Source organism: Schistocerca piceifrons, chromosome 8 (genome assembly GCF_021461385.2).
Source record: "Schistocerca piceifrons isolate TAMUIC-IGC-003096 chromosome 8, iqSchPice1.1, whole genome shotgun sequence".
Classification (NCBI taxonomy): Eukaryota; Metazoa; Arthropoda; class Insecta; order Orthoptera; family Acrididae; genus Schistocerca; species Schistocerca piceifrons.
In genome coordinates this window covers 251,467,773-251,611,951 of record NC_060145.1, presented here as the reverse complement: position 1 = coordinate 251,611,951, position 144,179 = coordinate 251,467,773, and the positions used below count along the sequence as shown (strand labels likewise).

The window sequence follows — 144,179 nt, the reverse complement described above, 5'->3', positions numbered from 1 at the left end:
AAAAAAAACATAGTACATATGTATAAAAATAATAAAAAGTATACTGAAAAAAGAGATAGGGGGATGTGTTATAGGTGATTAAGTCCAGCAGGGTGTCGGGATTTAAGAATGTGCCTGAGGGCAAGATCCCTCTCCTACTTCTCTTTTTATCTGCTGTCCTAGTTCGTAACTGGGCCATTCATTTCTTTCCCCTTAATCTATCTTTACTTCTCACGCTGTCGTATCATCTCTGGACTGAAGATGGTCCAGTGCTTATGAATTTACTACCTCTGACCTGCGACACCTCCCTACATCTTTACCTTCTTTATCCTCACTACAGGTACGTCTCTTATCTTGGGTTATGAGTGACCTGCCCATTCTTTTTCACTTTCCCCAACCTACCCCTCTCTCCTCCTCTGAGAAAGCAACTAATAATCTGAAAATTAGGGTAGTGTTGGCACTTTTATTTTCATATGGGTCAATCAGCAGAGATAAACATTTCAACCCCTGAAAGTTAATATTGGCCAGAAATGGTATTTTATTGGTCCTGTTCTCTACAAAAACAGCTTATACATAAGACACTCAGCAAGTTAATTTATGTGTATACTGGTGAAAGTGTTTTACTGTTTTATACGTATACTTATTTAAGATTACAATCACATACTTGACACATTTAAGCATTTATAGTGTACAGTTCATAAACTTAAACCTTCTTCAAAGGAGTAAAATCAGTAATGCTGTAAATATTAATTTATACGTTTTCCAAAGGTTTTGGTAATTGCTTTTATGTTTTTGGTAAGTTTGTTATAAAGTTTAACTGCCATCTGGAAAGTACCATTTTGGGTCATATATATAAGTTCTTGTTTTAGCTGGTGATGTGATACTGAATATCGCATTTTGTTTTTAATCTGCAGTCCTTACCTATTATATTTATTTAAATAATATAAGGGTTTCCATAATTTAGAGGCATGGTAAAGGAGGAACATCACAGATCCTAAGTAGAGGCTTAGAAAGTTCTCTTGGTTCGCATCCAAACATTATTCTAATAGCATGATTGTAATTGCAGTTTGAAAGTGCTGATAGATGTTTTAGAGTTTCCCAAAAAAAGTGACCCCATATTTAAGTTGAGAATGAAAACAGGCATTATATGCATTCATTACTGTTTTCTCATTGCAGCAGGATTTTAGTGAGCAAGGAAGGTAGAATGTCTTGCTCAGTTTTGCTTTAAGGTATTCAATGTGTATATTCCATTCTGAATTGTTTTGCAGTCACAGTCCTAAGAATTTAGTTCCTGTATTGTTACCAACTAGTTCATCATTGATAGCAACCAACTAGTTCATTATTGATAGAAACAAATCCACCCCATGAACCATGGTCCTTGCCATTATTGGGGAGGCTTGTGTGCCTCAGCGATACAGATACATGTGCCATAGGTGCAACCACAATGGAGGCGTATCTGTTGAGAGGCCAGAAAAACATGTTGTTCTTTAAGTGGGGCAGCAGTCTCTTCAGTACTGCAGGGGCAACAGTCTGGATGACTGACTGATATGGCCTTGTAACATTAACCAGAACAGCCTTGCTGTGCTGGTACTGTGAACAGCTTAAAGCAAGGGGAAACTACAGCCATAATTTTTTTTACCCAAGGACAAGCAGCTTTTCTGTACGGTTAAATTATGATGGATTCCTCTTGGGTAAGATATTCCAGACGTAAAATATGTCACCATTCAGATCTTCAGGTAGGGACTATTTAGGAGGATGTTATAATCAGGAGAAAGAAAACTTACATTCTACGGATTGTAGTATGGAATATCATATCCCTTAATCACGCAGGTACGTTGGAAAACTTAAAAAAGGAAATGGATAGGTTAAAGTCAGATTAGTGGGAATTAGTGAAGTTTGGTGGCAGGAGGAACAACACTTCTGGTCAGGTGAATACAAGATTATAAATACAAAATCAAATAGGGGCAATGCAGGAGTTGGTTTAATAATGAATAAAAACATAGGAGCACAGATAAGCTTCTACGAACAGCATAGTGAATGCATTATTGTAGCCAAGATAGGCACGAAGTGCACACCTACCATGTAGTACAAGTTTATATGCCAACTAGCCCCACAGATGAAGATAATGAAGAAATGTGTGATTCAATAAAAGAATTTGTTCAAATAGTTAAGAGACGAAAATTTAATCATCATGGGGGACTGGAACTTGATAGTAGGAAAACGAAGAGAGGGAAAAGTAGTAGGTGAGTGTGGACTGGGGGTAAGAAGGAAAGAGGAAGTTGCCTGGTAAAATTTTGCACAGGGCATAACCTAATCATAGTTAACATTTGATTCAGATCCATGAAAGAACATTGTATATGTGGAAGAGTCCTGGAGGCACTGGAAGGTTTCAGATAGATTACAGAATTGTGAGACAGAGATTTAGGAACCAGGTTTTGAATTTTAAGACCTTTCCAGGGGCAGATGTGGACTCTGACCACAATCTATTGGTTATGAACTGTAGATCAAAACTGAAGAAAATGCAAAAAGTTAGTAATTTAAGGAGTTGGGACCCGGATAAACTGCAAGAAGCAGAGGTTGTAGAGTGTTTCAGAGAAAGCATTAGAGAACGATTGACGAGAACAAGGGAAAGAAATACAGTAGAAGAAGATTGGGCAGCCCTGACAGATGAAATTGGGAAGGCAGCAGAGGATCAATTAGACACAAAGACGAGAGTTAGTACAAATCCTTGAGTAACAGACGAGATATTGATTTTAATTGATGAAAGGAGAAAAATATAAAAATTCTGTAACTGAAGCAGGCGAAAAGGAATAGAAAATCTCAAAAATGAGATCAGTAGGAAGGGCAAAATGGCTAAGCAGGTATGGCTAGAGGACAAATGCATGGATGTAGAGGCAGATATCACTATGGTTAGGATAGATACTGCCTACAGGAAAATTAAAGAGGCCTTTGGAGAAAGGAGAACCACCTGTATGAATATAAAGAGCTCAGATGGAAAACCAGGCCTAAGCAACAAAAAGAAAGCAAAAAGGTGGAAGGAGTATATATAACTTCTGTGCAAGGGCGATGTACTTGAGGGCAATATTATGGAAATGGAAGAGGACTTAGATTAAGATGAAATGGGGGATATGAAACTGCGTCAAGAACTTGACAGAGCACTGAAAGGCCTAAGTCAAAACAAGGCCCATGGAATAGACAACATTCCATTAGAACTACTGATAGCCTTGGGAGAGCCAGCCATGACAAAACTCTACCATCCAGTGAGTAAGATATTTGAGACAGGCGAAATATCCTCAGACTTCAAGAAGAATACTTCCAATTCCAAAGAAAGCAGGTGCTGACAGATGTGAAAATAACTGAACTATCAGTTTAATAAGTCACAGTCGTAAAACACAAACAATAATTCTTTACAGATGAATGGAAAAACTGGTAGAAGCCAACCTTGGGGAAGATCAGTTTGGATTCTGTAGAAATGTTGGAACACGTGGGGCAACACTGACCCTACGACTTATCTTACAAAAAAGATTAAGGAAAGGCAAACCTACATTTCTAGCATGTGTAGATTTAGAGAAAGCTTTTGATAATGTTGACTGGAATACTCTTTTTCAAATTCTGAAGGTGGCAGGGGTAAAAATACAGGGAGTGAAAGGCTATTTACAATTTGAACAGAAACCAGATGGCAGTTATAAGATTCGAGGGGCACGAAAGGGAAGCAGTGGTTGAGAAGGGAGTGAGACAGGGTTTCAGTCTGTCCCCGATGTTATTCAATCTGTATACTGAGCAAGCAGTAAAAGATACAAAAGAAAAAATTGGAGTAGGAACTAAAATCCATAGAGAAGAAATTAAAAATTTGAGGTTTGCCAATGGCACTGTAATTCTGTCAGAGACAGCAAAGGACCTGGAAGTGCAGTTGAATGGAATGGACTGTGTCTTGAAAGGGCGATATAAGATGAACACCAACAAAAGCAAAACAAGGATAATGGAATGTAGTCAAATTAAAGCAGGTGATGCTGAGGGAATTAGATTAGCAAATGAGACACTTAAAGTAGTAAATGGTTTTTGCTATTTGGGAAGCAAAACAACTGATGATGGTCGAAATAGAGAGGATATAAAACTTGGACTGGCTGTGGCAAGGGAAGTGCTTCTGAAGAAGAGAAATTTGTTAACACTGACTATAGACTTAAGAATCAGGAAGCCTTTTCTGAAAGTATTTGTATAGAGTATAGCAATGTATGGAAGTGAAACATGGACAATAAATGGTTTAGACAAGAAGAGAATAGAAGCTTTCAAAATGTGATGCTACAGAAGAATTTTGAAGATTAGATGGGTAGATCAAGTAACTATGAGGAAGTGCTGAATAGAACTGGTGAGAAGAGGAATTTGTGGCACAACTTGACTAGAAGAAGGGATCAGTTGGTATGACACGTTCTGAGGCATCAAGGGATCACCAATTTAGTACTGGAGGCAAGTGTGGAAGGTACAAATCATACAGGGAGACCAAGAGATGAATAAACTAAGCAGATGCAGAAGGACATAGGTTGCAGTAGTTATTCAGAGATGATGAAGCTTGCACAGGACAGTGTAGCACGGACAGCTGCATCAAACCATTCTCTATATTGAAGACGACGATGACAACAACAACAACAACAACAGAGACAAATAGGACATACATTTATTTGTTTGAAGCATCGTGGTCCAATGGCTAAGTTGTTTTGTGGCAGTATTAACCAACCGCTGTAATTCTTCCTTTCTTTTCCCATTAATAGAATTGTGGTATCAATTACTAATGACTGTTTTATTAGCATTCACATTTAAGCTCAAATCATTTTGGTATATAATGAACAAAAAGGGCTCCCATCACTGATCCTTGGAGTACATTGTATTTAATTAGTTTATGGTCTAGCAAATTTTCAGAATTAGATTTTAGGTTGACTTTTGAATATTTGATACACAATGTTTGTTTATGACTGCTCAGGGAGGAAATGATACAACAGTTGGGCAGACCCCGAATATCAATTTTTCAAGCTAGAGCAAAATAGGGGGAAATTGTTCATAAAAACCTATGTGGCTCACTGGATGGATATGAAGAAGAAGAATGATGATGACCAAAAAGCAAGCACTTAAAACCACTCATCAAATTCCTATCATTAGCCAAAATCTCACACACTGTGCCCAGAAGCGTCTTTAATGGTTCATTTTAAATGTTTATTACTATGAAAGGATAAACAAATAGCAAAGACCAAGATTAGCTATTAAAATTAAGAACCACTTGTGTTGACAAAAATTTTGCCTTACAACTTCTGGTAAATCTCTCTCTCTCTCTCTCTCTCTCTCTCTCTCTCTCTCTCTCTCTCTCTCTCTCTCTCTCTCACACACACACACACACACACACACACACACACACACACACACACAATTTTGTCACAAACCATGTTCATCTGACTACAATGACAGAGAGAAACTAGGAGGATTCACTGTGATGTTCCATCGACATGATGCACTTTTAACTTTGAAGTGCCTGTCCATCAGGTAGAAGAAAACCCAATGGTGAGTACTCAAAAATGTGGACAAAGAGGAACATCTATACAAGTCAGCAGCTTTGACCAGTGACTAACAAAACATGTGATTAACGACAAACAACAAGGAAGTTATAATGTGATATCGGTGACAATCTTTTCAAGTGAGCTAAGCTAGAGATCAGTCTACCACAACTGCTTTTTTTAGTTTCACGTTTTTTATCTTCATCAACTTACAACCAAACTGAAACTGTTACCTTCCAACCTAACCCAGGCCTCAGACTAAGCCAGAGATCTAGCTGTCACCACAACCAGGTTTTTTTGCTTTCACATTCATTGGCTTCAACAACAAAACTATGAATAAATGCATCAAAATGTGACATGGCAACAGCCGTTAACATTACATCACTGGTAAACGTGTATGACTCATATCAAATATTCCTCTTGACCTCAGAACATCGCATATGCCGTGGGCTCCTGTAGAGCATGTAGGTCACAGCTCATTGTTTCTGCTATGTGAAGTGGGTGATCTGAAAGTGCCCTGATGTTCAAACTTACTTTATATCCAAATGGTACAGTTCTGGACATTGGGTCCTTATCAAAACTTTATCTACTAAGCACCCTCTACAATCCTTGGAAGACTGTATAAGCCACAGAGCTTTGTAACCCAATTCTCTGTCTGTTATAATTGAGGCAAATACTCTGCTAAATAATGAATCACCCTTCAGAAAATAGGGAAAAAATCTATTTTATGATCTGAAGACTGCAATGGCCTAACTGGTAATTGTGAAATGTACAATTTATGTGATCATGACAGACTTTTGCAGACAAAGCGAATTTGCTTAGAACAGTGATGTAACAGCTGTAACACAGGGTGTCTCTGTAACGCTCCACAACTGCCAAATCAATTAACTCAAATCCTTATATATCAATATTTCCACACACTGAGTAGAATAAAACTTCATTAAACTGACTTTTTGGGTGAACAGGGAAATCTTAAATATTATAAGTTTCCTTGTCTGATGAGTTATATCATTAGCAGAGTCTGAGCATGTGAATGTTTTCCTAAAACTATCTTGTCTGCACTTGTGAATTCCAGGCAGTAAAAAATTAAGTTATGTTGGATGGCTATTGGAAATGAAATAAGTGGCAAAGTAGTACACATCTTGCTTCACAGTGATTAAAGAAGTGTTACCTAAGTGAACATTGTTTTTCCCCACCTAGTGCTCACTGGGTGAATGTGGTAGTTAATTTTAAATGAATTCATACAGTTAATGAAACTTCCATGGGGAAAATATCTACAAGGATGGCACCATTAGAATTTACAGATGCTTGAGCAACCATCTGCACAAAATTTGTGTAGTGAAGCCACAGACTGTTCTGGCTGCCCTTTTCTACACTGAGTATACTCCTTATGAATGTAATGAGTTTCACCAAAGTATGATCTCGTACAATGTGATATAATGGAAGTACAACAAGTAAACAAGTTTTCACACTTTAGTGAGAGAGAAACCGGTGAGTATTCATACTGTAAAGAAAATAGCTTTTAGGTTTTGTACAGGATCCTTAATACTTTCAAGAGATCTTTCATCAACTGCCACCATAAGATTTTATTTGAACTTACTGAATATTATTTGATACCCCTGTGACCAAATTTTGCTTCTATGTGAGTTCCGTGTCAGAAACTGTACACACTTGTAGATATACCCTGATCTGTTTCCACTGCCTACAACTTATTCATTTACATTTTCATCAACATGTAACCTCTAGAACCCATTTTTTTCTTTTTTCAAGCTTATCTTTTCTCAGGTAAACAACAATACTTGTAATTTATACAAAAAGCAACAATTCTGTGAGCAAGGGCAGGCCAAGTAACCCTTACTGAATGGTGGACTATGCTTCAAAATTACACAGATACATGACACTATTTTTCAAAAAGTCTCTGCAGACAATGGTCAGAATGTTCTAGCAATCCTACAGTACCTCAACAACAGAAGTCCACTCTTTGTGTATTGATGAGTTGAAATGATTAGAATAATACAAACATCCAGTTACCCAAGTGCAGAAAATATCCAATCTGGCTGGAACTGAACCTGTGACCCTGCATTTTAGAGACAGCAACACTAGCCACTAGACCCCAAGCTATGGACATGCAGTGAGGGAAAGAGGAAGACACAATTCCAAACTACTTTTTTTATTTGAATTGTTTCACTTTACCTATAGTCACTTAAACTTTTAAGTCCCTAGCGATAAAGAAGCATTTCTGGTGTGAATTTCCAGATTAACATAAGTTGCTAAAAAGCGCGTAATAAGTTAGAAGCCTCAATCTTTGGATTAATTGAAGCATTTGACAATGCTTCATCAACCCACAACAAAAGCGTCACCTTTCAACCACCCCAACATGTCAAGTTATGCTCGAGATCATCCTGTCAACACATCCTACAGTTCAGAAACTAATATAGATGTAAAACAATGTTGACATTATGTCTCAATCTGCTTGTACACATATGGTTCTACTCGTCACACCATTATGTTGTGGGTCAAAGCCGTCATTAGGCACTGATAAGTTCAATTGATCCCAAATCTTCTACACCACACACACAATTAACATCTGCCTTTTCCGTTATTCTCCCAAAATACTGAGTGACTGAAGTAAATCAAAAGATAACCAACACTACTTGAAATTCACGTATTTTTTCCTGCTTTACATATTTCTATTTAATATTCTGAGGGTGTCAATAGTTTTCCAATACATATACAATAAAATAAAGTCTATGTAGTACTGATCTGGTAAAATGCGGCATGTGAAAGACGCACACTCATAATATACAGACAGTGACAAGTAATTTAGTAGAATATAAGGGGCATTCAAAAAGAAACGAGCCGGAGGCATAATTACAGAAACCAGTACCTGTACGTTAGAAGTATTGACCCTGGCTGTTGAGACACTTGTCCCACTGTGAAACAAGGCAGTGAATGGCTGTCGCATAAAATTCTCAGGGCTGCAATGTTAGCCAGTTCCACACATACAGCTGGACGTCGTTTCCGAGATGAATCGTTTGCCCCCTCAGAGACTTTTTAAGGGGACCAAAAATGGTGTAATCACGGGAGAGAGGTCCAGACTGTATGGAGGATGGCCGAGAATCTCCCATTTGAATTTCTGCAGGAGTGCCATGACTGTGTTGGCTTTATGAGGCTTTGCAATGTCATGGAGCAGAATGACCCCATGGGTGAGACTGCCTGGTCATTTTGATTTGATCGCGTGGCAAAGGGTGGTCAAGGTTTGCACGTAACGCTGGGCATTCAATGTTGGCCTGTGCTGCTGGAAGTGAATCAGAAGATTACGCCATTTTTGGTCCCCTTAAAAAGGCTCTGAGGGGCAAACGATTCACCTCTGACGATGACGTCCAGCTGTACATGCAGAACTGGTTAACATTGCAGCCCTGGAAATTTTATGAGACAGCCATTCGCTGCCTTGTGCCACAGCGGGAAAAGTGTCTCAACAGCCAGGGTCAATCACCATAGTAAGTCAGCTACAAATGTTCTTATGTGGTGCAAATGTTATTACATCAAATAATGTGACTATTATTTAGCTTAATCTGTAATGCATAAAAATTTTAATTGTTAGTAATTTCATTTCCAATGATCTATCACTCAGATTCTATGACACTGCTGAAATATTTGAAAATATTTCTTAGGCTGGGTGGTCCTACATTTTGATTTCATTTGCTTTCACAACTGATCAAAAACTATATCATACACATAACCCATTTTGAAGCTAGCAGAAAGTTAACCAATCTGCAAGCTATTGTATACAAAAGCAGCACTGCAGTCTCGCAACCACTTTGGGTTTCCAGATCAAATCATCAACAGTAAATCTGTGATTTTATTTAAATGCTTCCACTCTGTAAGAGGATACTAAAAGAATAGAAAGATACTACATAATTGAAATGTTGGAATGGCCTGTCTAGTCATTTCACAGGTGTGAGGGGGGGGGGGGGGGGGAAGAAAAATCAACTTTATGTTTAGCAGTGAGGTTTAAATTTAAAAATATTACCGGAAAGCATGACAAAAAGCCAATAAAAGCAGCACCTTAATTATTATATTGCCATTTATTTGTTTCATAATGTAATGTAAGACAGAGCATGATATGTAGCAAATTAATGCAAAATTATGGTGCAAATTGTACTGGTAAGTACAGTTTTGTTTTACCTTGCTACACGGTTTAATGGTTAATAAAACGAATCATACTGTGGTCAATATTCTTTATGCTCTACTTTAAATCTTCCTCTCTACTGCACAACGCCAACACGCTTTACTATTTATTTCATAACGTTCCAAACTGACCACTGAATTAACGAAGGACAACAATTCCTGTAAGGAGCAACATGAAATGCCTAAAAATTCAGCATCATAGTAACAGCGAAACACCAAAACGTTTAAATTCACCTACGCTTTACACGTAAGCGTACCGGAAAATAATAAAAGTTCATTAGGGTGGCAACGAATTTTTATTTACTTATTTTATTTTTTTTAAGTCTGCCTTCACAGTGAATGATCAAAACCCACAACAATGCGCAAGTGGCGAATAAAATCGCGCTGCCAAGGAAAAAGATCTGAGAATAGTGAGTGCAAATTTAACTCACCTCAACCTTGGCGCTGTTCTGAAAAATTGTTTGAGCTTTATGAGTCAGCTGTGCGAAACAGGAGCTCAGTGTTGCCATTTTCTGTCGCGCTGTATAAACAACATCAGGCTCTTCCGAATCAAATTCATCTGTAACAAAGAAAGATAGCATCACTCAAGTGTGAAGACAGTGAATCACGTAGACGTAAGTACTGCAGTAATATGTAGCCTTCGCATTAGACACTGGCCCGGCACCCGCTAACTGCACGAAATTTTTCAAAGCTATCCCTTCCCCTTTCCTGTCTCTTGCGAAATGAACGAAGGTGCCATCGACTGTTTTCAGTACCGGTACTTTATTATTTGTCTCTTCGGAAATTTTTCAAGAAAACACAAACGGGGTAAACATGAAATTATTTTAGCATGACAATGTAAGTTTGGGGAATGGCACTCCTGTGAAACTTCTAGGAAAGTGCATTATCAATTTACTGTTGTTTTCTGTGCATGACAATCGTTCAGTTCGTAGTAACAATCAACCTCAAAGCCTGTTGACACATCTGACAGGTGCTGTCAGTGCAACATTGCTTCCGATTGAAAATTATAGATTAATGTAGTCGCAAACCCGTAACATCTCTATACTTCATTGCGCACGTATAGCACGTACCGATTAATATTTCTAAATCCACAAATGCCTTGTCAAATTCTTTTTCTAGTATGTCAAGCCACCGAAAGCTTAAACCCGTTGCAGCCATGTTTTCGTTTTCAGAAAGTCACGTGACTACTGAAGCAACGTCGGCAAAGAGAACCACCGCACGACCACAGCTTCGCGCTAGCATTTGTTATACATATCCAGCTTCACCAACATACATTAACCAAAATATAATAGTATCTAATATGTACGCACCTCACGACGGATTGCCTTGTTATTTTTGCTGTGTGACTAACGATACATATGAAACTTTGCGCTTTACTTTAGAATCTTCTTTAAATACAAAATACTGGTGAATATTTGTTGCCTTAATAAGTACTTTATTGTAGTAGAAGCAGTTACTATTCATCCATAGATCTATTTTTACAAGATTATAAGATATGTCAAAGTATTTACAAGTTTCGACCAATTTTAAATAAGCTACTTCGTATACACAAACATTTACAGACTTCCAGTTACAGACAATCATTATATTTACTACTGGTGTACAATACTTCTTTTACAAATAACTCATTAAATAATGTAATGCCACAATGTTCACTCATATCTCACTAGTAATAATAATAATAATAATAATAATAATAATAATTTTATTGTCATTCGGCCATTACAGCAGTAGACGTCATATACATACTAAAATACAATTAATAGTTTGAAAGAAACAACAGGTTTGTTGTTAACATTATAGTATTATATTACAGTGATAAATTCTCTTATATCATAGAATGGGTGGAGGACTAGCCAGACATGAATTGTTGTTTGAATAATTGTTCAGGTAATTCTTGAACAGATTGAGGAAGATTATTAAATAATTTGTACCCCATGATTTTATAGCTGTTGATTGTCTTTGACAATCTGTGGTAAGGAATATAGAGGCACCTACTCCTTCATGTATTGTGGCTATGTACATTTTCTCTGGTTTTTGTTTCTGGTAATTTCTTCTTTGTATAAATTAGAACATTGTATATGTACAAGTTTATAAAGGTCATGATTTTCTGTTCACAGAACAATGGTTTACAGTGTGCCTTATATGCAGAACCAGTAATTATCCAAATAGCTTTTTTTTTCAGTATTAATATGTCACATACACAGCTAGAGTTCCCCACAAAATAATTCCATATGTTATTATACTTTGAAAGAATGAAAAATAGGATGCTCTAACATATTTTTCAGGAACACAATCCATAAGTCGCCTTAACAGGTAAATAACTCTTGACAACTTACCACTAATATATTGTACATGTTGACCCCAAGATAATTTGTCATCTATGTATACCCCCAAAATTTGACATTACTTGGATCATCTGACAGAAGCTTGTCTCTAAGACTACAAACCATCTGCTGTGTTTTGTTTTCATTCAGCAGGAATCCATTTGCCTTGAACCAATAGGATGCTTGGTCAATTGTCTTTGCTGCACAAGTTTTAAGGCTATTGAAATCATCACTAGCATGAAGAAATGTTGTATCATCTGCATACAACACAGTGGTGGACTTGATAAATAGCGGCAGATCATTTATCATTATCAGGAACAAAAAGGGGCCCAGCACAGATCCCTGCGGAACACCTACCTTGACTTGTTCTATACTCGACATTTCTTTCCCTACACAAACAACTTGCTTACGATTCTGAAGATATGATTTTATTAATTTAAGGCTGTTATGTCTAATGCCACAGAATTCCAGTTTTTCTAGGAGTGGCTTATGCTTTACACAGTCAAAAGCTTTGCTTCGATCACAAAATGTGAGTTGAGCATAGCCCTTACCCTCAAACACTTGATGTAAGTATTTGACTACAAAGTCTATAGCATCCACAGTATACAACTTTTTCCTAAAACCATATTGAGATTTACTAATTATTCCTAATTTTTCAAAATAAACAGATAGCTGTTGGTAAATTACACATTCCAGTATTTTAGAAAAAGCTAGGACTATGGAGATTGGTCTGTAACTGGAAGGTGAGTCCATATCTCACTTTTTATATATTGGAACTACCCTAGCCACTTTGAGTTCTTCGGGAAAATATCCATCAGATATGCATTTATTTATACAGAATGTTAAGGGGTACACAATATAGTCTATTACTTTCTTTAGTAAATTACAGGATATGTCATATCTATCTACACTGTCTGAAGATTTCAACCGTTTTACTATGCTTAGGACATGACTAGGTGAGACCCCGGAGAACATAAATGTACCTGTGTCTGTAGGTGTTATGCAAACATTTTTAGAGAGTAACTCTGATGAACTGATATCAGGTTTGATTATAGTATTTCCTACATCTTTGACAGATTTAATAAAGAAATCATTGAATTTTTGGGGACTTATATTAATTTTTTTGCTTCTTACATCTTTAGCAAAACCATTTATTAATTTCCATGCAGCTTTGCACTTATTTGTGGAATTATCAATGGTATTGAAATTATGTGCTTTTTTTGACTTCCACAGTGGCTTTTTTATACTCATCCCTGCATTTTATATAGGGTAATCTGGCATGTTCTGTTTTCTGATTGCTACATATATTGTGCAACACCATAACTTGGTTTTTTATATTTGATAATTGTTTAGTGAACCATGAATTTTGTCTGTTTGTGGCCCTGTTTGTAAAGCCTTTGTCAGTTAATTTGCATTTCTTTATGGGGATGTTGTCATTAAATTGTGTCAGAAATGTTTTAAAAAATCTCTCAAATAATAGTTTCCCTGACAAATCAGCACTAAGACTATAACTTGTGTCACCATGACATCGGTTGAACCAGTCTCTCTCAGCAAGGGACTTCAGAGCTGAACAATTTTGTCATCTGTGACAGGTCTGGTGATTATAACTTTTCGGACAGGCTTAGGAATATTACTATTATCAACACAGAACCTACTCGTGTGGTTTAAAGATACAGAGTCATGATCTGAAAATGGAAACACTGTAACATCACATGATTCCTCCTAAGTTTTAAAGTTGACAAAAATACTGTCAAGACGTACTTTATCTCTTATGGGCCTGTTATTGATTGAGTGTAAATTGCACTGTCTTAGAAGGTTTTTCAACTCAGTCACAGTATGTTTATGTGTTGTTATATCAAAATCTGCATTCAGATCTCCACCAATTACTATGTCATAATGCAACCATCTGGTCTCTCTTAGAACATCTAACAGCATGTCCAATTTTCCTAGAAATACATTGATGATACCCTTAGGTGACCTGTAAAGGGATACTATTACTAACTTAAAACTGTCCATAACTACACCAGTGGCTTCAAAGTTCTGTTCCTCACATAAATAATCTAGGTTCAACTTAACAATGGAGCAGCTGAATGACTGATTAATATATATTGCCACACCACCTCTTATATGCAACTTTCTACAGTAACAATTTGCTACATTATAGTTATCAAGTTTGACAGCTGGAAGTACACTCTCAGTAACCCAATGTTCACTCAGACAGAAAATATCAAATTTGTTATCTTGTCCAAAACTGTGTACAATAAATTCTTTATCTATTAGTCCTTGAACATTCAGATAGCAAATTTTAAGATCATAATTGTTGTTTGATTTAGATTGAACGTTTTGGTGAGGTGTTATGAAATTTGTAGTCACTGCATTTGTTGTCACTGCATACACTATACACACATTGTTTCATATCTCTTCACTCAGCACACAACCAAAGACACACACATTGGTCATCTCTGGGCCATTTTCTGCATCGCAACTTCCCATTTGCTATTCTGAAAAACTGAGTCAGCATCCCTCTATAATGAGTGAGATGTTGAGCTCATAAAGAGGAAGAGGTGTTAGTATTGCATTATGTATAGCTTGGGGGAAAGATTTTCTAGAAAAGGAAAAAAGAAGGATAAAAACTTAATGTGAAGGTGTTATGTGGATTGTAGGATGTTTTATAATAGTTGTTATTATTTATTTGAATAACTTTTTTTACCGAACCCCTAGTCTGTATTATCTAAGTACTCCTTCAGTGTATAAAAAAAATTGCATAACAGGTACTTTTTAGCTGCCTTTTTAAATAAGTATTGTTGTGCAATTTCTTTAATCTCTAATGCTAATTTATTGTACAGTTTTATTCCTTAGTAGAAAATGCTGTTTTGAGTTTTTTATTTATTTTTTCTTGGTAAATGGAAGTTGAGTCTAGCTCTTGTTCCATGATCATGGACAGAGCTGTTTGTGCAGTAATTGCCAATGTTATTTTTGATATGTACAACTGGCTGGTAAATGTATTAACACAGAGCAGTTAATATCCCCAGTGATTTAAACAGATCTTTACAATGAGCTCGACTATTATTTTTGGTTATTATTCTTATGGCTCTTTTCTGGAGTTTGATAACTGTGTTCATATTTTGTGCATTTGTTCCCCCCAAAAAATGTCATAGCTAATAATTGAGTGTACATATGAATAGTATGCAACTAAAAGACACTGCATGTTACACACTGATGATAGGATTCTAAGGGCATAACATGCTGATGACATTCTGTTTGCAAGTACCTTTGTGTGTTCACACCACTTCAACTGAGAATCAATATTCATTCCTAGAAATGTTGCAATTGTTGCACAGTCTATAGAGGTGCCATCTACATTTAATTTAACATAGTCATTTTCCCTCTTCAAACTGAAATTCATGGCATTAGATTTATGTCCAATGCCATTTTATTGCTTACTGACCAATCTTAAACTACATTGGAAGTTTCATTTGCTTTCTCTGCAAGGACATTGCAGTGATTGAGCAGCTACAAAGCCAGGTGAGTGTCGGATGTGCAGAAGCATGCAGAAGTGTACCATGTGACTCACAGCTAATCGCGTGCCAGTGACATTTTGTCTTTGTTCTGTGTGGGTCGTGCTGTGATCGGAAGTTTTAACTGTTTATTTCAGTCTTAGTGTTCTGTGCTGAGGGCTGACTGCCTTCGTAGAATTCATTATGAGTGTTGGTAAGCAATCACGCCAAGTGCTACACAAACAGGCAAGAGAAATAGTGTTCCGTGTCTACCAATAATTTAACAGACAATCTACTGCTGAATCCATGCCGGCATAAGACGCGGGTGGCGCCATTGCCAAATACCAGGAGCAGGCAACTGAAGTCTGTGGTGTTGGTTTGAGGACCGTTCAGAGAATATCCAGCGAAGCTAAGAAGTCTATGCAAGCCTGTGGCTCAGCTGTTTTCAGCAACACAACCGCAAAAAAGAAGAGGGTGAGCTAGAAGATCTTGCGAAAAACGTTTTCGGCGCATAGTGTTCAGCATGTATGCTGAAGGCGAGTATCCAACAGCAGAGAAACTAGTTCCACTTATGAAAGAAGGTGACAAGAATGGACACTACAGCAAGTATACAAAACAAATAAAATTGAAAATTTGGCACTATTTCCTCTTAAATAAGTTCTTTTAATGGGCGAAGAAAATACCTGTGGTCTCACTCGGCAGCCATCTTCTGCCAGTATAAGAAGTACACTTTGATATAGGACAAGTCAGCAGTGATATTGTGAAAAGTGATTTGGATAAATTTGGTGATGGTTAAATGAAGATATAGTTACACGAATAGAAATAAATAAATAAAACAGAACAGTACAAATAGATGAAGACATAATTACAGAAACAAGTGTAATACATAAGCCTGTGTAACACACTGCTGTTACTAAATGTATACTGTCAAATGCACGGGTTAAATAACCAAACAGAAGTTCTAAACAAACAAAGGGAAATTTCTACCAGAGGCACCACCACAGATTTTTCAGACATAAATGATAATTTTCATAGAATGTATAACAAGCCTGTTCTGGCATGTTACACACATTATTGGTCATCAAGTACAGATTTACTGATACCGGTGTTTTCAGTATACTTTATACACAGGTCCAGCGAAATTCCAGTGGTGGAGACTCATTTGAAACCTCTATTCCATAGCCCTGTTGGATCTACTTACATTGGGAACACAGTTGAACAAAAACACTGTTAACGCAAATTGAACACTGAACTCGCACCCTCTATCGTTGGGGTCCAGTATTATATATTTATGTACCTTGGCACGTCCGTGTCCCAGCTGTGGCACATATTGGCCGACACTGTAAGCTCACGCCTTGACTAACTTAAAGCGCTAAATAAAGAAAGCAGCGATTACCTTTTATATCTGTGTAGCCAAAATGTAGTGCTGCCACTGGTCAATTGAAAATCACGTAGTCTGTATAAGGCAACTACTTTAGATGCAAGTAGTACATGAGACCAAATGAGAAAATTCATCTAATTAGCAGTTAAAGTAGTACAATCTCGGGACACAACCTCGAACTGTTAAATTTCACATATCCATTCCTAACAGGTGTGTCAAACATACAATCTCATTTTATATTAAGAGCGCAACAAATGCATCAACTTTTCGGTGGTGAAGGATACTGCAGTGTGTGTCAGTAGGGATTTTCCGAATTCTACGCTGGGAAAGGAGTGTGGAAAGATGTAAAATATGGCTGCATCAAATTGGAAGGAAAGATATATTTCCGTATGAGTTTGCTAACCTATGTGAAACATACACAGTCCAGTCACATTAACGTGACCTCCATCTATGTTCAATGTTAACATGCAATAACGACTCAGAGATGAAAGGTGGCAGCACTAGCAGTAGAGGGTATACAAAGTGTGTCAGGGGGCATCAGAAAACAGTGCACAGTGCAGTCATCGTCGTATTGCAGGAACAGAGCGATTTGTCTGACATCCAAAAGGGCATTATCGTTAGCTTTTGGACCAGGTGTGGAAGCATTTCCACAACAGCTAGCTTTGTAAACAGATAATGTTCCACTATGGTGAAAGTATACCGTGTATGGAAAAATAGTGCAATCCAAAAGTGGCGGTGAGGCAGCTGTAGTGTACCATAAGCCATAGATGACAGATGAACGACAGCTGGGGAGATGTATATGGATGACTGTTGAGCAACTGGCTGCTCTGATGATTAGTGTCTCCTCAATAACTATTCAGTGAATACCACTTCGTATTGGCCTGTGCAGTAGCTACTTGGTTCATGCACCCATCATGACTCCTGTTCATTGGCAATGAAGCCTAGAATTTCCACACCAAGACAGCAACTTGACGCCCCTGAGAGGTGACAGGTGGCGTTCTCAGATGAATCATGTTTCATACTTCATCAGATAGAAAGTACACTCTGCAACAATCGTCAGAAAGGTCCAGGCCAGAGGAGGAAGCGTTATTGCCTGGCGAATGTTTTCATGGCATTCACTGTATGACCTCATCATTCTTTAAGGCACAATTGATCAACACGAGTGGACCATGTCCACCCCTACACACAGTTGGTTTTTCCTCAGCATCATGTCATCTACTAGCAGAACAATGTAAATGTCACACAGCGCACAGTGAACACGTGTGGTTCAAAGGGCACCCGGATGAGTTTACCATGATCCTCTGAACACCAAACTCGCCAGACTTAAACAAAATCAAGAATCTGTAGAACCACTTTGATTGGGATGATCGTGCCATGGTTTGTCATCTAGGAAATCTAGCTCATCTAGTCATAGCACTGGAGTTGCCACAGTTCCACAGCCATGTTAGTACCTTCCAGAACCTCGGTGACTCTATGAGCGTCTTGCAGCAGTCTGTGCAGCAAAAGGTGTTTATTCAGGTTCAAATGGTTCAAATGGCTCTGAGCACTATGGGACTTATCATCTGAGGTCATCAGTCCCCTAGAACTTAGAACTACTTAAAGCTAACTAACCTAAGGACATCACACACATCCATGCCTGAGGCAGGATTCGAACCTGCGACCGTAGCGGTCGCGCGGTTGCAGACTGTAGTGCCTACAACCTCCCGGCCACTAGGGCAGGCCATTCAGGCTTTTATCAGTTGGTCTCGTTAACGCAACTGGATGCTGTAAATATTTCTCTCATGGTGGACTACTTAACAATGAAAAAAAAATGAGCATACGGCGTTGTTGGCCATGAGGCCCCATCCAGGGAAGTTTGGCCGCCAAGTGCAAGTCTTACTGCAGTCGACGCCACATTGGGTGACTTGTGTGCCGGTGATGAGGATGAAATGATGATGAGGACAGCACAAGACCCAGTCCACAAGCGGAGAAAATCTCCAAGCTGGCCAGGAATCGGACCCGGGTCTGCTTCCACGAGAGGCAAGCATGTTACCACCCAGCTAAGCAAGCCGACACTTAACAATGAACATGTCTCTTTAATAAGCATCTGTATATATACAGGATAATGGGTAGAGTGCTGGAATACAAAAACAATATGTGTAAGACCGATTCTCATTCAGCACAGTTTTTGTTGCCCTCTTTGCTTAATATTACTGTCTTTTTAATCCTACTTTATTCGTAACAGAGTTGCGTAAGAGCTTTAAATAACATATCATATTACATTTTAATATCTCTTTTCATTTATTGGTTTTATTTTACACCTGGTCAATTTGAGATGAATTTCAAGAATTGTTTTAAGAAACTACATTTGATGCCTTATATAATTGATATTCTGAGGAACCTGAGAAATAATTTAACATTTTCTGGCCATATTATTTTTTCCCCAAGAGATTGCTGAAGAAAATACGTTGCCAGTTCCAATGTTCTCCTTGAAGCCTATTGTAAAACTGTGATTTTCACAAAGAGAAAAAAGATAATGACTCCAGACCAGGACATCAGAATAAAATGTAAGCAACAAGGCAGTCTGAGGGGAACAGATACAGATGGGCTCAGGCAGAAAGATGTAGGTCGACTTTATACAGTAAAATGATAGTCTGGGTCATCCTGTTGAAGGCATCCTCCAGGGTATGGTGAACTCTCCTAACAGTCTTATGAGGGCCATAGTATGGATGTTCTAGACTCCATCAGTCTAGATTCGGACACGCTCATTGAACAACTGGGATTCAAATTGCCTACCATGATCCATGGTAAGGTGGAGTAGGGTACAAAAATTAGCGATCCACATACTCAAGAATGCTCACCACACAATTTCATCCAAAATGTCAGGAATTGGTGTCGACTCTGGCCAGGATATGAAACAATCAATGATGGTTAAAAGATGCTGGTGGCTGCCAGAGATGTGAAGGGTGACAACAGTGTCAATATGGGCATGGGTAATCCTCCCTGTAGTCTTGGAAAAATCATCAACAGGAGTATGGGCATGCTGGCCAACCTCACTACACTGACAAGCAAGATAGAAATGGTCCCATCTGCAGTAGTCTGAGCAGAAGCAGTGCTATAGGAGGCGATGGGTAACAAACCTGGTAGGGGCCATAACACAAGGGTGGCACAGGTTGTGGATGCTGTCAAAGACCTGCGAGCAGAAGGCGGATGCTATGAAACGTTGTGGCTTGTCAGTCTTGCCAGTGCTGGTGTTACAGAACAGTTTTCTGTCTGTGTTAGGGATAGAAACAAACTCTAATCTGAGGATGATAAGAGGTAGGACTAGTAGTGCTACAATGAACGTGGCAAAATGGATGCAAATGGTGATCCCGGCAACTCTTGAAAAGCAATTGCAGTAATATTGTCCATTTCTGAGGTGTTCCGAATGTATGCACTGAAATGAGAGATATACTCCAGTTGGCAGAACTGGCAAGGTGAGTAGTGATTGTTGGTCTGCTGGAAGGTGTACGTGATGGGTTTGTGCTTGATAAATATCGTGAAGTTCCTGGCCACCAGCGATCTACATCTACATAACTGCTGTGCAGTTCAAAGGCAAGTGCTTGGCTGAAGGCTCTTCGATAAACTTTAACACTATTTCTCTACCATTCCATTTCCTAGCAGCGTGTGGGAAAAATGGAATTTTGAATTTTGCCATATGAACTCTGATTTCTCTTACTTCATTTTATATTTGTAGGTAGGTATCAAAAAAATATTTCTGCATCCAGACAAGATCATGGAGACTGAAATTTCGTAAAACGATCTCTCTTAAATCGAGAATGCCTTTTTTTAATGACTGCCATCTCAGCTTGTGTATAATATTCATCACACTATATCCCCTATTTCGCAATAGCACAAAACGAGTGCCATTCTTTGAACTTTTTTCATGTCCTCTGTCAATCATGTCTGGTAAGGATCCCATACTGCACGGTAGTACTCTAACAGAGGACAGACAAGCACACTGTAGGCAGTCTACTTCTGTTGCATCTTCTAAGTGTTCTGCCAATAAGACACATTCTTCGTTTTGCCTTCCCCACAAGATTATCTATGTGACCATTTCTGTTTAAGTTGTTCATAATTGTAACTTCTAGTTATTTTGTTCAACTGATGGCCTATAGGCTTTTATGATTTATTGTTTAATTGAAATTTAATGGATTTCTTTTAGTATTCATGTGGATGATCTCACACTTCCCATTATTTATGGTTAATTGCCACATTTTTAAGATACAGTTTTCTTGGCCAAATCATTTTGAATTTGATTTTGATCTTTTGAGAACTTTGCTAGCTGACAAATGTCAGCATCACCTGCAAAGAGTCAAGATGGTCACTCAGATTGCCTCCTAAATCATTTATATAGATTAGAAACAGCAGAAACAACAGAAAATTATTCTAATCTAATCTAATCTAACAGGGCTCATAACACTCCCTTGGGGAACATCAGGGATCACTTCTGTTTCACTCAATGACTTCCCATCAGTTCCTATGAGCTGTGACCTTTCTGACAGACACCATGAATCCAGACACACAATTGAGAAGCCACTTGTGAGGAAGGGTACTAAAATAGAGAAACATGGAATCAATTTGAGATCATCTATGTCGCGAGTAAAGAGCTAGTTGTATCACACAAAAATGACGTTCTCTGAATTCATGCTGACAGTGTGTCAACAGATCATTCTCCTCAGGGTAATTCATAATGTTCTCATTACTTCATTAGAAGAAAGAGCTACTTGTGAACTATAGTTTCTGAATCAATGACGAATGTGTGTAAACATATCAGTTTCCTCCACTCAGCTTGCTGCACCAACAACAGGTTGTGCTGTCAAGCTACCGTGACTAGAGTAGCCAGGTAGTTATCCCACAGTTCATTTATCGCAACGGTGGGGGCAGCACAATGAATAGGTCGAACTTTAGTGAGATTGAAAAAAATTGACAACTGACGAATACATGCTTGTAACGAAACAGAGCACTAGTGCCACATGGGAAACATTTTCGTGTGTTTATGAGGCCACTTCAAATAAATCGGTAGGTGTGTCTCAATGCAAACTATGTAAAAAGCTCTTAGGTACTTATTCGGGAACCTCAAGTATGTTACATGTGTGCAAATTTGACAAGCAGTTCCCTCGCTCTGTAAATATCTTGAAAGAGGACAAAGATTTAGTGGCCAAAAAGTGCGTCGAAATGTGTGCTAAGGACCTGAGACCATTTAGCAGTATAGAAAGAGAAGGATTTCTTAATTTAGGGCAGACACTGATCGACATAGGTAAAAAATATGGCTCAGTTGATATTAAAAATATTATGCCTTGCCGAGTGACAGTAGCTAGGAAAGTTCAAACCTTAGCTGATAAAGTGTGCTAAAAAACACTTTTTCACAGAAAATGTTCCAAATATATTAGCCATTCTTAATACAGAGCGGGCTACAGTTTCCAACTTCAAGAGAAGAGGTCTCTGTGTGAGACTGAACTCATCTTTAAAGCAGTGGGTTTCAGCTCGTTGGAATAGTTATTTTGACATGCTTGTATCAGTCCATTCTCAGATTGATTCAGTGAAGGCTGTCTTACATAACGAAGGTGCCTCTGTTAAGATGCTGGGTTGTGACCACCATATAACTGGCCAGCTTATAGCATTTCTTAAGCTATTTAAAGAAGCCACAGTTGATCTAGAGGGTGACAAGGAGCCAACCCTACATTTAGTTCTACCGTGGATTTATGCCTTAAAAGCTCACTGTACCGTACGGGATAACGATGAAGAGGTTTGTAATTTTTATTCCATCTGAATATTATAGAACCACTTGAGAAATATGTATGTTGATAAAATGTATTTTCAGGATATGAAACCTTTGAAACAAGCCGCCGGTACATTCCTAGAACAAAATGTGCGTTAGTATGTTGCATAAAAGTGCAACGTGTATGGTGCCTAACTACCGCACATTAAGAAAGTTAACCGAGGATGAAAAAATTAATGTTTACCAAGCAGCACGACAGATGTGTGCTGAAGGAAAGCTCCTAAGATTATGCATATATTCTTCATCTACATGTACGTGGGTACTCTGGAAGTCACGAAAGTGCTTCGTTGAGGGTTCATCAAACCACTTTCAACTTATTTGTCTCCTGTTCTCGAATTTCGTGTGGGATAAAACACGTACGTCTCTCCATCTGAGGGCTGCTTATTTGTATTTTATTCTGATGATCATTTCTTCCAATGTAGATGGGACTCAACAATATATCTTCGAATTCGGAAGTGTAAGTTGGTGATCGAAATTTCATATATAGATCGCGCCACGTCAAAAAACGCCATTGTTGTAATGATTCCCACCCCAACTCCTGACTAATTTCCGCGACATTCTTTCCCCTGTTTCACGGTAATACAAAACGAGCGGCCCTACTTTAGACTCTTTCGACCTCCACCATCAATCGTACCAGAAAAGGTTCTCCAACTGCGTAGCAATGTTCCAAAAGAGCGTTTTGTCATTAAAACGCCTATAACATTTTCTGTGTGTCCATACCTATATAAGTAGGTCGTACTTGTGATCAGAGGTATTAAGTAGAAACTACAGCCTTTAGATTTGACTGGTTGATCTTGTAAATGAAGTTTAATGGACTTAGTTTAGTACACACACGAATAACCTCGCTCTTTTCATTATTTATTGCCAACTGCTCATTTTCACACCAAACATATATATCTTATTTAAATCGTCCTGCAGTTAGTTTTGATCTTCTGGTGACTTTACTGGATGATAAATGATAGCATCATCTAAAAACTATTATAATTTCAACTATGTGTAGTACGATCTTCACATTATTCTGCAAATATTAATTGGAACCTGTATAGTTTCAGTACAAGTGCCCACTCACAGCACCCAAGAAACAAACCCAGGACCGTACAAAATAGCGAAATTTGAGGACTGGGCAGAAGAGTCTCCTCTCCTACATGAGTCAGCAGATACTTACAAGAACACTGTGTGAACGAGGGAGATATTCTACAGTGGTGGAAAAATAACTCCCAATGACTTCCTTGACTTGCGTGTGTGGCAAGAAAAATATTAAATATACCAGCCACTAGTGCCTCTAGTGAGAGAATTTTTAGTTGCACTGGAAACCTAATTAGCGAAAAACGATCATGTCTTAATGCAGTCAGACTTAACGATCTCGTCATAATCAATTCAAACACTAATCAGCAGACACATTAAGAATACAGTAGAACATTAAACAGGAAACTATTAGTTTGAGTGCAAATTTACTAATTAAGAGTGTAGTTTTCTTTCTTGTGCTTTCTGGGCGTCAATTTCTGAGATAGAAATATTGTAATGAAAACAGTTCATTTTTATTTTAGACTAAATTTTTGATTTCAATCCTCCCAAATGACATTTATTATTGTTTGTAAACCATTTTTTCTTACATATGTATTGCAAAAGTAGCCAAATATTTTTAGGAGTTTCTGGTTTGGCCTAAATAATACTTTCAGGGGAACTGAAGGAAAATTTGTAAATATTTTATATTGAAAAGTGTTCTGCAGAATAAAATATTCATTTGTGGATTAAGGCAGTACACACTATGAGTTTAAATTACAATTTATTTTGTTGAGTTCCACACACATTGCGAAATGTAATTTTATTCCTGTATTTCTATATTAAGGGGAATCCCACAAGCATGGTCAAGATGCTGAAGACCTAGACACTACAAATGCTTTTAAAATGAAGAGCGTTTTTTTCCATGAATGTATTGTAGTAGGAATATGATGGAAACACTGAGCCACTCTCCACAGCATCTACATCTGCGTCATGAGGGTACAGACTCGTCGTTTAGGTCTGTGTTATGAGGGTCTACAGTCGTCGTTTAGGTTTGCATCATGCAGGTAAACACTCGTCGTCTAAGTCTGCATCATGAGGGTCCGAACTATGGTCCCTCATGACGCAGACCTAGACTACAAGTGTGGACTCGCATGATGCAAACGTATACGCCGCGAAAAATGGCTCGAGTCGCCATTGTATCCCCAGTAATATAGTTTTTAGACGAACTGGATACGAAACAAGTGCTTCGATTTTGTTAAAATGCATTATGGCAATTTAGAATGATTTTTGCCAACTTCGAATCAATTTGCAGAACCAGTAAAATACCCCCTGGGAAAGTAGTTAAATACTTGTATAACTGGTGTCATACTTGGCTGAAACATACTAAAGTTAAAGAATCTAGACTTCCAAAATCTTAATTTGGTTCTCATTGCAGTACAGTGGTTATCAGGGGCATAGATAATTTATTCTTCTGGAGAGGGGACCAATCTTCTTTTGGGAGGGTGGAGGTTCACTTCTTTAGTACAAATATCCATCCATTTCAGTGTTGAAAACTGCAACACAGACTGCATTGCGTTCCACTAAACCAAAAAACACTATGTTCATGGGCTCAAGGGGGGGGGGGGGACCCCTGGCCTCCCTCCTCATTATCTACGCCCCTAGTGGTTATCTGTAGCTTTTAGTGTACAAAGGAACTCCATTTTCAGTGACTGTTCTGCTTGCTACACAAACCTGTTTGAAATGTGATCTGATGGTGGCTCGAATTGATAATAGCCAGTATTGAGAGATTGTGAAGTCTCAAAGAAATCCTTTTATATTTGACAACTAGCTGTGAAACATCCCCTTAGTACAATTTATACACGACTGTTCTTAAACTGACACACAATATTTTGTTAGCGCAACGCAATCTGACTTTCAAAATTCCCTACAAAAGAATGGCCCTGACTAACATTAAACTATACCTTTCACAAATCACTTACCTCACAAAAATCTTCGCTACTCAAGCTACTGCAATACAGCGAGCGCCACTACTGCCAGCTAAATAAAAGATTCAAACTACTGAAGGCACTGACTACTGATAGGGATAGTTAGCAAATGAAAGATATTAATAGAGAACAAACAATGTATTTACCTTGATATCATCATATATAAATATAGCAGTTCATGACAAATTTCAAAACTCCGCCATCTCTCTCCCCACATCCACCACTGCTGGCGGCTCACCTCCAACTGCGCAACGCTACGTGCTGTTCACAGCCAGCTGCCTAACACTACAATGGCGAGTATTACAACAATGCAAAGCAGCCACAGACTGCACACAGCACAGCCAGTGATTTTCATATTGAGCGCTACGTAACGTTGCCAATAAGAAAACATAAACAGCCTACTTACATAGCCCCCATGCTCCCCACAAAAAATTTTTACAAATGGTGTTGGGCACTGGCCAATACAGATTTGACAAAAATTTTTCACAATTACAGTAACAAAGATATAAAATGCACACACTTATTGATACAATGTTGGTCAAAAGCTAAAATTTTCTCACAGTCCATAAAGACAGTCCAGATTGTTCATCACAGTAAAAATGCAGAGTTTTTCTCAAAGTCTGAGCAGTAAAAGAAAATGCACACAGAAGTAGTGGATTTCCATGCAGTCTTGAAGAAGTAATGTTGTCCTTCCAACGGAAAGACAGTGCTGACTCTTGACATGCATACAGGTAATGGGCCACAACAGAGCAAACCCACAGTCGAGTCAGTCGAAATTTTGAAGAGTATTGGTAGGTAGGTCATCACAGAGCAGACCCACTGTAGTCCTTGTAGAGATAATGGTATTGATGGATCATCAAAGATGTAGACCCACTGTAGTCCTTGTAGAGATAGCCAGCAGCCATCTGTTGTGACTGTGCAGGTGCACAATCACCATTGAAGAGTCTTGCGGATAATATAGCAAGTCCATAAACCACCACTTGTGCACTCACAAAGTTTTTGGAATTGTCCTTAGAACCAGCAATGCTGTTATCCAGTCCCTTGCTGAATCATTAACACACGTCCAAACACTAACAGTCCCTACTTCTCACATATTGTCCATATACTATGACCAACAGAAACGTGTGCAGTGAAATGTAACTTACAAGTTAATAATAAGATGAACTGGTGTCAATTACAATTTTATAAATTTACAACATGAAAATACAATTACAAAGGTACAAAATACATCATTAAAGAACATAATAGTACAGATAACATTTGTAGTAATATGGGCTTTACAAAAGAATCGAAATAACATATACATCAGTGTTACAGGAATTATGACATGAGTACATACATAAAAGATCAGAGTAACTTTCGAAACATCAACTTCACACATGAGCATTAAACAGAACAGAATAAATAATGTCTAAGCATATTTACAAGGTAAATAACATATTATTAATGCCAATTATATTTGAGGATAACAGTATTCCTCATCATAGTGAATGTAGCTTAGTATTAGAACAGAAAAAAATTTCTATGAAACAGTACACAGAGACAGGAAGAAAAGAAATACACAAGGGTACACAAACACATAGTGGAATAACACAAAAGGAAAGGACAGGGTTTGTTTTCAGTGTATCATTTGGTACTGCAGTCCAACCCAGAACTTCATTCCATATATCTTTCCTCTTATTTCAATATTTGTTTCCACCGAAAAAATTCTATCCAAGCATGCTTTCTGTATTTATATGTTCACACATTTCTTACCTCATTATTTATTTTCCATTATCTTACGTTATCATTTATTTCCAAGAAAATCCTACCTAAACCTGTTGTCCCTAAACCCTACTTTTTTGGTTCATATCCTCTTTCAAAATACTTTTTTTTTTGTTGGCCAAATCATTTTCTTATAGCTTCTAAATGCATTTCTTCCAATTCAGCATAGTTAGTTTCTTATATAATCTACCCCCTCTTAAGCTAACTTAAATCTACTGAGCTCAGATGCTAAACTAAGGGACGAGGAAATGCAGCAGCACAAAACAATTAACACAAACAATAATGATAAAAAATACAAATGCCAAAGCAAGCAGCATAAATTAGCAAAAGTCAAATTCAATAACACTATGCCTGGCAAACAGCAGCAACTTATACCTAAACATTACATAGCGCAAGCAGAAAAAATATTACACTAAAATGGCCATGTCTAATACCTATGTCACATCTTAACATTAGAGTGATGCATCACAAAAACTTACGTTAGTAGATAAGTTACCAAATCGTAAAAAAATTATTTATGCAATTCCTGTGAAGGAAAATGTCTTTTTGTGCTCCCTCATTTGTTTTGGATAGATCATAAAATTATTTACTGGATCTGTAGGCATAAAATATTTATATTAGTACATATATTAAATTTTATTTTAACCAATGCTGCAGTGCAGCTAGAAACTTGATATTAAACAAAATGTGTAAATAAATACATAAAGCAAGCCATATGGCATTTTTCTTAACTAGCAAGGCAATAGCTGTGAAATGTTTCTCATCGTTTCATTAGGCATTTCAGTAAATATCATAAATTACGAGCTCCACAGTATGCTTTCAACAAGGAGATGTCAGTAGCGCGGACAATGGCCTTCCCTTTCCTTTTTTTTTTCTACCTGTGCTTCTGACGAGGCACTCACACTAATGGCTTGTTCTCCAGGCGTCTGACACACCTGGGTGCCCACGACGCATTATGTGCAGGTGGTCACTTAACTTTCGTACGGAAATATTTACGACAGCAGTTTCCGCTACAGTGACAGTCTCACATAAAAAATATTTCACAGGTCAAGAATTAACGTTGCAAATCTGTAGAAAGAAAATCCTATAAATATAAGTGTCCAAATAAAATATTCGTCAGCATTGTGATACAGTCACGAATTTACGCACATTTCATAACTCTTAAAGTACGATTCTTGGTTTCCAACAACCTTTTTCACAAACCAGAGTCCCTAAACACTACTCATTATTCCTTACCATATTCGTCGACACTTCTTCAATATTTCATCATAACAGCTACGTGGCTTAATCAAATAACTCATATAGCATCAGCTTATTAATCATAAACATACCTCAGCAGCATAATACACATCGTCGTCGTAAAAATAACATCATAACACCTCAGTCAAATCTCAAAATCGTCGTAGCTTCCTCCAATAATTAAAAAAATTCTCTGCTCATGTCAAAAGTGTCATCTGCCTCAAACGTACTTTAAAAATCAGGAATCCATACCAAATACATCATTCAAAGCTCTCATAGTATCACAATGGTTCCGAAAAAATATGAGCATTTCACAAAGCACAGACAAAATACAATTACGTAAGTGTGAAGTAATCCAACTCTGTAATTGCGTAAACATATGTCACTGATGTAAAAAAAAAATGTTTATCTCTCAGTTAAATGATCAGATAGCTGTGTAATTTGTGTGTTAGAGAAATATGGTACCGATGTGTAAAGTTGTATAAGCAAATACCATATTAGCTAGGGTTCCTTGTGGTTGCCACACACATGGTACACAAAGTAAGTGTGTACCCCCCTGAGGATTATTATAATTATACCCTCAGGTGTTACAGATTACAGCAATGGAATGAAATGTATCACGGAAAACTTTCTTTGTAATTCAAAAAATCTTTAAAAATAAATGTTTTAAGTACAAAATTAATCACTCAAATACGTGTACTGTAGCGCTAAATGTGCGTCTTGTTGCAACATAATCTGTGTGGAAGTGTCGTAGTTATCGTCCTCCGAAAGCTAAGTTCTGCAGAAGTCAATGTACTTACCTCATTATACACAAAAGTGAAATGCTTTGCGTATAAATGTCTTAGTTATTACGCTTATTGCCGTGATGAAGAAAGTACTGTACTGTAACGTATTGTTGTGCTACGGAAAAGGCAGTCTCATTGTAGCTATACTACAAAAGTTACAACTAAAACCTGTTTTACTTTCCAGAATAAAACAGAAAACTGTGCAGATATAAAACAGAAACACTGCAAAAGCAACATTGTAAATTTTCACTCATTAATAGCGTCGTGATAAAATCGTGTATCTGTCACATAAACTAATCACTCTGTCGTCTGGTATCTCACAGAAAGTACTTTAAATTCAGAATGTATTTTCAAATAAACCAAAATGTTGCATTAAAATCTCATTAGCAGTACTGGTAAATGTTCTAAGTATGTAAGCCTTATAGTCGTTCCATAATCGTGCAACTAACAAGCAAGAATGTACACACACAATAACACTGTGACGTCTGTTCACTATAGCAATGCATTCGTCATTTCTGTTTAAGTAAGTTCTCTTGGTTCTTGATTGGATATTTAACTTCAAACATTGTTGTATGTTAACAGATTCTAAGTCTGACAATGCATATTAGTAATGTGAAGCGAAAAATTTTATGGCAAAGACTAAGTTAAAAAGCAGATTATCTTTCAATAAATGGTTTTACATGTGAAATGTGGTGTAAACCTTTACTCTTCCTAGTACGCAGAGTTTCAACTTCAAAGCAATGATCATGTTGTATACATCGGTAAAGAATGCTAAAATTTTTCTCAAGGCTAGCGTCTTATGTTATTTTTCTTGGAGCCAGCGGGCGCACGCGGCTGCCTGCTGTGCGAGTCATTGTCTGTCTCTTTGTTGGCGCGCGCCGTTATTGGGATTAGGAGACCTAACTTCTACAAATTCATTCTGACGAGAAGGCCCAGCTCTGTTAGAATCCCGCCAGTTCTGATGAAATTCACGTCTGTCGTTTTGTCGGTTGTTTACATAGTTTCTTGTTTGTCGGTCATGTGGTGGAGAATTTCTCCCTGAATCGTAACTCTGCGCCGAACTGTTGCGTCTGAAGTTATTCTGCCTCCCTTGATAATACTTGTTTCGGTTCCCATATTGTCTGTTTCTCTGATTGTCTCTGTGATAGTCATTACTACGGAAATGCGATCTTTCTCTGTAACTATTATTACTCTGCCAACGGTTGTCGTACGGGTGGTGTCTATTTTGGTCACGATTTGCGTTGTAAGAATAGACCTGTCGTGTCCAGTTATTGTTTCTGTCGTCACGGAATTGTGACGGATGTGACCTGTAATTGTTGTGTCCTTGTTTTCGCGTTCCGCGATTGTCAGTGTCACTTTCCAGTTCTTGTAACAGTCCCTGAAAAGCTTCAATGTCGTCTTTGCAACGTCCTGCCAAAATAATATGTCGTAAATGTTCAGGTAATTTGATTAAGCAAATGCGGATGAGTTCTGAGGGGCTGTATGGGTTTGTCAGGTACTGATTCTTGTGCAACATGTCTTCAAAATATTTCACAAGACTGGAGAATTCAGATTGTTCGAAATGTTTCATCATTATGATGCCATGTTTTACGCGGTCTTGTGTGGCTTGAGACCAATATGCTGAGAGGAAGGCATGGTAAAATTCTCCTTCACTGTGGCAATCGTGAATGACCGATCGCATTCTTACAGCTGGTTCATTCTCTAAGTAGCCACACATAAATTCTAATCTGTGTTCCAACGACCAGTTGGGAGGAAAGCAATGAGAGAATTGATGGAGCCATGCTTGTGGATGAATGTCGTTGCCAGAATTCTTAAATGTTTTGAATTTACGTGTAGTAATGAACAGCTTATACTCAAAATCGTCATGTCGGCGAGTCGCATATCGGTCATTGTTACGTCGTTTCGGCGGTTCCATCTCAAAATTCGGCGTACCTTGCCAACTTCTTTCACAATTTCCGAAGTGCCCTGTGTTGTTATTTTGTGTCTGTTCCGTATTTGTACGTCCCTCTTCCCGTATTGGGGCGCGAGTGTCCTCTGAAATACGTAATTCTTGTACTACTTGTGCCAACTGATCTTGCACTTCCCGGATTTCTCTTTTGTACTGTGTATTGATTTGATTTTGATTTAGTTTGAATTTTCTAATTTGTTCATACTCTTCAGTGTCCATGAAGGCTACAGGTGTTGTGTCATTCAGATCATCATCTACCTTTGTAGATAAGTTAGTGAACTGATCTGAAAGTTCGGCTACTTTATCCGATAGTGAAATCATTTCCTCTGTATGTTTTTCTGAACCAAGTTTCAGAGTGTCCATTTGTGTTGAAATCGTGTCTACTGTGACCTTTAAGTTTTCCTGAGTTTTTGCAAGTTGCGTAACCAAGTCGGTAGATGCAACTGAGTCAATTTTAGCCCACAAGGTCTCATGATTTTCATGAACAATGGTTTGCAGTTCTTTTATGGCTGCTTTGTGATTCTGTAATGCATTTTCATGCCGCGAAAAAATAGGTTGAAAATGCTCACAAATTTGAGTTTTTACGTCATTACAGACTTTTTGACATTTCGATTCAATGTTATGTAACTCAGTAGTTAAATCTTCACGTGTTTGTTCAAGCGTGATGTGAAGATTTTGTTCCATTGCGTCTAACTGTTGCTGTGTTTGTCTCTGGTGTTGTTCCATTGTGTCTAACTTTTGAAGCTTTTGCTGTGTTTGTCTCTGATTTTGTTCCATTGTGTCTAACTTTTGCAGCTTTTGCTGTGTTTGTCTCTGATTTTGTTCCATTTGTTGCATTAGTTGTAATAACAATGCATTAGTGTCTGAAATCTGTTCCTCTACTCTTTTCGGCAGTGCATTTGCACCGGCAACATTCACATTTTGACAAGCTGAAAATGTGTCTTGACTTATTTGAGAAAACGGTGAGGACGCAAAACCTGAATCTACAGTATTTGCAAAATTGTGTCCTATCATTTCGGATTCCTGAGGCGAGCTGTTGCAGACCGATCGATCGATAATGCTTCCCTGTTCACTACCTGTTTGACTGCCTACGCCATTGTTTGACGCCCGCTCCATTTCCCTATGCACAGTTACCAAATTACTACTTTGAATATTAGTTAATTCATTACATGGTGGGGCCAACACACTGCTTTCGTCTTCACTGTCATTTCTCATTTTACTTTGGAGCCGAGTGTTACGTTTTTCACACGCCATTATTGTCACAATATTTCACATGATAACACAGAAAAGCACAATTTGAATAGCAAAAATAAGAGAACACATTAACATAGCACTGAAAATAATATCTAGTTAATTACAAGCGCAGCTACGAAATACTTGGTGCAAATCTACATGCATGCCACAACTGTTTTACAGTACAACAATGAAAGACTGCAACTACAAAGGAGATTCTCTCTACAATTACGCGCTAGCAATAAACAAAAGCTACACTAAATACACAAACTACAAGAAAAAAATCAGAAGATTCCAGTGAGGTATCCTAGGCTAAGGGTCGACATATGAAACATCCCCTTAGTACAATTTATACACGACTGTTCTTAAACTGACACACAATATTTTGTTAGCGCAACGCAATCTGACTTTCAAAATTCCCTACAAAAGAATGGCCCTGACTAACATTAAACTATACCTTTCACAAATCACTTACCTCACAAAAATCTTCGCTACTCAAGCTACTGCAATACAGCGAGCGCCACTACTGCCAGCTAAATAAAAGATTCAAACTACTGAAGGCACTAACTACTGATAGGGATAGTTAGCAAATGAAAGATATTAATAGAGAACAAACAATGTATTTACCTTGATATCATCATATATAAATGTAGCAGTTCATGACAAATTTCAAAACTCCGCCATCTCTCTCCCCACATCCACCACTGCTGGCGGCTCACCTCCAACTGCGCAACACTACGCGCTGTTCACAGTCAGCTGCCTAACACTACAATGGCGAGTATTACAACAATGCAAAGCAGCCACAGACTGCACACAGCACAGCCAGTGATTTTCATATTGAGCGCTACGTAACGTTGCCAATAAGAAAACATAAACAGCCTACTTACAGCTGAAAACCCGGCGTTGCCTGGGCATTTATTTTTTCCATACTCTCGTAGTCCATCTTCCCTCCCTTATTTTCTCTCTATCCATTTATTCTTCTCCCAATATCTCTTTGTTTACCTCCCCCCTCCCCATCCCTTGGCCCATCACCCCTCACCCTCTACTCTTCTCCTTGTCCTCTCTCTGTTGGACTCCACCATCTCAGTTCATCTCCTCTTCACCTATCTATGAAAACTCATATATATCTGTCACCTTTTGTGGTGACAGTGAAGCAGTGTCAAAGTTTATTGCTAGGTAGCATTTATTGTAATACTTTTTGATATGCAGCATTGATAGTTTTGTTTTCTGGTGCGTAAAGAAATGATGTTGAAGATGTCCCAACAGGGGAATATGCGACATACAACTGGCCATGTGAAAAACATGATTTTCAAGATTGATGTCACAAACATATAACGACCGCCCTTGCGATTTATCTACTGACATTACAAATGCAAGCTGCACTGGAAATTATAACCATTTAAAGTCGAATGGAATGTTGGTCGGAATCATACTGATACGAGGAATCAAACTGTCTTCACCTTTGTACTTTCCTTTTAAAATTGTGTCTTCGATTACGCTGTTCTTTAATTTCTTTACCACAATCCGGGTGCCATTACAAAGATGTAGCTGGTTTACCTTTCACAACATAATGATTGACGATCCGACTTAATTTCAGATTGGGAGTCGGTAATCTGGGCAAATCCAGCGAATTTGAAAATCATCTTGGTTAGTAATGGAATAAACCGACTTGTATGTCATCAATTCCCCAGGTATCATATTTTGAACCTGAAAATTCATTTCGTTAACATCAAGGCTTTTTGCAGTCAATATAATACGTTCGCTCAACCAAAAAATGGTTTGCAACTGTTAAACGACATTTGCTGTTCGCGAATTGTCAAACATGATGACTGTGAATGTGTCAGACATCTCTCAAATTTCAAAAAGAACATAGACATTTCGTTTAAAAAATGTATGTATATGTACATATATACATACACACACACACACACACACACACACACACACACATAGATATATATACATAGACATATATATATATATATATATATATATATATATATATATATGAACACACACATATATTCACACATACACACACACACACACACACACACACACACACACACACACACACACACACACACACACACACACATATATATATATATATATATATATATATATATATATATATATATATACAAACATACACATGGAAATATTTAAAAAGCTTCTCCATGGAAACATGCGTACGTGAGCCAACTTTCATGGCAACCCGCAAATGATGTCAAAATCTTTTGTAAGGTACTCTATTCCATGCCCTGTGCGAAATATTATGTAGACAGTGATGTTCCTCTTGATGGTCAAGTGTGCAAAATTTCTTCAAAATCGGAATAAAACTGTAGGTTGGTGTAGAAGTGTGTAAGTAAAATACCCTTCGCCATGCACCAGTCAGAATTTTAAGCAGACAACGCCCTTCATCCTGCTTTGAATATCAAGTCAGCCAAATTTAATCAAGATTGGAATAATAACGTACAATTTGTCGAATTCCGTTAGGTAAAGTAACCTCTGCCATGCACCCTACGAAATTTTTTGTAGACTGTGACCTTCCTTTTGGTTTCGAGGTATAGTGCGCAAAATTTCATCAAGATTGTATGCAATACAAACACACGGACACAATGAAAACGCACTTTCAGTTTTTCTCAAATTTTCCAATTTCTCGGTTGATTTTCCAAAAATTTTATTTCATAAAAACCTTGTCCTGAGAACTACGAACACAGTAAAAAAAGATTAGCGGAATTGGTCCAGCCGTTCTCGAGTTTTACGCTTATCAACACATTCGGCAAGCCCGAAATATACACGTAAAGGAAGAATGTACAAATAAAACCCGATATTTTTTGACCTGAAATTAATATATATGGGCGGGTTCAAAGCGGAACATGTACACCACTGCAGAAAGTACAGATAAGAAAGTAATTCCCTAAGTTCGAACACAGGACATTTTTCAAAATCCTACTAGAAATCGACGTCAATGATACGGGTCTGTAATTCATTTGATTATTTCTACTTCGTTTCTTGAGTTCTTGTGGGACCTGTGGAGCTTTCCAGTCGTTGAGTACAGATGTTTCTTTGAGTGAGCCGCTGTGTATGACTGTTAAGTGTGGAACGATTACATCAGTACACTCTGAGATGAATCTAACTCATGTACAATCTGGACTGGGTAGCTTGCCTTTATTAAGTGAGTTAAGCTACTTTGCTGCACTGAGGATATCCGCTTCTAAGTTACTCATAATGGCAGCAGTTCTTGATTCAAGTTTTGGAATGTTTATTTTGTCTCTTTTGGTAAAATATTTTCAGAAAACTGTGTTTAGTAACGCTATTTTAGTGGCACTGTCTTCGGTAATGCTATCATTGCTATCACACAGTAAAGGTATTGATTGTGTCTTGCTGCTGCTGTACTTCACATGCGCTCAATGTTTCTTTGGATTTTCTGCTAGATTTCGAGACAAAGGTTCATTGTGGAAACTATTAAAAGCATCCCACACTAAAGTTGAGGCTACATCTCGAACTTCTGTAAATTTTCACCAATGTTGGGGATTTTGCTTTCTTTTATATTTGGCTTGCTTTTTTCGTTGCTTCTGCAACAATGTTCTGATCTGTTTTGTGTAGCAAGAGGAACCAGTTCTCTTATTAATTTATTTGTTATAAATATCTCGATTGCTGTCGATAATATTCTTTTGAAATTACGTGATATGCTGCCCACACTTCCATAATTAGTATGGAAAGAATGGCGGCTGCCTCTGAGATAGGTTTCATCAGATTTTTTTAATGGATATATTTTGCGTTACTTTTTGGTGAGTTTGGATGTTATTGTATTCAGTCTTGGTGGGTTTGGGTGTTATGATATTCCATATCACTCCAATGATCTTGTGGTCACTAATCCCTGTATCACTCATGATGCTCCCTACAAGCATGGGACTATTTGTTGCTAAGAGTTCAGGATGTTTTCGCTACAATTTACACTTTGACTGGTCTCTTGAAGTAATTGGCGAATAATTTTCTGAAAAAGCGTTCAGTACGATTCCAGATGATGTTTAATGCGAACCACAGAGTTTAAACACGTGTTTCGCCAACATATCGAGAGTGCATTGAGGTTACCACCAACTATTATTATATGAGTGGGGTACATATTTGAAATGAGATTCAAGTTTTCTTTGAATTATTCAACAACTGAATCATCTGAATCGGAAGGTCAGTAAAAGGAACCAATTATTAATTTAATTCAATTGCCAAGTATTGACTCTGTACATACTAACTCACAGGAAATGTCTACTTCAGTTTCGCTACAAGATGGGTACTTCTAAAAGCCACAAACGCATTATGATCTACTGTATTTAATCAACCGTTTATGAATAATTGGCCGAACTTTTCTCTGACTTTAGCCAGATCTCATTACCTATAACGACTTGTGTGTGCTTCTGTGCTTTCTATTAGCGCCTGGAGTTGTGGTTCTTCACCAGCACAGCTACGACAATTTATTGCTATAAAACCTAAGGTACAACGGTCTAAAGTAGCAGGTCGCCTCACAGATGGTATGCAGCTCCCCATCATACACCCTGCATTGAGGTTGTGTAGGCGTAATCTTCCTTGAAAAGAAGGCAAACAGTTGATAAGGACCTCTGACATGTTGCTGCAAGCTTACACCTAAGGCTAGCATCGACCACCAGCGCCAGCTGTGCGTCACATTCTGGATGAGCCAAAGTTTGGCAGCAGCAAGGCTTAAGTTCACGATCTGACCAGTAGATCGTAGTACTGTGGCTGGCTGAAGTGTGCAATTGCTGGCTGCAGTCGCTGCACATTTCAAACAAGCTCGAAAGTAGATGATTACTGAATCCAAACCGAACTTGATCTTGTCTTTAGTTCAGTTCAGGGACAATATAACTCATTGCTGTTGTTGTAATGGGTCAATATCACAGCTCTAGCCACTAATGATTATAACGATTTATATTTCCCTTTGGGCGTGCGCTACAGAGCATATCGATACAACAGGAATAGCAACGGAAATTAGAATTCAGATGTGCATAAAAGGGTTTTTGTCAGCATATAATGCTGCTAAGGTCATGTAACTTTGTGGTGTAAAAGTGATTGTTCCTCGTTTAGCATCAACAATTGCTCGCCACTGCAGTTACAAATAAATAAATGTTTAAAAACAGGGCGAATAGTGGGATATTAAGATGTCAGTTTAGCTCAAAATATAAACAAACAATTTTACACTAAAATCATGTGATAGTACCTGTTTGATGCTGGCATCATGTGCAATATGCTATGCTCACACCATAGGTAGCCCTACTATATGGACATATAAGATAAATACCCGTTGGGTAGCACATGTGAATACTGTGCTGTACAGGATGCTCCTAACAAAAATACATGTGTTTCTCATCTTAGAATATTATTCAAGAGTGAGGGTTCCAGACGAAATAGTATTAACTGGGGATACTGAACATACACAAACAAGGGTGGCACAAATGGTAACAGGTTTGTTTCACTAGGAGGACACTCAGAGGAAATGCTGAAAAACCTTAACTGTCAGATACTTAGAGATAGATGCCAATTATCCCATCGAAGTCTACCAAAAGAGTATTAAGAGTCAATATTAAATGAATACGCTAGAAAAGTGCTTCAGCCCCTTACTTCTTGCAGCTGTAAAGACTGTGAAGACAAGATTAGAAGGTTGACTGCTCGGTCAAAGACGTTTAAGTAGTCATTCTTCCAGTTCCATTCATTTTCCTAAAAATTGATTACACAGTACTACGCAATCTTTGACACAGACAAGAACTTAGTTGCGCCTTAACATACTTGGTAAAGCATATTTTCCCACCAGGATTAAGCCTGTGGCTGCTAATAATTCCACGCAGTGCTACAATCACTAAAAACGTTGTGTCATATGACGATGAGTCGCTAAGTGATTTACAATCGTAGAAAAATAAAGATTGTATCATCGAAAAGGGCGTATGCTTTAAGTTGTTTCTGAAAATTCGTTCTTGGTATTTCGTTAACGCTTCTGTGAGCTATTAAGCTGAAACGCGCACCATTACATTGACGCCTGCACAGTTAATTTTGTTTGTTACCATACTGAATATAATGTCAATAGAAAATCAGACCGCGTGTGTGGAAACACTTTAGGTCGACCTTCGTGGGTGATGGTGACGGGATTCATGAGCAAGTTTTCGTTGACTGTGGATACGCGGCTGAGGACACAGAGCGGCTGATCGATACTACAATCGTTAGCTTTGCCTATCGATGTCAAATTATATCGTTGTTTTGTTATTGTTTCTGTTTCTAAATCGGCGATGTTAGTGCTGGCAAGTGGGAGTGTTGTGATTGGCGGATTGTTGTGTAGATTGGTATAACTTGCCGGATTAAAGTTAAGGTAGTCGTGCGAATGTGTGGTATACGAGGATGTAATGAATGTTTTCGTATTGTATCATTTGTTGCTGGCTCTGACGCAAATGTTCGGTGCATCCTTTAGACAAGCGTCTCAGTGCAGGATGATGCATTTTAAGTGCCGAGGTGGTTTCTACCCCAGAACAGAGAATACTGTTGCGAGATTTCCTGTACCCGACGAGAAAATCCACTGGGACATCGACTATCCTGAGTATAAACCAACAAATTACACGGCTGCTCATATCAATGGCCAGAGTTGGGCAGATCCGGAGATTTCGCATCCTTCGTTTCATCCACAATGGAACCAACTGGATGGCAATGTTAACCGCAAAAGTCACGTAGGAGTTTACAAAATTGAAAATTTATTTCCATTGAATCCTGTGGGACGTACTGGAGTTTGCGGTAGAGGGTGTTTGGGTAGATGGGGACCAAATCATGCAGCAGACCCGATAGTAACGAGATGGAAAAGGACGAGCAACAATGAAATTGAGCAGCATTCAACATCTGAAAAGAAAATCCTCCAGTTTGTTGCAATACAGCGCAGGGACACACGAGAATGGGCAATACCTGGCGGAATGGTGGATCCTGGCGAGGTGGTAACAACCACCTTGAAGAGAGAATTTTTCGAAGAAGCACTTGATGCTTTAGGAAGAAAGCCAGAGCAGTTAAATGAAGCAGATGCAATCGTGGCGAAGTTTTTTGAAAGTGGAGAAACAGTTTATAAAGGTTATGTAGATGATCCACGTAACACAGATAATGCGTGGATGGAAACCGTCGCAGTGAATTTTCATGATGAGACTGGTTTGTCTGTTGGCAAATTGCCTCTTTCTGCAGGAGATGATGCCGTTAATGTAAGATGGATGGATGTGGGAAAGGATCTGGAATTATATGCAAGTCACATAGAATTTATTGAAGCTGTGGCCGAGAAACGAAATTCACATTGGTAGGGTTAGTTGGAATCCGAACTAAAAAATGTTTCCTATGGTGTAATTTGTTTATAACGAATTGGGAAAAAACCCAGAAAGTTAAGTTGACGATTTTTGTAATTTTCTTAAGGCTCATGTGTTTGTACTCAGTTTTTCAGCATTGTGACTTTATTATGATTTCGACAAAATCAGTATAACACAAATGATTCAAGCAAAGGTGATCACCATATATAACGCTGTTTCCATGCAGCATCTACCTATTTCCTATACACGGAATTCTTGTATGTTTCCCCGCATAGACGTTGGGTTTAATCTGTGCAAGCATTCTGCCTCAAAAATATGATTGTCTAGGTTCTTTTGTGAATTATGTTAATAAATTTTTATTGTTTTTCTTAAATTGATCTGATTGTAATACGATTCCTTTATTACACTACATATGCTGAATTTGTGACGTTTGTTGACATACCAATTTTCAAGAAGTTGCTGCAGATTTGCTGAATTCATTCTAAGTGGCAAAAATAGTCCATTTTAACTACTCCAAATGCATTTTAGCAGGCATGTGGTTTGTTTTCTTTATTATGTTGTTTGTGCAACCTGCTGTCAGCAGCAGCTGGCTGAACAGATCTAGTGAAGCTTGCCAGGCTTGGGGAAACTCAAGATGGCGTACTTTAAGCACTGCGCTTCAGTACTCATGTACACTTGTGTCTCTGTTGCAGCAGGTTAATGTGCTTTAATGGTTGCAGTGGAGATAAGGACAGGCAGGCTGCATGGTGATTTTGTACACCTCTATCTACTACACAAGCTCAGACTTACTATATTTTTGGAATCAGATCAGACTTTCCTTGTTTTTTAGTGCTGTATGGAGTTGCAAAAATGTCCCTGGTTTGAGAATTTTATGACTGCTGCTATGAGTTTTAATTTTGGACCTGTATGTTCAACATTGCAGTTTTGAACAATCTCATACAGCTGTGCCTCTTTCAGCTGATCTTGGAGCAATCAGTGATGTCAGTTGTATGGTGTGGCTACCAATTCTGCCTCAACTATTCACTTACTATTACTTGTATGGCAACACAACAGGAGCACAGTTTTTGCTGTTTTAGTGTGTGAAGTAATTTGTCCACATGTTTTTGATCATCTTATCTGTACTTGTTTTTTGTCTCATCGTTTATCACTGGGGAAAAAAAAAGAGTGGATTTATTGTTAACCTGCAACAGGAATATAAATTTTTGAAATTGTGTAATGAAATTAATTATGAAGATGTTTATTAGTCATTATGCACTGAAGAATCTTCTATTGTACACAAAGGAAAGGATGATATTAAAGACTATAGGAGTACTGGTACTGCTTCACCAGATATGAGAGATCCCCCCCAAAGTCAAAAGTAGGAACTGTGATCTGGTGTGTGCTGCTAAAAGAGGCTACATTTTCATACCACACTGTTAGACACGAACTCTGTTTAAAAACATCAGACAGCACATCCAAACTGGGCAAAAAGTTATGAGACATAATTTTCATCTGCAAGAACTGAAATAGAGGCAGTTATCAATAATGTTATTTTGCCATTTATATTTGGCAATGAGTTGCATTTTTTGGAAAACATTAATTATGTAACAGTAATGATGGATAGCTCACTCTGAAGGTAATAAAACTTGTTCAGATTCATATAAGCTATGTAAGCTGGGAGGAGTGAATTGAAGTTAAGTTAAAAGTTTTAAAGTCTGGTGATGTGTCGGGTAAATCTGCTAAATTTTGATTTGGAACCTTTTGCAGTGTGTGAAAAAATAGGAATTTGGAGAAAAGTTGGTTTGTTGTTCTACATAGAATACTAAGAGTAACTTTTGTTGTGTAAGGGGAATGAAAATGTGTTCAAAAAAGTTTGGAATAAATTTGATGGACCTGTTTTAGGAATTGGTTATTCAGTCAACATTTTACACAAACCATTTCTGAAAGAAGCCATGTCTTATGAAAAACACAACTGAGTTAATAAAATTTAATGTCTCAGTAAACTGTTAAGACTTTCAAGTAATTTAAAAAAATATGTCCTTAGTTTGAACCCACCCGGATAAGCCTACATTTTTATGCTAGTTCCTTGTTATTCTGCCATAGTTTCTTCTGCACTATGTTGCCATGACTGTGTTTTCATATTTTTTAATTTCTAAGATGGAAAAAATTATGGATGTCTGTGAATAATGTTACTAAAGGGAACAGTTTCTGCTTCGTTTTATGACCATTGGCTCCAGATTTTGTTCTTCGCACACTCATTGCATAATTTCAAAATGCAGAAACTCTCAAAAGATAGCTAGTACATTTTACATCAGATGATGTGAGGATGAGGGGACACAGGTCTATAGTAGTAGTGCTGTTGTTGATGTTTTACAGTGTGCGCATTTTAGGTGGGAAGTAGCTGTTCAAAATTATACTATTACATTTTTACACGCGTATTTCCAACGTGAAGTGCGCTGCTGCTGATATACAACTCTTGATTGGGAATACTACCTAACTAGTCAACTTACTAAATGCTCGGATATAGTGCAGCTGTACATAACTTTCCAAAAAAATAACAAGAACGAGTGAGTTCATATTTTATGTACGATGTACCAGTTTCTTCTTTTTTTATGAGCCTTACAACAGAGAAAGGTGTGCAGAAATTAATGTTTTCAGGTCTTACACCAGCATATAAATGCAGTTATTAAACATGAGAACAGTAAATAGAGCATTCCCATAAACTATTTCATGCTTTGTCTGCTTAATTTAAATGTCAAAATATTTATTTTTTCTATCAACTTCCTTAAACATACTAACATAAGCAAGCACTGTTGTCATTAAGAGGAAATGAGATCCTGATATGTGCAAAGAGGTACACGAGAGAAACAGAGGCACTGATATTTTACCCTTCAGTGTCCTACATTCTCTTCAGCAGCAGACTGATTATGTTGCTACTATTGTATCTGTTCAGTACAGCACTGAAAACTAGTCAAAGGTAACAGAGCAGCACAGCAACATTAATAGAATGGAATGTCATCTAACTCTTTCATAATTTCAGTCTTACACAACTTTGTGATTAACTAGTGCTGAAATACAACTATTTTAAGGGGCTCGGCTGTTTGAAAGTACCGAACGGATTTAAAAAATGTATTCAGTACTGTGTACAAAGAGCGAACACCATTCATCTGAGAGCGCCCGCCTGGTTAGCCGTGCAGTATAACGTACTGCTTCCCGAGCGGGAAGGCGTGCTGGTCCCCGGCACGAATCCGCCCGGCGGATTAGGGTCAACATTTGGTGTGCTTCCCAGCCTGTGGATGGTTTTTAAGGCAGTTTGCATCTGCCTCGGCGAATGCGGGCTGATTCCCCTTATTTCGCCTCAGTTACACTAAGTCGGCGATCTGCACACACACTATCTCCACATACGCGTACACCATAATTACTCTACCACGCAACCATTCGGGTTACACTCAGTCTGGTATGAGACACAGTGTAAAACACCACACGAAGACCGATACCCCGCCATCAGTGCTCCCGAAGATGGCCACGGAGTACTGCAGGTAGCCTTGCTCGGGACCTTACCTCAGCCGCTGGAACAGTTGTCTCCAGACACACAGTCTACAGACAACTGAACAGACATGATTTATTCACCCGGAGACGTGCAAGGTGCATTCCACTGACCCCTGGTCACAGGAGAGCCCGTAAAGCCTGGCGTCAAGAACACAGTACGTGGTCATTGCAACAGTGGTCCCAGGTTATGTTCACGGACAAGTCCAGGTATAGTCTGAACAGTGATTCTCGCTGGGTTTTCATCTGCCGTGAACCAGGAACCAGATACCAACCCTTTAATGTCATTGAAAGGGACCTGTATGGAGGTCGTGGTTTGATGGTGTGGGGTGGGTTTATGATTGGTGCATGTACACCCCTGCATGTCTTTGACAGAGGAACTGTAACAGGTCAGGTGTACCGGGACGTCATTTTGCACCAGTATGTCCACCTTTTCAGGGGTGCAGTGGGTCCCACCTTCCTCCTGATGGATGATAACGCATGGCCCCACCGAGCTGCCATCGTGGAGGAGTACCTTGAAACAGAAGATATAAGGCGAATGGAGTGGCCTGCCTGTTCTCCAGACCTAAACCCCATCGAGCCCGTCTGGGATGCTCTTGGTCGACATATCGCTGCACGTCTTCAAACCCCTACGACACTTCAGGAGCTCCGACAGGCACTGGTGCAAGAATGGGAGGCTATACCCCAACAACTGCTCGAACACCTGATCCAGAGTATGCCAACCTGTTGCGCGGCCTGTGTACGTGTGCATGGTAATCATATCCTATATTGATGTCGGGGTACATGCACAGGAAACAGTGACGTTTTGTAGCACATGTGTTTTGGGATGGTTTTCTCAACTTATCACCAATTCCGTGGACTTGCAGATCTGTATCGTGTGTGTTTCCTACGGGGTTATGCTATTAGTGCCAGTTTTGTGTAGTGCCAAGTTGTGTGGCACCGCATTCTACAATTATCCTTAATTTATGAGCATGAGTGTAGATGATAAGTTCACCAAACAAAATATTAGCCTCCCCTTTACAAGAACAGACTGGTTGATTTGGAGTACTATAGATGGTGTAGAGTTGGTACTCGTTCAATTTGTGTACAATGAATGGTGTACGACTCAGAGTTATGTAACATGACATGAAAGCATGGTTCTAAAAAGATCCTAACTGACAGGGCCGGAGACAAGGATAGCTCCTTGCCAACAGAATTTCTCCTGTCAGTGAATGCAGAGCCATCTCAACCAATTTCTACATGAACAATGTGAATGAAACAGCATGCAATGGACAATTGAAGTCGAGTACTTGATGAAAGGCCATTGCTCTTAGCAGAAGACAAAGCAGCAGGTCTTTGGTGGACAAATAACACAGAAACTGCACAGTAGCTGACTTGAGGCGTGCGGTGTGGTCTCACGAATCTAGTCTTTTTATCACTATTCAAATGATGCAAGGCAACAAGTCTGTAATTCAGGCCTGAGTTGGTCCTGTCATCTGGGGTACTTCTTGTACCATGATTTGGGCTCATTGTTTCAGGTTACTGTGAGCATGAACCAGGAGATCTATTTCAACTTCCTTGTTGATCAGTTGTTGCTTTTTCTTGCACATCTTCAGGGCGAGTATTGTTTGGGCACACGCATCTTTAGAGATGACAACAGCTGTGTTCTCTGGGCTGCACATGTGTTACATATTGTATTGCACCCCAACTAGCCTATTAAATCATCCAGTCTTAATCCCATAGAAAATGTCTGGGACTATGTGAAGCAGTAGATGAAAAACAGCAGTCAACATTCCCACTTTCTGGTAGCTCAGTGGAAACTGATCATGAGTGATTTGCTTCAGCTGGTTATGACATGCCCGAAAACTCGTGTGCTGTCTTCCTCACCTTATTAAGGCCATTACCGAAACTAGAGGTAGTGCTACAACAGCAGATATTTTAACTCTACCCAATTTTAACTCAGTCAATGTGAAATGTCGGCTATCTTTATTGCATCAAAATATTCGAGGACTGAGAAATAAAATTAATGAATTAACTATCTGCATAGATGAATTAAGAGTCTTCAAACCCAGCTGACATAATCTGCCTCCCTGAACATTGTGTGACCACTGGTGTAGAACTTTTAAGTGTTACAGGGTTTAGGTTAGCATCTCACTTTTGTAGATCAGAAATGGAGAAAGGAGGAGTTGTCACATTCATCAGGAACTGTCATAAATTTAAGAACATAGACATTCATAAATTGTGCCTAGAACAGCATATGGAAGATTTAATATAATCCATTATGGAGACGAGGTAGCAGTTGTCGTTATACTGGTTATCACTGTTAGCATTCAACCGCGGTTCTTATACATATATTTTAACAATGCGTTTCAAGAGACAATGCTCTCATCATCAGGTTGTAAAGTCTATGTCATGAAATTAAACGGACTAAAAAGACAAAATACCATCACAAATAGTTGGGAAGTCCACAGAGTAAAACAGAATTAAAAGTATATTGAACTGTGGGTCCTCGTCTTACATTGAAGTTGTTGGCACAAGTCGATGGCCGTCCCATAGCTACCAAATATGCTGTCGCACAGTGCCGGCTCGGGAGCTGTTGTGGACTAACGTGCCTAGGTGTTGTGGCGTGGTTACAGCCGTGTGCTTGATGGTAACGCTATGCTATTGGGCGCCTGATTTCCTTATTGCATTGGTCTGCCATCGTTAGCCTCTCGCAACTCCATCAGTGACATGCTACAAGTTTAAAGTTGCATACCTACCCTAAAATAATTCTAAAAACCCGCTAAAAAATCTCATTTCTGTAAAATTATCTTCTGCATTTAGAATATTGCTTTGTTTCTTTTCATGGATAGCTATCTCAAATTCCTCTAGTAAATCCGGTTTCCTCCCTTTCTTTTCTACATGCAATATTTCTACGTTGTCTTCTATGCTATTAAGGGGATGGCCTGTTTCATATATATGGTTCGCAACAGCTGATTTGTCATAATTTCCTAACCTGAACGCATCTTTATACTGGATCGCGAATGATCTTCCTGTCTGCCCTATATATTTTGCATCGCAAGTTCTGCACTGAATCTTATAAACTCCCGATCTTTCAAACTTATTTCTCTTCTCGCCAATATCGTGCTTAAGGCTATACCTCACTAGGTTATTAGTCTGAAAAGCTATTTTAATATCGTATGGCTTAAAAATATTTGCTATCTTTTGTGAGACTATTCCGTAGTATGGCATCGTGATAATTTTCACTTTCTCTCCATCAGGTTTATTCTTTTTCCGCTTATTACTTTTCCTTAACAGTTTTTTAACCATATCTATTCTGTAACCGTTATTCATCACTATTCTCTTAACGGTATTAATTTCGGACTCCCTATCTTTTTCGCTCATAGGTATATTGACTGCCCTATGCACGAGACTACGGAAAGCAGCTTCTTTATAAGCCTGCGGATGGCATGAATCATTCGGGATCACGGCATCAGTCGTAGTTTGTTTTCTATAAACGGAGAACGCATGTTTGTTGCCCTGCTTTTTTATATTCAGGTCCAGGAACTGTAAACAATTGTCAGTTTCATACTCCACGGTAAATTCTATTTTATTATGTGCGTCGTTGAACTTTTTTACTATTTCCTCAATGTCCTCACAGGAACCATCGACAAGTAACAGAGTGTCGTCTACATAACGTTTGTAATAAACAATTTTATCCATAATGTTATCATCAGAATTTAGAACTTTATCTTCAAGGTCATTGAAGCGACCGAAATTAATACCGCTAAGAGAATGTGCAACGGAAGTAGAATTTCACAAAAAATCCTTAACAATATTAAGTTATATTGAGCACCTGCAAGTAACTTTAATCTGTTCGTAAGCCACCTTGAAGCTGTACTGGCCCATTTAACAACCAAAAACAAAGAAATAGTGGTTGCTGGTGATCTCAATGTAGATTTCCTTGAAGACTCTCCCAATAAGAACTTATTTGAGTTAGTAACACTATCATTCAACTTAATTACCACTGTAAAGTTCCCCACTAGGGTAGCCAATTGCTCACAAACAGCCATTGATAATATCTTTACAGAAAAGTCCAATGAACAAAATTATATTACAAAACCAATAGTCAATGGCCTCTCAGACCATGACATGCAGTTCCTTCTGTTAAATGTTAGTACTGAACAGGATATAAAATCTATTAAATCTGAGCTCAAGAGGGTAATCAATTAGCCAAAAATTGATTACTTTAGGACACTCTTGAGAGACATTCACTGGACTGATGTTTACACTGCTCATGGCATGAATGAAAAATATAACACTTTTGCTAATAAATATTCGAACACTGTTTTCCCCCAAAACTTACCAAGGTCAGAGCAAAGTCTACAAAGAAGCCATGGATTACTCAAGGAATAGGGGTATCTCGTAAAACAGAAAGAAAACTGTATCTGTCAATCCAAAACAGCTCTGATGTTGATGCTATAGCACACTACAAGAAATACTGCAAAATATTAAAGACTGTAATATGGACATCAAAGCAAATATATTACAAGGAAAAGATAGTCATATCAGATAACAAAATAAAGACAATATGGGATATAGTGAAGGAGGAGACCGGTAGAAGAGGAACAAATAGCATTAAGAGTAAATGATACATTGGTGACAGATGTGTATAGTGTTGCAGAACTTTTTAACAAACATTTTATAACTGTTACTGAAAAGATGGGGTTGTCAGGTTCGGTAGATGCTGCTATGGAATACCTCAGACCAGACATTTCAAGTAACTGCCGCAGCAGAAATAATGTCCATCATAAAATCTTTAAACTCAAAAACATCTAGTGGGTATGATGAAATATCAACAAAGTTAATTAAAGAATGTGATTCTGAGCTAAGTAACATATTAAGCTATCTGTGTAACCAGTCTTTTATCAGTGGAATATTTCCTGAATGGTTGAAATATGCTGAAGTTAAGCCACTGTTTAAGAAGGGGGATAAATAAATAGCATCAAATTTCCGTCCAATTTCACTGTTGCCAGCATTCTCAAAAATTTTAGAAAAAGTAATGTACAATTGACTTTATAACCATCTTATCTCAAATAACATACTGTCAGTCACAGTTTGGATTTCTAAAGGGTTCTGATATTGAGAAGGCTATCTACACTTACAGTGAAAATGTGCTTAACTAATTAGACAAAAAATTGCAGGCAACTGGTATATTTTGTGATCTGTCAAAGGCATTTGACTGTGTAAATCACAATATTCTTTTAAATAAATTAGAATATTATAGTGTAACAGGAAATGCTGCAAAATGGTTCAAATCTTCTATCTCTGGTAGGAAACAAAGGGCATTATTAGGAAAGAGACATGTATCAGGCATCATCCAACTGGGAACTGATTACACGTGGGGTCCCACAAGGCTCCATTTTGGGCTCCCTTACTTTTTCTTGTGTATATCAATGACCTTTCATCAGTAACATTACCAGATGCCTTTTTTTTTTTTTGTTTTGCCGATGATACAAACATCGCAGTAAATAGCAAATCAAGTGTAGTCTTAGAAAGATCAACTAATAAAATATTTGTGGACATTAATCACTGGTTCCTGGCCAATTCTTTGTCACTAAACTTAGAAAAAACACACTACATGCAGTTCAGAACTTATAAGGGGTGTCCCACGAGTATTTGCCTAACGCACGATGACAAGCAGATAGAAGAAGTGGACAGTGTTAAATTTGTGGGATTACAACTTGATAATAAATTCAACTGGGAGAAGCACACCACAGAACTGCTGAAGCAACTTAACAAATCTCTATTTGCAATGCGAATTGTGTCAGACATAGTGGATATAAAAATGAAAAAACTGGCATACTATGCTTACTTCCATTCCATAATGTCATGGGATTATTTTTTGGGGTAATTCATCAAGCCAAGCTAAAATTTTCCGGGCACAAAAACGTGCAGTAAAGAGTTATATGTGGTGTGAACTCAAGAACATCCTGCAGAAGCCTGTTTAGGGAACTAGAGATACTAACTACTGCTTCCCAATTATTTATTCCTTAATGAAATTTGTCATTAAAATATATCACTTTTTCAAACCAACAGCTCAATTCATGGAATCAATACTAGAAATAAGACTAATCTTCACAACGATTTAAAGTCACTTAGTCTTGTACAAAAAGGTGTGCATTATTCAGGAACACACATTTTCAATAACTTGTCAGCAGCAATAAAAACTTCTATTTTAAATTAGGTGCATTAGTATTTGTAAAATGACTCTTTCATACAGTGTTCATAAAAAAATGGCGATCATTCCACTTGGGAGCTGTGGAATGGTACATTAGCTTATTTGTTTTAGTTGTAAATATTTGTCATGTATTGTTGTTTTTCTGACATGCTCTACATCCTGGAGGACCTCCTCACTATGGATCAATTGGAATGAAATTAAATCTAATCTAATTGGCATGATGTCTCACAGGAATGAGTAATTGTTTGTCTGGTGTGCTTATTATGTTTATAACTTACGTATTTTCACATATGACTTAGTACTATGATGTAATCAGCACAAATATTGATTCAGTTGCTGCCGAGATTTCAATCGAGCACAAAAATTGGCAACTGTCTCTACAGGTAGAAAAATATGAAGTGGTATGCTAACTGTAGAGATGCAGCAGCCTATGCTTACAAGTTGTAAAGAATATTTTTATCCATGTAAACTAGTCAGAACCTGCAAACTTAAAAATTTCAATTGCTTTGCCTTAGAAGCAGGAATTCTGAACAACCTAAAATGTTCATCTGTAAATTATATTGTACCATCCAGATTTTATATAACATGCCATATTTTGACTTGTAGTCAGTGAGTATATAAAGACATTAGCTTTTCTTTTTCCAAAGGAACTCTGCAAGAATGTAACTTAAAATTTCTATATTAAATTGCATTTCATAATTTTAAGATTCACTGTATTTTTCATATTTTGGTTTGGCTTGTCCACATCTCCTGATTTCATTATTTGGCTTACTTCTTATATTATTCCCTTAAACAAAAATCTTCGTGTTGCTGAAACTTAATACAAACCATGTTGCCACTCTGGTATCATTAATGAAGCTATTTTATATTGTGGTCAATATACATCATTTTGAAAAAAGCATCAGCTCTATAGTTGTATTTTTATTCTCTACTGGTTTCAGTTAATTATGACCATCTTCACAGGAGAAAAACTGTACATTGTGTGAATATGGTTGTAATAACAGAAACCAGTAGAGAATAAATGTAAAATTTACAACTGATGGTACAAATATGCTTTCTTTTTTCAAAATATCTAACAGGCGAAGACAATCACATATGAAAAGTTTTATCAATTTATAGAGCATGTTATTTGAAAACTGCTTAGAACTGCCTTGCCTTCTTGTTGTCTCTCTGCTGAATGTAAATTCTTTGACACGAGCAGATTACATGACTATATTACTATTCTAAATGCAGAAATGAATGAAGGTGCATTCTAGCACTATGTGAAAATGGTTGCAGAAAACTTATAAATAATGATGTAACAATGGGTAACTGTGCATTTATTACTGATTATTTCAAGTGATTGGTTTAAAAAGATCATCATATGTCAAGATACATTTTTAATGTTGGAATGTAAGATCAAGTGAGATATCTTGCATTATTATTTAATATACATTACAAACAGCTCACAGTAATGATACTGTAATCAAACAGGGACTATATAATTGACAGGACCTAAAGAAGACGCCTTTCTCTCAATATGATGTACTAATGAGTTACTTAGAATGTGAATTTTGTGCAATGGTATCTTCCATTAAATAATAAAAAAAATTACTTTTACTTGCACATACAGGTGTAACTTTAACGTAAAGTGAAACTTCCCTATGAATGACTTATGATGCATATGTTACATAAGAAAATAAGTTGCTTGTTTATTAGGACAGTACATAGAGAAAATAATTCAATAAATAACTAATAAATAATTAAATAAATAAATAAAAATAAATAAATAAACGAACAAATACAACGAGCATTGTGTGGTACAAAATACCTCAGTAATATAAAGGGACTTCAGTAACCAGAAAATCACAGAAAAATGGGGGATATGGGCTTGCACAAATGGCAGTGTTGGTTTGAAAATTCCTGTAAACAGTGAGCTACATATGCATGATATGAATTAATATACTGTTCTTGGAAGTTGCTGAAATGTGGATATAATGTGTGTTTTACAAACTTTAATCTGAAAAAGCACGAAAATAAAGGTGTGAATGCTTTAGAATACCCTTTAAGCAGGTACAGGTTCTCATTTCAATGATTTTGAAATCATTATGTGGTAATGGGTAAGTGAAGTAACAAAATTTCAGTTAAGTATTCAATACAGTCTAAAAAGACAGGGAGCACTACTGCAAACTTATCATTAACAGGAACATAAGCTTGAATCCTAGGTAACTTCAGTTCCCATTTTAGGAAACAGTCAAACTGTAGACATTGATTCTAAGTACAATACCTGGAAAAAGTTCCCTTTGTATGAACACATTCAAATGAATTATTTACACGAAACAAAGTTCTACACAATTTTAGACAAATTATTTACAAACATTTTAACAACATTTTTCTATTTTCTTTTTGTCGGAGGTCTATAGTCTCCTTGTCCAAGTGGAATATATCACAACCCTGAAACACAACATTGATCTGGTATCCTACTCAGTTTTTAATTACATATAAAAGTGTAATTTGAATTCATTATTTCTTGTGCTAGTAAGTAGGGTTATATATTTCACAACTAAGAATACTGTTCAGGTCTCTGCTTCTCTCTTAAGAAGTGCCTTGTGAACACTAATACACAAAAGACATTTACATTTTTAATGAATTAAGGGGTTTGTTTTATAAATTTATCACCTGGGTGAGGATGGAACTGGAATGCATTTAAGCTTTCCACAAAAACAAAAAACTGTTACCATGTCCGTTTCACATGAGTCTGTCTTATCGAAGTACAAAAATTTTGTCATGCTGTGTGCAAAATCTCTTGCGAAACACCAGTTTATGCAGATAGGACACATGACCTGATTGTTTCTTGTAATACTTCTACCACCACGCTTAGAGCTGCATATGAAAGTTCCTAGAAAATTTCTTAACTAATTCATCACCTAAAGCTAACACCGTAACGTTGTGTGACTTGTGGACTGTGTGTTGAAGCAACAGCCAAAAGTAGTGGAATGTCATTTGCTTCTAATCCTAGAGCTGATGTCAGCGTTGCCACGTCACAGAAGTCCACAGAGAGCAGCATTTCAGCCACTGCCTGACTTCGAAGGTAGAGTTCTCGCAGTTTTGATTCCACGTGTTTGAGGCACTGTCACAAAAACATGTAAAAGGTATTAACACATACTGTAAGTGATGATAAAAAGGAAGGAATTTTAACACAAAATACAAGTTATACACGATATTGAGAAAGTAACACAGTTCTCTAATGTAACAATGTAAATAATCAATTTTTAACAATATACTGTAATTGGATAGATTAAAAAAAAAATAATAATAATCTACTCGCCAAGCGATGGCAGAACACACATAAAAGAAGGTTACACTTGTGCAAGCTTTCGAAGACAGTGGCCCCTTCTACTGGCAAAGGGGGTGAAGGAAAAGGACTGAACTGCAGGCCAGGGGAGACTTACCAGACGGGATACGAAGGAATGACTGATTGTTGGGGACTGCATTGGATGAGATTTGAAAACCTGAGAGGTTAAAGATGGATGACAGAGTAATATGCAAGATGGAGATTACTGCTAAGACATTGTGCACAAGTTAATAAGAGTGAAAAGCTAAGCACATTTTATGTAACAGAGGTGGGAGGGGGACAGGAAAAATAGACAGGTCGGAAAATGAAAGATGTAGAAAACTAAAATGGAGTGAAGAAAGGAGTAGTTACTGTGAAAAAATGGTGAGATGGAAGAAATTAACGTAAATTAAGGCCAGGTGGGTAGCATGAACCAAGGACATGTTGTAGCGCTAGTTCTGAGAAACACATGTCATATGCCACCTGAGAAACTGGTGTTTGGGAGAAGCATCCAGATGGTGTATATGACGAAACAGGCACTGAGGTATGACTGTCATGTAGTAGAGCATGCTCTGCAACAGGATATTGTGTGTTGCTGGTATACACCTTCTGCCTATGCCCATTCATCTTGACTGATAACTTGGTGGTAGCCAAGATGATGTAACAGGCTGAAGTGTGTTGTTTCACAGGTGGATCTAACTTTGATAGTATATATTTTGCCAGTTACAAGGCTGGTATAGGTGGTGGTTGTAAGGTGCATAGGGCAAGTCTTGCAGCAGGGGCAGTGACAGGGCTACTATACTATAGGGAGATGGGTGCAGAAGGAACATAGGGACTGGTAAGGATGTTGCAGAGATTGGGTGGGTGATGAAAAGCTATTCTAGGTATGCTGGGCAAAATCTCACACAGAAATGAACTCATTTCAGCGCATGATTTTAGGAAACAATGTGTCTGTACCAGCTGTTATGTAAACACTGTTTGGCCTTTTACATTGGCATGACTACCACCAAGTTATTAATTAGGATGAATGGCCACAGACAGAGGGTGTATACAGACAACACACAATATCCTGCTGCAGAGCATGCTCTACAACTTGACTTCAGTGCCTGTTTCACAACACGTGCCATCTACATTCTTCCCCTAATACCAGTTTCTCAGAACTTCACACGTGGGAACTACTACAACATGTCCTCAGCAGTTGCCACCCACGAGGCCTTAATTTACATTAATTTCTTCCATCTCAGCATTTCTTCATGGTAACCACTCCTTTCTTCACTACACTTTAGTTTTCTACACCTTTCATTTTCTGATGTCTTTTTTTCGCCGTTCCCCTTTCACCTCTGTTACATACAATGCACATAGCCTTTCACTCTTATTAACACGCGAATAATGTTTTAGCAGTAATCTCTGTCTTGCATATTACCTTGTCATCCACCTTTAAGCTCTCAGTGTTTCAAATCTCCTCTGGCACAGTCCCCAACAATCAGTCTTTCCTAACCTGCAGTTTGGGGTGACTCCGCTGAGATCTACCCCTTTCGTTAAACCTCTCCAGTCCTTTTCCTTCATCTCTCTTTCTTCCCCTTCAACCCTTCTGCCAGAAGAAGGATCCACTGGTTCCAAAAGCTTGCATGAGTATAACCTTCTTTTATGCACATTTTCCTGCTGCCACTTAGTGAGTCGATTTCGTTTTATCCATCCGATTACATTATTTCAACACACTTGTTTGGAATAACTGACACCATCAATAAATTTCTGTAAATAGTAATTTCTAGCATGAATTTAACAGACTAGGGGAAAAAACATGAAAATAATCCTACATAGCTATTTTAAATTCTGTAACTATTTTCAACCACACAACATAACTGTATCTAAACTACCACAGTAGAAGCTCGATATATTGCAGGTTCAGATATAATGCAGTGTAAAATCCTATTGCAGTCTGCATGTAGTCTTCCTGTAGTAGCATTTACCTCAGCAACCTTCAAGCTCTGAAAGCAATAACCAAAAGGGACAGGAGTAATTAAACAATCTTAAGTTTGTGTTGTTATCATTATATCACGACTGTCACTCAACAGAAAACTGAATACACATCTCAAAGTTAATAGTTTGATCCAATCAACAAAGTGACTATAAAAGGGCTAGACACTAATCTAAATTAGTACGACTATAAGTTGCATCACGCTTTTTAATTCAGAATCCACATTTCTGTGCACCTGTTATGGTGTGAACAAAATGGAAAGCATTTCACGTGAGAGGTTATGCAGCTTGTGGAGAGGGCAATACAAAAGCAAGTTTAGCATGTCAATATGGTGTATCTGATGGAACAATCAGGGGATGGATGGGGAAAAAAAACTTAAAACTTTTGTAATCAAATTTCAAACTGGTGTGGGAATGGACAGAACAAGGAAAAGATGGTGACCTTGGATAGGAAGAGAAGTGTCTTAGAGTTGCTGGTCATTCAAAAGGAGAAGAATGATAACACTAAAAATGAGATATCAACCCAATCATATTACAAATGTACTTATAGATAGTTTTCAATAAAGCAAACTCAAGGTTTATCACTTTTCGGGCCAATTATTAAAGCTCAAGCTGCAAAACTGAACTTCGATTTACATGGCAACTATGATGACAATGCATCCAACAGATGGTTTTCCTGGTGGAAATATCACCATGGAATTAGCCAAAAAAGCATAGAAGCAATGGTGACTCTTCTTAACAGTTTCCTGAAATTTTACATGAAGTATGAGGTGCATTCAAGTTCTAAGGCCTCCGATTTTTTTTCTAATTAACTACTCACCCGAAATCGATGAAACTGGCGTTACTTCTCGACGTAATCGCCCTGCAGACGTACACATTTTTCACAGCGCTGACGCCATGATTCCATGGCAGCAGCAAAGGCTTCTTTAGAAGTCTGTTTTGACCACTGGAAAATCGCTGAGGCAATAGCAGCACGGCTGGTGAATGTGCGGCCACGGAGAGAGTCTTTCATTGTTGGAAAAAGCCAAAAGTCACTAGGAGCCAGGTCAGGTGAGTAGGGAGCATGAGGAATCACTTCAAAGTTGTTATCACGAAGAAACTGTTGCGTAACGTTAGCATGGGTAAGGATTACGCCCTCGCTGTCCCAGAACATGGACACCATCGTTTTTTCAGCACTGGCAGTTACCCGAAATTCTTTTGGTGGCGGTGAATCTGTGTGCTTCCATTGAGCTGACTGGCGCTTTGTTTCTGGATTGAAAAATGGCATCCACGTCTCATCCATTGTCACAACCGACGAAAAGAAAGTCCCATTCATGCTGTCGTTGCGCGTCAACATTGCTTGCATGCCACACGGGCAGCCATGTGGTCATCCGTCAGCATTCGTGGCACCCACCTGGATGACACTTTTCGCATTTTCAGATCGTCATGCAGGATTGTGTGCACAGAACCCACAGAAATGCCAACTCTGGAGGTGATCTGTTCAACAGTCATTCGGCGATCCCCCAAAACATTTCTCTCCACTTTCTCGATCATGTCGTCAGACCGGCTTGTGCGAACCCGAGGTTGTTTTGGTTTGTTGTCACACTATGTTCTGCCTTCATTAAACTGTTCCACCCACAAACGCACTTTCGACACATCCATTACTCCATCACCACATGTCTCCTTCAACTGTCGATGAATTTCAATTGGTTTCACACCACGCAAATTCAGAATACAAATGATTGCACGCTGTTCAAGTAAGGAAAACGTCGCCATTTTAAGTATTTAAAACAGTTCTGATTCTCGCCTCTGGGGATAAAATTCCATCTGCCGTATGGTGCTGCCATCTCTGGGACGTATTGACAATGAACGCGGCCTCATTTTAAAACAATGCACATGTTTCTATCTCTTTCCAGTCCGGAGAAAAAAATTGGAGGCCTTAGAACTTGAATGCACCTCGTAATGGCAGATAAAAATTTAAATAATTGTCATGAGAAAAATTATCATTAGAAAACACTTTATTGTGGACTGCTTCCAACTAGAAGTCTTTATGTACAAATTTCAGGAAATAAGTTGGGTTTCAAAATGAATACTAACAGAATTACCCTTCCCTATACCACAGATAAATCAGGTAGCCATAAGCTGAAGCCCCTCTGCATAGGCAAAAGAAAAAACTTGAGTGTTTCATGCATGTGAACCATGACTTTTCAATGAAGTTCACTTACATTCAAAAGACACTTGGATGACATATGACATCTTAATACAGTGGTTTCAAGAAGAGTTTGTTCCATCAGTGAGAAAGCACCTGTGACATTTAACATGAAAGAAGAAGCTCTGCAAATTTTTTATCACTGTTCATCTCATCCATCTGTTGTTACTTGTGGTCAGAAAATGGAAAAATCTGTTTTGCCTAAAAACATGACGACCTTAATTCAGCCACTGTATCATGGTATCGATAATCTCGTTTGAGTGGAGTTCATCTAATTGCTGTATTTTGTAAGGTTTTTAAATATTTTGCCTCTAATGTTCTTTAAATTTAAATACTGTACTATACATTGTACACGTAACATTCCATTAAGTGCTCTTCCAAACTTTACGTGCACTGTTTGTCATGCCGTAGCTCACTCTTGATATACAGTGGTCACGATATAACTCAGGGGTAAAGTATGCTTCCTAACAACCTCAGTAAACTGGGCTTCTATGTAGTTTCAAAATTAAGAGATTCATCTGTACAAAACATTTCAACTCAGAATAAAGCATAGAAGCAACTAAGTTTCATACAGCTTTAGTTTTAGAAACAGCGAACAAGATGTTTCACATTAGGAATGTTACGCTCAAAACACACATCTGATGAGAGTGTACCCGAACAGAATCTCAGACCTACAACTAAGAAAGAATACTGTAAAATGCTAGTATAAAATACGGTTAAAATCCAAAAACTAATATCTATGCTTGGGAGAGAATAGTTTTAAGGGACAATAACTTGACACACTTTCTGGTTTTTCACAGAACACAGAAAGCTCGCTCCACACCTGAACTCGTCATGTTTGCCACTAGAACTATCAGCGAATTACCAAACTATCCTGTGGCGGTATAGAGGGGGCGGGGACACCCTTCAGGGTTTCTCTTCAAAATGACATATGTATGATATCTGTACAATGTTTAGTTCTTGTGCAATACATAATTGAAAATTTCCCAGACTTTATGTACACCCTGTATTTCCATCATGAGTGGGGTTCCGAATTATCTAATTTAGGTAGTTTTCAGAAGAGTCATTTAGTAATGTTTCAAAGGATGTCTTATCATGTCCACCATTAAGAACACTGTAATTTTCCCAATTGATTGTTGGATGATTAAAGTCTCCACCGATGATTACAGTATGATTGGGGAATTTATGTGCAAGTGAACTGATGTTTCCTCTAAAGTCAGGAGACGAGTCTGGTGGCTGATAAAAGAAGCCAATTATCATTTTATGTCCAGCCCTGATCTTGCTCAAGCAATCTAAAATGCAGCTTCAGTTTCTATCTCAGTGAATTTGAGTTTCTTGTCTACTGTGACAAATACACCACCTCCATTTCCCATTTGCCTATCCTTTCGATATACACTTCCCCAAAAATCTCATTGCTATCAATTTCAGGTTTAAACCAGCTTTCTGTACCCAGTACTATGTGAGTGTCACTGCTTTTCAGATGCTTTTGAAATTCTTGCAGTTTGTTGTGGATATTTCAGCAATTAATCATCAGGATTTTTATACTCTCACCTGCGGGAAGTATTTGTTTTGATCTTACACTGACACCTCTGCATCTCCTATAGCTACTGTTATCTGGATTAGATAGAGAGCAACCTAGTCTAAAAAAAAAAAAAAAACCTGTGTGCAATCCATTCACAATTGGCTAGCTGAGTAGCAGACTCTGATGAGTAGCACACATCCAACCCATTTAGGGGAACTCCACAATCTCAACCCAATGACGCAAGTCCACGAAGTTGCAGCCTAGCTTGTCACAGAATCTTCGAAGTCTCTGGTTCAGTCCTCCCACTCGACTCAGAGTCAAAGGGCCATGATCAGTTATGCGGACAATGCTGAAAATTGTGGACTTCGTTGAAATTCCATGTAAACCATTAGAATTTTAATTACCTTCAGGAGGTGAAATTTCAGCACCCACAAGTTGTGAGATCATAAGTGTGATGTACTGTTCTTTTCTAAATTGCCCCAATTATCCACATCTACATGACCACTCTGGAGTTCACATTTTGGAGTTTGGCAGAGAACAACTTTCTTCCACTCTTCAAGGGCATTTGGGAAAAATGAACATCTGAATCTTTCTGTGCAAGCAAGCTGTAATGTCTCTTGTTTTTATAACAGTAGTCATTTCTCCTTATGTAGGGGGAGTAAACAAAATATTTTTGTATTCAGGAGGAAGTTGGGGAATGAAATTTCATGAAGAGATCTTACTGCAGTGAAAAACTGCCTGTGTTTTAAGGACTGCCACCCCAATACATCTATCATAACTGTGACATTCTCTACTTCATTTTACAGTTACACAAAATGAGCTGCCTTTCTATGTATTTTTTCAGTGTCTTCCAGCAATCTTATCTGGTAAAGATCCTGTATTTCACAGAAATTCTACAGAAGAGAATGGGCAAGCATAATTTAGGCAGTCTATAGATCTGTTCCATCTTCCTAGTGTTCTTTCAATAAAATACAGTCTTTGTTTGCTTCTCCTACACCACATCATCTTATGAGGGTAAGTTCCAGTTTAAGTTTTTCATAAGTGGCATCCCTAGATATTTAGGTGTATCGGCAACCTTTAAAATTTTATCGTTCATCATGTAATCAAAAGTTAATGGATTTTTTTAAGTACTCATTTGGAGGACTCCACAGTTCTTATTGTTCAACATCAGTTGCCAGTTTTCACACCATGCAGATGTCTTTTTTAAAAGCATTTTACAATTTGTTTTTATCTTCTGATGACTTTACTAGATGGTAAATTACAGCATCATCTGCAAATAATATAAGAGGGCTGCTGATATTGTCTCCTAAATCATTTAAATATATTAAGAAAAGCAGCAGACCTATAACACTTCTTTAAGGAACACCACATATCACTCCTGTTTAACTCTATGATTTTCCATCAATTACTTTGAACTGTGATGTTTCTGACAGGAGATCATGAATATTTTCGCATAGATGAGACATTACTCTGTAGGCAAGTAGTTTGATTAGAAGCAGCTTGTTATGAACAGTATCAGAAGTCTTCTGAAAATCTAGAAATACTGGATCAGTTTGGGATTCCTGCCGATAGCACTCACTCATTTCATGGAATCAAAGAGCCTGTTGTGTCCACAAGAATGATATTTTCTGAATCTGTGCTGGTTAAGTGTTAACAGATAATTTTCTACAAGATGTTTCATATGTAAAACATTCTCAGTTTTCTTGCCGCATCAGTTCGGGATAAAATCTCGAGCTTTTGAGGATAGCTTCCATCGTCATAGTCAGGAACAACTGATCGTCTTCACTTCTGCTGTGGTGGCCATATATAGCCCATGGACGGCTTCTGATTGGTTGGCTTGTGATTGGTCATCGATTACGTACTGCTGTCACAGATGCTGTCAATGTCTGCACTGGTGGTGCCACCACTTCCGTGGGAACATAAAAACAGCAAGGAATGTGTCTGCTGCTTCTCTGCTTCAAACGCTCGTTTCCATGCAGTGCTCAGATAACATCCACTACCATGGTTTAAGTTGTTCTTGGTCATTCTTATTTTGACAGCGTCCTTAATAACAGAATCCCAATATGTGGAGGCATGGGACAAAATTTTTGTTTCATCAAACAGTATTTTATGTTTGTTAGTGAGGCTGTATGGTAATAAATTTTATGAAATTACGGATGGTATGGCAATTGGCTTTCTGTTGTCGCCATCAATGCCTAACTTTTTTATGGAGGATTTTGAGGAACATTCATTAAATTCAGCTTCCTTCTGTCCATCCTTATTTTATCGTTATGTTGATGATACATTTATGGTCAGGCCACACTGTGCAGAAGCTCTCGAACAGTTCATGGAATACATGAACAGCATACATCCGAACATTTGTTCACTGTCAAGATGGAGAAGGAAGGAAGGTTCCATTCTTAAGATGTTTTAGTACAATGACAGGCAGACGAGTGTGTCAGCCACTCTGTGAACCACATGCCAACGGATGCCAATTTAATTCTTAATGCACAGAGTTTCCACCATCCTTCTCAGAAGATAGCTGTTTTGAACACGTTGCTATTTAGAGGAAAAACTGATGAGGATCACTTGAAGTCTGAAATTAACCATCTGAAGTATGTGTTCCAAAAGAATGGCTATGGAGCACATGATATAAAGGCAGCATTCTCCAAGAAAAGGAAACGTGAAAATGCTGCACACTCACAGGATGAAACACTGATTGCGGTTCTTCCTGTGGTTCTCTATCCAGTAAAATAAGAAGAGTTCTGGGTAGATGGGGGTATAAGACTGATTTTTCATCCTCCTAAGAAAACTAAGGAGCTGATACGCCCCGTTAAGGTCAGCCTCAGCCTCAGGGTCCCTGGAATTTATAATATCCCATGTGAGTGTGGAAGCAATTGTGTAGGTTGGACCATTCGTACCGTTTTCGACCGCTGTGAAGAACACCAACGGCATGCTAAAAATAGAGAACTAGAGAAATCAGTAATTGCGGTGCACAGCCCCACTAACAAACATAAAATACTGTTTTATGATACAACAATTTTGTCCCAAGCCTCCACATACTGGGATTCTGTTATTAAGGAGGCTGTCAAAATAAGAATGAGCAAGAAGAACTGAGCATTGCACGGAAACGAGCGCTTGATGCAGAGAAGCAGCTGAGACATTCCTTGCAATGTTTATGTTCCCATGGAAGTGGTGGCACCACCACTGCAGACACTGACACTGTCTGTGACAGCAGTACATAATTGCCGACCAATCACACAAGCCATCCACCGGCTATATTAGGCCACCACAGCAGCAGTGAAGACAGTCAGTTGCTCCTGACAATGATGATGGAGGCTATCGTTGAAGGGTCGAGATTTTATCCTGAACTGACGCAGCAAGAAAGCCAAGAACGTTTTACATATCAGTGCCGTCGCAAAAGACTTCGTTCTCAATATGTTTCATAATGCTCGAACTTAGTGTATGTTAAAAAAAAAACTGTCAATGAGGTGGATCCGTAATTCATTAGATTACTTCTATTTCCTTTCCTGTTTACTGGTGTGACCTGTGCAACATCCCAGTCTTTAGATATCGTTCCTTTGTCAAGCAAGCACTTGTATAATATTGCTAAATATGGAGCATACTATGAAAGTAACCTAACTGGTGTATAATCTGGACCAGAAGACTTGGCTTTATTAAGTAGTTTACTTCAATACACGGAGCATATTATTCATGTTGGTAGCTGTTCTTGCTTTGAATTCTGGAATAATTATTGCATCTTCTTTAGTGAAGGACTTTTGGAAAACTGTGTATAGCAGCTCTACTTTTTTGGTGCTGTCATCATTAACCCTTTCGAACCTAACGCGACATATATGTCCCACAAAAAATTCCATACAGACTTGGGATAAAGGCGTCCCAATTTAACAATGAATTTGCACACTACAGTCTTTTAAACTTCCCTCCTTGTGTCTGGACTGTTGGCAGCACTTGTGAAACTGTCATGGCAGCTTAGTTGTGAATAAATCACATGTTCGTGGTGATATTTGCATCGTTTCTTGAAGAAAATAATTGAAATACAGCTAAGAAAATGTGAGTGTCATATATAAGTATTAACTACACCCTTTTATTTTGTATTGATTTATAATTCGCATGATTGTGAAAGTTTATTGTGTGGACAAAAAAAAAAAAGTTTTTGCGACTTGGGATGTATATGGCCCAGTAGTTCTTTTTCTTGGAACATCATTGTCCCACAGTTCTCAATATAAAGAAACACACTCTAATAGTTTTTATATTCTTTATTATTTCAGAAACACTGATGCAGGACTGAATCAAGGATGGTTTCCGATATGGATAAACGTATCTTGCAGTGGCTTGATGAAGACAATGATGGCTGTATTGATGATCCTGACTTCTCTTGCAGCTCTAAATCACATGATAACAGTGTTCCTAACATGAGTGATTCTGATGACAGTGATCAAGACAACAATGAGGTTTCGTACATCGGAGGTTCAACTAACAATGTAGTGTTGTGGTCAAAGGTCCCTCGAAAGGAGGGAGTGCTTCAGAACTAGACGTCTTTGAGAAAATATTTCCTCCCAGTCTTTTTATATTTATCTCTCAGTGTTCGAATCAGAGACTAAAAATGATAAAGAAAACCACAGTTCAGAGCACAGATCCTTGAGAAATTAGGTTCGTTGTTGGTGTTATGCTTGTAATGTGTTACAATACAGTGCCCTCATTTTCGGACTATTGGTCACACAATACTTCAATGGGAAATGTTGCTATAAAAAGAGCAATTTCCAGAGATAGCTGTAAAGTGTTACTTTCTAAACTGTACTTCAACTTCCCTGAGAAACCAGACACAGCTGGTAAGCTTTACTACCTAGAGCCAATAGTCGCTTGTCTGAAAAACACTTTTCAGAAAGCGAGGTTGGAAAGTACAGCACAGAGCATTGACGAGTCTATGGTAAAGTTCAAAGGAAGGGCAGCCTTGAAACAATACCTTCCTATGAAGCCAGTGAAGCGTGGGATAAAGATATGGATGAGGCATGATTCTGTAACAGGCTACACATATGACTTCATCATATACTGTGGAAAGGATGCAAATAATCTGGATGGGACATTGGGTGAGTGTTTAGTTCTGCAGCTCTCAAAAACAATTAGACACACTAATGGAATGTTGTCATTTGATAGATTTTTTTACATCAATTCGTTTGATGGATACCTTGCTGTATGCAGCTGTTGGTACATGTATGGGTAACAGGAAAAATGTGCCAAAGTCAACAAAGAAACTTGCTCAGGGGGAATGTGAGTTCCTTTGCAATTCATCTGGTATGTTGTGGTGTAAATGGCAGGACACCAAAGAAGTAATGTTGGTCAGTAACTGTCATTCTAATGATGTATGTACAGTGAACAGAAAAGCAAAAGATGGATCTAAATTGGTTTTAGAATGTCCAGTGGCACTGAAAACTTATAACAACTATACGGGTGGCGTGGACTTGGCTGATCAGATGAGTACACAGTATGATTTAGACAGAAAATCTGATAAATGGTGGAAGAAAGTGTTCTACAAACTGTTGCTAACTAGTGTTGTAAAGGCCTGGATTTTACAAAAGGAAATTCAACACAAGACAGTGCCACTAAAACATTTTCTAGTCAAACTAGCAGAGCAGATGATTGCCAAGGGACAAAAGACTTCCAAGGTACAGTTGAAATCCTCAACTAGGCACCTTTCTAAGAGAGCAAGAGTTATGCAGAATGTAGGGCTACACCTTCCTGAAGAAGGATCTACAAAAAGGAGGTGTGTTTTGCGTTCCAGCAACAACAAGGAACCAAGAATCTGTAAAATGTGCCAGCATCCATTATGCAAAAAGTGCTTTGCAACAAATCATATGTAATTATAATAAATCAGGCATGTGTAATTCTTTGATAGTGAATGTGTTCTACAAATTGTTACTAACTAGTGTAATAAAAAACTGACTGTATACATCTTTTTTCCTATGTATCTTGCAGTAGCCGCTATTGCTGTTGGGTACTGGTGGGACAACGTTTGTCCCACTCAGTAAGCCTAGTGGGACACCCATGTCCCAGGGCCTAATTGCAGGAAGAGAATTCAGAATTGACAAAAATGTATTCGTAATATTATCAAGACTAATAAAACACTATGTGGTCAAAAGAAGAAGTTTCTATATAAAATTTAAGAAGTCCGTCTTGAAAGGGTTAACATTACCACTACAATTGAACAGTGAAGGTATTGAATGTCTCTTGCTGCTACTATGCCATACATATCACTCTTTTCTTGAGGAGGTAGGAACAAATGGTTCCAAAAGCTACAATCAGTCTTCTTTTTATTTTTAACTGTCTATTGGCAGCACTGGAATTTCACTTCCTAAAGGTAAGTGCTTGCTCTCTTTATAATTATAGTCCTTTTGAGTGAAATTTCCTTTTGATACAACTAGCTTTGATGGCAATGCAATAGCACAGCCCTGCAACAATCTTTGTTACGGAAGTGAGTCTATCGTAACTACCCCTAGTTTGTCTCCAGGGTGTGAGCGCTGCTTTGGCACCCCCAGCTGATAATGAAGTTAGGTTGACGAGCTAATCAAGCTCTAACACTCAAATTTTATTTGTATATTAGTTTTGTTTTTGGGTTTAGACAAAAACACATTTAGTAGGCTCTTTATTTATCATCTCACATTCAAAACTAGAATATACAATTTGTTGGTCGTTTTAAAAATACCAAAAATATTTAAGGAAAGTGTAATTTCTAAGCTTTAGCATCTGCAATATCCTTGAAATTATAAGTTTCAATATAATGTTAAATGACAAAGGTAAATTGGTGAGCCTGCTTTGTGAAAATGGTGATATGAAATGCTTTTTATTTTTAGTTTAGAAACTGATCATTCACTGTGAGCTACTGTCACAGGTAATATTACGTAAATTCTATGTGCTGTTGATAAATTGGAAAATAGTGAAATTAGATTGCTTTACAAGTAAAAATTCAGTATGATTATGGAGCTGTGCAACTGTCATGAAATGTTGGCGCAAGCTCCGCTTCATTAAAGAGATTGCTTTGATATTATCAGAGTTTAAGCTGTTGTTCAATTTATTTTGTAAATTTAAGCAGAGCCTCTTCTGTTATTCTTAACTTTTTTCCAGTTACTTAAGTTTTGTAGATACGAGAAAGTTGCGTGGTTTTCATTTAAAAGTTCGAAACATTAAATTGAGCCTAGCACAAGAGAGACAAGTTTGTTCTTTACCACTGGTAAGTGTGAGTGGCATATTCACTCCATCACCTACAAACAAGTCACAGTACTGGCAATAGGAGACACAGAAATTACCTATCTGGCCATCGACTGGTCTGTCCTAATGTCACTTCCTACCACTCCTCAAAAACTGCAGGCTATATTGAGTACAGAAGATATTTCCAGCATCAAAATTACTGAAAGGAGTATCCAATTACATATGTGAGTCCCGAGTGTTTACAAGCCTGTCATTCAAATAAAACAGATCTGTTTCTCATGTTCATATGTAAAATAAATTAGTAATATAGTAGCTTTGCATGCAAATTAATAATTAGCTTATAGTTCATTTCAAATAATTTACAACTTTTACAGTTCAGTACAGAGTGAATGGAGGAAAGCACAGTTGCCAGCACATGCTGGGCATGTCAGCTGGTGACCACAGTACAATGCCCTTGGCATGGACCCTGGCAGGCTCACTTGACTGCATGAACAGCAAGCCATGCAAGCCAGCCAATCTGTGATCTTTCTCAAATGATTTTAAAGAAACCATTCGGTAAAAAACTCTCATTCTTCAGTAATAAACTCTCATTCTAGCACATGTTATTTTAATTCATCAACTTCATGATGAAACACATAATTTCATAAACAGTCATAGTTATAGTGATATTTAGTAGTAGGTAAACTACTGCAAGCAATTCATAGTTTGCTGTCAAAAATAGGTGCTGCTATCAATTTGTGTTTTGTGCATGTTAGGTTACATGATGCTGCGTATTAAATGTAGATAATATATTGCATTATTCTTTTAACTTGGAACAATATCACTGTCTGTTCCCCATCTCGAGAAAATGGCACATCTGTAAAGTGCTCCGTCACGAACTCGTGTGTCAGTGTAAAAAGCTATAATGAAATATTCATAAATTCCTTGTATCTTATAAATGCTTTGAGATACAAAACAAGATTTTGGCAAATGATAGTGCGTAAAGATGAGAGTGTTGCCATATGATTAATGTGCGAAACTTCCATATGTACCAAAATATTCAAGCAACTACAGATTTTTTCAATGAAATAATGTTAACTACTGAGGGCCATAGATAGCTGGTGAAACAAGAACTACTGTGGGTTTTGTAACAATATAAGTAAAGAAGTTATACTTTTACTTTTATACTGAGAATGGACTATTTCATAAACTGTTGATCTGACTTGAACTCAGTTGTTAGTTTAATAATACACAATTTTAGGATTCTATCGCAATTTCAACTGCATGTGAGTGTTAGTGAGACAAATATTTCTAAACTCTACTGTGATTTGACAAAAGAAACAGATTTTAATATGGCAACAAGAGAAGTTAAGTATTTATCAAAATCCGTCGCAGTCCTTCATGAATCAATGACTCCTCAACTACCTTCTTTGTATGGCTGACAACTCAAGATCATTCCTGCGATGAAACATTTGCAGCAGTTGCTTTTGTCAGTATTTCAACCTCAGTGATCATAAACTGCTTGTCATTTTTTGCCACATTACTTTTCACCTAGGCCCATATACTCTCAGTCACATTTAAATGAACTTGATAGGGATGAAGTCTGATTAACTATGCCCTTTGCCATTAGCCTGTTCATCGACCTGGTAGCGTGAAGTTTTGGTTTGTACAGCAGTACAAGCTCCATTAAGTTCGCTTTATGCATGATAGATTCAACTTTACCTCATGGAAGAGTTCTTTATACCTAGAGCAAAATATCCGCTTTCCTGCACTGCACTGTTGAAGCTTTACGTATCAACAGATTGGTAAGGTGTTTCATCCATCACTATTGTCGAATTCCAAGGAATGTTTTGCAGCAGAACATTATCTTCCCAGCCAGTGAATGTGTCCTTTGATGATACTTTTCACTGCAAATCTCATATTCAGATGTGCTGCACTGTTGTTATTAATGCAATGCCAACACAAAACACTTGTTCACAATACCTGATGGCTACAGAATACTTCAATGCCAGAAAATATGACTTTACAACGAGAGCTGATGAACCTTGATGCATCTAATGCATGACACCATGTGGTACTGTTTATTCATGGTGTGGCAACATGGCACTTTACCAGCAGAACTGCTGGCAGTGTGGTAGGGAAAGCCTACTTGTTAGAACATTAGTCTAGAATTGGATGCACCAGCACTCTGTAAGTGTTCATACCTGCAACTTTTTTCTAGGATCCTCCCACAGCATTTAAAATATTGGGCTTGTTGTATTCAGGAGGATGCTGGATCAAATCCCTAATCTCTAATGACCTTATCATCGATATGACATTAAATAGTTAAATCTTCTTTCCTTTCCTTCAGAAAGATTCCAGAAGTTTACCGCTAATTTTGTAATCAGTTACTATTAAGTCCTTTCAATTTCTTATGGACATTATCTTAAATTTGTCCTTTCTGTCCTGTTTAAATTAATCTGCCAATAACTCAATGCAATACATTCAATTATTTTTATCAAACATTGTGGTATTCCTTTTCTGTCAAACATATTACATTATTCCTTTCCTGTCAACATCGTCACATGCTTTCATATCAAAAGTAAGCAGCAAATGCATTTCTTTGTTGTACTTCAAGTTCTTCATGGCACTGTCTCATGAAAAATGTTGTCTATGCTGGATCTGTATTTACTCAATCCAATTTTCTATCAGAGTAGTCATGTATTATACAATTGGCAAGCTTTGACACATTATTATTTTTGAAACTATTTTATTTCCATATCAACAACATATACCACTATAATTCTGAGGTACTTTTGTCTTGTTTCTGCAATTTGTATAATAATTACTTCTCTGTTGCTAAAGAGCAGCAATTTGGGTTTAATGAGACTGGGTGTTTCTAAATATCCATTTCCACAGTATGTCCATCAAAGATAGCCCTATGTGGAAGTGCAACAGGTGTGCCACATTTACACAACCCTTAATACTGAAAAAAATCCAAATTGTGCCATTCCAAATCAATAAACTGCGTTCCAGAAGTAGTGATGAGGCTCCATTTGTGGAGTTCCAGGGTATCTAGACGGATAATAAACTGAGGTGGCATCAGCATATGGCTATGTTAACCAATAAGCTCAGTTCTGCCTGCTTTGCACTCTGAAATATGTTGAACTAGAGACTCTCACTCAATTTCCTCCGAAGATGTCATCTTGGCATTAAGGTGAAACAAGTCATTAAGCCACCACAGGCTGAGTCACGAGAACCATCACTAAGGCAATTATTAATTCATACTCAAAGGTACTATGTTATACATTTCATTTTCCAAATAAACATGAATAGCAGATCCATTTCAAACGAGTGACAACCTTCTGAACTTCGTGAATAACATGTTTAACTGAACCCCTCCTTTACAGAAAAGAAAAAGAACAGCAAAAAGTGTGAGGAACATAGAACAGTGAGCCTGATACAGCATGCAGCCAAAATCTTGCTGAGGACACTCAACAGGAGGCTATATGGAAAGCTGAATTGTGTAATAGGATATGAACAATTTGGTTTCAGGCGAGGAGTGGGAACTAGAGATGCCGTTAGGAGAGATATATGGAGAAGAAAAGGAAGGTGTATGTTGTGTTCATTGATCTAGAAAAGGCTTTTGACTGTGTCAGATGGGACAGACTGATGGAAATCCAAAGGAAACATGGAGTTTGGGATAGACGGCTAAAATTAGAAATTTATATTTGAACCACAGAGCACGAGTAAGAATAGGGGGTGTGATGAGTGAAGAAATATAACTGGGAAGTGGTGTAAGACAAGGTTGTTTATCCCAAATGCTGTTCAATATATATCTGGAGGAAATTATTAGTGAAAGTTTTGATGGAAGGAGAGGAGCTTGTATGGGGAGTCGGAGAGTAGAGTGTATAAGATTTGCAGATGACATGGTTGTGATGGCAGAGAGTGCAAGAGGGATGGAACAAATGTTAGATGATCTAAAAACAAAATTGGAAGAATATGAAATGATGATTAACAAGAAGAAGATGAAAATCATGGTAATTGGAGGAAAGGGGAGAAAATGCAGTACGAAAATAGGGGGAGAGGAAATATAGCAAGTGAATAACTTCAGTTACTTGGGAAGTGTAATAATGGATGATATGTATTGCTCAACACAAATTAGGAAAAGTATTGCAATGGCAAAAGAAGGATTCAGGGGGAAACAAATTACTTTGTGGGCCACTAAACAAAGATCTGAGGAAAAGACCTGCCAAATGTTACACCTGGAGTGTTGCACTATATGGTGCGGAGACCTGGCCATTGAGGAAGGAAGAGGAAAGAAGATTGGAGGCACTAGAGATGTGGATATGGAGAAGAATGGAAAAAGTGAAATGGGAAGACTGAATAAGGAATGGAGAAGTATTGAGAAGAGTTGGAGAAGAAAGAAACATGCTGAAAGTTATCAGAAAGAGAAAATGGAACTGGATTGGACATTGTTTGAGGAGGGACTGTCTATTGAAGGAAGGAATACAAGGAATGGTGGAGCAAAGAGGGGAAGAGGAAAAAGAAGATATCAAATGCTGGACAATATAAAAGGAGACAAATATTCAGAAATGGAAAGACTGGCTATGGACAGACAAAAGTGGAAGAGGCTTAACCCATGACAAGACCTGCCGTAAGGCAGAATACCATACTACTACCTTTAAACTGAATTGAAATTAATACACTGTCAAGGATTTGGCATATACTACAGCTAGGAAAGTAGATTTTCTCTAATTTTTTTAAATATATAAAGCCTAAAATTAATATTCAAATAAATTTTTGATACCAACTTCAACATCAGCTTGGGAATGTCAAGGGGGACAGTCATGCACCAGTGATGGCTAGGCTACAGCCATCTTGTATGGCCTTTGATTTTATTTTTTTTGCTATCTATGTTGGCTACGATACAACAATGAAACTGTTGGCTACAATGTTTCCTATTAAATAATAATATGCATCCTGGGTCAAGGTATATGCTAAGAGGAGACACACTGTGATACATGTAGAAAAATAAATACTCACTTGATCTACAGGTGTGTGTAGTCGCCACAGAAGCAGAAGGGATTCTAGCATGTTAGCCACCAACTGTGACATTCCAACATGGACGCCCAAAGTCCCTGGCCTGTCTGTCACGTAAGCATGACTGGATAGTAACTGCACATCCCTGCAACAGGGAAAATAATAGATAATACAAACAGACAACAGAATCCAGATAACAAACAGAATTATTCAAACAGGCAATTGTGTTTGCCACAAAATCAGGCTGTTTTCATACACAGTACAACTGTAATGAATAGCTGCAAAATTCCTTTTGCTGAAAGTGTATGCACTTGAAATCTTACAGGAGATCTTATACAGGGTGTTACAAAAAGGTACGGCCAAACTTTCAGGAAACATTCCTCACACACAAATAAAGAAAAGATGTTATGTGGACATGTGTCCGGAAACGCTTAATTTCCATGTTAGAGCTCATTTTAGTTTCGTCAGTATGTACTGTACAACGTGATCAAATTGTAAATTTTCACAATCAAAATGTGTGGGCTGACGATAATCCGCACGCAATTGTGCAATCACGTCATCAACACAGATTTTCAGTGAACGTTTGGGCAGGCATTGTTGGTGATATCTTGATTGGGCCCCATGTTCTTCCACCTACGCTCAATGGAGCACGTTATCATGACTTCATACGGGACACTCTACCTGTGCTGCTAGAACATGTGCCTTTACAAATACGATACAACATGTGATTCATGCACGATGGAGCTCCTGCACATTTCAGTCGAAGTGTTCGTACGCTTCTAAAGAACAGATTCGGTGACCGATGGATTGGTAGAGGCGGACCAATTCCATGGCCTCCACGCTCTCCTTACCTCAACCCTCTTGACTTTCATTTATGGGGGCATTTGAAAGCTCTTGTCTACGCAACCCCGGTACCAAATGTAGAGACTCTTCGTGCTCGTATTGTGGACGGCTGTGATACAATACGCCATTCTCCAGGGCTGCATCAGGGATTCCATGCGACGGACGGTGGATGCGTGTATCCTCGCTAACGGAGGATATTTTGAACATTTCCTGTAACAAAGTGTTTGAAGTCACGCTGGTACGTTCTGTTGCTGTGTGTTTCCATTCCATGATTAATGTGATTTGAAGAGAAGTAATAAAATGATCTCTAACATGGAAAGAAAGCGTTTCCAGACACATGTCCTCATAACATATTTTCTTTCTTTGTGCATGAGGAATGTTTCCTGAAAGTTTGGCCGTACCTTTTTGTAACAGCCTGTATTTGTGACTAACAAATTAACTTATCCACAAAAATTGGCGAAGTAGGATTCCAGTAATTAAACATACTGATGCGTTCATGTTATTTGTGTACTTCATAGCTCATGATTTTCATCCTGTGATGCACACGGGTGAGGAAATGTTTACTGAAAAATATTAGGAAGTTATTTTTGGAAATATCTCTGAAGAAGAAAATTGCAGCTAGCTACATTTGTTGAATGAATGATTCATTTTCCCATAACTAGTTTTGAACCTAGTCCAATTGTATCAGATAGCAGTGAGGATTTCTTGTACAAATTTGACACTTTTGTCTTGAGAAAAAGATCTGCTTTGTATATTACAAAAAATGAGTTCTGCTTCATTGATAACATTACATTCTGAACATTGAATCAGACTCCAACAGTGAATGTTCACTCCACTGTGGTATGTTGCGACTTCTCTTCCCTCTAAATGGTTTGATCCAGCCCACCATAACTTCCTCTCTTGTCGCAATCTCTTCATCTAAGAGTAGCATGTACACCCAATATATTAAATTATTTATTGTATGTATTCCAGTTTGTCTTACCTTACAATTTTTGCCCTCTCCTTTTGCCCCATATGATGGACGATATCCCTGATGTCTCAACACACACAGTCTTCCTCTCGTTTCTTTTAGTTTGTGTTTCTTGTGTATTCCTTGCCTTACTGATTCTGCAGAGAACCTCATTTCTTATCTTATTACTTCACTTTTCAATAATCTTCTGCAACATAACATTGTCAAATGCTTCATATTCTTCTTTTCAGTTTTTCTACCTTCCACAATTCACTTCGATGCAATGCTGTGGTTCAGGCGAATATTCTTAGAAATCTCTTTCTCAGCATAAGACCTGTGGTTGACACATTCTTGTTTTGGTGAGAACTCATCTGTTTGCCTGAACTAGTCTGCTTCTTATATTTTCCTTGCTTTTTCTGCCACATAATAGCAGAATATACACTCCTGGAAATGGAAAAAAGAACACATTGACACCGGTGTGTCAGACCCACCATACTTGCTCCGGACACTGCGAGAGGGCTGTACAAGCAATGATCACACGCACGGCACAGCGGACACACCAGGAACCGCGGTGTTGGCCGTTGAATGGTTCTAGCTGTGCAGCATTTGTGCACCGCCGCCGTCAGTGTCAGCCAGTTTGCCGTGGCATACGGAGCTCCATCGCAGTCTTTAACACTGGTAGCATGCCGCGACAGCGTGGACGTGAACCGTATGTGCAGTTGACGGACTTTGAGCGAGGGCGTATAGTGGGCATGCGGGAGGCCGGGTGGACGTACCGCCGAATTGCTCAACACGTGGGGCGTGAGGTCTCCACAGTACATCGATGTTGTCGCCAGTGGTCGGCGGAAGGTGCACGTGCCCGTCGACCTGGGACCGGACCGCAGCGACGCACGGATGCACGCCAAGACCGTAGGATCCTACGCAGTGCCGTAGGGGACCGCACTGCCACTTCCCAGCAAATTAGGGACACTGTTGCTCCTGGGGTATCGGCGAGGACCATTCGCAACCGTCTCCATGAAGCTGGGCTACGGTCCCGCACACCGTTAGGCCGTCTTCCGCTCACGCCCCAACATCGTGCAGCCCGCCTCCAGTGGTGTCGCGACAGGCGTGAATGGAGGGATGAATGGAGACGTGTCGTCTTCAGCGATGAGAGTCGCTTCTGCCTTGGTGCCAATGATGGTCGTATGCGTGTTTGGCGCCGTGCAGGTGAGCGCCACAATCAGGACTACATACGACCGAGGCACACAGGGCCAACACCCGGCATCATGGTGTGTGGAGTGATCTCCTACATTGGCCGTACACCACTGGTGATCGTCGAGGGGACACTGAATAGTGCACGGTACATCCAAACCGTCATTGAACCCATCGTTCTACCATTCCTAGACTGGCAAGGGAACTTGCTGTTCCAACAGGACAATGCACGTCCGCATGTATCGTGCCACCCAACGTGCTCTAGAAGGTGTAAGTCAACTACCCTGGCCAGCAAGATCTCCGGATCTGTCCCCCATTGAGCATGTTTGGGATTGGATGAAGCGTCGTCTCACGCGGTCTGCACGTCCAGCACGAACGCTGGTCCAACTGAGGCGCCAGGTGGAAATGGCATGGCAAGCCGTTCCACAGGACTACATCCAGCATCTCTACGATCGTCTCCATGGGAGAATAGCAGCCTGCATTGCTGCGAAAGGTGGATATACACTGTACTAGTGCCGACATTGTGCATGCTCTGTTGCCTGTGTCTATGTGCCTGTGGTTCTGTCAGTGTGATCATGTGATGTATCTGACCCCAGGAATGTGTCAATAAAGTTTCCCCTTCCTGGGACAATGAATTCACGGTGTTCTTATTTCAATTTCCGGGAGTGTATAACAGAATTATGTGCTTCAGATCCAATGTCTGACACTTTTTCCTCATTCTGGCACAGTCTCCACACCTTCTCTCCGATCTACAGCAATTCCTCCTCGGCCCAGTGTGCCCCCTTACTGGATGTTGACCTTCTCTGATGCTTCCTTAAAGATACCTGTCCACATCAAGCCTAAACAACGAAAATACCGCCCTTTCAATACCCGCCATCTTCCACACTAAAAAGACTCTCCCTTACGGTCTGGCCACCTGCTGACAGGAAATCAGCAGTAATAAGCAATCTCTTGCCTAGTATGCTGAAGGTATTAACCAAGACCTTTGCACACAGGCATACAGATCATATAGTTGTATGGTTTGCCCCAAGAAACTGATCTCCACTGGTATAATGAATGAAAAACACAATTCGGGTCACTATTTCTTTTTTTAAATAATGATGACCAGTTTTGATGAGACTAGCAGATCGTCTTCAGGTCTGGTGCTGTAAGCTGCAGTTCATCAGATCAAAACAGGTAATAAAAAAAAAAAAGCGATTCAGAAACTGATCCAGACATATCTCCTACATCCTATCCACACATGCCCCTTATCCTCCAATCACACCCATGAACCAATTGCCAAGGAGCACCCACACCACCCCTCCTTTCCTTGTATCACCCAAGACTGGAACTACTTTACTACATCATTTGGCAAGACTTCAAATATTTATCATCATGCCTGGGAATGAGGAACATGCTACTCACAATCCTTTCCACTTCTTCCACAGTATTATTCCACTGACCACCATAGCTACAAAACATTCTGAACCTTGACACATGGCCTGCACGCCTGTGGAAGACATAAGTGCAAGCCCTGCCCTCTGCACCCTCCCAGCACATGCTTTTTCAGTCGCATCTGTGATCACTAGGAAAGCGATCGTGTCATTTATCAGGTAAGCGTGTGTGTGTTTTCTGTGTTTGTTAGCTCTGAAGGACACTGCACTTAATGCCAGATTAAAAATATGTGTTTGGACACCACAGTGGGGCGCTATATTACAAAAAAGCTTATTTTCGCGTAGTGAAATATGTAGTAGATAAAGCCTTACACAGAACAATGTTCCTGAGGGAAACTAAGGATACTGAAATTGCAGTACATGTGCAGTGGACACTGTGGGTACTACACTGACAAGTGTTGATATTTATTCACCCATATTCTTCACATGTGTTATAACATCAAGTTGAACACATATATTTCAGAACGACACAACACATATAAGTCACATAAGTCACAGAGTAAGTTGACAAGCAAGACATGTGCACGCATTAACATTCGAATGAGCACCGAGTCCCAGTCTAGCGGCTGCTGCTCGGCTGGCCGCTTAGGTGGCGCAGCTGCTGCATGGCTGGCAGACAGCGCCGCACGTAGAGGACGCACGTAATTGCGCGGCGGCGCTTTGAATGATCGGCGAGTCACAACAATACGCCTATTTGTGAACGTTAAACCCTTCGACTCTATGATGGCTTGAACTCTGACTACAGAAATGTATGGCTTATCAGGAACTGTTCAACCACTGTACCCCACTTTCTTTAATTCCCCAGGCATAGTCATCATGCCACTTATAGCACTTTGGATTCTTTCCACAGATGTCATGCAGTTTTTTTTATTTTATTTATTTATTTTTATAGCAACAGCACTTTGCAATGCTCAATTGTCCCTGTCTGTCAGTACATGAGATCTGCCTGCTCTTCATTTAATACTCCACTCATCCTTTTCTACTTGTGGGTGTACCTCTCATGACATCTAGTGGTCAGTTCTACATTACATACGGATGTCTGATTACTCTGATGTGTACAATTCTGTGCTAAATGAATGTCTTTTAATGATCCCAGTATCCACCATAAGTAATTAAGCAAAGCCACAGAAAATCTAAATTTGGATGGATTGATGGTTATTTGAACTTCACTGCTCTCAAACATGAAGTTGCAGTCTAAATTGGTGCAGACAAACATGTCCATATGCAAGGCTCATGCAACAAGCGTAAATATATACCTAACAGTTAAATGAACAGACAAATTTATATGTACTTCAGCATTCTGAAGATTCAGGATAAAGTAACTGGCAAAGAAAAAGTGACAATTTCTTAAAAATATGAGCACTAACAGACTCAGATGACCAGAGTGGACATCTGATAAGGTTGGAAAGGTGAAAGGGTCATAAGCATCAGTTGAAAATTTCTTTGAAGCAGAGACTAGAAAAGGGAGCGAGGGAGGGAGAGATTAAGCATTCTAGTTCAGTTTGAGTACATACTCTAATGACATTTCAAAACTTTCTGATTCACTGTAAGAATAATTAAATAACTTATCTGATACAAAATTCATTATGTTTTCCTGAATATATATATAAAAAAAATCATCACTTACCATGTATCAGTGTTAGCCACAATGCATACAGCTTCAGACACTTCCTGATCGACAGGAGGATGGCGTGCAGATAGAGCTAGATCTCGGCGCAGAGCAGATTCCCAAGCTCGAACAGGCTGTATGCAACCGTGGAGAATAAGATCTGGAAGGTAGTGATCTGTCACTCCCCCGAGGAGAGAGGCTGCCATTCCAGAGCCTACTGGAAGGTTCGAGTCTTCACTTCTACTGCTGTTGGGCAGAACATAAGTAATACTGTATTTGCAACAGTCTACACACTGCCTTTGTTGTACATCTTGCAGATCATAAGAACTTGACAAGTAAGACTATATGGTATAAGGAGGTGTACACTTATTTTTCTTGCAGATCAACATGAAAAAGAAAGGTAACACAGCAAAGTACTTAGCATCATGGAGCATAATTATATTGGATTTTGGAATATTTATGTACAGTAAATTGCCGTTTATCGAAATGATCGGGCCAGCGGCCAGTTCGGATAACGAAAATTTCGGATAAACCGAAATCCTCCTGTTTTCATGTATGAGACACCCCGGAATTGTGTCAATACGGTGAAATATGATCGTAAAATGTGTGTAGGGTATGTAGGATGTTATTGATATGGTTGTGAATAAGTCTGCATGTTTTTGACTGAAAAAATTGTGTCTACATGTTAAAAGGTGCCAAAGTATGATTGAAAACTCAAAGTTTTTAAATGGAATAACAAACCTCATTTATTTTGCATGAAACCATGCAGCACAAACCAGAAACATGCTAAAACTTCAACCAAACACACACACATATTGACGAAACTAACTTTTGACCCACGCCACTGCACTGATTAGCAGTAGACTGCCGAAAAATACCAGTGAATGCATGGCTCCAGGCGCAGACAAGTTGAAACTTGTCAACTGTCAGTCTAGCTCGCCAAAAGCGAAGTTACACACTGCATCAGACAGTGCCAACGTGAGCCAAGAAAATGGGAAAAATTTGTTTGGATAAAGCAGATTTTGAATAAATGCGATTCAGATAAACTGAAGTTCACCGCACTAAAGAGGGAGCTAATGGTTTTAACAGCTTTAGCCAGAAAGCAGGTACACATGGGATGGCAGATGGAATTACTTTCAGGTAAAAGAAATCTAATGGCAGATAGGAGCTTTGCAGCAGACTGTTTGGAATGCCTCAGCACCTCAATTAAATAAGAGTGCCTACACAAGGCAAAAGTCCTAGCTTATGTCGAGATGCCATAGTTTTTTAATCTATCATGGAGATTCATTACAGGAAAAACTAATGTTGAGCGAAAAATCCATTCTGAAAAAGAACTCTGTAGCTAACAGTAAGCCATTCTCTGTCATGTACATAGGGTGCTAGACCAAAAATATAGGCATGTGTGGAGTTTAAAAAGTAGGAGGGTCACAGGGACAGCTTAGAACAGGGGCGGGCAAACGTTGCACGCGGCTCGTGAGCGCACAGCGCTGCATGTGTGCTGCTCGCGTGCAATCGTCGAATGGGGCAGTGGCGACAGCCGGCAGGTTGCGGCAGTGTAGTACAAGGCTAAGCCGCGGACGTTGATGTGAAGCGACCACTACGTAGTGAACGTTGTATTTCAAGAACCGGAAAATGCAGAGTGAATCAAGGGAATGGAGACGTGGAGATTTGCTATCTTTTAAAAAGTAATGGCAGAATAATTTTTTCTTTGTGCAAAGACGTGAAAATTCAAAATGTTTAATATGTGGCAGTATTCTCGCTGGTCAGCGGAAGTTTAGTATTGAAGGCCATTATAATAAATTTCACAAGGACGAGTACAATTTATTGTCGGATTCTGAGCGGATGGGGAAATTGACTGAGCTTAAGAAGAGCGACCTGACAATATTAGATGCATCTGTCCTATTTGCCGTTATCACGAGAGATCTGCGACTTTCTCTTGTCATGTCTCTCATCTAACTGATTTAACATTTTATGGAGCACTGTTTTCAATTTTTCAGGACAACAACAATAATAGCCCAGCGGTACTTGCAAGCTATAAAATTGCACTTAATATAGTGAGAGCTGGAAAACCATTTGCTGAATTAATAAGCCTCGGTTAAGAGCAAACATAAGTGAAGAAAATTTACGTAACTGTTTGCGTTTGTCTGTATGCAGAAATTTTGTTCCAGATATTAAACGTATTGTAAACTCAACCTGTGATAATTAAATAAAACGTGTCGTAGTTAATAGGTACTCTTTCAAACCATGATTTATTTCAAGCACTCCTGCTAACCTTATTCCATCATTCAATAAAGCAAGCTAGAAAAACAAAACACATTACAGAGGAAGGAGTGGACAGAAGGTATGGTGGGGAGGGGAGGTAAGCGGGTGGCCAGCTTGCCCCTATGTGCACGCGCAACACCTGTTAACTGCACGTGTGCAAGTGCACCGCACACGTGCAGGATTCCTGCCCGCCCCTGGCTTAGAAGAATGTCAAAAGAGTGCTGTGTGCTTGGATAGTTCAGGCTGTAAGAAAACTGTCTGAAAATGGTAATGGTACAAAGCTGACATAAAATATTTATTTGTGAAGTATTTTGCACTGGATATCACCATCAGGTAAAGGTCTTCACATACTGCTAACTACTAGTACCTATCATGTCATTGGAAACATCAGCATATTAACACAGAATGTAGGCTTTTATGAAGGAGTAAGCAGCAAAGCATAGTGCAACAGATAGTCAATATTGTCGTGTTATGGATGACATGAGTGTTTTAGAGCGCACTATTCGTTCATTGTGTTCTGTTAATCACATAATGAAGGAGAATCTTCAAGGATGCGGAACAAATCAAGACAAATATTAACAAAATAAAGCAGCTATTAAAAATAATTCTGTAGCTTGTATTAACAATAAAATATTATTAGACAGCTACCTATACTACTATTTTTGCTTAATATAGTAAAATTACCAGGAAAGACATTCATCTGGAGAAAAAAGGGAGTTATTCCCTCTAATACTTGCTAGCTGCTATTTATTCACTGCTAGCTTAAAATGTACAGGACTGTACCAAGATTTAATTTGTATTTTCCATAAAATGACAGTCACTAATGACCTGCTTGTATAACTTCACATGCACTGCACTAGCTTGCGAGAGAGGAAGTCAAGTCAGACTCGCATCAAAGCTACGTACCAGGTTAACATCCCCTTGGATTGTCATACTCGACAGACTGACAGTGGTCTTTAGACATTTTTTCACACTCATTTAGGTAAATGGTGCTCTGGTTTCTGAGTTCTGCCCCATACAATATGATAGACAAACAGCTACAATACAATAACCCACACAACGCAGTTCACACAATTCACAGACAGATAGATGATGCACGTGACTTCCCTTCAGTGGTGAAAGGAAGGGCATCCAGCCACACAATTAAAATTAAGTTGATTTGTTAAATAAAGATAACAATGGTACCAGCATGATGAGATAAATGCAAGGAAAAGGAGACATAACAGAACCATAGTGACTGTTTACTATAAGTAACACAATTCACAGATAAAATCAGATATGAGTTATCCAGTTGTGGTTCGATTTAACATCTTATTCATCTTCAGATAGCTTTAATCTTCAGTTGTTCCATATCATAAACTGCCCAGAAATGTCACCTTGTAAAAGCATTTAAAACTTGATTCTACAGCTGAACATAGAGTATGGTCAGCAGCTATCTCTGTATGGATGTAAGATTAGGAGAATAAGGGCATCTCAAGACCAAATTTTTGAACTTACTTCCAGATTGATATATTGTATTTAACTGTGACTGTCAATAATGTTGCAATACTTTAACATTTACTACAGAATGACAGCCACTTGAAATTCCATGTGTAATGGCCTGATTGGCTAACTGCAATGCTAATTACCTAGGAAATGGCACAACAAATGGATTTTTTTCCTTAATAATTATTTCGCAGCACAACTTACCCCGCAAACTCTTACAAGCATTTCATACCTTGTGTGTGTGTGTGTGTGTGGTTTTGCCTTTTTTATTTGATTTTTCCTTTTTCTATTTGATTGTTTTTGCCATTTCTTTCTTTGATTTTAATAGTTAGTTAGTTTCTGTTTCTTTATCTTTTTATTTGTTATTTTTTGTAGCTTTTCTCTGCACACACTTCCTGGGTAAGTGCTGCCTCCTTTAATTCTGAGTGGAATTAACTTATAGCAGTTTCAAAGGCTTACTTTTTAATTGTTGTACATATTTAGTGATGTTATTTATTTGTGGGTGGGATTTATGGTTTGCAATGCAACCCTATGAAGGTCAACTGGAAATGGCTATCCAATGAGGAATGGAACAGTGGCTTGGATTGTATTGTTCAGTAAATCTATACATAACCGCACACTACATCAGTAGAGCAAGGATAAGTTGAGATTTTGGGTCTGACAGGAGGCTAGGGTAGTCTGTGCAGATGTGATGACCGTGTCCGGATGGTGTAATGATCAGCACATCTGCCGGGTAAGCAGGAGACTCTGGTTTGAATCCCAGTCTGGCACAAATTTTCAACTTTCCCCATTGATTTAAATCAATGCCCAGTGGCAGTTAATGTCTTTAATTCCATTGTGTCTTGGCATATTTTTCAACTGTTTTTAGAGTCTGCTGAATTTCAGGTTTTTGTGTCCCTCAATTCCTGAGGAAGCTGCATTATTTTGTTGGTTTTTATTTTGGTAATGTTTTGTGTTGATAGTGATGTCATTCACTGGTTGTTTCTAGAGGCTCATATTGCTACCATGTTTATGGTGTCACCTGTCAATTAGCACAGTGTCCTATTGTTTACAAATCCTGGCACTACCACACTGCAATGTAAAAACAACTACTATATACTTTTCTCTTCTTTTGCATTTACCTCATATAATGAAATAAATCCCTGTGCAAGATATACACTACTGTTAAACTGCATACAGAAATATACTAACTATTTCCAACATAAGACATGAAGGAAGATTATATGTCTAGCAAGTTGGGGTGATTGTATGGGGCAGCATGTGTGAATGTGTGTGTGTGTGTGGGGGGGGGGGATGAGGAGGGGATTAATGTTCAATATCCTGTTGACAATGAGATGATAAGAGATTGGAGCCAAGCTCAGATATGACAAGGATGGAGGAGGAAATAGTCTTCCAAGCATTTATCATAATCAATTTAGGGAAACCACAGAAAAGCTAAATTTTGACAGATGAGTAGAGATCTGAAGCCAGTCGTCACAAACATAATTTTGGATATAGCAAAAATTTCCATTTTATTCCTTTGATTACCACTGTGCAAGTACGTTCTACACACGGAAGTATCTTTTCAAGCACTGTAAATTAATCTTGCACAAATGGCAATCTTGAGGCAATGAGCATGTGATCCTTGATAGACACAAATAGTAGAAAGAATGAAATATACAGCTCCTGCTTACCTTGGAAATGGGAGTTCAAGAAATGTTTTATTTTCAAACGGGTCCAGGTTGTGTTGACAATTTTCATCATCTTTAACACTTGAAGCCATATTTCCAGTAGGTGTAACTACATCTTCATCAGAGAGGGCACTGTACTCATCAAAGAGAGCATTTCCTTCCCTACTAGTGTCTGTATCTACATATGTAGGTCTAGAGTCAACTGTTCGGTACTTAGATGGAGTGTCACTGTCACACGTTTCACTATGTTTGCATTCACACAGTGAACACTTCAAACTAACGTTCACACTTGTTACCTTGTCACTTCCACACTGCCTACTATGTGCATCTTCAGACAATGATTTAAGGTTTTCAAAGTTCTCCCTTGCTCCATTAATTTCATCTTCTTCTGGAGTTTTCTCCTGACCTGTCCCATCCACATAATTATTCAACACACTCTCACATCTTTCAAAATTGAACCTGACACTGTGATAGTTTTTTAAGTAACGCTCATTATGATGCACATACTCACTGTGTCTCCTGCATATAGATGACTGTTTGCTTGATGGGTTCTTACACAAGGGAAAAGAAAGTGACTGAGATCGAGTAACAGGTTTACTAGGCCTTATCACAGTCTTGCATCTGCTCTCCCTGCAGTCACCTTCATCCTCCAATTCAATATAGGATGAATGCACCATAACTATTCGCCCCTCACAATTGCTGTCTATCAGGCTCACCCTATCTGGGTCCCAATTCCTCTGACTGTCATCAGCACCACAATCAGTTTTCACACTTGGTATGACAAAAGGACTGTCATTGCAAGACAATGATTTACGACTAGTTTTACATTCACTTTCACAGCCCAAAATGCTATTACTACATAGAAATCTATTACCTATTTTGCAAATTTCAGAATTGCATAAACTTTTCCACTGACTGTCCAAGTAACCATGCTTTTTACTACGTTCTTGCTCAACTAGCTGTGTAAAACCTGTACAACTGCATGAATCCCTACATAGAATATTACTTTTACTGTTAGGGCAATTAGTTGGAAATTTATCACAATCTGTAGACTTTATATTACCATTACTATCTACAGCACTCACAACTGGTTTGTCCACTTCCTGATGACTTAAACTTAAATGTGAAGTCCGTGTTTCTCCATGATTATTGTTTTTAAGTCCCACTAGTTCTTCATTGTCTCCCAGGACAAATATAACATTTTCAGATTTTGTATTAGCACTACCGATATGACTATCAATGCCTGAATCAGGCTCATCAATACAGTCATATGAAGTATTATTAACGTGAGATTCAAATGATACCATGCTGTCAAATTTACCACTTGGTACAGGAGTCTGAGGTGGAAAAACTGATCTACTAGTATCTGCTGCTGACATCTGTCGTTCACAGTTCACTCTTTCCAGAAGCCTGCTCGAGTCATCTGGTTCCGAATATTCCTTCTGGAGATGGTACATAACAGCTTCTGTTGGAATGCGACAGAGACGGTTGACTTTTTCTGAAATCACTTCAGGATGAAGTGCATTGTTATTGACACTATCCTCGAGAACTTCAATTGTTGTTGTAGTGGGACGCAGCTGAGAAGACACTGAAGCAGCACCAGCCAGAGAACTTGTCATCCGGTTGCAAAAGCTGGTGGACCGTTTCATACCACACAAACTCACTGGACTGTGTGTGGAATTTTCTGTCAATGTTCTAGAGCTTTCTGTGCTCAGTGCCCTGTGGAACTGAACATCTGGCTCAGGGTTACTGTCTGATGCAATTACCTGAGAATAAGTAATAACTGGAGCCGGAGAACTATCACTGTCACATTTCTTCACTAGATTGCTGACTTCATGGTTATCCCATTCAGCTCGAGCTGGAGAACACATATTGCCTGCTGTCATCTCACATGAAAATTTTGCTGCACTCTTTAACTTAAACAACTCCCTCGCCACACCTTTCTTTTGAACTGCCTCCTCTGATTCAGCTACTTTTGAATCACTAATATTGTCACCCATTGCAATGTTAACACTTTTCTCACTTAACTGATACTTGGAAACATTAAATGGCGCTGCCAACATATAGTCAGCAGGCTTGTGAAGTGCTTTTGATGGCTTATGTAAGTCATCTACTGTCCCTTTGACATGTAACTCATTTGTAGCTTCTGTGAGAGTTGACACAGAGACTGCACTGGATTTCATGCTGGCAAGTGGCGAACCGTCAAAGACACATTGTGCATCACTGGCACAAATTTCAGATGGTAAGGAGATGTTGCTATGCTTCTCTAGAGCTCCACAGCGTATGAAGTATGTCAGGCAGCTCACTATTTTGCCCACAAGATCAGTCTGCTTGCTGCTTGACGATGTCACTATGGTACGTGCCACTTTAGTTGGTGAAGAAATTGCACCACTGAGGTCCCCAAGTTGAGCCCACAAGGCACTGTATGGGTGTGACCTTGACAGTGAGTTGAGCTGTAGAAATAAGAAAAGTAATAAGCAAAAGTGTGTAACAGTATTTGGAATAACAAGAATAAAACCAATCGCATAAAATGACATGAGGAAATTGGGCTAAAGGGGGGGAGGGAGGATGAAGCTCATGACGGTATTTATAAATTTAAGTAATATAAATTTCATATCAACAATTACTGGCCTAGGTAAGCTCTCTTTTTGAAATGTTTCCAAGGAATGCAAGGGATCAGTTTTACAGATAACAAAGACAACAATGTATGATAAAAAGAAGATATTTACCAACTGAGAAGAGCAACAATTTCTTGAAGCACTTTTACAAGTGTTTTTATCTGGCATTACTGTGGCTACCCAGCCCAAGTGATGTGTCAGAACAGCTGTTATCAAGGTACTCACAAAACTGAAACAAAGAAACCAACAGTGTAAGAAACAAAAGCAGGAATAAAGGTGGATGGGAAAGTTAATGAGGACTCGGGCCACAGACATTAATATGACATACAGTATTTGTTGACCTTTCTTGATCTCTGTCACTCCATCCTCAGGCCACGAGTGGCCTACCAGCTCCTTATTCATTATCAGAAGAGTCAGTAGTGTTTGACCACTGCAGTCTTACCAATACAACAATAAAGATACTGGGTGCGACAATTTAATATCTATTATGTAACTCATGTCAAATTGTCCTGTTTGTTTGTTTGTTTTTAAATGAATGATGAAGTAATTCTAGATCAATTACATGAGTTACCAATGACACCTTGGAAAAGTACAGGTTGATTGCCAGTTACACTTTGTACTGTTGCTCAAAAAGAAATACCAAGCACGTGGTTAGCGCCAACACTGTTTGAGGAACACAGAATTGTAACCTTCCCATCACTCCTCTGCCCACAGTCATCAGTGGAGCTTGCTTCCTCTGATACCATAAAATCTTTCTGCTAGTGATCAGGAAAAGTTAAACAAATAGTAAAGTACATAAATTAACGACAACTTGTAACAAATGACATTAAAAAACATGCAACGCGAAAAGTGTTACAGCAGACATGGTAGCTGAATGAGAATACAATAGGAGGGACAATGGGAACGAAAATGAAATATATCAAACACATAAACACAAAAGGAATCATGGGTTACAGATGAGGCATAACAAAAACAAAACAGGTGTGAAAAGGGGGGGGGGGGGGGAGAGAATGGGTAGGAATGGTATAAAATGCCCATTAAGTGAAGCTTGGTGTGGACAAATAGGTAGTGCCATATCAAAGCTTAGTATAGCTTTTTAAGTGCATACGGCATAGTTGGAAAAGCACTGTCTACAGGAGGAAGATTTAAATTGCAGACCAGTGAACAGCTTCGGCATGCCATGAACATTCATGCTTTTCAACTAACTTGCATCATTTCTATCATACTACTCTTTCAAGTCTCATCCTGTGTCAATTCTACATTTTAAAATCACTTTGTAGCATTCTTTTCTGTGCTAAGAACATGAAAAATACTACTGACGCTCACAGGAATGAGGCATTTTTTTCCAAAATCATGCACAGACCAGACAGTATGTGAGTCTTTTGTATAATAATCAACAGGTCTTGTTCAGGTACAACAAAAATTTGATTTGATTGATCTGAGATTACTGACTGGGTAGCTTCTTTCTTTAGTTTGAGCAACATATTTCAAAACAGAGAATCTTTGGTCAGTACTGTGTATGTACTAATATACTTTCCACTCTCACAAATCACACAATAGTTAAATATAAAGTGTAGATGCACTAAGTTTTGCATTGGATTTAGAAATTTGTGGTAAGTTCCTATGGGACAAACTACTGAGGTCATCACACTACTTAATCTAACTTAAACTAACTTATGCTAAGGACAACGCATACACCCATGCCCGAGGGAGGATTCGAACCTCCGACGGGGGCAGCTGCATGAACCGTGGCAAGATGCCTCACACCGTGTGGCTACCCCGTGCGGCATTTCCATTGGCACTTACATTAATTTATCATGAGGGGAGCAAATACTACTCATGACTGTTTCCCTTACATTTGCTACCTGCTATGCCCCTCTATTCTAAATGATAACTCAGTTATTGTAAATATACCAACAAAAATTATAAACAACTGTTGCTCTTTTTGAAACATATGAGGAACGAATAGTATATATTCTGAATATAATTCGCACAGAAACTGGAATATAAATATCTGAAACCACTTTAGTCAGATTAATGTATTGAAATCTAATCTAGTAAATTATAATTATTACAATCTGATCACTTTCCAGTAACAATGAAAAACCAACAGCAAAAGTTTCCACTTACAAGTTGTTGCTCTTAGTGTCAAGAGCAGCTATCAGGTGACAGAGGTCTTGAAGGAAGCCATAAGCAAGATTAGTATGCAAGTGTGTAGGAGCCATTCCAAGACCCATCCAAAGAGGACATGATGGACGAGGAGCTGAAAAAAGCCCTTCCAGCCACTGGCACAAGTCTTCCCAGGCTTCCATCATAAGATGGACGAACATGTCCTTGCGGAGGTAAGCACGATCAACTGCAAGCTGCAGCCTCTCAATCATTGATTCCAGAATAGCCATGTGCTCAAGCAGAAATGTCTCCATATCCCTAAGTGACATTTCCAGATGCAATGAGATACGAATAACTAAGATAATGAGAAAGTCTGTCTATTAAAAACATAAAAATAATATTATGTAACAAAAATTTCACACTCACAAGAAATACTTGAACTATTAGCCATCATATTGCCAAACTATTACACCTGATGCTATACAATTTATTGTAACATCATCATACCAGTATTACAATTCGTCACAACACACATCCGAAAAGCAGTGGTTTAAAGGCATCAAATTCTAAAAGAAGTGCCATACCTGACATCATATGTAAATCTATCAGCAGGACTTTTCTAGTTCTTGGGGGACCAGCCTACCTGGATGCATTTACAGGTTTAAATTTGTTGCTTTGTTTTGTATTCCAAGAATTTTACACTAAGTACCTTATATTATTATTACAGTTACAGATCACAAAACGTTTATACCGGGTTATTAATTTTGCTCAGTAATGACTATCTTCCAGATCTGAGTAACTGTCTAATAAGATGCTTCACAGAGTCAACAGGTCTGCTAGAATTGTACATGTGGTACATACATTTAATATATAATAAAAACGGATAGATTAAAAATCTACTTACCAAGCAGCAGCAGCAGGTGAACAAATGCACACACAAAAGTGCCAGTGGTTCCTTCTATGGCATAAGATTTGAAGGGGAAGGAAGAGGGTGAAGAAAAAGGACTGGAGAGGTTTACGGACAGGGGTACAGTTCAGAAAAGTCACCCACCACCCCGGACCAGGGGAGACTGAATGAGAAGAAAAGACCACATACTACGAAACTTATTTGGTTTATGCTTAGGAAACTCAAATGTGAATCCCTGGAAGGTGACATTCTTTTTCAGGAACACTACTGAGAAAATATAGAGAACTGACATTTGACGTTAACTGTAGAGTGAGTCTACTGCCACCAATGTACATTTTGCAATCAGAGAAATTAGGGCTCCTAAAGAGGAATACAGATTCATCTTTTCCATCGCTCTACTTGCGACTGGAACAGCAAAGGAAATGACTGGTCATAGCACAGATTACCCTCTGCCACACACCATACAGTGGCTTGTAGAGTACGTTAGTAGATGCAGATCTACTGCTTTGACTGTATCCTTTTTATATACACTGATGCAGCATGATTAGAAAACTGTGTGTACTCAAGTCTGAAGATGGGTCATTATTAACAACCTGGCATAAAATTTCTGTCATTCACAACTAGAAAAAATGTATAAATACATTCCTAGCAGACTGTAGATTTTTGCTGCAATTATATCACAGCTCCTGAAATCAACAGTCTTAGTGAATCTATAATTACAGATTGTACAGTTATTTGCAGTTAACAGGGGGATGAGGGCTGTAAAAATATGAGTGTGGCTGGCCTGCCCAATAATACACCGCTCATGATTTTACGGGCGAGCTTTCCTGATGTTCCCCTTTGTTCCTGTGTATACTCTTATATTTCCCGAGTGACTGTGCTTCTCAGCAGAGAATGTAGCACAGATATTGATTGTAAGATGGTGAAGTTGTGTTGGAGAAATGTGTTTACTTCTTTCTGTGAGTCTTCACAGTGGCATGTTTCAGTCCTAGTGTACTTAGTTGTGACATCATGTTGAGATGTGGTCAGAGCATCATGTTGATATGTGGTCAGAGCTGTTTCCATTATTGTGGGCTATTAGTTGGACTGTTTTTAGTCCCTATAGTGTAAAATGGGATATATTCCATTCTGATGAGCATTGCCCTATAAATGCCATTCTATGTTGTTTGGTGCAACACATTAGGCTGTTGATTGTGATTTGTAATGGGTTTTCTGTGTATTTTACATTTATGTTTACCATTGTATTTACTGATTTTTAAATCCAAGAAATTTATGCCATTATCAGTTTCATGCTCAACAGTAAATTTTATGTTTTGGTACAGTTAATTAAATCTATTGCAAACCGATCAATTTCTTCTACTGTTCTATCAAACAAGATAAATGTAACACAAAACACAGGTACAAGTATTCTTAATGATCAACTACCATTAAGAAACCAAATGTGCCTCCAAAACTTCATACACCTCTTATAATTTGAAGTGATAAAAATAATAATCAACTGACAGAGAGAATATTCTTAATTGGCCATTGCCAGCAACTTTCAAACCTAAATAATTAAATGTATAGCTTTAAAATGATCTGTACTACAAAGACAAATCTTTGCAATAGACCCCGAAATCTGCCTTATCTGTACACCCTTTGGCACATCAAATCAGAAGCCAAAGTAAAGTAAACAAATGTATACACCATCTTGTATTTAGCGCATGGATCAGCATGGTTTGAGAAAGAGAACCAAACCTCTCTATTATAATATGTAAAGGAGAGCTTATCATGAAGTAAGTAAAATGTATATAGCTTATACACAATATAAAACCTTTTATAAACTATTTAATCACAGAAACTTTGTTATGCTCTAGGACACAAATTGGAAAACTTGGCAAGAAATCAACATTATTGTCCGACAATGGGCTCAGGCCCAAAACTAGTAATGGTACAATAAAAACATTTCTAAAAAAAACTTGTGACCGGTTGCAGTATTTCTTACAATGTAATGTATTATAATAGATTTCCACATATAATTCTGCACATAAGACAAGTTGTATGCTTTATTACTAAACATTGTTATGTAAAATAATCATGTTGGCTTCTGAAAAACTCAGTTCATGCACCCTTCATGATTTTTTTCCTGTTTTTTTTCCTTTTTTGTTTTTAAATGGTAGCAAAGGTCACTTTTGATAATACACATCAATTCAAGAGCAATGTAATGCACATCACTATATTAAAATCTTTGTAAGATTTGCAAATGCTTCAAATATGACACAAATCAACTGGTTTCTCAATAAGGATTTGTATACTACAGCTCAAGTCTCAAAGTATTAACTTAAATTGATACTTCAGGACATAAAGGACCTATCATATTTGCCACAAATAACTTTAAATACAGGCACCAGAACCATAAAAAAATACTTTATGACTAGTCTGCTAAATAAGTAACATACTTTTCTTGTCCTGATGAAAGTGCAATGGCCACTGCCAACCCCAGTTTAGTCCGTCGCTGGTTGGTCCCAACAGAGGATGAGGTCTCACTGCTAGAGGAATTTCTCGAACTGAACAGTCCAGAGCTAGCACTGCAGGCCACTTCAAGTGACGTACTAACACTACGAAGCCAACGTCTTCGCAAACTTGCCAAACTCCCTCCAGACACACCATCAACAGAACCAGAACCTTCAAAACAAACAAAAACACATTAAGACATACAATTTAATAGGAAGGAAAATGAAGACTGTGTTCACCTACTGAAATCTCACTACAAACAACTTACACTCAAATTCCAAACACCAACATAGTCTCTGCAGTTACACAAAATAAAAGACTGATGTAAGATATAAAAATAGTTTTGATCTCTTTTTTAGCTGTCCCAAAGCACAACGAAAAAGACATTTCAGCACAACAAATGGAGAGAAATACAAACAGTTTACAATTATACATTTACGGATTTAGACACAAAGCTAATATGTTCAAATTCTTAGAAGTTAATAACTGAATAATACTACAAGGAGGGCATTTAAACTTTAAAATTAGAACTCTTAATTAAAACAGAAAAATTTAGCCAGAGATCAGCATCTATGACGTTAGCCTGCTTTATTTCTTTGTTGATAATCCTCGGTGTAGACATACTAAGTTGTGATACTGGCTGAAAAATGGGGGGATGGAAGTTAATATTGACTAATATAAATGATGTAGCCGACAGGTGCACAATTGCATTTCATAATTCTTTACTTTTACTGTTCACGACACCCCCAATATTACACAGTTATATGGCCAGTTAACTATTGTTTAACTTTCGATAAGCCTCATTAATAGTATGCAAGCACACATCAACATACTGCTACAATAGCTTACTGTTGATCACCTATGAGCAGTAAAAACCTAACCACACATTTCACAGTCTTTCAAATAAATTGAACAGACACTGTCATTGCTTTAACACACAGCCTAGTGGTGGAACACTTATTTCATGGTTAAGCTGATGCATTGTTGTTGTTATAAGCAACACAGGTTTCTTGTTTGAAACTTGGCAGTAGACCGACCATCTCGGGACCAAAAATCAGGCCCTTATAAATCAGTACAATAATAGGCACTGAAACTAAACACCGTTTGATGTTTAATTTACAGAAATTACAATTAAAACTTAACTCATTAAATTAACTGAATACACCGAAAAATTCAGTCTTTTTAACAGTTTCTTCTACTACAATGGTTAAGCCATATTATTTGTTTTAATCATGAAATATAGTTATGCAAACACTACTTTTGACGTAACTGGAAATTACCTTGGAATTAAGTAAGGGCTGGCTTTGCTAACACGTTTTCGAATAGAGCCAAATAAATACTTTAAGATTACTAGTACTACTTCTTCCAAATGTTTAATATAATTTATTTGTTTGTAAGCCAACAATAGAAAAAAAAATGGCTCTGAGCACTATGGGACTTAACATCTGTGGTCATCAGTCCCCTAGAACTTAGAACTACTTAAACCTAACTAACCTAAGGACATCACACACATCCATGCCCGAGGCAGGATTCGCACCTGCGACCGCAGCAGTCGCGCGGCTCCGGACTGAGCGCCTAGAACCGCTAGACCACCGCGGCCGGCGCCAACAATAGAATTCAAGTTACAAAACAATTACCGATCTCATCTTATAATGAAAGATAATAACCAGGAATAGCCAAAATAAATTAGAAAATCAATTACAGATATGAAACTAAGCACAAAACTAGATCTGGTATTCTATTCTTTAAAATTGAGGACTAATCTTTCTCTTATATGAAAATGTAGATTATACTAATGTATGTTAATGATAATTAGTCAGAAATGAAAAAAAATTAATTTTAAGGTGACATTTGGCAAAACAAGAGGGAAAATAAAAATATCCCAGCTTGCTTCATCACACATCAGTTGAACAAAGCCAGTTGACGGCAGAGGGAGTAGCATTAATAAAAATCACGGAATGATCCTAGGTACTTTCTCAGAGGGCAGTCTCTGACAATAAGCTGAACAGATTGTTCTTGCGCAGGCTGGAGAGTCCCACAGTCCCAACATGTGCATCACAGCACTGAACCTGGCGTGACTGGTTCTCATCCTATTCAATCATGTCCACTCCTCTTCACGTCAAATCCTGGTAGAATGACAGTGAATCTTTAACGCCTTGATGTTTTATTGTTGCAACATTCCATCTCCTGTACCACTCTTCTTTAAGGGATCAAACTTCTTGTTTTCTCCATTATGCCACAGTGGAGTGCATGTTATAAAGTGGTCTGGAGGAAAGTCACTTAAGACTGTAAGAACTGAAAGGTATTGGAGTCAGTTGGGGTGATGCGGCTTCCTCCATTCTCCGTCAGTTGCTTCTTGGCATCACAATTCAGGTGGTGGAATGTCATTGATGGTGTGCAGCCAACAGATCAGTGTGGATTTTAGTGTACACAGAATAATTCTTGTTGATTCATTCAGATGGTTGTCTAGTTTCCTTGTATGAACACTGTGTTGCTCTACTGGGGCACAGTATTTAGTTACTGGGTATACTAGTGTCAAAGCTGCAACCCGGAGAGTGGAAACTTCAGCACCCTCGGTTGTGCTAGCCAATGTCTTTATTATTTTATTTTGAGTCTTTAGCTAGTGTTTTCCAGGTGTTTTTTTGTATGTTAACGAACAATCAAGTCTGACACCAAGGTATTTAGGCTGGAAATTGTACCTAATCCTTTGGTGACAAAAATTCACACTGAGCTTTCGGTTTGTGATTCTGCTGTTTAAGTGGAATGAGCAGACTTCTGTCTTGGCTGCATCTGGTTGGAGTCTCCATGCTTTGTAATACATGTTGAGATTTTCAGGTATGTAAACTTAATATTTAGTATTTAGTAATATTTAGTAAAATCTACTGAATGTGCCAGCTCTTAGTATCCCTTTCCAGCAGTAATTAGGCACGAGATCTGCCTGTTATCCTGATGGTCAACTTTACTTACAAAAAAGTTTTAACAAATATCTTTCTAACCCCTACGATTTTTGCTGTTCATTTACTCAGTACCCTGGATGAAGTCCATTAAGCAAGTACAACTAAACACCAGAAACTACCTATATGGCTTGTATAAATGCTTTGTGGTTTGGGGTGCTCCGGACACTGTGAGAGGGCTGTACAAGCAATGATCACACGCACGGCACAGCGGACACACCAGGAACCACGGTGTTGGCCGTTGAATGGCGCTAGCTGCGCAGCATTTGTGCACCGCCGCCGTCAGTGTCAGCCAGTTTGCCGTGGCATACGGAGCTCCATCGCAGTCTTAACACTGGTAGCATGCCGCGACAGCGTGGACGTGAACCGTATGTGCAGTTGACGGACTTTGAGCGAGGGCGTATAGTGGGCATGCGGGAGGCCGGGTGGACGTACCGCCGAATTGCTCAACACGTGGGGCGTGAGGTCTCCACAGTACATCGATGTTGTCGCCAGTGGTCGGCGGAAGGTGCACGTGCCCGTCGACCGGACCGCAGCGACGCACGGATGCACGCCAAGACCGTAGGATCCTACGCAGTGCCACAGGGGACCGCACCGCCACTTCCCAGCAAATTAGGGACACTGTTGCTCCTGGGGTATCGGCGAGGACCATTCGCAACCGTCTCCATGGAGCTGGGCTACGGTCCCGCACACCGTTAGGCCGTCTTCCGCTCACGCCCCAACATCGTGCAGCCCGCCTCCAGTGGTGTCGCGACAGGCGTGAATGGAGGGACGAATGGAGACGTGTCGTCTTCAGCGATGAGAGTCGCTTCTGCCTTGGTGCCAATGATGGTCGTATGCGTGTTTGGCGCCGTGCAGGTGAGCGCCACAATCAGGACTGCATACAACCGACTCACACAGGGCCAACACCCGGCATCAAGGTGTGGGGAGCGATCTCCTACACTGGCCGTACACCACTGGTGATCGTCGAGGGGACACTGAATAGTGCACGGTACATCCAAACCGTCATCGAACCCATCGTTCTACCATTCCTAGACCGGCAAGGGAACTTGCTGTTCCAACAGGACAATGCACGTCCGCATGTATCGTGCCACCCAACGTGCTCTAGAAGGTGTAAGTCAACTACCCTGGCCAGCAAGATCTCCGGATCTGTCCCCCATTGAGCATGTTTGGGACTGGATGAAGCGTCGTCTCACGCGGTCTGCACGTCCAGCACGAACGCTGGTCCAACTGAGGCGCCAGGTGGAAATGGCATGGCAAGCCGTTCCACAGGACTACATCCAGCATCTCTACGATCGTCTCCATGGGAGAATAGCAGCCTGCATTGCTGCGAAAGGTGGATATACACTGTACTAGTGCGGACATTGTGCATGCTCTGTTGCCTGCGTCTATGTGCCTGTGGTTCTGTCAGTGTGATCATGTGATGTATCTGACCCCAGGAATGTGTCAATAAAGTTTCCCCTTCCTGGGACAATGAATTCACGGTGTTCTTATTTCAATTTCCTATATATATATATATATATATATATATATATATATATATATATATATATATATATATATATATATATATATATATATATATATAATGGAAGGAAACATTCGTGGGAAAAATTATATATAAAAACAAAGATGAGGTGACTTACCGAACAAAAGCGCTGGCAGGTCGATAGACACACAAACAAACACAAACACACACACAAAATTCAAGCTTTCGCAACAAACTGTTGCCTCATCAGGAAAGAGGGAAGGAGAGGGGAAGACAAAAGGAAGTGGGTTTTAAGGGAGAGGGTAAGGAGTCATTCCAATCCCGGGAGCGGAAAGACTTACCTTAGGGGGAAAAAAGGACAGGTATACACTCGCACACACGCACATATCCATCCACACATACAGACACAAGCAGACACATTGGTCTTTAAATATGTCTGCTTGTGTCTGTATGTGTGGATGGATATGTGCGTGTGTGCGAGTGTATACCTGTCCTTTTTTCCCCCTAAGGTAAGTCTTTCCGCTCCCGGGATTGGAATGACTCCTTACCCTCTCCCTTAAAACCCACTTCCTTTCGTCTTCCCCTCTCCTTCCCTCTTTCCTGATGAGGCAACAGTTTGTTGCGAAAGCTTGAATTTTGTGTGTATGTTTGTGTGTCTATCGACCTGCCAGCGCTTTTGTTCGGTAAGTCACCTCATCTTTGTTTTTATATATATATATATATATATATATATATATATATATATATATATATATATATATATATATATATAAACACACACACAAAATTCAAGCTTTCGCAACAAACTGTTGCCTCATCAGGAAAGAGGGAAGGAGAGGGAAAGACGAAAGGATGTGGGTTTTAAGGGAGAGGGTAAGGAGTCATTCCAATCCCGGGAGCGGAAAGACTTACCTTAGGGGGAAAAAAAGGACGGGTATACACTCGCACACACACACATATCCATCCACACATATACAGATACAAGCAATGAACAAAGAAAAGCTGAATGCATAAGAATGTTTTCTTGAGGTAATATGCAGAGAAGTGGATGAAAATATGTGAAACAGAAGAACTGATATAGCCTATAGACCAGCAATGAATTTTTTTTATAAATACAAAACAATGAACTTTGATACAGTAAAAGGCAAAGAGTAGGGAGAAATCTGTTTGGTGAAGAATACACTGAGCAACTATATGATGAAACACCTTTGTTGGAGGATGTAACAGGAAAACAAGAGGAAGCAGATGAAGACATCAAAGGAGATGATATTCCGTAAGAATAATTTGAAAAATCTTTTGAAGATCTAAGGGGCAACAAAGCAATGGGTATCAATGACATTCCTGCAGAACTGACCGAGAATGTTGGTGACAAAAAATGATGCTGCTGAAACTGATTAGATCCATCTATTAGCACAGGAGTGATAACAACGGACTTCCAGAAATAAGTCACAGTACCAGTACCAAAGAAGGAGCTATCAACAAAATTTAAACAGCTCTGAACCTAAGGACCAATACTGCATGCAACAAAAATTCTCACAAAGTTAATTAAGAGGGGAATTGAAGAAAAGGAGCAAGATATGCAGAGTGAATTCAGGATAGGATTAGGAACAAGAGGACTGACTGACACAGAGGCTTCTTATCAAAAAGCAAATACAGAAAAATAAACCAACTTATATTGCCTTCGTAGACATGGAAAAGGCATCTGATAATGTTATCTGGCAAGGGATGTTCAGAGTGCTGAAGAAAGCAGGTCTCAAATACAAAGACATGCAGCTGATGCACAGCTTCTATGAGAACGAATTGGTTGTGATGGTAAATTTTCGCCAGGAACAAGAAGCAAAAATTAGAAGCAGCTTGGGACAAGGGTGCTATTTCTCCTCTTATATTTAATGCTTACATCCAAGTTCATGAAATTTCTGAGGTGGGGATTAAAATTAATGCACAGAAATACAAAAGAAGATCTAAAGAAGGTCCTCAGCGCAATGTAAAGAATTTTCTGTAATTAGTATGGTATTAGAATAAATAAGCAAAACCCAGAAGTAATGATATGCAGTGCTGATTCCTCCAAAAAATGGCTCTGAGCACTATGGGACTTAACATCTGAGGTCATCACTCCCCTGGAACTTAGAACTACTTAAATCTAACTAATCTAAGGACATCACACACATCCATGCCCGAGGCAGGATTCGAACCTGCGACCTTAGCGGTCGCGCGGTTCCAGACTGTAGCACCACTCCAGCCGGCTGATTCCTCCACTCTTACTTCCCAGTAGGTATTATGATTTATTCAAAATAAACTGCAGCTTTGGCTGTATGAATAACAGACAGTACAGTGATTTTCACTTAGATAACACTTTCATTAGCACTATATATAAAGCTGTACACTCTCTTGTAAATTAAATTTTTCAAAGGTTTCAACTAAAAATTTTTCAAAAGTTTCAACTAAAAATGAAAAACACTGGTGACACACACACCTTTTTTAGAACTTACTTTATGATGTTTCAAAAAGCCAGTTTCGCAACATAGCTATAATGACGTATTCATCAGGTGGTATTAATATCAAGCATTCTTAAGTTATGTGTGGATAGAACATCACTGCTCTATGTCAACTGTGATCTTCACTTACGAAAAAAAGAAATGGGGAAAATTAGGGTTTAATATCTCATCTTCACCTGGTTGTTAGAGAATGATCTCCCCCACAGCAATCAGGAAGGATTTGAAACACACCAATTTTGCAGAACCCAATTTAAGATTTTCTTGTATGACATCCTGAAAGCCACAGATCAAAGTAGTTAGGTGGCTTACAATATTTCTTGACTTCTGAAAAGCATTTGACTCAGTATCAAAACCTATGCTTAATATTGAAAGTACTATCCCATGAGGTATCAAATTTGTGGTTTGACTGAGGATTTCTTTGTTGGGAAAAAATAGCATGTTATCTTGTTTAGTGAATCATCAACAAAAGTAGAAGAAACTTCAGGTGCACCCCAGCAAAATGTGTGGAGAGCATTGCTGTTTATGCTATATATTAATGACCTGGAAGAAAATATTAATAGCAGCCTCACTTTTTTTTGCTGATGATGCAGTTATCTATAATGCCGTATCATCAGAAAAAAGATGCATAAAATCTGATCAGAACTTGATGATATTTCAAAGTGGTGCAAACACTGGCAACTAACTTCACAGATACAGAAATGCAAAATTGTACACTTCACAAAACGTGGAAAAATAGCATCCTATGATTACAACGTAAACGAGTCAACTGGAATCGGGCAACTTTTACAAATAACTAGGTGCAACATTTTAAAAATATTTGAAATGGAACAATCACACAGAGACAGTTGTAGCTAAAGTCTAGAAAAATGCAGTCTACAAAGGAGACTGCTTACAAATCAATTATTTTCCCATCCTAGAATACTGCTCAAGTGTGTGGGAGCTCTACCAGGTAGGACTAACAGGGCATACTGAATGTATACAAGGAACGGCAGCACATACGACCACAGCTTAAACAACTCACGGGTGAGTGCCATGAAAATGCTGAGAAATCTGAATCTGTAGGTTCTCAAAGACAGATCCCAATTCTACCAGGAAAGACTACTTACAAGTTTCAAGAAGCAGTACTGAGTGAAGACTCTAGAGATATTCTCCCTCACCCTATATATCACTCCCACAGGGGCTGCAAAGACAACATTAGAATAATTACATGATACATAGGGCCATTTAAGCAGTTATTCTTCCCATGTTCCATACCTTAATGAATGAGAGGAAACCATATGTGCTACAGTGCTAAGTCATCACTGCTATGAATTTCACAACTGAGTGCATATGTAAATGTAGAAATCAGCTCTGCCCTCCACTACATGCCTTAATCATTTTTTAAAAAAGTGCAGAAAAACCTAAATCTGAACAGTTGTGCAGGAGCTTGAACTTTGCTTCTCTTAAATGCTAATACAGTGCATTAATGTGCCACTTCTCTCAGTTTTACTTATGAACACTTTTTTTTCTTTGAGTATAATGAACAAATTTCATAAGAATTCTACTTTACTTACTGTTACGGGAAGCAATGCTTCCTGTATAGCTTGGCCAATATCCAACTGAACTAACACTGCTTGGCGACTGAAGAGACGCATCTCCACAGAAACCGCTATCAGCTTCAAGGCTGCTGTACTGCGCTTTTGTGTGCAGATCTGCATATGGCACATCCAGTGGTCCACTTCCAGGCTTCCCTAAGAATGAGAATGAAAACTACAATGCCACAAAAATGTAGTAATGGCAGATTTTAGCTCGCAACACTTTAACAAACAGTGTTACAGTTTAACATCCCATCAACGTAGATGTCATTGTCTATGGAATATGTAGTTTCCCGAGTGTCACACCAGGGCCACAACAACAGAGTTACTTTGGTTGGGAACAACGATTTATACTTTTTCAGTTTTTATATGGGTATTCTCTCTATTTCAAGCACATTTCCTGTGTTCATCCTTTTACTGTCATAAAACTACAACATTAGTAACTATCTACCTAGTTTCTGCTGACTTTACATATATTTCTGACAAGATATACTACAATAACAAATATCTGTACCATTAACAACTATCAATCAATTTTGGAGAGCTTTCATATGCTCCAGTAAAAGAAATAAAATTGTAGATTGAAGAGCTTATTTAACTAATTTTAGAAAGCAGCAGTGTTAGGACAAAAAAAAACAAAGATTCTAAATGGAAATATCACAACACAAAAACTTTAAAAGCAATAGCTCATGGAATAAGCAATAAGATGATGGAAAAAAATGCTCCAACAATAAAACTACATAACAATTAATTAATAAACATAAATATTAATAAATGACAAAACAGGAAAAAATGTTATAGGAGACTGTGGGATTTATAACCTAAGACAAAAAGCTCTAACCAGTGTTCAGTCATTGTTCTTAAGAGTAAACATTTTTTTCTAGGTCACACTGGAAAACCACAACAATTTTTCCTCCTACATGCCATGGAACATTTCTTTTACATTTTTGGCAACACTGCACAATTCATCACTATCTGATGACTTCAATCAGCAACAAATAGTGAAGAGCAATATATGTTCAGCATGTTTAATCATCTATAAACCTGTTAAAATGTTATCAAATACATGTGGCGAAAGTGTTTCAGACTCTTTTAATTCTATATTACAACTGAAAACAGGGAGTGGATAGATAGAAGTTTTTTCCGTTTTGATTTTATAGTGGTTCATTGGTTTTGGACGAACATGACAGTAACTGTAGCTTACCAGCAATTAAATCAGAGCTGCTAGACAGCAGGCCCAGAGTGCCATCACTCACTGAACTAATCGAGCTACTGTACGAGTCTTCCAGGCTGTGGTCACTGTAACAAATCATACGAATAAGCCATATAGTATAATTTTCAGTAAATAATGTGTGCAATACGTGTGATACAGAATACAAGTAAGAAACACTGAAGAAAAACTTATCACTTCGTGTAACACGCGCACTAAGATGTAAATCTAAATATAAGAACCATATTTTAACATAAGTACCTGATCTTCTTCGTACGGTGGCCTGCTCCTGGTGATTGAAACACTTTAGTGCACATAAGCCTATCAGGGGACTTTAACGCGTGAACTTTAAATGCTGTACCCTTGAACGACATCGCAACTGATCCAAATATCATTTCACCCATTACAGTTACATCTTGATTTGGACGCAAATACTGAAATGAAATCATCCAGTTACAAAAAACGGAAAAAATATTAGATACCTTTACAAAAATGAAATCGTGTTCATACCTGATAGCCAAATCCATTTGTAATTTCCACAAATGCTTCATTCTTTTTCTTTTTATCAGATTTTTGTTTTGATCCAAACTTCGTTTTAACCTGTTGTGTTTCAATGGCAATTTTCTGAACTGTTTCAGAATCGAACAACAACTTACGTCCTCTCCAGTCACACTCTCTGAAGAGGATGACACGGACTTGATCCTTACTAAAGGTAAATGGTTTCCAGCTGTTAAAAAGGAAATTAAACTTTTTTACAACGCAGAGTAAAAATCAAAATTATGATAAATTTTAACAATATGTTTCAATATGGGACCTACCTTACTGATTCATTTTTGCCAAACGAAACATAACCTTGTTTCTGATTTTTCTTCCTAGACGAGAAAATTTTGTTTAGTAAAGCCATTTCAAAATACAATTACACTCATTTCATCGCTCTTGTGTAGCACATCTTCATGGAACCTTATTTCAGCGCAGTGCAAACCAGTGCTATATTTACGTGCGCACCAGACTGTAAATAAACGTCACGTGTGCTGCCTTCACGAGTCAGTCATATGATTATTTGGTCACCTGCTGGCAAAACATCCGGTTAGTGTGGCAAACCTGCCGACGTAAAATACAGTGAGTGGCTGCCTTAATTGCTATCGGAAGATCAAAGTACTTTAGTTTCAAGGATTGGTATATGTGGCACACTTCCCGTGGACCCGCTAAATGGCCAACAGCTCGAAATATTGCGACTTCATGCTTTGCGAAAAATGACGTCCATTTCTGACGTAGGTAGGCGGGGTCAGGCATGGCTATCGTGCAGAGGCAAACATGCGACAGTGCACAGAAGCGTGTAGGAGCTAACGCATCATGGAATCGCGTAGGCTGTTGACAGTAGGTTCCGGCGTGCTCAAACAACAGTTACGAGGAAACAGACATATTCTTACCGGCGGAAGTGCAATCTGCATTATATGGCGCTACACAGTCTGCATACAGTAAACAATTTTTGCAGTGGAGTTTAAGAACAGTAGAACTGTAAATGTATTCCGAAACAATCCGTAATTCTTGAATTTTCTTTCGTTTTTGAAACATATATTTAGGCACTTGGCATTTTTTTTTTTTTTTATATATAATCGTGGACACATGTAGCCATAACAATTGCTTTTACAATTGTTAGAGGTGACCTAGTGTCATAATGATTGTTATGAACGTTCATTTTATAATTATTACCCATGCAGCACATGAACGCATTATCTTTTCTTTCTGCGTATAAATTAAAGGAGTTTTTACAGTAGACATGAAGGATATGTCGTTCATGAGAAGGCGAAGCATGTATGATCAATTGAAGTATTTTGTTTAGTCATGCTGTCATTCATTCATTGATTCATTCATTCATTCGTTATGTAGCGTAGGACCCACGTTCAACGAGAACTCGTAAGGGGTGTGCAGCAAGTCACATTAACAGAGGTGTTGTACAGCAACCTATTTCTCTGTTAACAATTGCTTGTAATTAAGTTGGCAAGACAATGGGAATGTTGGACATCACATTTGATCAAATAGATTACAGTTTCAAAAGTGGCTTTCTTCGGGGCAATAAGAATCTGTGTCTTCCTGAACAACTGATTGCTGGAAACAATTCCGTAAGAGTAAATTCTGTGTATAATATGCACGAAGGAACTGCAGCATTGTGTACGTGTTTCTTTCACGATTGTGATGTACGTGTTTGGAAGAAATAATTTAAGTTTTCACTGCATGTCTGTTCCGAGGAACATTCCATATCTGTAACAGGTCCTCATATTGCGTCACGATATTTGTCACAAGTTTTTCGCCACGCCGTATCAAAATGATGTGATCGTAATTCCTAGTATGCTATAGAGCACATAGTGTTCAGATGTACAGCGTGTAAACAAAAGTTTACAACGGGCTGTGGCTAAGGTGACTTTTGTAGGCCAATTTGAGCTTTTTTCCCCAAGTTTATTAGAGCCTAAGAGTCCTATCAAATTGTTCGTATCTACTTCTCCTGAGCCACTGCGGTAGGTATACTGTAAACAGTTACCTTTTACACCCTGTATGGAGATTTTGGCTTCGGAGACTGGTCTAGAGATGTGTTATTGCGCCAACAAAAAGGTTTAGAACATTATAATAACAAGAACCAGCCACAAATGTTCAAATAAAGCAGAGCCATAAATGACTGTTCATTACTTTTCATTTGAGGTCTTTGTATATCAGTAGAGAGTATTTAATTGTTGCCTCATAGTGTTTTCTCTCTGTGCTTTCCACGAGTTGAAGACACTACATCGAATCTAAGAGCCCTTTTCAGAATACTGGCTATAGAACGTTGGGCCTATGAAACGTTGGTACTGCCTCCCAGGAGATACTGGAGTGGAAACTGGGGTATTTCAGATCTTTGGCGGGATGTACGCGGTGTTGAATGTGGGGCTATGTGACAGGTTAATGCTGGGTGTCGGACTTGAGAGATCATTTACTGACCCAAAGCTTCAGCAGACCACATGTTTCTCCCTATACTTTCCGTAGTTTACACACACTAATCTACATTACTATAAGACTAATATTCTTAGGGCAACGGTCGTCAAACTTTTTTGCTTAAGAGTCAATATTGACATTGTAGGGCGACACCTCTAGCCGCATACGAAAGGGCTGTGGAGGGGGGGGGGGGGGGGTGAGAGCGCATTACACCAAATATATTTAAACGGAGAAGAAAATAATATAGTGAAACTACAAGCATTTTCTCCTTTTGAAGGCTTACATTGCGACTAACATTCTGTACCGAAGCGGGTGCCATCGCAAATTACTCATGTTTGTTTTCGTTTTCCGGGCACATTTTCTAACAATATTCACACCCCAGAACCAAAAAGAACTCCAAGTGGCTGCAGCCGATCGCTTTCAGTCGGACTTTTGTATTAGGCCAAATATAACAGAAGAGGCCGTTTTGAATAATATCACTTAATTGTCACAACGGAGGGGTATCTGTTGAGAGGCCAGACAAACATGTGGTTCCTGAAGACGGGCAGCAGCCTTTTCAGTAGTTGCAGGGGCAACAGTCTGGATGATTGACTGATCTGGCCTTGTAACATTAACCAAAACGGCCTTGCTGTGCTGGTACTGCGAACGGCTGAAAGCAAGGGGAAACTACAGCCGTAATTTCTCCCGAGGACATGCAGCTTTACTGTATGATTAAATGATGATGGCGTCCTCTTGGGTAAAATATTCCGGAGGTAAAATAGTCCCCCATTCGGATCTCCGGGCGGGGACTACTCAAGAGGACGTCGTTATCAGGAGAAAGAAAACTGGCATTCTACGGATCGGAGCGTGGAATGTCAGATCCCTTAATCGGGCAGGTAGGTTAGAAAATTTAAAAAGGGAAATGGATAGGTTAAAGTTAGATATAGTAGGAATTAGTGAAGTTCGGTGGCAGGAGGAACAAGACTTTTGGTCAGGTGATTACAGGGTTATAAATACAAAATCATATAGGGGTAATGCAGGAGTAGGTTTAATAATGAATAAAAAAATAGGAGTGCGGGTTAGCTACTACAAACAGCATAGTGAACGCATTATTGTGGCCAAGATAGACACAAAGCCCATGCCTACTACAGTAGTACAAGTTTATATGCCAACTAGCTCTGCAGATGATGAAGAAATTGATGAAATGTATGACGAGATAAAAGAAATTATTCAGGTAGTGAAGGGAGACGAAAATTTAATAGTCATGGGTGACTGGAATTCGTCAGTAGGGAAAGGGAGAGACGGAAACATAGTAGGTGAATATGGATTGGGGGGAAGAAATGAAAGAGGAAGCCGCCTTGTAGAATTTTGCACAGAGCATAACTTAATCATAGCTAACACTTGGTTCAAGAATCATGAAAGAAGATTGTATACCTGGAAGAATCCTGGAGATACTAAAAGGTATCAGATAGATTACATAATGGTAAGACAGAGATTTAGGAACCAGGTTTTAAATTGTAAGACATTTCCAGGGGCAGATGTGGATTCTGACCACAATCTATTGGTTATGAACTGCAGATTGAAACTGAAGAAACTGCAAAAAGGCGGGAATTTAAGGAGATGGGACCTGGATAAACTGAAAGAACCAGAGGTTGTACAGAGTTTCAGGGAGAGCATAAGGGAACAATTGACAGGAATGGGGGAAAGAAATACAGTAGAAGAAGAATGGGTAGCTCTGAGGGATGAAGTAGTGAAGGCAGCAGAGGATCAAGTAGGTAAAAAGACGAGGGCTAATAGAAATCCTTGGGTAACAGAAGAAATATTGAATTTAATTGATGAAAGGAGAAAATATAAAAATGCAGTAAATGAAGCAGGCAAAAAGGAATACAAACGTCTCAAAAATGAGATCGACAGGAAGTGCAAAATGGCTAAGCAGGGATGGCTAGAGGACAAATGTAAGGATGTAGAGGCTTGTCTCACTAGGGGTAAGATAGATACTGCCTACAGGAAAATTAAAGAGACCTTTGGAGAGAAGAGAACCACTTGTATGAATATCAAGAGCTCAGATGGCAACCTAGTTCTAAGCAAAGAAGGGAAGGCAGAAAGGTGGAAGGAATATATAGAGGGTTTATACAAGGGCGATGTACTTGAGGACAATATTATGGAAATGGAAGAGGATGTAGATGAAGATGAAATGGGAGATAAGATACTGCGTGAAGAGTTTGACAGAGCACTGAAAGACCTGAGTCGAAACAAGGCCCCCGGAGTAGACAATATTCCATTGGAACTACTGATGGCCTTGGGAGAGTCAGTCCTGACAAAACTCTACCATCTGGTGAGCAAGATGTATGAGACAGGCGAAATACCCACAGACTTCAAGAAGAATATAATAATTCCAATCCCAAAGAAAGCAGGTGTTGACAGATGTGAAAATTACCGAACTATCAGTTTAATAAGTCACAGCTGCAAAATACTAACGCGAATTCTTTACAGACGAATGGAAAAACTGGTAGAAGCGGACCTCGTGGAAGATCAGTTTGGATTCCGTAGAAATGTTGGAACACGTGAGGCAATACTAACCTTACGACTTATCTTAGAAGAAAGGATAAGAAAAGGCAAACCTACGTTTCTAGCATTTGTAGACTTAGAGCAAGCTTTTGACAGTGTTGACTGGAACACTCTCTTTCAAATTCTGAAGGTGGCAGGGGTAAAATACAGGGAGCGAAAGGCTATTTACAATCTGTACAGAAACCAGATGGCAGTTATAAGAGTCGAGGGGCATGAAAGGGAAGCAGTGGTTGGGAAAGGAGTGAGACAGGGTTGTAGCCTCTCCCCGATGTTATTCAATCTGTATATTGAGCAAGCAGTAAAGGAAACAAAAGAAAAATTCGGAGTAGGTATTAAAATTCATGGAGAAGAAGTAAAAACTTTGAGGTTCGCCGATGACATTGTAATTCTGTCAGAGGCAGCAAAGGACTTGGAAGAGCAGTTGAACGGAATGGACAGTGTCTTGAAAGGAGGATATAAGATGAAAATCAACAAAAGCAAAACGAGGATAATGGAATATAGTCAAATTAAATCGGGTGATGCTGAGGGGATTAGATTAGGAAATGAGACACTTAAAGTAGTAAAGGAGTTTTGCTATTTAGGGAGTAAAATAACTGATGATGGTCGAAGTAGAGAGGATATAAAATGTAGACTGGCAATGGCAAGGAAATCGTTTCTGAAGAAGAGAAATTTGTTAACATCGAGTATAGACTTAAGTGTCAGGAAGTCGTTTCTGAAAGTATTTGTATGGAGTGTAACCATGTATGGAAGTGAAACATGGACGATAACCAGTTTGGACAAGAAGAGAATAGAAGCTTTCGAAATGTGGTGCTACAGAAGAATGCTGAAGATAAGGTGGGTAGATCACGTAACTAATGAGGAGGCATTGAATAGGATTGGGGAGAAGAGAAGTTTGTGGCACAACTTGACTAGAAGAAGGGATCGGTTGGTAGGACATGTTTTGAGGCATCAAGGGATCACAAATTTAGCATTGGAGGGCAGCGTGGAGGGTAAAAATCGTAGAGGGAGACCAAGAGATCAATACACTAAGCAGATTCAGAAGGATGTAGGTTGCAGTAGGTACTGGGAGATGAAGAAGCTTGCACAGGATAGAGTAGCATGGAGAGCTGCATCAAACCAGTCTCAGGACTGAAGACCACAACAACAACAACAATTGTCACAACGGCTTAGAATGGCGGATGATAGCTCTGTATATAAAGGGTTTACAAATGAGTTGCATCTGTTATATTATATGTGTTTTTATTTTATTTCAATTTTTCTTTGGGGGAGTGGGGGTAACTATAATTGCATTGAGGTAAACACCTCGGCCGCTTTTCCCGATAGGGCGCTGAATCAGCATTGGTTGTCTACAGAGGAAATTATCGGACAGAAGTAAATATCAAGGAACTACATTTGTAGGCCAAAGGAAATTGTTTAAACATTAATATTGTAAAACTTATTACTCTCCATACAAGTGAGGTAACAAGAATAATGTAAATCGCTTATTTTACATCAGACGACTCAAAGTTTTTGCTAAAAAATTACGGAACAAGGTTCTTCTGTCAAACTCACTGACAACAAAGGCAATGTGTATTAGAACTGGTCTGACATCTGCTAGGCAGGCAGCAGCGCCGTTCACGGCAATAAACCACAACAGCCACTTTCCCCATCCGGGCCACTCAGAACACCTTACCCTATCTATGTTACTGTTAATTGCTAACCGACATAAATTAGTATGTTACATTAATCACAGTAACTGCAGTATGAAACACGGCCACAAATGTTTATTAAATGTTACAATGTCATTTTTATTTCACTCATTGCATTGTATTACAACAACTTTAATTTGATATATTAGTTGCTTCAAACATGTACCACATTGAAGATGACCGTCTCTATACCGCACATTCAGGAATCCATGCGACTTCCGTCTGACACTTATATCGCAGGATCTGATCGGTGCTAGGTGCACACGCTACTGAGTTATTACCAAAGGAATACGAACAGTAAAATATTCTGCCTCTCACTTCTACTAACGCCAAAGTGGTCGCGCTACATACCACTTAGCCCCTGACGTAAGCGCCAAACTTTACGTACTTCAAGGACGAATTCACCAACGTCAATTAAGATTTAGCACATTGTGTCTGTAAGTATTTTTGTTTGTTAATGAGCAAGAAATATACGTTCTTAAGAAGGCCTTAACGTTAGTTGACGTTTCTAGATGCTGGAAATATTCCGTAATGAAATACGATTGAGAAGCGCAGGCCGCACGAACACTGAATTCGGGCCGCATGCGGCCCGAAGACCGCAATTTGACGACCACTGCCCTATGGGAATCTGTATTATTGTAGGGGAGTTTCTCTTCTCCAACTCAGAACGGTTGCACTGAGATTAAAATTACCTCTTTTTCACGTGGTATACACTATGTGATAAATATGTGTTCTGTAGGAGGATTGGACGCTGCGTACTTGCCTCTACTTGTGCTACCAGAACATACCTCACGGAATGAAGCTACAATTTGAGAGAACGTTCTGCTCATTTCTTCCAAACTTAAATCTGGCCACGAACCAAGTTCGAGTAGTGCTCTAAGTCGTATATTGTATATTCCACATTCATTTCCAACTGGTGATGAGTCTAGAAATGGGGTGGACAAGGATGACAGTTTTCGACTGTGTTGCGCAGACACCGTGGATAGTCGGAGAATTGTGTAAGTGAAACTAGCCTCGTTGGAATGTGGCATAAAATGTGTTTGAAGGAAGAGCATCATTTCGATTTTCTAACTTACCCGAGGCTATGATTAATACTGAGTGCGTATCCAATTCGTATCAGCCAGATCGCCGTCTGGCCGATGGCGGTGTATTGTAGTATGTACCATCAATCCGGTTCTTTGCCCACCAAAAGTCTCCAAAACGTGTGCTGGAACGTTATCTGACCAGAAAGCTGCTAGTTTCTCCGCAGAAACAAACTGAGGAAGCGTATTCTGCTTTCTTGAGTAACGTGGTGCCAACGCCCTTCCCGCAGTGGTAGCGCCGCTTCCCGTTAGATCACCGAAGCTAAGCGCTGTCGGGCTGGGCTAGGACTTGGATGGATGACCATCCGGTCTGCCGAGTGCTGTTGGCAAGCGGGGTGCACTCAGCCCTTGTGAGGCAAAACTGAGGAGCTACTTCATTGAGAAGCAGCGGCTCCGGTCTCGGAAACTGACATACGGCCGGGAGAGTGGTGTGCTGACCACATGCCCCTTCCTATCCGCATCCAGTGACGCCTGTGGGCTGAGGATGACACGGCGGCCGATCGGTACCGCTGGGCCTTCATGGCCTGTTCGGGAGGAGTTTAGTTTAGTTTGAATAACATGGCATCTGTTGGTTTTTTTTTTTTTTTTTTGTTTTTTTTTTTTTGCGCAGAGAGGATGAATGCTGGGATGCTTCGTTTGAAAATCCTGCGGCCAAATACCTGCGCCTCTTTGCTTACTCAGAGCTTGGGGTCAATCTCCAGTGAAGTCGTCGACGAATATTCGTTGTATTCCATCTTCATTCTCGGTGACGACAGCATGCTTTCCGTACAGTCAACACACTAGCTTATACTGCCAATTTAACTTCAGATGCAACTCTTGGCAAGATTAATAAGGCACAATGTCTGTTATGTCTTTCAGCTAAAAACATCTCCGAGACTGAACACTGGTAACAATTTTAGACATTTTGTCGGTGGGAAAAGGTCAGCAGTTTTTTAAAATATTCATCAAAAGCAATCAAATTTGCGGTTTTTGATAATCAGAGCTGATATCCACTTTTACGCGTATGATTAGGACCACCCAAATGAACATGCCTTTGAACTTACATTTTAATGTTAATTTTGACATGCACTTATTTTAAGGGATTTTCGACATCCTACGTGTAATTGTCAATAGTCGAGGTCGAAACTGATTAGTAGTGCAGAATAAAGAGCGCCAATTACAATGGAAGATTCCAAGTGAAAATTGTTTTCGTTCAACAGTAAAGAGAACGTCCAATGTTTATAAAATATTCTTGGCTTTCAAACCGCGTAAAAGTAGTTAACTGGCCACGAGCTTTCGGCAGAGAGCTTCTCTGCCATTGCCATCTGGTTGACCGTCGTGTGAACGCCGCTGCCGTGCTTATATAGTCCTGCCACCACCAGTAACGTCAGTGGTTCCCAGTCCCGCACCATAAACGACTGCCGCGCCCCCTTCAACTCCCCAGTCACGGGATTCCCGGCAGTACTCAGCTGCAATCCACGGTCATTATTGAGGGTGTTGTCCATTGCCTCATTTATTAAGCTACCGCAGAAGCTGTTGTTCCGCTTAATAATAGCTGCATCGTCCCAGTGCGCGCCCCGCTACATTTGATTTTTCGGAATAGCGTAGGCGTAAACATCTTCCATGTTCTATGCGGCGTTGTCTGGCCGACATATAACTACCCACGCCCACACGTTATTCTGTGTACTCCAGGTGTTCTGAGGCGTACATTGTCTTTCACAGGCTTCGTTGGTTGTTGGCTCTTTGCTCGGGGCCTGAAGACTGTGTCGGTTTTATGTTTCCTCAGGAACCGGCTAAGCTTCCCTGTTACCGAGCCACAAAACGGTAAAAACGCAATCTTCTTCGTGTCTTCTTCGGAAGCCATCTACATTCGCGGCTTAGAAGAAACTGCTTGCGAAAGTTATTTGTTGTTGTAACGTTTTCCTTGAAAATTGTGGCTCAGTTCCCTCGGCAGGTTTTCGGCGTCTGACGCGGTTTCAGCTCGATGTACGAGCGTCGTCAGAACAGATCGTTTTTGTGATGGGTGGCCTTAGCTGGTTTATTTATTTATTTACTCGTGTTCAGAACATAACATACATACACAGGGTGGTCCATTGATAGTGACCGGGCCAAATATCTCATGAAATAAGCATCAAACGAAAAAACTACAAAGAACGAAACTCGTCTAGCTTGAAGGGGGAAACCAGATGGCGCTATGGTTGGCCCGCTAGGTGTCGCTGCCATAGATCAAACGTATATCAACTGCGTTTTTTAAATAGGAACCCCCATTTTTTATTACAAATTCGTGTAGCACGTAAAGAAATATTAATGTTTTAGGCGGACCACTTTTTTCGATTTATGATAGATGGCGCTGTAATAGTCACAAACATATGGCTCACAATTTTAGACGAACAGTTGGTAACAGGTAGGTTTTTTAAATTAAAATACAGAACGTAGGTACGTTTTAACATTTTATTTCGGTTGTTCGAATGTGATACATGTACCTTTGTGAACATATCATTCCCGAGAACGCATGCTGTTACAGCGTGATTACCTGTAAATATCACTTTGTCCATGGCCAGTAGAATACATCAGCAACATCCACGAGCACTTAAAGTTCACGATGGTAGTAGAGAAGGGCGGTTCCTTGCCGTTGCTGGACGTCCTTGTCCGCCGTAAACCCAATGCGTGTCTCGGCCACAACGTTTACCTCCCGCACGGATCGGTATCTGCACGCTACCAGCTACCTGAAACCAAATCCCTCTAAAACACAAGTATGTGCTTTCCATTTACGGAACAGAGAGGCTAGAAGGAACCTAAACATGACCTGTAGAGGACAACAACTGACCAACTGCGATACCCCAAAATACCTAGCAGTAAAGCTAGACCGTTCCCTCACCTTCAAAGTCCACTGCAAGGACACAAAAATGATAGTATCTGCTAGGAACAATATCATTCGGAAACTGACAGGTAACAATTGGGGCGCACAACCAGATGTTCTTCGCACATCTGCACTGTCCTTATGCTTCTCTGCTGCTGAATGTGCAGCACCCGTGTGACAGAACTCCAACGATCCCAAACAAGTGGAAATTGCCCTTAACCAAACAGGATGCATTGTCACTGGCTGCTTGCGGGCAACTCCTATCAATAAAATACATCATCTATGGACATAGCACCTCCACATATCAGAAAAAGAACAGCAGCATAACAAGAGAAGCGGAAACAGGAGACAGATCCAAGACACCCCTTGTTCAGATGTGAATACCTACATCCAAGATTAAGATCAAGAAAGAGTTTCCTCCGTTCAACAGAATCACTCTTAACGTCACTTGCAAATCATCGAATACGCTTTGGCGTATCTCACCATCAGAGAGGTACTGGAACAACCCTAAAGAAGAGCTTGCTAAAGGATGTCAACTCCCATATAAAGTACGAAACGTCCTCAACAGGCTGAGAAGTGCTGTATCCCGATGCAAGGTCAATTTGAAGAAATGGGGTTTCTCTCCAGGAGATGAACTATGCGAATGTGGCGAACAGCAAGATCATAAACACCTGCTCAACTATAGAAATCTCCCAGCCCCATGCCTGATGGACGATCTGGTTATCGCCAATGATACAGCATTTCAAACGGTGGAGTTTTGGATGTCATATGGAATATAATCATGTACTTATATTGTTTGTAAATTGGTGTCATATGGAATTTAATCATGTGCTTATATTGTTTGTAAATTGCTGTCTATCGGCTATATGTGTATGTTATGTTCCGCACACGAGTAAATAAATAAATTGACAGTCTTGTGTTAGGCCGTCTCCCCCTTCCCCCCTCTCTTTGTGCAGCTCTTCCTTCACTTCTCTCTGTCCATGTCGTCCACCCCCTGTCTCTATCCACCTCCTCCAACCACCCCACTCTCCACTCTCTGTTCATCTTCTTGTTCTCCCATTCTCTGTGCATCTGCTCCTTAGCCCTCTGTCCATCTGCTCCTTACCCCCCTGTGCAGCTCCTCCTTCCCCCCTCTAACTCTGTCTCTCCTTCTCCCTCTCTTTTTCCACCCTCTGTCCATTTCCTCCTCTCCCTTTTTCTGTCCCTCTTCTCCTCCCCTCTCCATCTGTTCCCGTTTTTCTCTGTCCATTTCCTCCTCCCCTCTTTCTGTCCATCTTCTCCTCCCCCTCTCTGAGCTTATCTCTTCCTTTCCCTGTCTCTGTCAATCTCATCCTCTTTCCTTTCTCTGTCCATCTCCTCCTCTCTCTGTTCATTTCCCCTCCCTCTCACCCCATCTCTCCTCACCCCTGTCTGTGTCCATCTCCTCCTTTCCCTCGATATCTGTCCATCTCCTGCTTCCCCCTTCCCTCTCCACTTTATCACGTTCACCCTAATAGGAGGCTGGTGGCTCTTACCCCCACAGTATTTCTTTCCAGAACGTAACAAATACATGTACCAAATTTGGCTGAAACCATTCTAGGGATTTAGGATGAGCTTTCTACCGGTGGCTTTGCCTACATACACACATGCCAAATGTATTTCACACATATTTAACATATTTCACATGTATTTGTGCAAATATTGCTGCTGTATGTCTGGAGAATTTCTCGCTGCAGTTTCATTTCCAAGAAGCTCAACGTTTAGGACGTCGAATCTGGTGAACATTGGATTGTACAATGAAATAATTTTACAGGTACATTCATTGTTACGTGTGATTACAGTCTGCGAAATGTGTTTCGAATAGAATTAGTAGTAAAGAAGTAATAAATTAAAAAAATCATGCATGGTGCGGCAGTTTTTCACAGGTCTCAGCATTTAGGACGTCATATCTCCTGAACTATGTGTCGTACAGTGATATATTTTTCTAGGTACACTCTTTGACATAAAACTCGACCGGCGGCCGGCCCGTTCAGAGGCTAAGTCCGCGTCGATCGCGACATGGGACAAATAAACTGGACAACTCGCTAATTCTCTAAGTCTGGATATCTGCACAATCTGGCAACACTGTAGACTGCGGCACTTCCTGGAGGAAAACTTGTCCCACGATAGAGTAACCATAGACTGGTTACGCCTGTGGTCTAGCGGTAGCGTGCGTTGTTTTGTTCATAATGCCAGTTGATCAAGATCAGCTGGCATAAAATATTTTTATAGCCTCTTCTGTCTGAATGCTGAAGACGTGAACGTTATGGTAGCGCAGATTCCATCTATTTCCCTTTCTGACACACCGATATGAAAATTTTATCCAGTAACCATTTTGCGGCAGATTTCCTGCAGACTGTCCTCCTCTGGACGCCGTATGCGGCAAAGCCCCGGGATCCATTTGCTGGCAACCGGCAGCGGCCGTGGCGACAGCAGTGGAGATGCACGCCCCCGTTCTTTATCGAAAACGCCTGCTACCGCGCAAATTTTTTGATGATTTAAAACGCTTTATTATTAAATGTTGCTCAACAGAAGATTTCTACGATTTCCATTCACGCTCAAAAGCAACGGAGACAGACGCCGTGATTAGTAGGCGGGTATTATATTACATTAATCGCCAAGAGTTGAGTATGACCCGATTTTATAGACTGGAACGAAATTAAACCACCTCACTACAATCGACGAATTTACAAATGCTTCATACCTCGTTTCTTTTCCTTTCAAAGTCAATTATTTGTGCAACTTTTGGCCAATATTCGGATGTTTTCTTCAAGCCAGAGTGAGCGTCTGTGGTGTAAAGTGTATTACAGGTCTTGTTTCATTCCTTATGGTAAGTCTATGCGATAAACTGTGTGAATACCTTGCAATGCATGCTCTGTAGCAATGCAGGAACACTGCACATTTGGAGTTCCATGTATGGGTTCATGGAGTATTTAATGTTGATCGGAAGTGATAGTTAAGGTCATCAGATTTAAACCAGAAAAATTTATCGTTTTGGAGGTTTCAGAGAACGGAAAGGAATTGCTGTCGCCGGTGTCAGAAAACGTCTACAGTTAAATGCTATTGCATAGATTTAGAAGAGAGGAACTATTTTAATCAACATGTGCACTTCATAAGCAACCTCCTGACATGTTAGACCTATATGACGAACAAAGCTCAAATTTATATCGTTGACAGTCGGTTTGAATCTTTTCAGGAACTATTTTACAGTGAAGCACCTTGGCATCTGCAAAGCAGACATCCATGATATTAACATAACTTACTAAGTCGAAATCGGAAGGAGATTGATGTTTAAAGGCATTCTTCAGATTTCGTATAAGGAATTTTTACTAGCAGTTTGCAACTCCATTAATTAAAATGGAAAATAAAAGGTTGTAGTCAGCGGCTTCCAACGAGATTGGAACTGCTATGTGATGTAGTACAAGCACCGCAACGCACAAGGGAACCTATTTTATTTTTAAATTATTTGTTGATCTCATTTTGTTCTATTTTTGTTCGTTGTATATGTTCGGGGCGGACGTCTCATGACACCCGTTCAGGTCGTTCGTTTATCCGTTCACTCAGTTTTTTTTTTATTACAGAGGGTAGCTAACCCTCTGACCGAACACGCTGAGCTACCGTGCCGGCTATAGTACAAACACCACAACGCACAAGGGAACCTCTGAGCTAACGACACACTGGCGGCAACAAGGCGGACTATAGTCACTGGGATGTTGCCTGAGCCTCAAAACGCAACCTTAAACACACAAACAGGTGTTACTTATGTGAAGAATGTCGTTCTTGGAGTCCAGAAATTAAATACACTTTCTAAGTGTCTCATCTTACAGTGGATTATATCGTATGAGTCTTCGATGTGGGAAACGAATGTCAAGTGAATTTAGCGAGGTAATGCCGGCCTACACCCGGAAGTAAATGCGCTATCACAGTGTTGACAAATACTTGCTACGATGCTGCCAAAATTATCGGCTCTCTTACGAGCCAGCTCTTCAGCGAAATGCTTGTCGTGATTGACCGATGCGGTTCTTCAGAGTGGAGACGCGCGCGCACGTTTGGTTTTTATGCGGCGTTCTTCCCTGATGGTTTCTGACGTCGCCTTGTCGGCTATGTATACATTTGAGACATTCAATTACCATTAATCCAGAATGATACAAGTTTCAGCTTCCGGCGTGGAAGAAGGCTGTTGACTACGACATTATATCATTTCAACGTAGGGAAAGCAAAAAGGATGATTCAATGTTTCTCATTCAACATAAAGCATGTGAGATAATTTTCCGTAACGTTCATAATCATCTAAAAATACAAACGAAGAAAAAATACATCGGAAGCTTATCTGAATTGGATATAATGTAAGATGTCAAACGCTTTGCACCTCGATGTCGAATTTGTCCACGTGCAATCTTTTGCAGCATACATATAAAGTGTCATGATTACCACGAGAATGAAGAAATATGTTAGTAAGGATGGACGCAAGAAGAGACGCAGTCAACAGATATTCGATTCCTCACGGCATTCATTTCATTTGAGATGTAACAAGAGGTAAAGCGGGATATTACCTTTGTTAACACGAAAGATATGCCGCATATGTGGATAACGAGGAAGTCTACGTCTTCATACGTTTCCTCCTTGAAATCTGTATGCTCCATTATATACTAAGTAACCTGATCATTGTTTCAGTAATGTTACCCTCTTGTTTGACCCCGTAACGATGAACAGATTCCAAATGCATGTCTCTGCATGAAACTAGTTGTTCGAACCCTTCCTGCGTTGTTTTTTGGTGTTTTTATTGCTTGGAATTCCTTAATCAGACCACTGTGCCTGCCCCCCTCGTGGGTTAGGTCTCAAAACTAAACCGCTTTTTATCCAGTGGCATAATTTATTCCGACGGCATCCGCACAAGACTATGAAACAAAGCCTTCCATTTACAGTTGCAACACTCTAACCAGCAGCTGACCGAAGTGTAATCCACGGTCATGGTCTGAAATTAGCAGCTCCCTGCTACTGTGGCAAAGTCCGTACTACACTTTCGATTCCGCAGCACCATTTTGTCTGGTAACACTGTGTAGTTGCAGAGTTGTGCCAGCATGTCTGTCCTCACACTGTCAACTTTATGTATCTCACTTCTCCTGTAGCGTTGATCACGGGGAGCCGAAGTAAATGAGTGTATTCTGCATGACGTAACATTCAGTATTCCTTTCTTTCATAGCCACTCTTCATGTGCATCGATACCAAATAGGAATGTGAACATTCTTGTGAGTGAAAGAATGACAATAACAATCGTAACAAGAACAAGCAAATAATGATTGATGTTTATTCCAATGCAGAACGAGAATGGCTTTAGATATAAAAATTTATATCTATATCTATTGATCTTTGAATTGGCACAATGCAAATATCTTCTTAGCATTTAGTTACTGAATTTAGTTCTGGATGTTTGCAGAGAAAAGGAAAAGTCGGTACTTCTCGCTAGTGTAATATAATGTGAACCAGCAACTACCCTTTCCTTAGAACACGACTCAAGCAGGTCCCCAAGTAGCTACCAAGGCACTGCTGCATTCTGTTCCCTGACATTGCTCTGATGACGGTTAATGCAGATAGTTACGATTATGAAATATAAAACGTATTGCAGGTTAGTTCCTAGGATAGTAATATTAAATTTGCGTTGTAGATGGCACATGAACATGACGACTATCCATATTACTCATCAATATAAAAAGGCAATATTATGGGAATTTAACAGGATTACTCAACATGAATTCTGAAATTGGGTGACTGACCACACAGATGCTAAACGTCGTCAAGAATATACCAAATCCCAATCGCACTAACAATATGAAGATCGTCTTCGACAGCTCGCACCTTTCACATTGCTATCTCCACCCTACTCCAGACAGCCCTCGGTGGAGTTGCACTACGTTGCCGATGTAATGGAAGGCCTTCAAACCGACAACAGACCACATATTGAAAAATACCAGCGAATTCTCTTGCAGTGTAAGCTTATTGTAACTAATCTAAAAATTATTGGAGAGGAACATTGTCCTATTCAAAAAAAGTAAAACGTTACACACTGTTGATGTCAAACGGACATTATCTATGTCCTGTCTTGTGTCCTACTCATCTATAATATCAAGTGTAGTATCAAAATGATTATATATAATCGATGATAATGTAATGCATTGATACCAGATGGTGGGTTCACAACAGTATTGATGCGAAAATAAAACAGAAGCTCGCAAAAGTGCAGTTGTGCATCTTCGTACGATTTCACTTCGAGATGTACCACAGATAATGCATACTAACAAACTTGGTCACTGTCCCTGTAGTTTTTTCCCTCTTATTTCAGACCGAGTTGATTAAAAAAAGTACAAATTCGTGACTCTTATAGATGCTTCGAAAATGTTCAGTAATTATGTCATCAATTTTGATGTGACTTAAGATTAGCGAAGTCTACGGTCATGGCAACCCCTGCGAGCTTGCTAGGACACACTTACATGTGACAGGTAGCACGTGATTTAAAACTTACCGAAAAGAACTGATACATCTTTTGCAGCAACTACCATTTTATAAAGTCACTACTTTACAACTACGCTAATACGACAGTTAGCCATCTTAGGCACTGTATAACATTAAAACACTTGATAATGGCATTTAAGCCGAAATCATGATCGTGTAAATGTAACACTGCAAATAGAAAAATATTGTCTAATGGCGGTACTGACTTTAAAGGCACACGTAATTGCTGGAATACCTTGCTACGTCAGGCATCAGGTACCTGTTATCAGACGCTCGATCTGAGTTGTTAGTTTTTATTGAGCCAACCTGCTGTGTTAAGGAAATTGATCAGAGCAACTGGATGAGTTTATTATTTTGGTATAATGTATGAAAACCCACTTTTCCCACTTACCCTATCCTAAATAGTGGACGATTGGGTTGAGAACAGGGTAAATAGTATGCAGTGTGGATAGAATGGGAGTGAATATTGAAACGAAATTATTAGACTCATGGGAAGGCAATGACGTATCGATATGTAGCGACATGAGAGTTTTCTGAGGTAAAGGTCCGTCTCTGACATTGGAGAGACGGTGGCCTAGGTTTGCCTGTATTCTTACGTTAAGCTCATTGAGTAGAAAAGCGCCGGGCAGATTTCATTGTGTGCTGGGGAGAAGACAGCCAGGAGTTTAAAATGCTTGAAATTCTGGAGCCTTGATTGGCCAGGATGCACACCACCCTCGCCGTAGGCAGGGGGAGAGCGGTAGCATGACTTGCCTGGGGACGACTGAAGCAGCCGGATGGACTGAGGAAGTGGCGGAGCAAAATGCTCTCCGCAAAGGGAAAGAGAATGAGTTATTTAAGGATTTAATGTTCCACCTTATGTAGAAACCTTCTCTTTCAGGGTAGATTTAATTTAATATAATATTTTGGAGGGAACCAAATTGTTTATAGGCAGGTAAAAGATAGGCGAATGTGAGAATACTATGTCGCGACCGTGAAAAGTAACTTGAAAGTTAACGTAATCTGATATTTCGTTTGAGTAATTCGATGAACAGTAAAGTGTTAGAATTCAATTGTAAAGCAGGTACGACATAAACGGGATGCATGTAATGAACTGTTATAGCCTAAAGACTTGGCACTCACCACATGGGGCTGATGAAGAAAATGATAAAGTGTGGATGACTGAGTGCTAGGAACCATTAGTTTATAAGTAGGAATGTGTTGATTTACCATAATTCTTTTTAGTAATGGTCAATTTAAATTCATGATTTTGGTCAATTTGTTTAAAAATCTGATCTGGAAGTGCAGGAAAATATTAACTCGTGGCTTAAACTAATCGAGTTGCTAACAGAAATTCATGGTAGAAAGTAATGCTCTTAATTTTGATCTGAAAGAATTGATTTTCAAAGAAGCCATTTGTAGTTTGCATGTGTTTCAGTTTGAAATTTGACGAGTTTCTGAAATTCATGGATAAAGGCAAGGTTGCTAATTTAATATGAAAGAATAAGAATTCACCTTTTGTGAAATGAGTCAGTATAAATTTACGTGTGAAGCTGATTTTTAGAACAACGGGACTTGAAAGATACCTGCGAATCAGTGAGATCGCTTTCCTGACTTAAATAAAGGGGAAACAGCACAATAGTAATTCGTGTAGCCATGCTATGCACACTATACACGAACTACAATATTCTGAAAAGTTCTGTGTGTGTATTCATGTATCTTTTGGAGGGGAGGTTTTGGATGGTATATTATTTAATGGTGCCGAGATATAATTAGGAAATCAGTCTAAGTAACTTGTGGAGTTTGTTTTTAGTTGCAATAACGTGCCGCGCACGAATATGAGGGGAACGTAAATTTCAGAATCGCGACCCCGCGAACTTCCCAACCACGTGAGACTTAGTTAACATCGAGGCACGTCAATAAGCGAGAGGTGTTTCTGGGGTCAGACAATGGTTGAAGAAGTTACAGAATATTTCTAATACTAGTCCGCCTGGAGATACGATGATTGCTTTGGCCAATGGTAATAAGAGCGAAAGTTGTTGCTGTGACGTTATGAATCAAGCAGTGTGGGCTATCCTTCATTCCTTCTCGTGGGTGAGAAAAAGGTTATCTTCGTAAGAGACCGTAGGAAATAGAAATATCTTTATATGTGGTGTTACAAGATCAGCTGTTAGGCAATTTAATCCTGTATGTTACTGGTAATACCGTTATAATGTTTTGAGAGATGAAAGTAAGACAGAATGAAAATCAATAGCTTACAGAACGGAGAAGGAGTTATTATGCAGGTCCAGTTACGATTTAGATTACTTACGCGTTTTCTTTAAACACAGTCGGGTAATTAACAGTGTACCAAATTTGGGGTTAATACTACAAAATCAAACTTTTATCCGTATCGCATACATTTGTTTATTTATTTCTTTGAGTAAAGAATTTAATTAGTAGTTGCTATGTGTAAGAATCACGTAGTGACACATTTAATGAGAATAGACAAGGACCATTTAGCTTTAGTATGTTTCCGGAACATTTTAAGACCTCGCAACTGGTTTGGCCTTTATTTATCTTTCAGTACGCTAACCATCCTCCCTCATTTTCTATAACTGCTCGAAGGTGTCTGGGAAGTGATAAGGCTAAATTCCTCGAGAGATTGTCATGATCGTTTATCTCCCACCATGTATTCTCTATATTTTCCCACAGAGTTTCTGAATTCCTTAACCCAGGTGGTAACGACCTCGTGACCTCCCCCCACATATTTTCAATGGGGTTGAGGTCTGGTGATTTTGGCACGAAAGGAAGAAGTTTTATTCTCTGCTGACCTTGGAACCAGTTCTGGACGGCTCTGCTATTATGAATCGGGCTATGGTCCTGTAAAGAAATGATCATCCATTAACTTAGAAATTTCAATACTTCTAATACTATGAACACTTAATTTCCATACTGTGAAAAAATTCGACTACTGCAAAGGCTGTGTAGTCTAAGCAACAGATTTATAAATTATTCGGAGGATTCCACATTCCAAAATACTTTGCTGACAGCTGTTGACAAAAACCTACATTGACAAGGGGAGGGTGCTGGGACGGAGATCAGAATACAGAGTGAATGGTAATATAGTTCAAAAAATGGTTCAAATGGCTCTGAGCACTATGGGACTTAACATCTGTGGTCATCAGTCCCCTAGAACTTAGAACTACTTAAACCTAACTAACCTAAGGACATCACACACTCCCATGCCCGAGGCAGGATTCGAACCTGCGACCGTAGCAGTCTCGCGGTTCCGGACTGAGCACCTTAACTGCGAGACCACCGCGGCCGGCTTAAGAAAATTCAATTCTCCAAGTAAAACGGATCACTTCTTCTAATTTCTCACCATGATAAAAAGCACTTGCCTGCGAAAGGCAAAGGTCCCGAGTTCGAGTCTCGGTCGGGCACACAGTTTTAATCTGCCAGGAAGTTTCATTAGGGAAGATACACTCCTGGAAATGGAAAAAAGAACACATTGACACCGGTGTGTCAGACCCACCATACTTGCTCCGGACACTGCGAGAGGGCTGTACAAGCAATGATCACACGCACGGCACAGCGGACACACCAGGAACCGCGGTGTTGGCCGTCGAATGGCGCTAGCTGCGCAGCATTTGTGCACCGCCGCCGTCAGTGTCAGCCAGTTTGCCGTGGCATACGGAGCTCCATCGCAGTCTTGAACACTGGTAGCATGCCGCGACAGCGTGGACGTGAACCGTATATGCAGTTGACGGACTTTGAGCGAGGGCGTATAGTGGGCACGCGGGAGGCCGGGTGGACGTACCGCCGAATTGCTCAACACGTGGGGCGTGAGGTCTCCACAGTACATCGATGTTGTCGCCAGTGGTCGGCGGAAGGTGCACGTGCCCGTCGACCTGGGACCGGATCACAGCGACGCACAGATGCACGCCAAGACCGTAGGATCCTACGCAGTGCCTTAGGGGACCGCACCGCCACTTCCCAGCAAATTAGGGACACTGTTGCTCCTGGGCTATCGGCGAGGACCATTCGCAACCGTCTCCATGAAGCTGGGCTACGGTCCCGCACACCGTTAGGCCGTCTTCCGCTCACGCCCCAACATCGTGCAGCCCGCCTCCAGTGGTGTCGCGACAGGCGTGAATGGAGGGACGAATGGAGACGTGTCGTCTTCAGCGATGAGAGTCGCTTCTGCCTTGGTGCCAATGATGGTCGTATGCGTGTTTGGCGCCGTGCAGGTGAGCGCCACAATCAGGACTGCATACGACCGAGGCACACAGGGCCAACACCCGGCATCATGGTGTGGGGAGCGATCTCCTACACTGGCCGTACACCACTGGTGATCGTCGAGGGGACACTGAATAGTGCACGGTACATCCAAACCGTCATCGAACCCATCGTTCTACCATTCCTAGACCGGCAAGGGAGCTTGCTGTTCCAACAGGGCAATGCACGTCCGCATGTATCCCGTGCCACCCAACGTGCTCTAGAAGGTGTAAGTCAACTACCCTGGCCAGCAAGATCTCCGGATCTGTCCCCCATTGAGCATGTTTGGGACTGGATGAAGCGTCGTCTCACGCGGTCTGCACGTCCAGCACGAACGCTGGTCCAACTGAGGCGCCAGGTGGAAATGGCATGGCAAGCCGTTCCACAGGACTACATCCAGCATCTCTACGATCGTCTCCATGGGAGAATAGCAGCCTGCATTGCTGCGAAAGGTGGATATACACTGTACTAGTGCCGACATTGTGCATGCTCTGTTGCCTGTGTCTATGTGCCTGTGGTTCTGTCAGTGTGATCATGTGATGTATCTGACCCCAGGAATGTGTCAATAAAGTTTCCCCTTCCTGGGACAATGAATTCACGGTGTTCTTATTTCAATTTCCAGGAGTGTAGAAGTGTCCTGTATTGGAAATCAGTAAGCACCAGTGCGAACGTTCACAGCTGAGCTATTTGTCTGCTCGACGTGAGGTAAGTGAGTCGTGTGTGCGTCTGCGTTCACAGTGGAGGCTGAGAAAGAAGAACAGCGAAGAGTAGTGGGATTTTTGACTGTGGGAGTGTCAGGTACTGAAATCCACGCCCAAATGTCTGCTGTGTATGGCGAACAAAGTGTGTCACGTGCGCGTGCGCGTTTGCGAAAAATAAACGAGTTTGAGAAGGTCGAGTGTCACTGAAAGGGACAGGACAGGTTCATCACGTCATCACCCCTTCTGCCCTTGCTGCGGTGGAAGCTGCTGTTACAAATAACCGACGGCTAACGGTTGGAGATATTCGTATCACATTTGGCCTCAGTCACGGTATCGCACACCCCGTCAAGACAGAGCACTGAAGTTCCAGAAAATCTGTGCGGGGTGCATTCCCCTCAGCGTGACGGATGAGCAAATGTTGAACAGAATGTCGCCTCGTCGCCTCGTCACCTGGAACTCTGTCCCGTTCTGTCACGAAAGATGAAACATGGTGTCAACATTTTGAGCCGGAGAGCAAACTTCGGAGATAACAATGGAAGCATAGGGCTTAATCCCCACCGGAAACGTCCAAAGCCGTGCACGCCAGCTCCGGCAAAGTCATGGTGACCTTTTTCTTTGCCTGCAAGGGCCCTCTGTTCATTGACTTTCTGGAACACGTCACCACAATGAACGCACAGCCGTACGTGAACATTCTGCTAAACTGAAGCTCGCCATCAAGTACACATGTTCAGTAGAGATGGTTCGTTCGCGAACTAACGGGCTCAAAGGAACGGTTCACCAAGATGAACGGAAGGAGCGAGGAACGAATTCTAAGGAACGGTCTTTCATAGTTCACTTCGGTCGCGGCTTTCTACTTACAAGGGAACCTCCCCATCGCACCCACCTCAGATTTAGTTATAAGTTGGCACAGTGGATAGGCCTTGAAAAACTGAACACAGATCAATCGAAATAACAGGAAGAAGTTGTGTGGAACTATGGAAAAAATAAGCAAAATATACAAACTGAGTAGTCCATGCGCAGTATAGACAACATCAAGGATAATTTGAGTTCAGGAGCGCCGTGGTCTCGCGGTTAGCGTTAGCAGCTGCGGAACGAGAGGTCCATGGTTCTAGTCATCCCTCGAGTGAAAAGTTTATTTTTTTATTTTCGCAGTTATGATCTGTCCATTCGTCCATTGACGTCTCTGTTCACTGTAATAAGTTTAGTGTCTGTGTTTTGCGACCGAACCGCAAAACCGTGCGATTAGTAGACGAAAGGACGTGCCTCTCCAATTGGAACCGAAAACATTTGATCGCAAGGTCATAGGTCAACCGATTCCTCCACAGGAAAACACGTCTGATATATTCTATACGACAATGGTGACGGCATGTGATTCACATGACGGTAATATTGAAAGGTCTCTGTTGGATTCCTTTCATGTTTGATTTCTTAAATCTGTTGTCATTTATGGAATAAATTCCTCTTCTAAATTTACTGTGGCGTTTCTGACTATCTGGGAGGAGACTGAGTAGTGGAACGTGTTACCTTTACACGTAGACAAGAACGATCTGCACACTACTACACTTTAAAGCACAGTTTATATGTAATTCTTATATGTAATTCATGTCACACAGTCTCATACGGAACCTACATCCGCTTTCTTTTATATACTGTATATGATAAGATACTGTCATCCCCCTTCCTTTCTGTGTGAGAGTATGAATGAGCAAATGTATTTGTAGTTGCATGCTTGAGGGTAGCAGACAAGGCTGTCTGCTAGAGAACAGTAGGACCAACGTCGGAACAGGTAGCTACGCTTTCTTAAAGCAGAGAGGTTTCTATCCTTAGTATGGTTCTGTCCGTCCGTTGTCATGTTGGTATAGGAAGCTGCCCCTCTGGCACCTTCCGTTTGTCTTTGTGAGCCACCCTCAGGAAGCACGCTCGGCAGTAGAGAGTTGCAGTCTGGCGGTGGCGAGCGTCTGAAGTGGTAAGATCTCCGGCTAAGCGCGTGTCTGCTAAGTCCATAGGACAATGGATTTGTTAAGTTCAGCCTAACTGAAAATTTAATCATCTTTATCTCGGGTTTAGCTCTAAAATATCTAAGGTTATCTTAAATTGCAGCGTAGTGTAATTCTCGTGTGAAGTTCAGATTATTTTGGGGTAGTTGCTTTGTCATTACTTTGCGAGTAAAGTGGAACCACGTGTTGATCAGTAACTCTAACTAAGTTCATCAATCTTAAATGTGAATGCTTGTGTGATTATAACGTCTCGTCTTGACAATATTTTACAATATAACAACTTTTCTTTATGCTTTTCTTTATGTTCAACCCACGTGGAGTGTACTTTGCGAGACCAGTACCACGTGCTTATATAACTGTTTGACCCATCAGGTTAATAGTAAGACGTTAGTAACCAGTTCAAGGTTTTGCTTTTGTCAATTGCTTTTCGATCTAATGTATTTTAATTATCAAAATTATTGTGGAGTTGTACGCTTTGTGTAAACCAAGTTGACCACGTGGAGCATGTGGTATAATCATCAAAGTAGCCTTCAGCTATTCTTTTTGCGAAGACTTCACAAAGAGTTAATATGAATTTAGTATACCAGTGTGTGGTAATTACATGACGGACAGGATTGTGGTATGAACGTAATTTCTTTGGGTAAAAAACTGAATCTGTTGGTTGTGGTTAATTTCTTCTTGCTTATGTTTCAATGTTCTTCGTGAGTTATTTTATGAATGCAGTGTCGTATGCAGTCTCCCAATCTTGGCTCCATATTTTGTGTGTTCCGTAAGATTTTCACCATCCTAAATAAGGCACCAGCTCAGTTATAACTCACGTATAATATGCTGAAATTTCAATGAACAATCATAAAATAAATTTCCAAATATAAACTGATTTCTTTCTTTTTATTCAAATTCTCTTTTTTTATATATATATATATTACCGGTTTTGTATGACTATTAAAAGATTATCATTAATGTTAGTCTGCTTGGTAAACGTAGACTAAATATCTGATGAAACAGTTGCTTAGTAATACAAGATTAACCTCCCCAGACAGCTCACAGCTTTTAACCCGCTTTTATTCTACTATTAGCACCCGATTACAGCTTAGCAAATTAAAGTAGCAATATTACACATGGCGACCCTGTTCTGTGATTCCGCTAGACTCTGGAATCTCTGAAACGTTAGATTTCGAGCGTTTTATAATCTTAATTTTTTTTCCCTACAGCGCTAAAACAACTTCTGCGTTGTTTCCGAGCAGACGTTCAAAAGATTCACGGCGTTGTGTTGTTTGTCTTGTTTTGTTTTCTATATTTGTGTGTTTTATATGTGTGTGTGTTTTTTGTTCTCGCTTGTACATTGCACTGTTTCGATCAAAGATAAAAATTTGTTTTGCGTGTGAAAAAGTGCGTACTAGGTTGGTTATCTTTCGTGTGACTGTCGTAATTTTTGGGGGACACATTTATTTTGATTAGTGTGTCGCGTACCGGGTATAAATTGCACTAATGCAGACACGTAACCAAGCTAAAAGTAAACGGTCCGACAACTTAAGCAACATGGACCAAGGAGATAATAATTTGATTTCGAATGTTAATGCGTCGGGCAGTTCCGAAAATACAATGGGAAATACTTCAGACGAAATGCAAAACAGGACGAACGGGCTCACAGCAGAGCCAGAAATAAATTTGCCTCCTACTAACCAAATTGATTTGGCAGAACTCATGAAAACCTTATTGCAACAAAATAAAGAATCATTTGAAAAATCGTTCCGAGAACAAAAAGAGTCATCTGAAAAATCTATCCGCGAGCTAGGCGAACAAATGACGCAGAAATCTGAAAAATCTATCCGCGAGCTAGGCGAACAAATAGACGAAAAACTAATCCAGCAGACAAATAAAGTCGACAAGTCGATGCAGAGAGTGTCCGATGATATCTCACAAAGAATAAACAATCTGGCAAGTGAAATAAAAAGTGATATTATGAAAGAATTAGGCCGTACATTTGAACAAATCGATGATCGTCTGCAAGCCTTAGAACAGAGTAAGCGGAGTGGCGATGCCGAATCTAAAGAAAGCGAAGAAAGGCTACTTAGGAATTTCCAAGAGCTGAGGGAAGAATGCCAAAGGGAACATAAGCAGGTACTCTCGAGGGTCCAAGAGGCAGAAACGCATTGTCCCACGTCCGTTAGCAACACAATAGCGGACAACAGTTTAGCGATCCACGCGTTGGAACAGCAAGTAGAACAATTGAAGCAGACTGTGGCGGAGGACAAGAGACAAATAGATGATAAGATTGCGGCATTAGCGGACATTGTAGGCACGATGAAGCTGACGGAAAGCGAGAACAATACTACACCGGTAGCGGCCGCAGAGACCGAAGAAGTGCGTTCGCTTCTGAGATTTCAGAAGGGACAATTCGAAGTGAACAGGCAACACAAGGCTGTAACAGGCGACCCACCTAACTTGTACACTTGGTGAATGGGTAAAAGGATTCTTCTACCTTGCCCGATTTAGGTTTTCTTGTGGATGTGATAATCACTCCCAAAAAAGTGATGTAAACATAAGAGTTTGTCACATAAACTGAAAATAAAAAATTAAACTTTTCACTCGAGGGAAGACCTGAACCAAGGGCCTCTCGTTCCGCAGCTGCTCACGCTAACCACGGGAGCACGGCGCTCCTGAACTTATACTATCCTTGTAGTTGCCTATCTTGCGCATGGACTACTCAGTTTGTATATTTTGCTTATTTTTTTTCATAGTTTCACATAAGTTCTTCCTTTTTCTCGATTGATCTGTGTTCAGTTTTTCAAGGCCTATCCACTGTGCCAACTTATAACTAAATCTGAGGGGGGTGCGACGGGGAGGTTCCCTTGTTAGTTCCCGAGAACGGGAAACGGTCGGTCTCGTTCCAGTCTCGGTCTCGTTCCCGTTTGTCTCGGTCTCCCTCGGCCGGACTCGTCCTTCTTCGCGTGGCCACTCGTCGCAGTTCCACTGCCGACTGCTCCTGCTTAGCTCAGTATCGAGTTGTTGTTCGGTTAGCTCCCTGCGCGCGGCCATTCTAGATCTGTTCCAAATCTTTTTTTGAACTCTGAACGTTGGTTCTTTTCGTATTCTATTCAGCGTCCACGACCAGTAATTAAAATGTATTATCTAATTACGTAAATTACATAAAAATTAATTGGTATGTAATACATACATCTTTTCGTCTATCAAAAGGGCATATCAGCTTACTTCACTATTTCCATAAACAGCAGAAGACATACTTATAAAGAGGCAAGTTTTTTTGTTATTGCACAAGCAAAGGAAGTCGGCACGGCACACACGAGTGGCCATTTTCCATCCTTTTTTGATCCAAGGTAAAACAGCATGTTCATTGTTATAGAAGGCAGGCCGACTTACAACCGAATGAAGCCTGCACTCCATAGTCGAGTGTCTGGTGTCACATTTTGTAAAGAGAATACGATAACTTCTACAATATTATTTCAGTGGTACAGGGTGGCGCACGAAAAATCGTCCCTGAGTACTAGACTGCTCACTGTCGCCCACCAACCGTCATCTGTTATTTCGAAGTTGTTGTTCGCCTTAGCTTATTTGTTATTTCTTTACTGCCTAATTATTACATGTTTATCTATTCTGCTCTTAGCGGCCAACAAACCGTGCGTAATTGGCTAGCAGTCTGTAGTCGGGGCCGGCTTTTCGTGCGCCACCTTATACACTACTGGCCATTAAAATTGCTACACCAAGAAGAAATGCAGATCATAAACGGGTATTCATTGGACAAATATATTATACTGGAACTGACATGTGATTACATTTCCACGCAATTTGGGTGCATAGACCCTGAGAAATCAGTACCCAGAACAACCACCTCTGGCCGTAATAACGGCCTTGATACGGCTGGGCATTGAGTCAAACAGAGCTTGGATGGCGTGTACACGTACAGCTGCCCATGCAGCTTCAACACGATACCACAGTTCATCAAGAGGGGTGACTGGCGTATTGTGACGAGGTTTTCAATTGGTGAGAGATCTGGAGAATGTGCTGGCCAGGGCAGCAGTCGAACATTTTCTGTATCCTGGAAAGGCCTGCACAGGACCCGCAACATGCGGTCGTGAATTATCCTGCTGAAATGTAGGGTTTCGCGGGTGATCGAATGAAGGGTAGAGCCACTGGTCGTAACACATCTGAAATGTAACGTCCACTGTTCAAAGTGCCGTCAATGCGAACAAGAGGTGACCGAGACGTGTAACCAATGGCACCCCATACCACCATGCCGGGTAATACGGCAGTATGGCGTCACGAATACACGCTTCCAATGTGTGTTCACCGCGACGTCGCCAAACACGGATGCGACCATCATGATGGTGGAAACAGAACCTGGATCCATCCGAAAAAATTACATTTTGCCATTCGTGCACCCAAGTTCGTCACTGAGTACACCATCGCAGGCGCTCCTGTCTGTGATGCAGCGTCAAGGGTAACCGCAGCCATGGTTTCCGAGCTGATAGTCCATGCTGTTGCAAACGTCGTCGAACTGTTCGTGCAGATGGTTGTTGTCTTGCAAACGTCCCCATCTGTTGACTCAGGGATCGAGACGTGGCTGCACGATCTGTTACAGTCATGCGGATAAGAAGCCTGTCATCTCGACTGCTAGTGATACGAGGCCGTTGGGATCCAGCACGGCTTTCCGTATTATCCTCCTGAACCCACCGATTCCATATTCTGCTAACAGTCATTGGATCTCGACCAACGCGAGCAGCAATGTTGCGATACGATAAACCGCAATCGCGATAGGCTACAATCCGACCTTTATCAAAGTCGGAAACGTGATGGTACGCATTTCTCCTCCATGCACGAGGCATCACAACAACGTTTCACCAGGCAACGCCGGTCAACTGCTGTTTGTGTATGAGAAATCGGTTGGAAACTTTCCCCATGTCAGCACGTTGTAGGTGTCACCACGGGCGCCAATCTTGTGTGAATGCTCTGAAAAGCTAATCATTTGCATATCACAGCATCTTCTTTCTGACAGTTAAATTTCGCGTCTGTAGCACATCATCTTCGTAGTGTAGCAATTTTAATGGCCAGTAGTGTATTATTTTACTGCAATTAGCTACATAACGCTACAGCTGGCTAAACGAGAGGTTTTGCAGAATCACGAAAACTACTTCTAGAAGTGTGTGAGAGTTCTGTAATGAATAAAAACTCTGTACTCCAGAGCGAGGCAAGTGCCCCCTCTTGGCGCCTTCCATCTTCAGTCACCTATCTTCAGTTTTTCATAAGAACCATATACCATGCACCAATGAACAGAGTGAAAATGAAAGGTTTTCAAAAAAGAGCAATCACCAGTGAACTAGATCCCAAGGATGAAAGAGTTTGCCCATCTTTAGTGTTCAGGAACGTCGACGGGTGGCACCATTGTGTTACAGGATAGTGCCCCGCCCACATGTTGCCAAATGCAACCACGCTGCAAAAGACTACGCTGCAGAAGATTCGTTGGGAAGCTCCTACACGCTTTCCATACAGTCCTGATCTGTCTTCCTGCGATTAGCATATGTTTGGAGCCCTGAAGAAAATTTATATCCGTCAATTTGATTCGGACGAAAAAATGCACGCCTGTGCACAATCATGGTGCACAGCAAACATTTATCCACGATGGCATTGATTGTCTGTCTGACAGTGGACGATTCCTTTTGAAATAATAAACGGTACACTTACTTTTTCCCATGTCTCTTTTTCATTTGACTGGCTCTTATACTCTAATAATGTTTTGACGTTTGCGGTATATTTGAGGAGAAAGTTAATTTGCCTTCGTCCATCAAACGAAACTAGAGATGGTATGGTCAATGCGGGATCGACAACGAAGTGGACGACTTGAACGGAGATACAATTATGTAGCGGAACGTTAGATGACATAGCCTCTACTGTTACTTTGAATCTCTGCGGCACCTTGAAGTTTCGTGCTGATAAAACTACAACTTAGTTTCGAGTCAATTCACTGCAGTGACACAGGTTGCGGTGTTAAACGAAAACAGCAGCATTACGTAACAGAATGAGTTGCACAACTTCAAGATAGGGAGTTATCGTGGTTTTTGGGTTTCCTGCTGGTAGTCAGTACAAGACTGAGCAACGGTATTCTTTAGTATGAACTGTCTCTGCTCTTTAGCTAAGCCAGTGTACAACCATGCGGCAAATATTACCTGTGCAGTGAGTAATGCATGTTGTGTCGCCTATGTTGTTGAGGTCTTCAGTTCATACACTACTTGCATGCAACTCTACATCATAATCTCTTCATCGCTGCATAATTGCTGTACCCGTCATCCATTTGAATATTCAAGCCTTGGTCTCCCTCTACAATTCCACCCCCCTTCCCCGGACACACACACACACACACACACACACACACACACACACACACACACACACACACACACAAAAACTGCCCTGCATTACCAAACTGACAGTTTCTGTATTCCTCAGGATGTGTCTATAGACCTATACATTCTTCTAGTCCAGTTGTGCCATAGATTTCCTTTTTCCCCAATTCGATATAGGACCTCATCATTAGTTATTCGGTCTACCCATCTAATACATAACATTTTCCTGTAGCACCACATTTAAAATTCTTCTATTCTCGTCTTGTCTATCCGTCACGTTTCACGTCAATGTAAGGCTACACTTCGTACAAATATTTTCGTAAAAGACTTCTTAAAAGTTAATTTATATTGGACGTTAACAAACTATTTTTTCCCACAAATGCTTTTCTAACTATAGCCAACCTGCATTTCATATCGTCTCTGGCTCATTCATGATCTGTTATATTGCTGTCCAAACAAAAAACTCATCTGTCACTTTTATTGCGTCATTTCCTAATGTCGTGCAGCGTCGCCTGATTTAATTCGACTACATTCAGCTACAATTCTTTTACTTTCGTCGATGTTTATCTTATAACATCTTTTCATGAAGCTCTCCATTACGTTCAACTGCTCTTTCAAATCCTTTGCCTTCTCTGATAGAATTAAAATGTCATAAGAAATCCGCAAAGTTTTTATTTCTTCTCTTGAACTTTAATTTCCTTTCCAAATTGTTCCTTAGTCCATTTACAGCGTGTTGAATGTACAGACTGAATAACATCGCGGATAGGCTACGCCCTGTCTCATTCCCTTCTCAAATACTACCGATACTTCCCTTTCATGTTCTTCGCTTCTTATAACAGCCGTCTAGCTTCTGTTCCGTTTTTCGTTGTTTTATTGTCAATCAATATAAAGCTGTGACAAACAAGACTCTTCGCACGTTCGTTGCGTTTGGCCTTTCTAGCTTGACTTAACGAGAGTGGCTCCATCTGTTACCCGAAAATAAGACAAGCGTTTCCTTATCAGGGGCACATACATCATACAGAGCTGTTGCTCGGCACAGACCAGTACGAATCTCCTCTGCAAACATTTGCAAAGAGTCTGCAACTAGTTTTCTGAGAGGCAATACATGTGTGCGGAGGATGTTACGTTATTTAGCGCAAAAGCGAATTGTTAATTAAAACTGCTTCGTGAATATCTATGTGCAGTTTCCATATGTCAACAAAGTCTATGATGATAATTGTTACTTATCATTATGGTGCTGGATAAGTGATAATTAGAGTCGGCCATCTTTGATGCTAACCTTACTGCTAGACTGGCTCTTGGAAAATGTTCATTATAACAAGTCGTTTTGAGACTGAAATAATAAAAGAATCAGGTGGTATCCGAGTGTTCTGAACTTTCATTATCGTATTGTCGTATTATTTTATCACACGTTACCTCAAAGATACACTGTACTTGGTAGGATCTGCGGCCGACAGAGAATAAATCCAGTGGGGAGAACGAGACAGCTACACAAGACGCGAGGTAGGCATACCACTCGGAAGTCGGGCTACGAGAGGATCTAGGGAAAACGCTGAAATGTTTTCTCACGAAACACTCAACGTAGCCCCTGACATGCAACAGTCCAAACGAAAAACTTGTTCTATTAGCATGACCGTTGCAGTAATATACCATGGCAGAAACATTCCATATTCTCATCCTAATTAGTTAGGAAGGGGTAAGAAGCGCTATACGCGTCATTCCTTGTGTGGGACAACAACCATTAAACAGTGCATATTTGGTATAGCAAATGGTTCAAATGGCTCTGAGCACTATGGGACTTAACATCTGAGGTCATCAGTCCCCTAGAGTTAGAACTACTTAAACCTAACTAACCTAAGGACATCACAAATATCCATGCCCGAGGCAGGATTCGAACCTGCGACCGTAGCGGTCGCGCGGTTCCAGACTGAAGCGCCTAGAACCGCTCGACCACTCTGGCCGGCTTGGTATAGCAGAAAATATTCTGAATACTGGGTGCTGCATGTGAACTTCGAAAATAGCCAGTAGACAGTGCATATTTGTCAAGACAGAAAATATTTTAAACAGACCTCTACGTGTGAACTTTGAAACCCGATATTAGGCTGTGAATAACTGATATAGCAAAAACAAGTTGAATAATTAATATTAAGTGTGGCAAAGTTTAGTTTAACATGGAACATTAGAAGACAACTTTGATTTTGAACTATAGTAGTGGATTATGTTATTATGGACAGTGGTTGAGGAGGCTTTTTTATGATAACAGATATTACTTTCGGTAATATTTATTACACTCACAATGAACTTTAATAAAGAACTTGCGTCAGGATATTAAAAATGAAATGGCCAAAATGAATCCTGAATTGTTGGACTAGAAAATTATGTTAATTTGCTAGGAATATAGACAACAAAATAAATACTGAAAGGGGGATATTAGGAGATGATAGCAGTATGAAAATAAACTGTAGGAATATGAAGAGAAAATCAGGAAAGATGAGGTTCAGAACTAGGAATTGATCGTAGACGTCGTAAATGAAGATAAGGAAACAAAGGTGGAATATGTGGAAAAAGTGTTGAAAAGGGGAAACAGAGTAATGTTAATGGTGAACTAATGCGTGGTGAAGTTAATTATGGTACAGAGGGAAACAGTAACACAACAATAGACTTGTGAAAAGAATGAGACTGTTTGTGACGTTGTGATCTAGAGTGGGGATCTACTTATAAAGTGTAACTATCCTGAATCAAAGAAAAATATTAATAACACAATTAGTGGTAAAATATGTCTGATTATGATTAAAATGAAGCATCGCTGAAAATTTTGAGAAAGCACCAGAAAATATTTTCTCAAATACCCGTTATCAGGAGGACTATGCTTGCATCTTGAGGTTCAGGAGCATAACTCTTTCAGAGGACGGCTTCTGGTCATACCACAGCAAAATGGGAAGCCGTATGTAACAGTAATCAGCATTTTTTAGATCAATAAATGTATAATATTGCTATAATGTACTGTAAAGTGGTGTTAATATTTCACTGATGATGTGTAGCAACGACCAGGATTGCTGTATTTTTGGTGTAGATTAAGAAAAAGACAAGAGCAGGACTGTCAGAGCAGCTGAGGGTTTTGTGGTGTGGCGGAGGGATTATGATGTGTATTGGCTGATTTGGTGTGCCGACAGCCAACAGCCGTGTGGCCAAGGGCACGGCAGCAACTTGAATGACGCACCGCCTGCAGATATGCGTCAGGGTGACGTAATGGTAGATAAACAAACCATATGGTTATTCGCTTACTGAATGAGAACACAAATAAAGTATGCATCATATTAAAGCTTTTTGGTAATAGTATTAAATATTTACATCAGTAACTTTATTGTGATTTCGGTTTTCAGAAAGTTTACGCTATTGTACATACGTACTGTGTATATCTTTTAAATGTGTGTTGCATGTATTGTGGTGTTGAAGGTGAGTGGAAACGGGATGCTACATAACACCTGATTCCACGACCAGCGTCTGGAACGATAACTGGCTCCACAGGTACGATAAAACAAGCAATGGACACATGGCGTGACAGTGTCGTGAGTGAATTTACTCAGATGTGTAACACTATATCTGTAAAAAAAGCATATGATTGTTAAAACAAACTTTGATTATAATTGCAAAATAAAACAGTAGAGCCAGATGATACAGTTGATTATATGTAATGGATATCAGTGTTATCCAACAGCAAGGAAAAATGCATTACGAATAAAAATGAAATTTTGAAGAGCTGATAAATCAAAATAGCAGGCAAACTACGAGTATATTGTAACAGCGTGGATAAGGCCATAGTAGGACTGGAACTTTGTTCAGTTTTTTGAAACTTTCCATTTTTTATAAAAACAGAAACTCTTAAAAAATTTCGGTTGGGCGGACATGTGGCATTTACGCCCCATTTCAGACTACATTCTATTATATTTTATCATAATGCATGAAGGCTAAAGTTGCTGAAAGTTAGCAAGCAGGCAAGATCGACCTACCCTATTCCACAAACGACATATAGCTGGAGAGCATGAGTACGAAGAGTCCTACTGAAGAGTGCTTAGAGAGTGGTGATTCACCTGTTAGCATTTTCGCTAATCTCATAACTTTAGTATATTTACTGTTTGAGCGGAGATTGTACAATCGTAGGGGGCAAAATATAAAAAAATATTTTTGCTTATAAACATTCCTTGGAGTGTATTTTATTAGAGAAATACACTCCTGGAAATTGAAATAAGAACACCGTGAATTCATTGTCCCAGGAAGGGGAAACTTTATTGACACATTCCTGGGGTCAGATACATCACATGATCACACTGACAGAACCACAGGCACATAGACACAGGCAACAGAGCATGCACAATGTCGGCACTAGTACAGTGTATATCCACCTTTCGCAGCAATGCAGGCTGCTATTCTCCCATGGAGACGATCGTAGAGATGCTGGATGTAGTCCTGTGGAACGGCTTGCCATGCCATTTCCACCTGGCGCCTCAGTTGGACCAGCGTTCGTGCTGGACGTGCAGACCGCGTGAGACGACGCTTCATCCAGTCCCAAACATGCTCAATGGGGCACAGATCCGGAGATCTTGCTGGCCAGGGTAGTTGACTTACACCTGCTAGAGCACGTTGGGTGGCACGGGATACATGCGGACGTGCATTGTCCTGTTGGAACAGCAAATTCCCTTGCCGGTCTAGGAATGGTAGAACGATGGGTTCGATGACGGTTTGGATGTACCGTGCACTATTCAGTGTCCCCTCGACGATCACCAGTGGTGTACGGCCAGTGTAGGAGATCGCTCCCCACACCATGATGCCGGGTGTTGGCCCTGTGTGCCTCGGTCGTATGCAGTCCTGATTGTGGCGCTCACCTGCACGGTGCCAAACACGCATACGACCATCATTGGCACCAAGGCAGAAGCGACTCTCATCGCTGAAGACGACACGTCTCCATTCGTCCCTCCATTCACGCCTGTCGCGACACCACTGGAGGCGGGCTGCACGATGTTGGGACGTGAGCGGAAGACGGCCTAACGGTGTGCGGGACCGTAGCCCAGCTTCATGGAGACGGTTGCGAATGGTCTTCGCCGATAGCCCAGGAGCAACAGTGTCCCTAATTTGCTGGGAAGTGGCGGTGCGGTCCCCTACGGCACTGCGTAGGATCCTACGGTCTTGGCGTGCATCCGTGCGTCGCTGCGGTCCGGTCCCAGGTCGACGGACACGTGCACATTCCGCCGACCACTGGCGACAACATCGATGTACTGTGGAGACCTCACGCCCCACGTGTTGAGCAATTCGGCGGTACGTCCACCCGGCCTCCCGCATGCCCACTATATGCCCTCGCTCAAAGTCCGTCAACTGCACATACGGTTCACGTCCACGCTGTCGCGGCATGCTACCAGTGTTAAAGACTGCGATGGAGCTCTGTATGCCACGGCAAACTGGCTGACACTGACGGTGGCGGTGCACAAATGCTGCACAGCTAGCGCCATTCGATGGCCAACACCGCGGTTCCTGGTGTGTCCGCTGTGCCGTGCGTGTGATCATTGCTTGTACAGCCCTCTCGCAGTGTCCGGAGCAAGTATGGTGGGTCTGACACACCGGTGTCAATGTGTTCTTTTTTCCATTTCCAGGAGTGTATGTTTTCTAAAGGCATTTTAGCCATTTAAGGCTTTAAATATTCATTTACTTTAAGAGCGGCACGTTACCACGCCCCCATTTTGCCTTCTGTCAACTTCATGTAGTTCAAAAACTTAATTTGCTGATTTGTGAAAATATTTCGTGCTCACAGTTGGCTGCCCTGTTCCAGCGCTACATTCACTTGTTGCTTGTCGTTCCAGAACCAAAATGAATCATTTAATACTGTCTTATGGTCTAGAATTTCTAAAATAGTATTGGTAGGTAAAGATACATTGAATTTGGGTGTTTATGATGCAGCTCTTTCATTTAACGATGCAATGTGGGAAGAGTTTGGCTGCTTCAAAAGTTAGACATACAACCTGGGGAAAATATGGTGATGGCATGTTCCGAATTGGATGCTGTCCGTGTGAAGAAAGCAGATTATGAAGTGTGACAGCTAGAAAGGCAAGAATGCACTCAAGAAATGCTAAGAGAGCCAGGGAGAATGAAGAAATTGCAGATGACCCAGGGTATGGTGCAGGGATGTTCTAAGGTCAGTAACGAACTATGTTCATCTTTAAAGCCGGATTCCTGAGGTTTTATTTATTTTTAATGATTAGGCATAGAACAGTGAAACTTACACAACTTACGGAAACTGGGCTGAACATCAACGATGCATTTTTAAAAGAAGTTTAGTTTAATATTGTAGAAATTATTAATTAATAAAGATTAAATACGTGGAAAAATAGTTTGATATTACAATGAACCGTTCACTAGATAAAGTAACTAAAATTGACAAATTTATCATTTAAGTATATAATGTACAATCTCCAATTATGATGTTATCTACACCGATGGCTTTGTACAAGGATTGCCCAGAAAGTAATGTACTGCATTTTTTTCTTCAACAATTCTTTACTCAACATAATGAGTATTACACACATTAAAGAATAGTATTTTATCCACACACCATATTTTTCCACGTAATCTCTATCCCGTTCTGTGGCCTTCCTTCAGAGCGAAACAAGGACTTGTATGCCCTGTCGGTACCAATCCCTGTCCCGGCGGCGGAGCCAGTGCTTCACTGTATGAATCACCTTCTCACCGTCCTCAAAATGTCTTCCACAAATGGCGTCCTTTAATGGCCCAAACAAGTGGAAGTCCGAGGGGGCTAGGTCAGAGCTGTAGGGTGGATGGGGCAAGACTGTCCAACCCTGTTTTGCGATGTGTTCTGTAGTACTCAGACTTGTGTGGGGCCGAGCGTTATCGTGCTGCAGAAAACAACTCCTGGGATGCTGTGGCGCCAAGTCGCTGGGAGCGCGTCGTGAGTTTTGTTAGTGTGTTGACATATGCTTCTGAATTAATGGTACCGCCTCTTGGCACAACATCAATGACAATCACACCTTCATAGTCCCAGAACAATGTGATCATGACCTTAACCAGCGGAAGCAGTTGTTCTGAATTCTTTCTTCTGTGGGGAGTGGGAATGACGCTATTCCATCGACTGTCGTTTTGTTTCGGGCTGAAACTGGTGAACCAAGGTTTCATCACCAGTCACAATCCGGGACCAGAAGGCCTCCCCCTCAGCTTCAAAACGTTGCAACAAACCAAGACAAATGTGTTTTCAGTTCCAATTGTGATCCACCGTTAGACGCCATGGGACCCATCTCGCACACACTTTTGAATATCCAAGAGCGCGGATAATTTCATCCACACTTCCTTTGCTGATTGACAGATGCAACTCCAGCTGTCGAGTCGTAACGCGACTGTCCTCACGGATGACATCAGCTCGCTGTAGAGATGGGCAAACTGAAACACGTAACTGTTTCGAAACAAATGAAACAGTACAATATAATGTTTCGATAAGGTGTTTCAAAACAGAGAAACAGTTTGTGTTTTGTAATCTAATAAACCTACACATTTTATCATCTTGAATGTCTACTGTATAAGTATGTCCACATAAACACAAATGACATGCAAGAGCGCTAATCATATCGCAGAAAGAATGAAACTATCGCTTAGGCGTCTTGGCAGTTTCGTATTTCCTGCAGCAAATGCGCTGCTTTTGTGTCGTGTGACTCTCATACTTTTCAATTGGCTGAGGACAGCCATAGCTGAAGACAGAAGAACCACCACGAACGGAACTGGAGGTGGCAGCAAACTGCAGAAACAACGGATATTCTACTGGGACTCCTACATTCCGTTAGTATGGGTAATATGCCCATCCTGCTAATTTCCCTGCACACAAAGGGAATCATTGTGGATAATAGGCACAGTGACTATAGACTCACAAATAACGCCAAATAATTCGAATAAATAAGAAAATATAACAGAAAAAAATTTGTCTTTCAAGGTGTTTCGAACCGTTACTATAAATTCACCATGCTTCCCAACCCTTCTCGTTCATCATTACACTATCAGTGATATGTCGAACAGATTGCTTGCAATTATACCTTCATCAAATTAATATATATGTCTAATAACTGTCACTCTACCCCTTTTTTTATTCAAAATGTTGTTGTCTTACTTGCGTTTCTTAACATGATTACTGTACATGACCAGAGAAGCGTAATTTAACTGAATGATTTTCACATATTTATTATTTTGAATGTGAATAGTATGCGTTGTTTTATTGTTTGGTTAGTGTTTATAAAGCAGATGTTACGCCATTTCGGAATAGGACAGTCACCTAGAAACGAAGCTTTATTTTCGGATATCTGAAGCTTCATGCTATTGCTTGTCAAAACGATTTCGACACTCTTGCTATTGTTTCACGAAGTGGTATGTTGTGTTTCAGTACCTGTGCCGAGCCCGAATCTCGTGCGACACAGAGCGGAATGAAACATCGCTGTTTCGATACAATTAGTCCGTTCAAAGCACAGGTGGACTGAAACAGCCTTATTTCGAAACAACGATACGGTTTCTGTGTCTGGCTCGAGACCGAATCTGGTCCGGTTGTCCGAGACAGGGGCGGAATGAAACACCACTGTTTCGAAACAGTGAACCACGGCCGTTCCGAAACACTGAAACAGTTTCACGTATCGATACACTGTATCGAAACATAGAAACAGTGGCCAAGTCTAGCTCTCTGCAACATATCAGGCGTGACAGCCGTGGATGGTCTCCTCGGCCCCAGCAAATCGTGGAGCTCCGCCGAACCGCCTTCTGATGACCTCACCCTCCGTGCTCAGCGAATAACTGCACTTCTGTCGATAGCAGATGCTCGGTAGACTTTGCACAATTGTTTGTGAATATCCCCCACAGTGTCTTTATCTGCACTGAGAAACTCAATGACGACATGTTGCTTGTAACGTACATCACCTACAGACGCCATTTTGAAACTGTCCTGCAGCTACGCTATCTGTCAGAAGTGACGGAAACTTGGTGCGCTCGCTCAGGAGACTTCAAATTATTCATACATAACGTTTCGCATTCGTATCATTGTTTTTGACCGAGAAAAAGATGCGTTGGATTACTTTCTGGGCAGTCCTCGTAATTATGATTTCAGTTACTCTAATTTCGTAGTCAAAACTTTGCTGAAGATTTCATTTAATGCTATTGATCATTTGGTGGACTGAAACGATCAATCACGACCTGGCTGCTCCTCTGTCAGTTTCAGAACAAACTTTCAAGCAGTTCACTTACGCAGTATACGACAAACTGTCAAGCATTCTGGAACTATGTTTCACACAGCAAATTGTACGTGATACGAGTGGATACTGAGTCTTATTCAGGTTCAAGTTAAAGCTGAAACCAGCCTCGGTAAAGTTTGTAAAGACAGTCTGCAACTAGTTTTCCGAGAGGCGATATATGTGCATGTGCAGGAACTTACGATACTTAGTGTAAAAGTGAACTGTTAATTAAAACTACATTTATGTGCGTTTTCAATATGACAACAAACTCCTATGATGACAGTTGTTACTTATTACTCCGCAACTGGACTTATAGCACAAAGTGTAAGTGTTTTGGTGTTCATTACATATTTCTTTAACGAGGCTGCCGTCCTTAGTATTGTCTGGTGTCACTTTGCCATTGACTTAGTTTTCACCGCACATAGTCCGACCGCTGTTTTCTGATATGTTATGTGGAACTCCTTTCTTTGCTTTTTATGTCTACTACTGCATGTAAAAACTATTATTAGTTCCGGTCGCTTGTTTACTTTCAGTACAATACCTGATAATGGACGTGTAAGAACACGAAGCCGGTCGTGTTTTAACTACTGAAAAATAATAAGAACGTTACAACTGAAGCGATATTTTTAACATCTGCCCTACTACTAAAGTGGTACTCATTTTACTAAGGTAAATATTCATTGCAACATGTTTTTTCATGATTGTGAAGTTGAAGTAATAAAGAATCATGTGGCATCTCAGTGTTTCGAACCTTCATTATCGTGGTGTTGAAATATTTCACACGTCACTCCAAAGATTCGCTGTTTAATGCTTGCATATTGGGATCTGCGACCCACAGAAAAGAAATCCATTGGTGCCAACGAGACAGCGGTGGAAGACGCGAGGTAAGTATAATTCTCTCATTTCACGCTAAGAGGCGATAAGGGAAAATGGTGAAGTGTTTCATCGCGAAACACTCACCGTAGCCCTCCATATGCAACAATCAGCAAAGGAAAACTTGGGCTGTTAGCGTGTCCGACGCGTTAATGTGTCACTGCTGGAACATCCGTAACTCATCCTATTTGGTTAATTAGTTGAGGAACCATGAATCCACACTTTCTGCTTATCTGACGAGCTGCTGATTACGCCATTTATTTATAGACAAGGAATGTTCGGTTCCGTCCTTGTTGCAACTTACTGTCATGGTTCATCGTGTTTTACCTGATGATGTGGCTTCTAGGCTACGAAACCGGCAGCTAAATAAATTATTTACAAGAGCATCCAAGCCGTTATTATCCAAGATATTTGTTGCATACATTCTCTGTCTTCCCCTACAGTTGTTGGCATTCTATCGGTCGACTCCCAAGGAAATCATTCCCCAATGTCTTAACACTTTCCTATTACACTGTCCCTCCTTCTACTTGGTGTTTTCCACAAATTCCTTTCCTCGCCGATTCTGTGGAAGACCTCCTCTTCTTCGTCCACTTGCTTTTCAGCATTCTTCTGAAACACTACATCTCAAATGCTTGAATCCTCTTCTTTTCTGGCTTTCCGACGGTTCATTACTCACTTCCACACGACAGTGTGTCCCACTTTTACATTCTCAGCAACTTTTTCCTCAAATTAAGGTGTATTTTTGATAATAGTAAATTTCGGTAAGAAATACCTTCTTTGACTGCGATAATCTGCTTCTTCTACAGTGTGATTGTTATAGATACAAACGATAGGGGCGAGTAGAGAACAACGAAACTAAAATATTGTACCAATAAACACAGGTCCGGAAACCAATGATTTCCCCGATACGAAATGTTCGCAAGAGCAATCGTACCAATGTTATAATACTGTTAATGTATAAGGCTAAGTTTATTTCAATTAACACTGCATTTGAGGCATAAATTACGAAGTGATAAACTGCCCATATTTGATTTTATCGTCATTCCGGGTACCAACATCTTCAGTTCCCACACCCTCGGATTGAACCCGTTCAATTTTGTTTTGCTTGGGTAAATTTAAATGCCCCGTTGCTATTTTCGAAGATTTCCAGGAACGCATTATTAGAAAATTTAAAAAGGGAAATGGATAGGTTAAAGTTAGATATAGTGGGAATTAGTGAAGTTCGGTGGCAGGAGGAACAAGACTTTTGGTCAGGTGAATACAGGGTTATAAACACAAAATCAAATAGGGGTAATGCGGGAGTAGGTTTAATAATGAATAAAAAAAATAGGAGTGCGGGTAAGCTAATACAAACAGCATAGTGAACGCATTATTGTGGCCAAGATAGACACGAAGCCCACGCCTACTACAGTAGTACAAATTTATATGCCAACTAGCTCTGCAGATGATGAAGAAATCGAAGAAATGTATGATGAGATAAAAGAAATTATTCAGGTAGTGAAGGGAGACGAAAATTTAATAGTCATGGGTGACTGGAATTCGAGAGTAGGAAAAGGGAGAGAAGGAAACATAGTAGGTGAATATGGATTGGGGCTAAGAAATGAAAGAGGAAGCCGCCTGATAGAGTTTTGCACAGAGCATAACTTAATCATAGCAAACACTTGGTTCAAGAATCATGAAAGAAGGTTGTATACATGGAAGAATCCTGGAGATACTAGAAGGTATCAGATAGATTAAATAATGGTAAGACAGAGATTTAGGAACCAGGTTTTAAATTGTAATACATTTCCAGGGGCAGATGTGGACTCTGACCACAATCTATTGGTTATGAACTGTAGATTTGACCGAGCGAGGTGGCGCAGTGGTTAGACACTGGACTCGCATTCGGGAGGACGACGGTTCAATCCCGCGTCCGGCCATCCTGATTTAGGTTTTCCGTGATTTCCCTAAATCACTCCAGGCAAATGCCGGGATGGTTCCTCTCAAAGGGCACGGCCGACTTCCCTCCCCATCCTTCCCTAATCCGATGAGACCGATGACCACGCTGTCTGGTCTCCTTCCCCAAAACAACCAACCAACCAACCAACTGTAGATTAAAACTGAAGAAACTGAAAAAAGGTGGGAATTTAAGGAGATGGGACCTGGATAAACTGAAAGAAGCAGAGGTTGTACAGAGTTTCAGGGAGAGCATAAGGCAACAATTGACAGGAATGAGGGAAAGAAGTACAGTAGAAGAAGAATGGGTAGCTCTGAGGGATGAAGTAGTGAAGGCAGCAGAGGATCACGTAGGTAAAAAGACGAGGGCTAGTAGAACTCCTTGGGTAACAGAAGAAATATTGAACTTAATTGACGAAAGGAGAAAATATAAAAATGCAGTAAATGAAGCAGGCAAAAAGAAATACAGACGTCTCAAAAATGAGATCGACAGGAAGTGCAAAATGGCTAAGTAGGGATGGCTAGAGGACAAATGTAAGGATGTAGAGGCTTATCTCGCTAGGGGTAAGATAGATACTGCCTACAGGAAAATTAAAGAGACCTTTGGAGAAAAGAGAACCAGTTCTATGAATATCAAGTGCTCAGATGGAAACCCAGTTCTAAGCAAAGAAGGGAAAGCAGAAAGGTGGAAGGAGTATATAGAGGGTCTATACAAGGGCGATGTACTTGAGGACAATGTTATGGAAATGGAAGAGGATGTAGATGAAGATGAAATGGGAGATACGATACTGCGTGAAGAGTTTGACAGAGCACTGAAAGACCAGAGTCGAAACAAGGCCCCAGGAGTAGACAACATTCCATTAGAACTACTGATGGCCTTGGGAGAGCTAGTCATGACAAAACTCTACCATCTGGTGAGCAAGATGTA

At 39.8% G+C, this 144,179-nt stretch overlaps 3 protein-coding genes across 3 annotated transcripts; 1 reads left to right on the top strand and 2 right to left on the bottom strand.

The window, feature by feature from the left end:
• Positions 1-9,749: 9,749 nt before the first annotated feature.
• Positions 9,750-10,885, bottom strand: LOC124712537 (Golgi-associated PDZ and coiled-coil motif-containing protein-like). The gene is made up of 3 exons (XM_047242847.1): positions 10,781-10,885; positions 10,142-10,269; positions 9,750-9,869 (listed from the first exon to the last, which is right to left on the bottom strand). Exons 1-3 carry the CDS (start codon positions 10,866-10,868, stop codon positions 9,774-9,776), a joined length of 312 nt encoding a protein of 103 aa, XP_047098803.1. The 5' UTR covers positions 10,869-10,885; the 3' UTR covers positions 9,750-9,773.
• Positions 10,886-38,940: 28,055 nt separating this feature from the next.
• On the top strand, positions 38,941-41,898 carry LOC124712536 (ADP-ribose pyrophosphatase, mitochondrial). Its single transcript, XM_047242846.1, has one exon. It carries the CDS (start codon positions 39,085-39,087, stop codon positions 40,009-40,011), a length of 927 nt encoding a protein of 308 aa, XP_047098802.1. The 5' UTR covers positions 38,941-39,084; the 3' UTR covers positions 40,012-41,898.
• A 9,506-nt stretch (positions 41,899-51,404) lies between these two features.
• On the bottom strand, positions 51,405-101,260 carry LOC124712535. The gene is made up of 12 exons (XM_047242845.1): positions 101,052-101,260; positions 100,744-100,960; positions 100,495-100,667; positions 100,228-100,322; positions 99,003-99,179; positions 90,457-90,682; positions 87,133-87,429; positions 85,114-85,231; positions 82,388-84,837; positions 76,986-77,213; positions 70,946-71,087; positions 51,405-52,847 (listed from the first exon to the last, which is right to left on the bottom strand). The coding sequence occupies exons 1-12, from the start codon at positions 101,135-101,137 to the stop codon at positions 52,641-52,643; spliced, it is 4,416 nt and encodes a 1,471-aa protein (XP_047098801.1). The 5' UTR covers positions 101,138-101,260; the 3' UTR covers positions 51,405-52,640.
• Positions 101,261-144,179: the final 42,919 nt, after the last annotated feature.

Bases quoted from the DNA above. Each gene is read 5' to 3' on its own strand.
- LOC124712536 (XM_047242846.1), top strand. From the start codon at position 39,085: ATGAATGTTTTCGTATTGTATCATTTGTTGCTGGCTCTGACGCAAATG.
- LOC124712535 (XM_047242845.1), bottom strand. From the start codon at position 101,137: ATGGCTTTACTAAACAAAATTTTCTCGTCTAGGAAGAAAAATCAGAAA. The intron at 90,683-99,002 runs GTAAGTAAAGTA...TTTGTTTTGAAG, and splicing joins AAGCATTGCTTCCCGTAACA to GTTCTGGTTCTGTTGATGGT. The intron at 84,838-85,113 runs GTAAATATCTTC...TTATTTCTACAG, and splicing joins ATTGTTGCTCTTCTCAGTTG to CTCAACTCACTGTCAAGGTC.
- LOC124712537 (XM_047242847.1), bottom strand. From the start codon at position 10,868: ATGGCTGCAACGGGTTTAAGCTTTCGGTGGCTTGACATACTAGAAAAA. The intron at 10,270-10,780 runs GTACGTGCTATA...TCTTTGTTACAG, and splicing joins GGATTTAGAAATATTAATCG to ATGAATTTGATTCGGAAGAG. The intron at 9,870-10,141 runs GTGAGTTAAATT...TGCTCCTTACAG, and splicing joins AGAACAGCGCCAAGGTTGAG to GAATTGTTGTCCTTCGTTAA.